Source organism: Chiloscyllium plagiosum, chromosome 5 (genome assembly GCF_004010195.1).
Source record: "Chiloscyllium plagiosum isolate BGI_BamShark_2017 chromosome 5, ASM401019v2, whole genome shotgun sequence".
Taxonomy (NCBI): domain Eukaryota; kingdom Metazoa; phylum Chordata; class Chondrichthyes; order Orectolobiformes; family Hemiscylliidae; genus Chiloscyllium; species Chiloscyllium plagiosum.
In genome coordinates, this window is record NC_057714.1 from 64,240,270 (window position 1) to 64,372,455 (window position 132,186).

Sequence of the window (132,186 nt, forward strand, 5' to 3'; positions counted from 1 at the left end):
GGACAGCTACTTCCTATCTACCCTGTTCATGCCCCTCATAATCTTATTATCAGTTTTCTCACCCACTCACCCCACCCAGCCTCCTCCGTCCTGAAGAAAACAACCTGAGTCTATCCAACCTCACTTTATAGCTAAACTGCTCCCACCTGCTGAACAACATCCTAATGAATTTCCTCTGCACCTCCATCAGTGTGATCACATCCTTCCTATAGTGTGGTGACCAGAATTGCACATGGTACTTCAACTGTGACCTAATTTAAGTCCTGTACAGCTCCAATGTAACCTCCCTGCTGTTCCTCTAGGCTTCCTAACATCCTGCCATTTATTGAGTACTCCCTTATCTTGTTACTTCTTCCAAATCATGTCCCCTGAAACTTCACAGGGTTAAATTACAATTGACCAATCCATCTACATCCTTCTGTAACCTAAGACCTACTTCCTCACTGTCAACCATTTGACTAATCTTCCTTACAATCCACAAACTTACTTACTATTGCCCCACACTTTCTTCTATATTATCACAAACTGTAAGGGACCCAGCACTGATTCTTGTGGTACAGCACTGGACACTGGCCTTGAGTCACACAAATAGCCTTCTATCACCACTCTCTGTCTCCTGTCGCTGAGCCAATTTTGGTTCCAACTTGCCAAGTTGCGCTGGATTCCTTTTTCTTTTATTTTCTTTATCAGTTTCCCATGGGGGACCTTGTCAAAAGCTTTGCTGAAATCTGTATAAACCACAACAACTACCCTGCCTTCATATAATTATCTAGGCACCTCCTCAAAAACTTTAATCTAATTTTTGTTAGGCACGTCTTCCCTCTGACAAAGCATGCTGACTATCCCTGATCAAATCTTGCTTCTCCAAGTGGAGATTAATTCTCTCTTTCATATTTTTTTCCAATAGTTTCCCTGCCACTGATGACTCACTGGTCTATAGTTCCCTGGTCTATCTCTACTATCCTTCTTGTAAAGTGAAACCAGATTAATTGTCCTCCACTTTAACAAATTTAAAATATACAGTGTAGTGGTTACTATGTTTGAAATGCTCTCAAGCATCTGTCTCGCTAATTTCCCCAGAATTAGATCCAGCACTGCACTATTCATTGTTGGACCTTTTGCATACAATCTTTACAGTGTGGAAGCAGGCCATATGGCCCACTGAGTCCACACCAACTCCCCAAAGAGCATCCCACCTAGATCCAACTCCCTACCCTATCCCTGCATTTCCCAAGACCTGGCCTGCACATCTTTGGGAGGAAACTTGAGTACCTGGAGGAAACCCACACTGACGCAGTATTTTGTGCAGACACCACACAGACAGTCACCTGAGGGTGGAATAGAAACCGGGTTCCTGGTGCTGTGAAGCAGCAGTGCTAACCACTGAGCCCATGTTGATATCAAAAGTTTTCCTGAATACGTTTCAAGAAATCTGCCCCCTCTAAACCATTTCCTTATACTATGACTATCCCAATTAATGTTGGGGATGTTGAAACCTTCCAATATAATTACCCTTTTTTATTGTTTTTACAAACCTCAGTGAATTGTCGATATATTCTCTAATTCCTGCTGGGGCCTATAATAGACTTCCAGCAGTGTGGCTGAACTCTTTTTATTCCTAAACTCTATCCACAAATTCTAACCTGAACAGCCTTCCATCCTTACTGCAGCAACTGGCCCATTGGGTTTCAGGGTAGGAGGAGATCTCTTTAATGAAGCTGTGGAAAGGCTGCCTGCAAGGACGAAGTGGGTGGGATCTCTTAACAGGTGAGGGGATAGTCTCAGACAACTGAAGGACAGTTGAGGAGTGGTCTCAGACAGATGAGGGCTGGTCTCAGACAGAGAGGCTGGTCTCCTTTCAAGAGTGGATGGTCTCAGGCAGATATGGGATGGTCTCCAGTTGACAGTGGGTGGTCTCAGGCAGATATGGGGTGGTCTCCATTTGAGAGTGGGTGGTCTCAGACAGAGAGGCCTGGTCTCTAGTTGAAAGTGGGTGGTCTCAGGCAGATATGGGGTATCTCCAGTGGAAGATGCGCAGTGGCAGGTCTCTTAGGGCTTGCTCACACACTGCCTCTGAAGTGGAAGTGCTGGTGTTAGGCTGGGGTGGACAAAGTCAAAAATCACAGCGCCTGGATATAGTCCCACAGGGCAGCACGGTGGCTCAGTGGTTAGCACTGCTGCCTCACAGCACTAGGGTCCCGAGTTCGATTCCAGCCTAGAGTGACTGTCTATGTGGAGTTTGCACATTCTGCCTGGGTTTCCTCCCACAGTCCAAAGATGTGTAGGCCAGGTGAATTGGCCATACTAAATTAGGGGGGGGGGGGGAAATGGTTCTATGTGGGTTACTCTTCGGAGGATTGGTGTGGACTGGTTGGGCTGAGGGGTCTGTTTCCGCACTGTAAGGAATCTAATCTAAAGGTGTATTTGCGGTTTCAAATCAACCTCCTGGACCACAACTCGGTGTCGTGTGTTTTTTGACTTTTTCTGTCTCTGAAGACACCGTTTCTTTCAGAGTTCGGCTGCTGCAGAGCGGTCCTTTCAACACGGGACCATCACCTTGGCGGGTGTCAGGTGGTTCCCGAGCTCGCCCAGAGCGGGAGACTCTTCTCCAGCCGCTGCCGCTCCGCCTCCGGGAAGCTGTCGGAAAGATCGCCGCCCTGCAGCTGCACCACCTTCCGTCGGGCCAGACTTGCCCTGGTTTTGTCCCTCCTTCAGCGTTCTGCCGCAACCACTCAGACATCATCTGGACCTTGCATACAGTTTTTATTTCTCTATTTTCGCCTTTTTTTCTGACACTATTATCACTTCTAACATCGAATCAGATCCTGCCCTGCATCTAATCATTGATCTTCTCACGTTTCCCGCACTTGCTTCGCCAGTTTGTCCCTTCGCTGTTTCTCCCGGCTGGTCCCTATTCGGACTGAAGTCCCCGCTTTCCCTCCCCACAGAGTCTGCCTGAGTTTCCTTATGTACTGGATTTATTGCAGATTTCAGTACCTGCTGTACTTTGCTTGTTGTTTCCATCAAACTTTCACTGTGTTTATGGATATGCTATGAAAATGAGGGAAGACATTTCGAGCAATTATCTTTTTCTGTGGATCTTTTCTGACACAAGGTATCGCACCATCTGCCGATGTTCATACAGTGAAGGTGAGGATTTGCAGCAATAACTTTATTTAGCATCACTATTGAAAACACGCGAAAAAAAAAACAAACACCGTGGGTGATAAGATTCTAAGTTTTGGGATTTTCAGGGATTCCAGAGAATTTGATGAGGATTTGCATTGCCCGTGACTTCAACAAATATTGAAAAATACTCAGTGCTAAACTATAATCAGAGTCAGCTACATTTGTGACTTAAAATAAACATTGTCTAGGTTATATCAATGGTTTTAAAATGAATAGGATAGTATCCATTGACAGTCAGTATTTTTTTCATTGAAGCTTACCACTGCGGAGTGGACTCGATGGGCCTTACTTCCGCTCCTATGTCTTATGAAATAAATTATTCTTCATCAGATGTTTATGTTAGCGATTTATGAATCAGTATTAATTCAGTAAGAATTGATGATTGCAATGTGAAACTGTTGGGACACTGGTCTCAGAGGACAATCCCAGTCATGAACAGTGGATGGACATACAAATTTCTCAACTATGCAGACTCACCTTGGCCTAAAGTGCTCCATTATGCACTAGTTTTCATCTGGGGAAGTAGGATAGACTTGGGCTGTCACCTCAGAAGCAATTCTGCAACAGGGTGATTGCCAAGTCTGGTTCAAAGGCCCTCGTCAGTTCTAGTTATGGCCCTCATGTTTCATTGCTCATCTTACCTCCATGGCAACTCATGCTCCCATCAATCCCAATACTCCCTCATATCCTCCAAATGTTAATTCATGACCTTTCATCCCCATTCACCCAGTATAAACTATGAATGAAACTATTGAACTGCACAATAATGAAAATACGGTGTGAAACTTCTTAGAAATGTATTTTTTAAATAAAACTAGTGTTTCTACAACTTCATAACAGTCTCAATCAGGCAGATTCACTAAAGTATCAATCACAGAAGTTTTAAGCACTTTAATACCACAACTTCTGTAAATAGACATTGAGAATTTGACAAAGAGATCACTGAAAAATAATTTATTATAGCCTCAAAGATGTCGATGAAGTCAACATGTCACTTTGTACCTGTGTACACATACTCACACACAGTACTTTATCAGAGTCTGGGCTCTCATCCAAACCACATGCTTCATGGTGACTCTGCAAATATCTGACACATTTTTTTCATTTTGATGAAATCAAATTAGAAAACTAAAATTGTAATTTTCGGACTAAGTACAGGAAGGTGCATCTGCAATCTCTGCATAGGCCTAATGAATGCATTACATGATAATTTTGTCTACCACACATTTTTCCTTATTGTATTCAATGAGCATTATTTTTTGAGTGTGACATTTATAGGATGTAAATAAGTGAATTATTTTACTTGTAAGGGGAAATGGCAGCAGCTGGTCATGGAAGGTCTGTGCCCAAATATCAGATAGATGTGCTGTCAGCAGGTGAGGACCCTAATCTACTTGTCCAATAATCCTTTGTATATACTTCTCGAAATTAATTTCCCTGTGCTGAGGTCAGGACATTTCTTAGTTTTTAAAAAAAAATGTAGTTGCTACAAATTTGAAAAATGAAAATGCTGGAAATGCTCTGCTAGTCAGATGCCAAATGTAGAGAAACAGTTACAATTTCAGGTCACTGATCTTTCATCAGTTCTGCTGCCTTATTTATTGTTTAACTCTTAAAATATTAAACATTTGTCAATTTTGTCAGCTTTCAACATAATGACTATATGGTGCCTTTAATGTAGTTAAATGCTAAAACATTTCACAGTATTGTTAAGGAAAATTTAGAACCAAATCATATCAGGAAATATGCAAACAGGGAGCCAAAAGTTTTGTTAAAGAAATAGGGTTTGAAAGAGTATTTTAAAGGAGGAGAGATTGTTCGAGAGGTAGTGAGCTTTTGGGAGGGAATTTGAGCTGAATGCCCAGCAGCCAATTATAGAATAATGCACTACTGAAAATAAAAGGCCAGAATAGGAAGCTGCAGATTTGGAAAGGCAAGCTGATGGAAGTATTTGAAATCAAATATACATTTTAAAGGGATATTTGATATAAACTTATAATTAATTTAGGCACTCCTTAATTAGGGGACTGGGGCTTATTGGTGGCATAAATGACAGGATCCAATCTCTCCTTAGGTATTCTTCTGACTCAAGTCTTGCTCAGGATATTAAGGAGAGAGTGCTGTTTGAAATTGTGAGGCTTTTGCAGTATTTTACTTATTAATCATCATAAAAGCATTCATACATAAATGTCACCCTGATGCCATAATGACTCTGCTTCAGATTGGTGAACAAGATGACCTGCATCTTAGGCTTTGTTCACAGATTAACCTATCTTAAGCAACAAACACTGCAATGACAAACAAGTCTCTTAGAGCGCAAGGCTTTACATGCAATACATTCTAGAACTGGTAACTATGGTTTAAAAAGTCCATTGTATCATATTACTAATGCCAATTAAATGAAGTGGCAATACAAAATTTCAAACAATATTTCGCTCTCACTGTTGGTTCTCATGAGACAAATCACCCAAAGCCACACTTGAACTTATGTGCAAGTACCAGGAACAGCTGGTGAGACAGACAATATACTCTTCTGACCACATAAAAATAGAAATATTTAAACAATAATGTCCATGTTGAAAGAGTGGATAGGGAAATAAAAACAGAACAAAACAGACAAATGCCAAGATTGAAAGATAGACGATTTAAACTTGAAATTGTGAAAATTCATTTAATGGGCTCAAGTTCTTAACACTGACTTTATTGCTATCATGTGATACAGTCTGTAAAATATAGTTTTTATTTTGCCATACATTAACAAAGGAACCAAAATATTTTCCAATTTTAATCTAATTACCACGACTAGAGCTTGGGCTTTAATTTCACTGTGCACTTAGACCCTCTCTCTGCTGCATACCAGACAGTGGTGGCCTATAACTAGATTGACTTTATAAAATTGATTAATTTTCAATAAACTACCACTCCCATGTGACAGGTAATATTTGTGCCCAATGTTCTCTTGAAATGGAAGGTTTTAGTAAGTCTCCATTAAAAAAAAGTTGGAACTTGATTTGCAATAATATTGCATCAGTATTTTTTGAAATACAAAGAAGTCTTTTCCAGAACTGGTAGAACTTAATAAACAAATAAAAAACAGGATATGTGATATACACATTATCCTGTTTTAATATAATTTAGATAGTGGAAAGAGGTGATGTTTTAAAATGTGGTTAGACAACTTGTACTGTGCTACTTTAAGATCATGCCTTCTGCAGATTCGACAGGCTTCATCAGAAATGCTGAAAGGAGAAGTGCAAAAACAGTATTATTACACAAATTCACTCTGATTGGCTGGCTTTCATTATGCCTAACAAATATGTAGGCTACAAATTTCTGTGCAAGAAAATCAATCATAGAAACTTTTTAAATTGGGTCAATTTAAAAACCCATAAAATTTATTAAATCACTCTAATTCAAAGAAAGAGGAAAAGATGGTCCAATGTTTATTCATTCGTTAACTTCTTTTGCGTTCCCTTGAGAGTCTTGCTGTTCAGAAAAAAATGACAGAACAAATAACCATCTTAGATAATGCCTCAATTAGTACTTCCTTACTCCCAGTGTATATCTTGGATATCATGAAAATGGAATCAGAAAATGATAACTTCTTCTCCAATTATTGCAGTTTAATGGCCTCTCAGGCGTACTTGTACGAGCTTTCAAATTGATTAGATATGAGTCTCCCAAAAAATGAGAATATAAAAGCTGATCAACCTTGAGAACAGTGTCAAAAAAACTGGGCAGCTGGCCTCACAGGGTTTAGTCTGAAGTATCAGTGTTGGCTCAGGTAAATCTAGTATGTTCCTGATGGCTAAGAATTGTTCTACTTTGAGCTCAATAAAGATGTCATAGCCAACATGGAAATCATTATCTAACACTTTAAGAAACCATATTAGCTCTTTTGAAAAACTACAAACCTGTTATTAACTTTCAGCATTAATTTCCATTTTTTCAGAGAATAAATATCAAATTCACATAATTTTTTCCAGAACAGGATAACATTTGAAAGTTACTGCTTAAAAGGTCTCAGAGATGCCACTTTAAATTCTTGCAATTGCCATTCTTGCAATAGATTTATTTTTCTTAATATAACACAGAAACACAGTGATCTGGATATTCAACTCACCTTCTTCACTTTGAATATTACACAGCTGACTGCATTTGTGATAATTTGTTATGCTATTAAGACATTCAACTAAAAATTCTGCACAGAACCTACTTAACTCCACACAGGCTGTTCAAATTGGGACCCTTTCCAAACGATAATTGTGGGAGATGTGAAGAGGGAGGAGGAACATTAACAAATTCATTGGCAGAGTTGCAGAATAATCTCACTCCAGAGAGAAGTTTTAGAACCTCTGATTGAAGTGACCAATATTTTCATAATACCCAGCACTGACATTTACCTTTTAGCATGAATGACAGACCTTGTAGTTCCTGGTACCATGAGAGAAATGATCTTCCGAGTGGCAGAGTGGCTACTCATCCTACTATGAAAATTGAATGTCTCCCCTACTAAAACCAATGGCACAATGCCATTTTGATAATATTTAGTTGAAATGCTTGGTCTGTAGGTCAACAGGGAAATTGGATCTGCTCCAACATATGGAGGAATATTTGAACACTGCATGGAAGTGATAGAGAATACAATCATGGATTCAGATTGGCAGACCTCATAATCCACATGCATACAGTTTGGTTTAGCATCACAGGGAATTACTGTATTGTAATGATCGCATAAATATTGAATTACATGGATTGGAAACCCTTTTTTAGCAGATAACGGGCCCTGCCAATCCAACAGGCCATACCCTAGAGAGATTCATTCAATTGCAAATCCCTAGATAGACTTACACTGAGTTATTTTACCACTTTAAGGATGTTTGCTAACACAATGCTTAAACAGCTAAGTGGTGAATGCATGCTGTATATTGAGGTCAGAAAGAGACGAGTTCTAAGCTTCATACTCATTAAAGGTATTCTAGAATAAATATCGCTAAATTAGCCTATCGACATAGAATTCTGCATACGTATTTACATTTTGCAGACAATATCCTCAGGATAGTAGAGCCTGATGATGTGTAGTAAATGGACAGAAATGGACAAATGTAGAAGTGGTTTCTTATTTAAAAAATGTTGATCTTAACTAAAAACATCATCTTATAGATGATTTTATTTTGTGTTCAAACTAATTCATGATTTTCCTTAGCCAAAGTGACGAGGACTTGTGAAAGAAAATGATACGTGGCCAGAGAAAATAATTCTGACCTGTATCAAATTACGACCATGTTTGAAAGCTGAAACAAAAGTGTGCATTTACAGAGTCAATATAAAAGCTCAGACATGACTGTAAAGCAAGCTTGAAAATCCTCATGGCCAATTTCTCCTATTTCCTATGTTGTTGTGTCCTTAGATGTTAAAATAAATCCAATCATGGATGATGCATGAGTGATGAATAAGTTTAAAATTTTTATTGTAATTTCAATGCTTTAATATGTTTCTTTTACAATTGACTTTGGGGTAATACTGGAGACAGAGGCCCAGATATTTAAAAGAAGATAAGAAAGGTCCCATTGAGCTGTTTGGGAGTCAGAATCACTGGCTGGAGGCTGGAGATTGGGAATGGTGAGATAAACAATTAGTAGATAGAGCTGCAAAAAGAAGACGTATCTGAGGAAGTTTAGTTCTTTGACCCACAATGGGAGCCTGCAGCTCCAACCGTCATTTCATGGTAGGACACCCAAGAGTGGGCAGCTGTGTGGCAGATAGGAGTCATGTTCTGCACATTTCAATTTTCAACATCCCTCTCCCCATTAATACACCCCCATCCATAATAGACATGTTGTGTGACTTGTTTCTATTTTTGATTTTATAAAACTCTGAATTATAAAACATGAAAATTTGGAAAAGGAAAAATCACTATTTGAGAAATGAATTATGTTCTCCAAAAAGACTGTGCTCCCTTTATAGATCCCTTCCACACACACATACACACACACTTACAAATGTGACCAGTGTATAAAATATATTTACGCTAGCATCGATTGTGTAAACCTAAAGGGATGCATGAGTCAAATATATCCTGAATAAACTTGTGTGTCTCCATTAATTACTGCTTAACAAGCTTTTAACAAGCAAAATAATGCTAACATCAGATCAGCATGTTAACATGCGATTACTCTCAGGAGCACTTTTAGAAGAGTGGGCAAAGGTTAGTGCCCACTCGATTAATACTAACAAAATTACCACACCTTAACACACAATTAGTGTGTGCAGTAGCTTTAACATTCAGAATAGAAAGCAGTCCTTTGAGGTGAAATGAGATCCCTTAATAGACAAATTAAATTAAAAATCATTATAATAAACTTGTTATTTGATAAATCATTCTTAATCTCTTCGTTTGGTTACCATGCATCATTCACATAAAACAGAGATAGCCTATTTCAGTTCTACAGTTCTGGTCTTAATTTTGCAACAGTATAGAGGTACAGCAGAAACAATAATAATGACTTACAAGGAATTTATTCAAACTGTGAGGCTGTCATCTTCAGGAAGGATTGAAAGGCTAGGGTTCTTTCTATCAGAAAGAGAAGTCTGACAGTTAACATATTACTTCAGAGGCATTTAAAATTATGAAGGGGTTCAATACAATAGATGAGTGTTTCTAGTTGAGCAAAGAGTCCAAACCAAGGACTATCTATATAAGACAGCCACTAATAATTCCAATGCAAAGATCAGGAAAAACATCCTTGACTGAAATATGAGAATATGGAATTTGCTTTCACATAAAATAGATCAAGTAAAAGTAATAGGAAATCTGGGTAAGTGTATGAAGGAGAAAAAGTTAGATTAGTTACATAGAGTTGGATAAGTAAGGGCAGGGGGAGGCCATTTCAAGCATAACCACCAGCACATATCAGATGACCTGTTTATATCCTGGAAAGTCTTGAGAAATCCATTTCTGGTCTTTAACTGATGATTAAGTACAGACATTTAGGAAGATATGTTGACTTATTTCCCCTGTTTCTTATATTTAATGCCTAATTCCAATCCTGCACCTCACCTAGAAAACAGCCGCATTTACTTCATCATGAAGAGTCACCAGACTGGAAACGTTACCTCTGCTTTCAGGCCTGCTGAGTTTCATCAGCAATTCCTAATTTTGTTTCAGATCTCCAATATTGCAGTTCTTTATTTTAGTTTCAGTTGGTTTTGGCAATGCAGTAAATTGTAGGTGTGAATTACATCTGATATTTACCAGAGTTCTAGAGTTTTACAGATTTTATTTGCCCATCCATATCAGTATTTCTGAGTATTAACACTTAAAATTTAATTCCAATGTCCAAAGGTAGTTGTTGAATTGGCTAGAAATGTTAGTTTAAAATGTTCAGCGGAAAGAAAACTACTAGTTCTAAAAGAATGGTTTTATAAATTCATTTTCTCAGCATTCTTTCGCCCACAGATTCTGGCACTATCAGATTTCAATCTTGGAAATGTGTAAAATTGACTTCTTCATATTGACTTAATTGAGAAAGAAGAAGAATAACAGTTGTGCAATATCAGGCACATGAGGTTTTAGCGCAAGAAGTCTGGAAACCTTGTCAATTACTACAGTTTCAGAGAGCCACATTCAGCCTACACATGGCCTGCCGTTCATTACTGAGGACTTGAGAGCATTTTGTAATCTGATCTACCCACACGTTCCACTATAATCATGGAAGTGGTAATGGCCAAGAAGTCTGAGAACTAGATGGCTTTAGGGAAGGAGCTTCAGAATATGATGTTCAGGTGGATAAATATACAACTAATAATCATGGTCAGAGAAGCAGGCTTCTCCATCCTGGCATTATTTACACGTAGTAGCATGGTGAAGGACTGGGCGGCTATCTAATCCGTTGGCGCATTTGGCATTTGCCTCTGGCTGTTTTCGAATCTAAGATGCAGAAACAAATGAGTGAAAGCAAACATTGGACTCAAGGTGGAATTGAACTAAAAACATAATAACTAGGAGCAGGAGTAGGCAATTCAGCCCTCAGAGCCTGTAACACCATTGAATACAATCCTCATTAATCTCATCTTGACTTCAACTCCAGTTATCTCTCTGCTCACCATAACCCTTTAATCCATTAGTAATTGAAGATGAATTCAACACAGAGATGAACTTGTAGCATAGACCTGGAAGAGAAATTGTCTTCAAATGCTTAATTGATGCCTCATTATCCTGTTCTGATAGTTCAATTGGATTTTAATAATCACATTAATAATTTGAAGAAGAGTGCTGATGGAAGTTGTGAGAAAAAATATACTAGTCATTACTTTTTTGTAGGATTATGCTTTGTGCAAAATGGATGTGATATTTGGCTGCAAACAACAGCTGTTATGTCTCAGAGTAGTGCCTTGTTTCTGAAGTGCTTTGAGACATTACTGAGAGATGTCATAATGCACTGTGAAAAAGTGTTTTATTTCTAATTAAACCAATGAACTTTGGATTTTTAATTAAATCAAAATACCAATTCAAAGAATGACACAGACCCTGAAATTTTCATGATTTCAACCAACAGATACAAATTTTCAGTATATGTGGGCTGGTATGGTGGCTCAGTAGTTAGCACTGCTGCCTTACAGCACTAAGGACCTAGGTTCAATTCTAGCCTCAGGTGACTGTCAGTACAGAGTTTGTATATTCTGCATGGGTTTCCTTTGCGTTCTCTGGTTTCCTCCTCCAGTCCAAAGATGTGCAGGTTAGATGGATTGGCCATGGTAAATGTGGGAATAGGTAAGGGGATAAATGTCTTCAGAGGATCAATGCAGTCTTGATGAGCTGAATGGCCTCTTTCTGCACTGGAGAGATTCAATGTCATGCCCAGACACTGGGTGAGATTTACACAGCGGTTATTTTGTCGCTATAGCATTGGCCTTTAAAAAAGAACACATTTTGAAATCAAGGTGCAAAAGTGCCTGTAGTATTTTGGCCTTCTGACCTGCTGTCATAACACACATCATTGAAAACATTTATAGTTGGAACACAGGAGCATAGGAGCATGAGTGGACCAATCAGCTCTTCTCAGTCATTCAGTTACTCGATGAATGCTGAGAGAGTTGATGCTGATGATATGGATGCTGAGGATGCCATTGTAGCAGTGAGACAAGGCAGACAGGTCTGAGAGAACCTGACAGTGGCTGAATTTGGGAATGAAAGATTTTGTCTTAACATACCTCAAAACTAAGATCCAAAAGTAAATATCAATGCTTGGTTTCTAACTTTAAAATATAAAACCACATTGTCATCAATTCAAAGTATTTTTGTTTGCTTTGCAACAAAAACCACCTGCTCAGATTTCTGGCCAGACGATCAGTACGGAGTCATGCAGGATTACATGGGGACTGTACTTATATGATAGAAAGGTTCGTTTGCAAGGGGCATTCATCTATCACCAAGATTTAGAGGTGCTACACCATGCTGATTGATCTGTAAAACGTAACCATTGAACTTCAGTTCTCCCTTCCCAGAGGTTATGTTCCTCCCAGAAGAAAGCAGAGAATGAGGGTCTCAGTGCTCTTCAATCTGCTGCACATGACACTGACAAGAATATCCAGGGTGATTGGTGCCCATCAAGATGGTCAACATGGAAAACATAAATAATCATAAGCATTAACAGGTGGAAAGAGACCATGAGAGAGTGGTACAATATGTCAAGTGGAGTTGCACCCAGATTGACTTTGCTGTCCTTTCATCTTTCTATGCCTACCACATCATGCCACCTTAGCAGCCACAAGCTAAGTTTGAGAAACCCGTTGACTGCCTTGGCATCTTGCCTCAAATGGCTTTGTCAGGCATCCCCTGGAAGTCTGGGGCCTGGACTCCTCTGGCCTTCTGGGGCTCTCCTTCACAGGAGTGGGTGCAACCTCTTTAACTTTACTTGAAGGAAGCATTTGGGTCTCTGGTGGATTGGAACCCATGTGGTACGGCACTTCTGTAGTGTTGTGACCTGACATTTCCTGGTTTCTTTCTGTTACTCCTCCTTCCTGTCCATGCACAATGCCACCTCCCTCAACCCTCTGGAAAAGATGGGTGACATGGAGGGAGGTCAAGGTGCCTTGGCTCATTCTTGCCAAGTCAATGATTGAACACTCACATGTTGGAGTGAAGGGCTCCAGGCATTTCAGAAACATAACATTTTCCCTGCTGGACCTGTCTTTCCACAATGATTGATGCCAGTAACATGGAGGCAGCTGGAAACATGCACGCCAGAGTCACAACATCAGACAGAACTTGGGCAGAGTCCTCTGACCTTCACCCTAGTCTCTGTTTGATCCCAGGCACCTTACTCTAGCATTCACCCATTGGTCACTACATCACTATTAGCTCACTATTGACTGAATCCATAGGCTCATCATCTGAATTGGGTTCATCAGGAGCCCTTTCTCCAGTGAATCTGTCACTGTCAACAACCTTGGCTTCTTCCTCTTCTAGCAACAGTCCCATGTCAGTGCTGTCTCATTAGCGTGTGACCATAACCTACTAATGATTGGCTAATGCACTGGTGGAGGGTGAGGAGAAAGGCCTTGACAATGCATAGCCTATGGCTCATTCCTTCTCTGTGGTGTGTTGTGAGGTGCTGCTGGAGATATGCTTTGAAAGTTGAGGTCTTATTCGCTTGTTCCTGACTTGGAAGTGGGATTCAGAGGTTGCATAGAAAAACATAAAAACTTGTTGATGTCATTAACCACCCTAACCCAAGGTTCTGTTAAAATATTTGATGGGCAGCTGGAAATCATTGCTTGAAGGCTTTCTCAATTTTTAGCTGTAGATATCCAACTCTCCATCAAGCCAAGGACATTTGCATTGCCCTCCTGCCAGTTCAGTGGTCTGCTCTTCAGAGTGGATGAAGAATCTGAAATCAGACATCCCCTCAAACCAGCTATGAATATTGTATGGATGGTGAATATTCTTCTCCTGTAGAAGTATCAAGAGACATCAACACTGGTACATGAATACTTTACCTACATTTAAAGATACAGGTAGATATCAACCTTGAGAACTCAGATCTTTACCAGTAAGAAGAGTGTGGTATGGAGGATGTTAAGTGTTAAAGGGCTGTGACTGAAAGGAGGTTCAGCACAGATGAAGAGTTTGTTGTGAAACATTACATAATGTGTGTGCCTGAGGTAGCTATGAGGTGTTCAGTCTGAAGTTATGTTTTGTCCGGGTGTCCTCGTCTCATGGAAGCAATTAGAGTCATAGAGTTATACAGATGTACAGCATGGAAACAGACCCTTTGGTTCAACTCATCCATGCCAACTAGATATCCTAAATTAATCTAGTCCCATTTGCCAGTACTTGGCCCATATCCTTCTAACCCCTACCTATTCATGTACCCGTCCAGATGTCTTTTAAATGCTGTAATTATACCAGCCTCCATCACTTTCTCTGGCAGCTCATTTCATATATGTACCACCCTTTGCATGAAAATGTTCCCCCTTAGGTCCCTTTTAAATCTTTCCCCTCTCACCCTAAACCTATGTCCTCTAGTTCTGGACTCCCCCACCTCAGGGAAAAGACTTTGTCTATTTATCCTATCCATGCCCCTCATGATTTTATAAACCTCTCAGTCTCTGATGCTCCAGGGAAAACAGCCCCAGCCTATTCAGCCTCTTCCTATAACTCAAGCCCTCCAACTCTGGCAACATCCTTGTAAATCTTTTCTGAACCCTTTCAAGCTTTACAACATCCGTCCTATAGGAGGGAGACCAGAATTGCACACAATCTTCCAAAAGTGGCCTAACCCATGTCCTGTACAGCCACAACATGATCTCCCTACTCTTATACTCAATGCTCAATGCAAAGGAAAACACCTTCTTCACTATACTATCTACCTACTCCGCTTCCAAGGAGCCAGGAACCTGCATTACGAGGTCTCTTTGTTCAGCAACACTCCAGAGGACCTTACCATTAAGTGTATAAGTCCAGCCTGATGTGCCTTTCCAAAAGGCAGCAGCTGACAATTATCTACATTAACCTCCATCTGCCACTCCTCAGCCCATCGTCCCATCTGATCAAGGTCCTATTGTAATCTGAAGTAACCTTCACTGTCCACTACATCTCCAATTTTGGTGTCATCTTACTAGGCATGCACATTCTCCAATTTTTGACAGAAAACCAATGATCGAACGATGCATGAACTGCTGAGTGTCCCTGTTCCTTTTATGTTTTAAGTGTGAATCCTGGCAAATGTGTAAGAGGTAATAGTGAGTTTCAGTAAGGCTACATCAGCAGTTACAACGTAATGCGAAACCTTGATCGTGCATGAAGCATTGAACGGAGTTGCCTGGTACCTAATCATGTTTGTGACTATTCTGTGCAGCGGTAAGCTTCAAAGCCAACTCACACTCATAGGGGCATGAAGCTATGAGTAGAGGCTGGTACATGCTCTTATACAGTGCAGCAGATCATCATCCTCTTGTGGCACTGGAAACCAGTTTCTCTTGAGGCCACTCACGGGTGCTCATTGTTGTAGCCACCACTGTCCAGACTGCCTTTTGTCAGTCTTTTGCTGCAATTGTTAGGAAGAACTTCCCTTCTCTTCTGGCTAGATATCTTGAGGAAGGGTTTGCTGATCCACAGTACTGTTTTTTGTTAGATTTCTGACAGAGATGTGGAGGTTAATCTTCCTGGAAAAGGCAAATTGCTATCTGGGTGCCTTTTAAATAAAGCCTCTAGAAGTTGGAGCTCACAATGTCTTGGGCAGGGGAGCCAGAACATCCTGCCTGCTATCAAATTTGGCATTTTGCCAGGCATGAATATGCAATGATCTGGAAAGAATGTAATCACGCAAGAAATCCTAATACTGTGCCCAAGCAGATGTACATTGTGCTTTTAGGCCCACCTCCAAACTCGGGCTCAGAAAAAATACGATTTTGCACATCTTTTCTGCATCTACCCTGTCAAACTGTTTATGAATTTTGTATTTTTCAATGGATTGCCTTTCAATCTTTGAAACTCTAGAGAATACAAGCCTAATCCTGTTAAGCTTTCTCGTGGGATAGTCTTATCATCCCACTGATTTGTCTCGAAAACCCTCACTGTACTCCCTCTGTGGCAAGTATATCCCTCCTTATGTATAGGGCACACCGTGGTCCAGTTGTGGTCTCACTAAGGTTTTATACAATTGAAGCAAGTACTCAAGATCTCTTGTGATAAAGGCGAATGTACCATTTGCCTTCCTAATTGCTTGCTGCACCCATTTGCTAGCTACTAACACCCATGAACAAGGAAACCCTTAGTCACTTTAGTCTTCAACACTTCCCAATCTCTTGTCATTTAAGAATATCCTGCATATTCTGGAACACAAAATCACACTTATCCATATTATAGTCCAACAATCATGTTCTTATTCACTGACTCAATCTCTCCAAATCCTCTTGAAATCACTTTGCATCAGAAATATTTAACTTGAGGCCCACCTCCAAATCAATGATACAGATCATTAACAGATTTCACACTCAGTTCTTCTGATCTATAATACTCTTTCACCAATGCACTGATGTACACTAGAACGTAAGAACGTAAGAGATGGCAGCAAGAGTAGGCCTTCAGCCTCTCAAGTCTGTGTTCTGTAAGATCACGGCAGATCTGCCCCAAGTTTCAACTCTTCTTACATTGGTAGTTCATCATAGCCCTCAATTCCTCAATATTTCAAAAATCCACCTCTTCTTTAAATACTATTGGTGATCCATCCTCCACATTTCTCGAAGGTACAGAAAGAGAAATCAAGACATTACACTCCTAAAAGAGAAGAAATTTGCTTACATTTCTGTTGTAAATGAGTGCTCCCTTATTCTGTAACTCCGTCCCGTAGGTTTAAAATTCCCTTGTAGCGGAAACAGTTTCTCACATTTTTCCTACCAAGCCCCCTCAGAATCTTTTTATGTTTCCAAAAGATGGCCCCTTATTCTTTTAAACTCTATAATAAATATAGGCTTAACCTGCTTGCCATATTGTGCCTTGACTCCTTGTCTAGGCCTTAAAAGACTTACAGTACTCTGTCTTGCCTTACCTTTTAGTACAGACACAAAGCCAGGCTACTTGTCATGTTTGCCAGCAATGATTAGTCAAGGGAATAGACATTTGTTGTGCAACACCATGCTCTATCAACGTCACATATGCAGCATGTGTCAACAACTTAAACTGCATGTACTACAACCAAATAGACACATCTGAAAGTGCAAGGGGAGTAGCCGTCTTGAGTTAATGGGGGACTGTTGTCAATCAGAAGGTATCAGCACAATAAGTCAAAAGCATTATCCAATAGCAGTCCAAGGACTTGAACATGGTCAATTGGACATTTGGGGTGACGAGACTGAGGAGTCAGTTGCTTAGTCCAAGGAGTAGGCCAATGTCAGTTCTGAAATTCCACTGCATCCAGTCAGGGGAATAATGACAATGAATGAAATCTGGCTATGCTCCCAAATTAACCTGCCCGCCTGCAGCTCAGAGAGTAAAAAGAAGTGATAAGGAATTAAATGAAAGAGTTGCATAGCAATATGAGGAAAATCAAAGCCATTGAGGTTGACAGGGAGAGCAAAGCAGAAAGGAGCATAAAGGTTTCAGGGGTCACCTAAACTGGCAGGCTGTACCTGCATCTCATTCGACATGTATTACCTTCCATCCCTTATCCAAATCAAAAGTGTGCAAATGAAACTAAAAATGGCTGCCACCACAATGGAGTGGGTGGATTAAGTGTTTTTTTTAAACTGAATCACATCCAGTTACAGGTTAATGACATCTGTTATGACAGAACTCTGGATGTGAACCTCATTCATTGACTTTTTGATGTTGACTGTCAATTCTGGCCATAAGCAATATTGACCATGTCATTAGACATTACAAATTAATCCTTGCCAATGGCTGTGAAGCTAAAGTAATGTCAGGCAAAAGCAAAGTTTCATCTAAGTCCAACAATTCACCAACACATTCCAAGGTTCAAGTAGCTGCTCACCTCACAACTTGGACTATAAAATGTGCACACTTTACCCAAGAGTCAATACTGCCCTCAGTGGGAAAGCAAGTTCTCATTCTTGCTCCCACATTTACAATCTCCTGATTTTTAAAAAGTTCATTCATAGGCTTTGGGTGTCACTGGCTAGGCCAGTATTTATTGCCCATAGGGCAGCTAACAGTCAACCACATTACTGCAGGTTTATTGTCATATGTGGGCCAGATCAGGCACAGATGGCAGATTTCTTCTCAAAAGGATATTAGTGAATCAGATGGGTTTTTCCTGACAATTGACAGTGGTCTCATTGTTATCATTAGAATCTTAATTTCAGATTCATAATTGAATCCAATTCTATTATGTGTCATGGCAGGATTCAAACCCTCGTTTCCAGATTATTACCAGGGTCTCTGGATTAATAATCTGGCTATAATATCACTCAGCCATTGTCATCCACATAAATGCTCTGGATTACAAGGCTAGTGACATTACCATGACACCACCATCTCCACAGTCTCTGAGCTGCTCTTGCAGACACTGCATGAATATGACCAGTCCAGTTCACCTCTGTTTAATGGTAACACCTGAAATGTTGACAGTGAGGGATTCAGTTAAGGTATTTCCATTGAATGTCAAGGGTCGATGATTAGATTCTTCTTTGTTGAAGATGATTATTGTTTGGCACTTGCGCAGTGCAAATGATATTTGCCACTTGTCAGATCAAACCCTTATTTAGTCCAGGTCTTGCAGAATTTGAATATAATCTGCTTCAGCAACTAAATATTCATGAATAGGGCTAAACATTTTGCAATCTTTAATGAACATAGCTACTTCCTTTTTAGGATGGAAGGAAGCTCATTGTTAAAGCAGATAAAGATGGATGGGCCAAGGACACACTCCTGAGGAACCTAGCCTCTTATGACACTGTGGTAGTGTTCCACCTTTGAACTAGGTGAACTGGGTTCAAGTCCTACTTGCTCAAGAGGCGTGCAATAATATCTCTGAACAGGTTGATTAAAAGAATGTCTATCTTGAGGAACTCCTGCAGAGATGACCTGGAGGTGTATTGACGAAAATCCAACAGTCACAAGCAATGTTTTTCTACAACCTCTACCATCGGGGAGAAGATACAGAAGCCTAAACACATGCACCAGCTGGTTTTGAAACAATTTCTACCCTACTGTTGTTAGAATACTGAATGGACTCACAAAATCATAACCTTCGCCTGTACCTGTGTTTTTGTTTTGCTGCTGTTTACCTATTATTTACTTATCTATGCTACTTAACTCTGTGATCTGCCTGCATTGCTCGCAAGACAAAGCTTTTCACTGTACCTTGGTACACATGACAATGAATTCAATTCAATTCAATTCCTTTGTGCCAGATATGACTCCAATCAGCGGAGAGTTTTCCCACTGATTCCAGTTTTGTAGAGCTCCTTAATGCCAACCTCGGTCAAATGCAGCCTTGATGCCAAGGACTGTCACTCTCAGCTCCCCTCTGGAATTCAGCCCTCTTGTCCATGTTTGAACCAAGGCTGCAAAGAGGTAATTGGCTGAGTGGCCCTGATAGAACCTAAACTGGGCATCACTGAGCAGGTAGGTTATTGTTGATGATGATACAAGAGATATATGGATGTCCCTATCAGAAAAGGATTGAGACACTGATCACTTTTCTCTTGGAAAAAGGTTGAGGGTGGCCTAATAGATATCATTTAAATTATGGCAGGTTTTGCTAGAGTGGATACAGAAAGAACGTTTCCTCTTGTGGGGATGGCTATCAATACAAAATGGCCACCATAAAATTAATAGGAAATTTCAATATCCAAAGAGTGGTAAGAATATTGAACTCGCTATCACCGCCAATTATTGAAGTGAATAATACTGATGTATTTAACAGGAAGCTTGACAAGCATTTCATGGAGAAAGGAATAGACGTGTCAGATGGTAGATTTAGATGAGAACAGGCATGAGTAGACCAGTATGCACTGTTAGGGCCAAATAGCCCATTCCTATGCTGCTTATTCTTTGTAGGTAACCTGTTATCACATCAATGGTAATGAATTTTAGCTTTGTTTTTGCGACTGGTATTGGCTAAATGTCTATTGTTCTCTGTTTACTATCTTCCTGCTTTGTTAAATTGACATGCTCTTTTTGTTGCTCTCTGTGGAAAATTTTCTTGAATGTGAAGAACTCTGCAAGATCAAACCTGTAAATCCACTGTCTCTGCAGATACTTCCTTTAATGTTTTTAACAGATGCAGGTCATAAGAATGTCAGGATTTGTAGCTTCTTCTTCCTATTCTCTTTACTAAATATCTTTTTCTAAAACATTGGCAAAAATTGTGTCTTTAGGCAGCCACATCTATCAAGCTCTGTCACTGTCCAAAGCACCCTTCATTGAGCTTAACAGAAAGGATACTGAGGTTCTGCATTGATAACAATGGGCATAATCTACCTGTACAAAGCTTATTGTGCACATTCCTAGAAAGGCGTTGTCCGTCCCCATCCTCAATAATGTCTGGTGGAAAACAGATGGATGCACAATCATCATTATGGTTAGTGCCGTGAATTCGACAAAATATTTCAGGAAGATTTTGGAATGTTTAAATGAACACAGAAGAAAGAATGTGTCAGAAGAAATATTTTCATGTGTATACACACTGAATTGACAGCACTGCTATATATTATCTGGAGCTTAGAAGGAGAGCCTATATGAATGAAACATACAAGATTCTGAAGGAGCTATGTCAGTTAGATGTTGAGATAATGTTTCTACTGTTTGGGGAATCTGAGGCTATGGGTCCAATCAGTTAGGACTGAAATTACAAATACTTACTCAAAGAGCTGTGAATCTTTAGAATTGTCTGGCCCAGAGCTTTATGAAATTTCTTATATTGAATACATTTAAGGATGGGATAGGTAGAACAGGTGATGAGGGTGGTGCTGAGTTGGAAGGTTGGATCTGGGATAAGGTGCGGGGAGGGGAAATGAGGAAACTGGTGAAATCCACATTGATGCTGTGGGGTTGGAGGGTCCCAAGGCAAAAGATGAGGCATTCTCCCTTCAAGAATCGGGTGGTTAGGGAGTGGCGATGGAGGAGGCCCAGGACCTACATGTTCTTGGCGAAGTGGAAGGGGGAGTTAAAGTGATCGTCCATGGGGCGGTGGGGTTGGTTGGTGCGGGTGTCCCGGAGATGTTCTCTGAAGTGTTCTGCAAGTAGGCGTCCTGTTTCCCTGATGTAGAGGAGACCAAATTGGGAGCAAAGGATCCAGTAAATGATGTGTGAGGGTGCAGGTAAAACTCTGATGGATGTGGAAGGCTCCTTTGGGGCCTTGGATAGAGGTGACAAGGTGCAGTGGCAGGGGAAGGTGCCAGGAGGGGAGGGTGGGTTGGTGGGGGGTGTGGACCTGACAAGAGAGTGGCGAAGGGAATGGTCTTTATGGAACGCAGATAGGGGTGGGGAGGGATATATATCTCTGGTGGTGGAGTCCATGTGTAGGTGCCAGAAGTGGCGGAGGATGATATGATGTATACGAAGGTTGGTGAGGTGGAAGGTGAGGACCAGGGGGTTCTGTCCTTGTTGCAGTTGGAGGGGTGGGGTTTGAGAGCGGAGGTGCTGGAAGTGAATATGACACTGGGCCTTGTGTAACTATTAAGTGTTTTCTAAAGTTTACTGCTCCGTTCAGAACCTAATTTTTGCACATTAACTGTGCAAGTTTTGAATTAGATCTGTATAACATAGCACAGATCTTGATCCCTTTCCTCATGCTGGATCTTACATTAGTGTGATGTAGTTGTGCATTCTGGAAGCCACATATATTCACACATAGAACTCTGTTCTTTGCAGACAGAAAGAACATTTACATTTATTTGGTGATAAAAGATTCACCTAAGATTAACAAGCTTGGAAAGACAATGGGGCCAGGTTGAGAGATATATATACTGAGTAAGTTTTGAGCAGCAGAGTAGAATAATTGATATGTGCTATCATATTACATGTATATTAATTACTTGATGGCTAGATAACAGCAAAACCTGGAATGTTTTCTCTCTCTCTCTCTCTAACTCCCACCCCCCGATTCATCCTCATCCTCCTGTCAGTTAGTGCCCTACATAATGCAAACTGGGCAAACAACAACTCACCAAGACCTCAAAGGCATATTATATATTTGTTGCTGCTCTGGATAAGGGATAACAATTAAACTAAACTTGGTCCCAGGTTAAACATTTAACAAGTCAAAGACTCTAAGGATTTTTAAATTGCATAGCCTTTGTTTATCCTGTCTGTATTACACTATCATTTTTAAATGTTTTGCAAAATTATGCATTGTTCTTAACTCTTTGGAACAAAATTTCAGCAGGCCAAATATGACTGACAAACATTAAGATGAAACTTAAATCTTGTTTTGATTTTTATGTTTTTTCTGGAACTTGCATTCACCTTTATATTAAACATAACCAATTTGACTGACCACCTATGTCAGACACTCTTCACCACCCACTACAGTCCATCAATCACGAACATTCTGAATCATGCCAAAATAGCCCTCACTATCCTCTGTCAATTACAAGATTCATTATTCATCACGTATTAGTCAAACTGTATTGAGATTTTGGACACAGGTAAGAAGACTATATTGTGATGCCTATGGTGGAGTCAAAATTAATTCTCCAGCGCCAGCACTCCAGGATGAGGTTCTGGTGATAAGCAAAGGTTATGTGTACAGCCTTTAACAAATCACAAAAAGATCCTAGGTGAATATCTTACCTCAGCAAATCCCATTCTATGTAACTCATCCTTTATTAATCCCTTTCATCTTAGATACCAGTTTTGCAAATCACTCTGTGTATAGAACAATACAGCGTAGAACAGGCCCTTCGGCCCTCGATGTATACTTCTTCAGAAAGAAAAACTTTTAAGGTGTTATTGGATGGACTTCATAGCAGACTTCAATCAACTCTTAAATCAATAACAACTTAAATTTTCTGATGAAAACTCAATTTTTTTAGCACCAAATTCCCGCTTTGCTGTGTATTGCTTTCTTAAAGCAATTCGCTAATTCAATAAAACATGACAGATTTAAAAGGGATAGATTAGTTTCAGGAGCTCATCACCTAGTAATAAGTATCAAAATTATGTGCAGTAGTCACTTCTCAGTAGTTCCTCTGCTGGGAAGATAGCTTCCTCTGCTGGGAAAATAGCTTCTCTAATGTAAATACACCACCAGAAGAAGGGCAATGTGGAGTACATCAACATAGAAGTTCAAGTGTTTACCAAAAGTTGAAGTGGTCTTTCTCTCCAAGTGAGCAATAAGAGATTCATTTTAAAAGCAGCTTGCAATGCAGCTTTGGAATTAAAGACACTGCTGGATTCAAAATGAATGAAGAATTCTGTCAGTTTGACCCCTATTATTCCATTCATCCATACTGGGCCTAATCCATTAATATATGGGTAGGTAGCAAGTGGGAAACTATTTTATTTGGATACTGTATTATTGTCAGGTCAAGCATAAATGATTTTAAAACTATTATTTACTTCAGCAGGAACAAAAGATGAACTCATCATTAGCAATATGGTTAATACCATTTTGATGCTTATTTCAATGGTTCTGCTTTTAGGGGAAGTGGGGTAGGGGTAATATCACTGGATTGTTAATCTGGAGGTCCATGGGTGACCATGAAACGATTGTGAACTATAAAAAGAACTGGTTCACTAATGCACCTTAGGCAATAAAATGTGATGTCAGTTCAGAGTCAAATAGATCATTGCTGACTCTTCACTGGCCTCTGAAAGTATGCTGAGAAGCTACTCAGTTGTATCTAATTGCTAAAACACCAAAGTGAAAACTTAAATTGAAGGACAAGCTGGTCAACCTTCGCATCAATAATGCACAGTCATTCCTGTTAACCTTTCAAATGCCTCCTAACATCTAGGTACTTGTGACAAAATTGGTAGAGTTGCCCCACAGACTAGTTTGACATATGCATACCTTGCAGACACCACCATTACAATATCAGAGGTAGCAGTGCAGTGGTATATAATTGGAAGGGAGATGCCCTGGGAATCCTCAACATTAATTTGGATCCCATGATTTCTCATGACATCAGGTTAAACATGCACAAATAAATCTCCTGCTCAATATAATCTACCTCTGCTTGGCTAATGAATCAGCATTCCTCCATGTTGAAAATCAGTTGAAGGGAACAGAGGGTGATGGGTTACAGAATACAGTCTGGGAACTTCAATGTCCATTACCAAGAGTGACTCAGTAGCACTGCTAGTGACCAGGTTTGTTGTGTCCTAAGGGTCATAACTGCTAGACGAGGGGTCTGCAGCACATAATGAGGGAAGCACTTACTTGATGTTGCCCTCTCTAAATTACCTTTCATAGGTGCACCTCTCCATGCCAATACTGGTAGAAGAGAGAGCACTGCACAGTCCTTGTGTAGGCAAGGACCGGTCTTCACTTTTCAAATACCCTCCACTATTTTATGTCTTATTCACACCATGGTAAATGGGATAATTTCTGAACAGATCAGGCAGCTCAGGACTGAGCATCCATGAGGTGCTGGCCACCAGCAGCAGCATCTGAATTGTATTCGATTACAATCTGTAACCATGTATCTCTTGAAATCTATCAGTGCTGACAAAATTCCAGTTGAAGACTTGTGCTTCAGAATTAGCTGCACCTCCAACCAAACTATTCCAGGAAAATGATAATACTTGCAACTATCTTGTAATGTAGAAAATTGCCTGTGCACAAAAAGCAGGATGGTTACAATCAAGCCAATTACCATCCTATCATTCTACTCTCGCTCATCAGTAAAATAATGGAAGGGGTGGTCAACTGTGCCATCAAGCAACGTCTGTTCAATAATTATCTATTCTGAAGCTTAGTTTGAATTCTACCAGTGCCACTAAGTTCCTGACCTCATTATAGCCTTGGTTCAAGATGGACAAGTGGAACTGAACTCCAGAGGTAAGATAGAAGTGACTGCTCTTTACATCAAGACAGAATTTGACTGAAAATGGCATCAAGAAGTCCAAGCAAAAGTGGAGTTAATAGCAATTTGGGAAAACTTTCCACTTGTTGGAATCATACCTAGTAAAAAGGAAGATGGTTGCAGTTGTTGGAGGTCAATTATCTCTATCCCAGGACATCACTTCAGGAGTTCCTCAGGATAGTGCCCTAGGTTCAAACATCTTCAGCTGCTCTATCAATGACTTTCCTTCCCCACTACTGATGGCTTGGGGTTATCATTGACCCAAAACTAAATTAGACTAGATATCTAAATACTGTGGTTACAAGAGTAGATCAGAGGCTAGGAATTATATGGTAATTAACTCACTCGCTGTTTCACCAAGACCTATCCACTATCTACAAAGCACAAGTTGGGAGTGTGATGGAATGCTCTTCCCCTGCCTGGATGGGTGTAGCTCCAACAACACACAATAGGCTCAACAGTTCCCGGACAAATCAGCTCACTTAACTGGCATTTGATCCACAATCTTCAAAATTCACTCACTTCACCACCATCGCATGGCGACAGCAGTGTGTTCCATCTATGAAGTGCACTGCAGCAAATCAAGGCTCATCAATGAGTACCTTTTATTCCCAAGGCCTCTACCATCTTGAAGGACAAGGGCAGAAGAGGCTTTGGAACACCACTACTTGACAATTACGCTCTAAGCAATATATCTTCCTAACTTTTTCTATATTGCTGTTCCTTGGAATTGGTGTTACAGTGGATAAACTTCCAGTTCTTTTACTTCTGGGAGCTGGGCAAAGAACTGATCTGAATTAATTCACTGTATGGAGAATATTCAAAGTAAAGTCGGTTCATGTCAAGTCAGTGCTCTAAAATATGATTAATTACTGCTTTAGGTTAATCTACAACCTCACTTAAAAAGACCACAAGCACTTCAATTATAAGTAATGTGTTAAGTATCTGCACATCAAAAATAGCCACAAATAAGCAATGTATTGGCTAACAATTATACTTCAATAATAATGAAGATAGAAACAAACAAGTATTATCATATTATACAAAGATAGTTTAATTGTGCGATTAACAATTAATAACCATCCCCATTTGAACATTTTTGCATAAAGAAAACCTGTGATGCTTTAAAAAAAAGTCTAACATGGTCAGGTTTAACAAAATAATTTGTGATCTCATAGTTCCACATTGCAATATAACTCAGAAAAACAGGTACACTTGTGATCTTCATACAGAAATTTATACTGAAAAAAGCTTCAATCCATTGTAAACTGAAGGAAGACACATTGCAACACATCTATTTTTCTGTGAAGTTTATAAGTTATCTAATGTATTTTATTTTTTATTGACCTATATTCATTTGCATGATGGTTTAACATTAATATAGAAAATTGCATACACCATAAAGAGTGAAGCCCATGGTATGAATTGCTTTGATAACATACAGCAGTTTTTAGGCAAATTTTAAAGCACAATTTTTCAATTGAAACTTTTAAGACACTTTGTATCACTGCCCATCAAAATACATTTATAAATAGAAAAAGTCAGTATGAAAAAGCACTATGTTACATGTAACAGAAAATTCAAAAAATTAATTACATCATGAGGCTAACTTTTCTGAAAATAAATAATCTAGACTACACAAAGTTTAAAAAAAAATTGTGTTTCACATTTTAAAATCAGGTAATGACAAGACTCAAAGTTACAGTGATTGCTCTCTTGCAGAATAATTGAATGATGGCAGTGCCATATTACACAAGGCAATTATTGGCATATTTTCCATTAACGCTGCGTTTTACAGCGAGCAGTTTCTTCATTTTTTTTGCAACTTTAACAATATATAGCTAAGCACAAAGTATTCTCATTTGTAATTTTGTTAATTTTGAAAAGGCCAGATTTTCCTTTTAAGTTGCAAGAAACATACTGGTTTGGGTGGAGAATTGAAACTGGAGTGTTTGATCCATTCAGAACTGGCTATCCTGTGATCAGTTGTGGAAAGCTTCTGAATGAGCATTTTAAGTTTGACAGCTAATACAGTCAAACATCATACAGTGTCAGTTTCCTCTGTTGATGTGCCGTACAAAAACTGTCATTAATCAGTAAACAGCAGTTACAAAAAATGTTCAAGGCAATCCCAAATACTTCATATGTAGCTGCTTGTTTGCTTGAAAGAAAAAATGAAAAACTTCTAGTGCAGTCTGCATTATCCACAGGAGATTTGTTCAGTCTTTTACTGGGACTCTTTATATTTATTTGTGCAAGTTTGTAAAGACAAATTGGTCTTTCTGATGAATAATGCAGGAAACAAGACGGGTTTTCATGTAATTATACATCTGTGGCACAGTTACAAAAAGAAAATGTTCATATGATATCAGGGTCAGTCTTTTGGTTCCTGATCAGGATCTAAGTTATTTGTAGTCCCTTCTCCAGACAATGTCTCTTCCACTTTAACTGAATATATTTCTTTTGAACTTTTGCCTTCCTCGCTTTCCTCTGAGTCCTCCGAGTCTTCCAGCAATTCCTCTTTTTCATACTCAGCCACATCCACCTCCAAACCTGCATGGTCCTTCAGCTTACCATGATGCTTTAGATGGTAACGTTGGTTTTGAAAAAACTTTATGATGGTATACTTGGGCAGGTCAAGTTGAGCTGAGAGTGTCTGAATTGCTTCTTCATCTGGGTACAAACCCACATCTTGAATAAAGCTCTGTAAGATCCCCAGGGCTTCGACAGAAATTTTAGTGCGAGATCTGGGCTTATGCCGGCTCTCATCTTCTGATTCTGCTGGTGTTGATGTTGGTTGTTTAGGTGCAAGTCGGGGTGCTGCTGGCTGTTGCTATAAGCAAAAATAACTAATCATTAGACTGTTCATCACACATTAACATGTTAGCATCATTGAAATGCTGAAATAAGCTAAAACAACTTATATACATGATTGGAACTAATGACATAGGAAGAGAAAAGGATGAGATTCTGAAGGGAGAATATAGAAAGTTAGGAAGGAATTTAAAAAGGAGGTCCTCGAGGGTAGTAATATCTGAATTACTCATGGTGCTGCGAGTTAATGAGAGTAGGAATAGGACAATACAGCAGATGAATGCGTGGCTGAGGAGCTGGTGCAGGGAGAAGGGTTCACATTTTTGGATCATTGAAATATCTTCTGGGGTGGAGGTGACTTGTACAAGAAGGACAGATTGTGCCTGAATTGGAAAGGACTAATACACTGGCAGGGAGATTTGCTCGAGCTGCTCAGGAGGATTTAAACTAGTAAGGTTGTTGGGGGGGTTGGGACCCAGGGGGATAGCGAGGAAAGAGATCAATCTGAGACTAGTACAGCTGGGAAAAGGAGCAAGTCAAACAATCAGGACAGGCAGAAACAAAGCAGAGAACAAGGTAGGACTGATAAATTAAACTGCATTTACTTCAATGCAAAAGGCCTAACAGGGAAGGCAGATGAACTCAGGGCACTCAGGGAATATGGGACTGGGGTATTACAGCAATTACAGAAGAGTGACTCAGGGATGGACAGGACTGACAGCTTAATGTTCCAGCATACAAATGCTACAGTAAGGGGAGAGCAAGAGAGGAGGGGAGTGGTATTTTTGATAAGGGATAGCATTACAATTGTACCTAGGGAGGATATTCCTGGGAATACATCCAGGAAAGGTATTTAGGTGGAACTGAGAAATAGGAAAGGGATAGTCACCTTATTGAGATTGAATTGTAGACCTCCTAATAGTCAGCAGAAAATTGAGAAACAAATTTGTAAGGAGATTTCAAGTATCAGTGAAGGAAAGGCTGGTAGGTGTAGGGAAAGCAGGATTACTAAAGAAATTGAGGGCTTGGTTAACAAAAAGAAGGAAGCATATGTCAGGTATAGACAAGATAGATCAAATGAATTAATAGAAAATATGAAGGCAGTAGGAGTATACTAATAATAGAAATTAGGAGGGCAAAAAGGGGACATGAGATAGTTTTGGCAAATGGGGTTAAGGAGAATCCAAATGGTTTTTACAAATACATTAAGGACAAAAGGGTAACTAGGGAGAGAATAACGCCCCTTAAAGATCAACAAGGCGGCCTATGTATTGAGCCGCAGGAGTGAGGGAGATACTAAAAGTGTATTTTGCATCAGTGTTTACTGTGGAGAAGGACATGGAAGATGCAGAATGTGGGGAAACAGATGGTATCTTGAAAAATGTCCATATCACAGAGGAGGTGGTGTTGGATATCTTGAAACGTATAAAAGTGAATAAATCTCCAGGACCTGATCAGGTGTATTCTTGCATTCTGTGGGAAGCTAGGGAAATGATTGCTGGGCCCCTTCCTGAGATATTTGTATCATTGAAAATCACAGGTTAGGTGCCAGAAGACTGGAGGTTGGCTAACATGGTGCCACTTTTTAAGAAAGGTGGTAAAGGAAAGCCAGGGTACTATAGACCGGTGAGCTTGAAATCAGTGGTAGGCCAGTTGTTGGAGGGAATCTTGAGGGACAGCATTTACATATACTTGATTCCTGAAGAAGGGCTTATGCCCGAAACGTCGATTCTCCTGCTCCTTGAATGCTGCCTGACCTGCTGCGCTTTTCCAGCAACACATTTTTCAGCTCTGATCTCCAGCATCTGCAGTCCTCACTTTCTCCCATATACTTGGAAAGGCAAGGACTGATTAGAGATAGTCAGCACAGCTCAGTGCATGGGAAATCATGTCTCATGAACTTGATTGAGTTTTTTGAAGAAGTAACAAAGAGGATTGATAAAGGCAGAGCATTGGATGTGATCTATGTGGACTTCAGTAAGGCGTTTGACAAGGTTTCTCATGGGGAAACTGGTTAGCAAGGTTAGACCTCATGGAATACAGAGGAGACTAGCCATTTGATACAGAATTGGCTCAAAGGTAGAAGACAGAGGGTGGTGGTGGAGGGCTGCTTTTCAGACTGACCAGTGGTGTGCCACAAGGATCAGTGCTGGGTCCACTGCTTTTCGTCATTTACATAAATTATTTGGATGTAAACATAGGAGGTATAGTTAGTAAGTTTGCAGATGGCACCAAAATTGGAGACGTACTGGACAGTGAAGAAGGTTACCTCGCAGTATAATGGGATCTTGATCAGATGGGGTCAATGGGCTGAGGCATGGCAGGTGGAGTTTAATTTAGATAAATGCAAGGTGCTGCATTTTGTAAAGGCAAATTTAGCAGCACTTATAAACTTAATGGTAAGGTCCTAGGGAGTGTTGCTGAACAAAGAGACCTTGCAGTGCAAGTTAATAGTTCCTTGAAAGTAGAGTTGCAGGTAGACAGGATAGTGAAGAAGGCGTTCAGTAGGCTTTCCCTTATTGGTCAAAGAATTGAATATCGGTATTGGGAGGTCATTTTGCAGCTGTACAGGACATTGGTTAGGTCACTTTTGGAATATTATATGCAATTCTGGTCTCCTTTGTATCGGAAAGATGTTGTGAAACTTGAAAGGGTTCAGAATGGATTTACGAGGATGTTGCCAGGGTTGGAGGATTTGAGCTATGTGGAGAGGCTGAACAGGCTGGGTCTTTTTCCCTGGAATGTCAGAGGCTGATGAGTGACCTTATAGAGGTTTATAAAATCATGAAGAGCATGGATAGGCAAGGTCTTTTCCCTGTGGTAGTGAAGTCCAGAACTAAAGGGCAAACGTTTAGGATGAGAGGGGAAAGATATAAAAGTGACCTATGGGGCAGCTTTTTCACATAGAGGGTGGTGCGTGTATGAAATGAGCTGCCAGAGGAAGTGGTAGAGGCTAGTACATTAGCAACATTTAAAAGGCATATGGATGGGTATATGAATAGGAAGGGTTTAGAAGGATATGGGCCAAGTTCTGACAAATGGGACTAGAATAGTTCAGGATATCTGGTTGGCATGGATGAGTTGGAACCGAAGGGTCTGTTTCCATGCTGTACATCTCTATGACTCAATGACTCCAGGTGTTTTAATCCCATTGTTTTGGCCTTAGTTCAATGCAGAAGACACAGGAGTACTTATTTATTTGACAGGTTTCATGTTAAAACAGCAATTCATCAAACTGTTATCAATTAGCAGTAGGCTAAAACCTTTCCTAGGGATTGTCTTGTAGATTACTCAGTAAGGTATACTAACCTGAATTGGCTCTGCAGAAACATGAAGGATGTGGGATGGTCGGTCTCCATGGTGATGGATCATGTTGCTTTCTTGCTCATAAATGGCATCTCTCTCAGCCTGAGGAAGGCTCAAGAACCTCCTGATCATTGATAAGTTTTCCCAAAGAGTCCTATTCTCTGGGGAGGGGTCTTCTTTCCAACGTAGCAGTTCACATAACCACCCCTTGGTAGAAGAATGTGAATAGAGCAAGACACATTAGTTTCCCACCATATTCTCGGCACAATTTATCAAAATATCCCAAAGAGTAAGTAACCATTGAAAGTAACACACGAACAAAAGGAAAAATCCTGCATTTATATAATAAATTTCAATGTTTCAGGGAGTTCCTAAGCATCTTCCAACTCTTCAAATTCTTTTGGAGATTACAGTCCCGGTTGTAATGTGGGGAACTGTGACAGCCAAAAAACCCCACAAAACAGCAGTCAAATAGTGACCAGATAGCCTGCTTTAACTGATTTTGGTTGAGAAATCACTACTGGTCAGAACACAAGGGTGGACTCCTTTGTTCACCTTCTAAATACTGCCATGGGATATTAAATGTCGTCTTAAGAGGGCAACTTGTGCCTTGGTTTAACGTGTCATATAAAAGTAGCAACTCGGACAGAGCAGCACGCCATTGGTATTTTGTGTTCAAGTGCATTGCAGTGGGACTTGAGCCTACAACTTTCTGACTGAGATGTAAGGGTCTACAAGTCAAAACATCTGTTTGGGTGCAAATTGAAATGCTGTTGGCAGGAGACCAACCAGCAACTGAACTGCTCACAGCCTGCAACTGTGCAGAAAACATTATGGTTAAAATTGGAACTTTGCTAACAAAGCAACAATAAATTCATAACAAAATAATATTTAAAAATTCCCAGTAAAAACCAAAATTATTAACAATGGCAGAGTGACTCAGTAGTTAGGAGGCCTCACAACACCAGGGACCCATGTTCGATTCTAGCCTTGGGTGACTTTCTGTGTGGAGTTTGCATGCTCTCCCCCTGTCGGCATGGGTTTCCTCCCACAGTCCAAAGTTATGCAGGTTAGGCAGTTTAGCCATGCTAACTTGCCCCGTAGTGATTAGGTATGCACAGGCTAGCCATGGGAAATCTGGGGTTATGGAAATGAGGTGGGGGACTGAGCCTGGGTGGGAAGCTTTATTGAGGGCCGGTGCAGACTCGTAGGGATTCTTTGATTCTAATGGGAAGAAGTGGTATAGTGGTAATGTCATTGGATTAACAATTCAGAAGCCCAGGCTAATGCTCTGAGGACACTGGTTCAAATCATGCAATGACAGCTGGTAGAATTTAAACTCAATCAATAATTTTAAAATGAACTCCCTTCCTAACAGCACAGTAGGTATCCCTACACCCCATGGGGTACATTGGTTCAAGACATCAGTTCAAAACAATGGACTCAAATCACTGAGCAATGAGAGATGGGCAATTAATGCTGGCTTACCCAGCATCACCTATGTTCTGTGAACTGATAAAAAAAATGCTGTACACTATTTGATTCATAGATGTAACCTTATCTTAAGAAGAATGCATTACAACATAGAACGTAGAACAATACATGACATACGGTCGTTTGGCCATCGATGTTGTGCCGACCTTTTATACTACTCTAAGATCAAACTAACTTACATACTCTTCATTTGCCTATCCACTTAAATGTCCCTAATGTATCTGACTTTACTACCACTGCTGGCAGTGCATTCCACGCATCCACTACTCTCTGTGTAAAGAACCTACCTCTGACATCTCCCCTAAACCTTCCTCCAACTGCCTTAGAATTATGACCCCTCATGGTATTAATTCAGGCAAAAGTATTCGGTCTATTGAGCCTATTTGTACCACATAACCCAGATACGGTTATAATGTAATTTTCATTGCCCTGAAAGGCAATTCCAGAATAGGTGTTGTACTTCTTAGGTCAATTGTCCTTCATACCATAGCTGAAGCACCTGAACAACGATTACTGTTGCAGACAGCATTTGATAACAACAATCTACATTCTCTGGAACAGATTCTCTTACAATCCTGCACTATTACCTGCAAAGTCTCTCAAAATCCCCTGCATCAATCTGTTACCCTCTCCTTAGATTTATATGTTACCCCTTTGTAATGTTATTAGCAGCTGGATTTCCTCTATCAAGGCAGGAAACTGTAGTTAGAACTCCTTCCAGATCCCGAACCCATCCCCATTTGAAAACTGTCTCTCTTTGCAATTTTGATTGGGAACCTCTTAACAGAGATGGAAGCATGTTCCTTGTCCAAATATGGGTCATGAAAAGACTCTGAATTGTAGAATGATACAACACTGGAGGCAGCCATTTCGTCACATGTGAGCATGACATGCCTCATTTACCTCATCCAACTTTCCTGTAGCCCTGCAGATGTCCACTTTTTAAAACATTTTCATCAACAATATTGACCTTTAGGAATGTTGAAGGGACCCACACTGATTCCAGCATCCTTTTTATTACAATAGAATTGTAAAAATTGTTCATGTTGATTTTGACATCCTTTACAAGATTCATATTTTTTGGTAGTTCCAGTTATTTGTTGGGGCACTATTTGTGGTTCTTCGTATTGTCCTAGTTACCAGACTTATGCTCTTTTTAACTCACGCAAATTCTTTCTCTCAGTCTCTCAATAACTTGGTTCGACTGGGCCTGTATTCATTAGAGTTTAGAAGGATGACAGGGAATCTGACTGAAATGCATAAAATTCTAACAGTACTGGACTGACCAGGTAGAACCAGGGGTCACAGTCTCAGGATACAGAGTGGATGATTTAGGACTGAGATTGAGTAAAACTTCTTCACTCAAATATAGTGAATCTGTGCAATTCTCTCCCAAAGGCTGTGGATGCCAAGCCACCAAATATATTCAAGAAAGAGACAGATAATATTTCAGATATTAAAGGCAATAAGGGGTACGGGAAGGAAGTGAGAATATGGCATTGACACAGAAAATCAGTCATGATCATATTGAATAGTGGAGCAGTCTTTAAGGGCTGAATAGCCTAATGTTGTTCCTAGTTTCCATGTTTTAAAGGTAATCACATCCCCAATGAGCTGAATGTTGCGCTCTCCACCACCTACCTTGGTCTTTTTTGCCTTTTTTGTGGACCATCTTCTCTTAGAATGAAGCAAAGGGAGGGATTAAATGAGGTGGAAATGGCTGGCATCACTATGAATGCTAGTGCAGGTGCCGGAAATGTGAGGTGTCCCGAGTGATTGAATAGGTGGTGCAGAGGCCATGTGAGTTTAGTGGTGTGGGCTAGCGTTAGGTTTAGGGGTTATTGGGTGGGTCAGAGCAAGTGAGGGAAGTTGTTGCGTGGCATAGTAAGACCATGAGCCTTGGTGAAGATGGGTGTTGTAGTAGAGATAGTGTGACTGTGAGGTAGCAAAAAGAAGAAAGTGGCACTTAGTCTCATAGAGCAGTGAAAGTAACTGAGCTTCTCCCTGCATAGCTGGGTATTCCTCAAACTACACTGACCTGGCTGGCAATCTCAGACTAGGCTGGCAGGATATGGTGGCATGGTCTCCTCTACTGGTCCTGAGGGAGACGGATAGCTGTCCCTTGTAACGCTCAGTCCACCATGAGGTCTGTGTTCCCTCTAAGTTTTGTGTCTGCACATTCTGTGCATTGACTTCCGGTTTCAGTAGCAGCTGCTGTGCATGGACCTCGTAGATCTGCACAGCAGGAAAAAGATATACAAAGAACATCGCTTGAACAAACTGAAGTGTCAACTTCTCTTGTCCAAAACATCTGTATCAATTGTTAGGAAATGTTCAGGGCTGCCCAGACTGACATTGTTCACAGCCTGACATGGTGCGTGGCTGAGCTGTAAAGATGCTGCCAACACTGGAATCTTGAAGGTCTTGTTAGTGGTGAGCACTGCTGCCTATGGCCAGTGGTAGGAAATGACAAATGCGATACCGAAGGGATGTGGTGCATAGGTAATAAAGTTAGCTTGGGGAGATAGTGTGAGAATTCTTGTTAGGCCTCAGGGAGAGAAAACCTCCAACACAACTCACTAATATCAAAAGTTAGCCAATTTCTGATCAAATTCAGCCCCTTGAAATTTATACTATACTGAAGATTTTTTTGTTTATATACTATTATTCTATTTCTAAAACATTACTATTACAAGCAAACCTCCAATGTTATCATTGCATTCACGGTTAAAAGGAACTGACTGACTGGCTTTATTTTCTTGGTGTGTTCTTAAAGTTCACTGCCGAGCCAGTTAAAATAGTGGCTGTGGCATTTGCTGCTGTTTAAAGCTCAATGTTAATAGATCTAGTTGTAATTTTCCATCAACTGAAGTAAATAGCTGGAAATCTGTCGACAAGAGTGTAAGTTAAAATTTCCAGTCTCTCTGTTTATGTAATGTAAAGGCAATATGAAAGTTGAATGTTTAATAAAATATTTCTTCCAAAGCTTACAAAGCCTTCTTTTCTGATATTGGTAATGGTTTTTGATTGACATCACATTAAAGGGAAATCAAGCCATTGAGATAGTTGAGTTAAATTCTATTACATAGTTAGGCCCTTGCTGGAGTATTATACCCAATTAAGGAAGGATATTGGGAAGTACATAATTCTAGTAAATAATTGCTGTATGCTCTTCAATTCCTTGACATCTTTCTTAAAGCTTGATGCCAGAATTAGACAGAATATTCTAGGTACAGTCTAGGGACTAATTGTAGCTAATTGTAGCTGCTGAGCTTAAGTCAGAAATTTCCCAACTCACTGGCCTACCTCAGTAAAATGAGCCAACAAGCCATCAGGTTTTTGCTCCAAGTTGGGGATCTGAGTACAGGATAGAGTTATACAGCATGGAAACAGACCCTTCTGTCCAACTAGTCCACGTCGACCATGTTCCCAAACCAAACTAGTCCCACTTTCCTGCATTTGGTCCATATCCCTCAAAACTTTTCCTTTTCGTCTACTTAAAAACCAGGGGAAATTCACAAAGAACGCCTGCAACTCAGGTTTAAGTTGCAAAATCCATGCTACTCTCATTCCATCATTTTTGTTAGTCACACTCATTGATCCTGGAAGCAATTGCTAGGAAGACACCAGAATTTGCGAGAGCTGGTTAATGGATTATAGGCCCTCTAGACTGCACATTCCCTCAGCTCCTTTCCACCCAACATGGATCTTAACAACCCATGTCAATTCAACATTCCCAGCATATCCCATGGCCTTCCAAACCAACTCAGTGATCCCACCCAACCCCAACACACCAAGTCTCAACCATGTGAAGATCTCACAAGCCAAGTGAAGAGGAAATAACATACAATCCAAATATCTATGAGAGCTCTCACTCTGCACATTTTCTGAAAAAGCTTCCATTCACGTAGCCAATTCAAAGTTTTAAAATCATAACTGGTTAATCTCTTGTAAAATCAAACTCTTATTCATTCCTCGCATAAAAAATCCTTTAGACACTTCTTTAAGCTTTCAATTTTCTTTTTCACTCATGGCACAGGTGCAATGCTGGCTGGACCATCCTTAGTTGCCCTTGAGAAGGTGGAGGTGAGCTGCCTTCTTGAACCACTGCAGACTATATGTTGTAGCTTGATCCACAATGTCCTGAGAAAGGGAATTCCAGGATATTAACCCAATGATATTGAAGGAATGGTGATATATTTAAGAAGGAATTATATGTTACGTATAGATAATTTGAGGTCAAGTGAATCTCTTGAAGAGTATAAGGGGTGTAAGGGAAATCAGAAGGGCAAAACAGGATATGAGATAGCCTTGGCAGGTAAGATTAAGGATAATCTAAAGAGATTCTGTAGGGATATTTAGGCAAATGAGTAACTAAGGAGAGAATCAGCCCCCTTAAGGATCAACAAGGTTGTCTACATGTGAAACTACAGGAGATGGGAGATATACTAAACAAATATTTCACATTAGTCTTTACTGTGGAGAAAAAAACTTGAGTCTAGGGAACATAGGGAATTAAATATTGATGTCTTAACAACAGTCCACATTACAGAAGAAAAGTGCTGGAATCTTAAAAAAACTTAAAGGTGGATAAATCTCTGGGATCCAGGATATGTATCCCAATACGTGGTGGGAAGTTAAGGAAGGAATTGCGGGGCCCCTAGTGGAGATATTTGTATCATCTACAGCGATAGGTGAAGTGCCAGTGGACTGGAGGGTGACTATGTTGTATCTCGGAACTACAGATACGTGAGTCTGACATCAGTCGTGCGTAAATTATAGAGTCATAGAGATGTACAGCACAGAAACAGACCCTTCAGTCCAACTTGTTAATGCCGACCAGATATCCCAATCCAATTTAGGCCCACCTGCCAGCACTTGGCTCATATCCCTCCAAACCATACCTATTCATATCCCCAATCAGATGCCTTTTCAATGTTGCAATTGTACTAGCCTCCACCACTTCTTACTCCGTACATGCACCACCCTCTGTGTGAAAAAGGTGCCCTTAGGTCTCTTTTATATCTTTACCCTCTCATCCTATACCTATGCCCTCTAGTTCTGGACTCCCCCACACCAGGGAAAAGACTTTGTCTATTTATCCTATCCATGCCCTTCATGATTTTATAAGCCTCATCCTCCGATGCTCCAGGGAAAACAGCCCCAGCCTATTCAACCTCTCCCTATAGCTCAAATGTCCATACAGCTGCAACATGCAATGGCGGCACGGTGGCACAGCGGTTAGCACTGCTGCCTCACAGCGCCAGAGACCCGGGTTCAATTCCCGCCTCAGGCGACTGACTGTGTGGAGTTTGCACGTTCTCCCCATGTCTGCGTGGGTTTCCTCCGGGTGCTCCGGTTTCCTCCAGTCCAAAGATGTGCAGGTTAGGTGAATTGGCCATGCTAAATTGCCTGTAGTGTTAGGTAAGAGGTAAATGTAGGGGTATGGGTGGGTTGCGCTTCGGCGGGTCGGTGTAGACTTGTTGGGCTGAAGGGCCTGTTTCCACACTGTAAAGTAATCTAATCTAAATCTAAATGACCTCCCAGTTCTGTACTCAATACTCTGACCAATAAAGGAAAGCATACAAAATGCCTTCTTCACTATCCTATCTACCTGCAACTCTACGTTCAAGGAGCTATGAACCTGCACTCCAAGGTCTCTTTGTTCAGCAACACTCCCCAGGACCTTACCATTAATTGTATAAGTCCTGCTAAGATTTTCTTTTCCAAATTGTTGGAGGGAATTGTGGACATAGGATTTACATGCATTTGGAAAAGCAAAGACTGATTACGGATAGTCAGCATGGGTTTGTGTGTGGGAAATCATGTCTCACAAACTTAACTGAGTTTTTTGAGGGCATAACCAAAAAAATTATGAGGGCAGAGGGTAGACATTGTCTGCGCAGACTTTAGTAAAACCTTTGACAAGGGTCTGCACAGTAGAATAATTAGTAAAGTTAGATCACATGGGATTCAGGGAGAATTTGCCAATTGGATACAAAATTTGCTTGACAGTTGGAGACAGAGGCTGCTGTAGAGGGTTGCCTTTCAGATTGGAGGCCTGTAACCAGTGTGTTCTGCAGGGATCAATGCTGGGTTCACGTTTCTTTGTCATTTATATAAACAGTTTGGATGAGAATTTAGGAGACACACTTAGAAAGTTTGCAGACGACACCAGAGTTGTTGGTATAGTTGACAATGAAGAAGGCTGTCTAAGATTATAAAGGGATCTTGATCAATTGGGCCAATAGGCTGAGGAGTGACAGATGGAGTTTAATTTGGATAAATGCAAGGTATTGCATTTTGGTAAAATAGACAAGGCTGAGACTTGGAATTAATGGTAGGGCCAGCAAGTCTGGTAGGTGTAGGGAATACTGGATGACAAGAGAAATTGAGGTTTTAGTCAAGAATAAGAAAGAAACATATGTCAGGTTACAGACAGTAGGGTCGACTGAATTCCCAGAACAGTATGAAGGCAGTAGGAGTATTCATAAGAGGGAAATCAGGAGGGCAAAAAGGGGGCATGAGATAGCTTTGGCAAATAGGGTTAAGGAGAGTCCAAGGGATTCTACAAATACATTAAGGACAAAAGGTTAACTCGGAAGAGAATAGGGCACCTTAAAGATCAGCAAGGGCATCTATGTGAGGAACCGCAGGAGATGGGGGAGATAGTCAATGAGTATTTTGCATCAATATTTACTGTGGAGAAGGATATGGAAAATAGAGAACGTAGAGAAATAAATAGTGCTATCTTTGTCCATATTAGAGAGGAGGAGATGCTGGATGTCTTGAAATGCATAAAAGTAGAAAAATCCCCAGAAACTGATCAGGTTTACCGTAGTACTCTGTAGGAAGTGAGGGAAGTGATTGCTGGGCCCCTTGCTGAAATATTTGTATCATTGATAGTCACAGGTGAGGTGCCGGAAGACTGGAGGTTGTCTAACTTAGTGCCACTATTTAAGAAAGGTGGTAAGGAAAATCCAAGGAACTATAGACCGGTCAGCCTGACATCAGTGGTGGACAAGCTGTTGGAGGGAATCCTGAGGGACAGGATTTACATGTATTTGGAAAAGCAAGGACTGATTAGGGATAGTCAACATGGATTTGTGCGTGGGAAATCGTGTCTCATGAACTTGATTGAGCTTTTTGAATAAGTAACAAAGAGGATTGATGAGGGCAAAGTGGTGGTCGTGATCTGTATGGGCTTCAGTAAGGTGTTCAACAAGATTCCACATGGTTAGCTCACACGGAAGAGAGGAAGAACTAACTATTTGGATACAGAACTGGCTCAAAAGTAGAAGACAGAGGATGGTGGTGGAGGGTTGCCTTTCAGACTGGAGGCCTGTGACCAGTGGTGTGTGACAAGGATCGGTGCTGGGTCAACTGCTTTTCATCATTTACATAAATGATTTGGATGTGAGCATAGGAAGTATAGTTAGTAAGTTTGCAGATGACACCAAAATTGGAGGTGTAGTGGACAGCGAGGAATGTTACCTCAGATTACAACGGGATCTTGATCAGATGGGCCAGTGGGCTGAGAAGAGGCAGATGAGAATTTAGGAGACATGCTTAGAAAGTTTGCAGATGACACCAGAGTTGTTGGTATAGTTGACAATGAAGAAGGCTATCTAAGATGGAGTTTAATTTAGATAAATCTGAGGTGCTGAACTTTGGAAAGGCAAATCAGGACAAGACGTATACACTTAATGGTAAGGTCCTGGGGAATGTCGCTGAACAAAGAGACCTTGGAGTGCAGGTTCAAAGCTCCTTGAAAGTGGAGTTGCAGGTAGATAGGATAGCGAAGAAGGTGTTTGTAATGCCTGCCTTTATTGGCAAAGCACTGAGTATAGGAGCTGGGAAGTCACATTGAGGTTGTACAGGACATTGGTTAGGCCACTTTTGGAATATTGCATGCAATTCTGGTCTCCAGAATTGGAAGGATATTGTAAAACTTGAAAGGGTTCAGAAAAGATTAACAAAGTTGTTGCCAGGACTGGAGGGTTTGAGCTATACGGGGTGTCCCTATAGAGGTTTATAAAAGCATGAAGGACATGGATTGGGTAAATAGACAAGGTCTTTTCCCCAGGGTAGGGGAAAACTAGAGGGCATAGGTTTAATATGAGAAGGGAATGACTTAAAAGGGATCTAAGGGGCAATATGTTTAGATTAGATTTCATACAGTGTGGAAACAGGCCCTTCAGCCCAACAAGTCCACATCGACCCGCTGAAGGGTAACCCACTCAGACCCTTTCCCCAGCCCTGTGTTTATCCCTGACTAATGCACCCAGCGTTATGGGCAATTAAGCATAGCCAATTCACCTGACCTGCACATCTTTGGATTGTGGGAGGAAACCGGAGCACCCAGAGGAAACCCACGCAGACATGGGGAGAATGTGCAAACTCCACACAGACAGTCGCCTAAGGTGGTAATCGAACGCGGGTCCCTGGTGCTGTGAGGCTGCAGTGCTAACCACTGAGCCACCGTGCTGCCCAGTTCCATACACGCATGTACGGTCCATGTATAGAATGAGCTGCCAGAGGATGGTTATATAAATAGGAAGGGTTAAGAGGGATATGGACCAAACTCTAGCAAATGGGTCTAGATTCATTTAGGATATCTGGTCGGCATGGATGAGTTAGATTGAAGGATCTGTTTTCGTGCTGTATATCTTTATGACTCTATGACTCTATATCAATTCAGTGGCAACAATAACAGGTCAGAGGCTAGGAATACTGTGGCGAGTAAGTCACCTCCTGACTCACCTATGCCTGTGAAACACAATGTGAACTCAGCACCACCTGCTCAGATAATTTCAGCTTTCGAAACTCAGTCAGTCTTTTTGACATGATATTGTCTGAAATGGTTAAAGAGGTGAATGGATTTCTAGGTGCTCTATAGAAGATACTGATTGGGAAGGCAAAGAGATCAGGATTAATTTATAAAGATACTGAATACAGAGGAACCTCGATTATCCAAATATCAATCTCTGAATATCCAAAGGAGATTTCGAGGTCCCGATAGAAACATTACATCAAAGAGTGTTTCCAACACTGATCGCGTCTTTTGTTTACAATGATTAAAAACAAACTCGGTTACTGAAATGCTGCTGAGAACAGTCCTGGACATCGATGAGAGCCGAGGCACTGTCTCCAAATGATTGTCTTCCCGCTTTCTCTCTCTCCCCACACTTTCCCTGGGGTTCTACACAGGGATGTACCTAAACCACTCCTTCCTGGGTGGATGGTGGATGGGACAGAGGCAGACGGGGCAGCGTGGTTACAGGTGTCGGGGGTGGGGGTGTTGAACTGGGCAGGATTGGGGGGATCACCAGGGGGCAGGGCTGTGGGGCTCAGATGGCGGCGGGGTTGGACGCGGTTGGGGGGCGGGCTGTCGGATGGGGTGAGGGGGCTTGCGCTCTGTGTGCTGCTGCCTAGTCTCCTGAACGGGTAACGGATTTAGCAAATTCTCGCTGTGTCAATCCCATTGACTTGATTGGAGCGGGGTGGGGGGATGGTGGTGGGGAAGCTTCAGCAATGCTGCAGGTCCCTTACACACAAGTGTGTGTCTCTGCTCAGAAACAAATCCTGAGACAGAGATAGGGAGCAAGGCAGGCAGACCGAGGAAAAAGGAAACTTCAGAGGACAGGCATTGAATCAATTAACCAAATGAAATTGTGCCCGCCCATCTCGTTCAAATAATCGAGGTTTCTTTGTATACTGGCCATACCAGCTATATTGCATTCTTCTTTACAGAAAGCATCTTGGAGTCATGGAAAAGATACAGAATAAACTTGCTAATATGATGTTGGAGGTAACAGGATGTGATTAGAATGACAATACTGAATAAATAATGTCTATTTACTGATGTAGAAAGAGTTAAGCAAAGATTCAATTGTAAAACCTAAATGCCTGGTTGGGTTGTCCTGTGGATGAATAATTCAAGCAATGAATTAGTAACAAGGGACAAAAAGATTTAGATTAATTAAAGTGTTATAGTGTTCTAATGTTCCCAATACCAAGGTTAATTGGAATACACCATGACCAATAAAATATCAGTTGAATCACACTTTTTAAGAGGAATAGGGCAAATACTTGAAGATAGATGTTTGATAGAGCAAAAACAGCTCTGTTATGGAATGTAATGGCCAAATGACATATTTATGCATCAAATATCTATATTATAAACATCGCATGCTTTTTCCTACTGTATCATTCACATTTTTACCCTTACGTTTTAAATCTCACGTCAAGCAAATATGCAGAATATGTACGAGTCATATTATTTAACAATTAGAGACATTTATCTCTTTTCTTAAGATTCTTGTTCCTTTCCATGTTGCATGTGAATAAAGTGCAACAGAATCACAAATGGAAATATCACACAGGTTGTACATTTTAATAAAAAGAGTCCATGGGACAACTGTTAGGCTATTAACAAACATGGTCTTAGTCCAAGTTCTATAACTCTCACAACAGGAGAACATCCAGTTCAATAGATGGTCTAATTACTATGTCAGTTCGTTGGTGCATTGTCTCTCCTATCTTGAGAATTTCCTACAAATAAACTGCAAAATATAGACTTTGACGTCAGCTGTGATTAGTGAAATAGAATTGTCAGAACAAGATTGGCAGGTGTAATGGTGATGATCAACTATTTCCTTTTACCCTTCTTTCTTACATTGGCTAGTACCATAATATCTGAATTACGGAAATATTAAGCCTTGATTTTAATTCAGGATGACAATTAGGCAGTATCTGAGGGCTCAGATCTGCAGTCCCGATTACTCTATTAGTGTGCAGCCTGGGCAGGTTTTTTTCTATTTTGTGTTTTCACTCAATACCTCTATCTGTGTATTAACCAGAGCATCATAGGATGAAGGGGCAGAAGAAAGCCAGTCAGCTCATTAAGTCTGCTCCACCATTCAATGAGATCACAGCTGACTGGAAAATCTTAACTCCACTTCTCTACTTTTCCCCATAATCCTTAATTCCCTTAATGATTGAAAAACTGTCTATCTCAGCCTGAAATATATAATCGGTCTAGAAACAGACCCTTCGGCCCTACAAGTCCACACTGACCCTCCGCAGAGTAACTCACACAGACCCATTCCCCTACCCTATTACCCTACATTTCCCCTGACTAATGCTACACATCCCTGAACACTATGGGTGATTTAGCATGGTCAATTCACCTGACCCGGACATCTTTGGACTGTGGGAGAAAACCGGAGCACCCAGAGGAAACCCACTCAGACACAGGGAGAATGTGCAAACTTCACACAAACAGTCACCCGAGGCTGGAATTGAATCCGGGTCCCTGGCACTGTGAGGCAACAGTGCTAACCACTGAGCCACTGTGCCACCCCTCCTAATAAGCCAACTTCCACAGCCCTCTGTGGTCAAGAATTAAAAAGATTCACTACCCTCAGAGAAGAAATTCCTCATCTCATAAAAATATGTCAATAACGCCATCAGAAAAAACTTTCCTACTTTCAGCTAAGTGTTTTGTTGACCAAGGCAAAGATGAATTGATAATGATCATTAAACTTGCATCCAAACTGAACTGGGCAATTTCAAATTATGCTGGAAAGAGTACTAGCTCTAAACTAGCTCATTGAGGAAGGGCGTTTTGCTTCATGTCCCAATTCCAAATAAAGTATTTTGATTCATTTCACACAAAAACTTTTATGCTATACATAAACTATACCTCAATAAAGGTGATGCTTGAGTTGTCCCAGCCTTGCCCTGTACTAACATTCATCATAATCCAGTTGTTATTTGGGTCATACTGTTCTCGCTCCTTGCTAATGTTATTGTGTGAAATGTTCGTTTAGCAACAAAGCATCACAGGGCTAAAGAGAGAACTGACACAAATGTCATTAATTCATCTACAAGTCATTTGTCAGGCAGCATAAAGTTAGTTTTCAGTTTTTTCGGACTCACCACCTCAGTTTCTCTCACCAAATAAATTTGCCGTTTCCTTACTACTTATCAAAATTCTGTGGTTCCTCAGTGTCATTCATCAAATTCAAAACCACTGAAGTAATTATTTGTCCAACAAACCCAGAAATAAACACTATAGCCTACGGTTACTCCAATCTCATAAGTGATATTAATCAGCAGTTCTTGACCTTGTAACAAACAAGAGTGTATTTTTAACATGCCACAATTGCTCAAAAATGTGCAGTAAATGCAATCCAAATGATACAAATTAACCTTTTGAATTCAAGGCGTGCTTTTTGTTCAGTTGGATGAGTGGTGTTATTGACAAGTATACCCTTCCTTCTATGCAATGCAAATTTCTGTGATTAAAAAATGATTTAAAGTAACATATTTTTCATTATAAATCAATTTGACCACCCCAGAATCATAATGTATGACTACATCAAGATTAAAATGAACATTGGAGATGTATCATTAAGACATATAATTAGGTTTATAATTTAAGAGGTAAAACTAGATGTAGGTTTGCTTGCTGAGTTGGGAGGTTCATTTCCAGATGTTTCGTCACCCTACTAGATAACATTTTCAGTGGGCCGCATGCGAAGCAGTGTACATGATTCCTGCTTTCTATTTAAATGAATATATAAACATATATGAACATATAAATATAAAGCAGGAATCATGTACACTGCTTCGCCTGAGGCCCACTGAAGATGTTACCTAATAGGGTGACAAAACGTTTGGAAATGAACCTCTCAGCTCAGCGAGCAAACCTACATCCAGAACCTCAACCTGAGCTACAAATCTTCTCAAAACTCACTAAGGGTAAAACTAGTTAATGGCAGTTGAGCAAAAAGGTCTTGTGAAAGACAGAAGCTGAAGTGTGACCTTATAGAAGTTTTATAAATCATGAGGGGCATGGAAAGGGTGAATAATCAAGGTCTTTTCCCCAGGGTAAGAGAGTCAAAAACTAGAGGGCACAGGTTTAAGGTTTGAGGGAAAAGATTTAAAAGTGACCTAAGGGGCAACTTTTTCACGCAGTGGGTGGCGAATGTATGGAATGAGCTGCCAGGGAAGTGGTGGAGGCTGGTACAATTACACATTTAAAAGGCATCCGGATGGTTATATGAATAGGAAAGATTTTGAGGGGTATGGGCCAAATACTGGGAAATGGGACGACATTAATTTAGGATATCTCATTAGCATGGATGAGTTAGACCAAAGGATCTGTTTCCGTGCTTGACATCTCTGAGACTCTATGACTCTGCTTAATTTTTTTTAAACTTCGAAGAATATCAGACAGCATGCAAATGAAAAATTCCTTTTAACAAATTTATCAAATCTATTTTTTTTCAACCTTAAGTGCAATTTATCTTAATTACATTAGTTAGCTCATGACAAAATTATCTCTGAATAATGTCAATTGATAACGATTAATAGTATTTCACTTTGTTCCTCAGAATTGATTTGGTCAGAATTTTGCCATTTGTAAACTCATAATTGATATTACTGCACCTCTATTATATTTTGGTTGCGACTATGTAGTTCATTTCAGCTAAAAATTATTTTTATGACCTTTGAAATTCTGTTGAAATGATTAAATATAAAATTTGAATTGTCTTTGTTGACTGTTTATATGTTTGTGCATTTTTGAAGTGCCAGGCCATTGGTCTTATCATGTTTTTTATAAATTTAACTCGAGTACTAATACTCCTGCTCACTCTTATTCGTTAAATATTTTTCAATTTTATTTGACTACATTTGTTCCAATGAAGAGGACAGAAGACATGCTTATTTTTAAAAAATACCTTTGTCTTATTATTATTCTGTCACTCAGATGGACATAATGGAAGCTGGGCACTGAGCTATCGGGGTGGGTGAGGGGAGGCCATCATTCATCCTTTAGGAGTGTTGCAGACTGGGACATTTCAAGGTCAAGGACCATGTGCTGAGGGATGCACGAAAGCTCGGGGCAGCTACTGCCAGGTGCAGTGGGAAAGGACCACTGCTTGAGGTCTTCCTGCTGAAGTTAAATGGAGGCCCGTTCAGTCAGCAGATCTTCCTCATGCCTCAAATGCATGTAAATATAGTCTTGTACAAGGTTTGTTTGGATAGAGTCAAACTCCAATGTTTGATTGTTTCCTTCATATTCTACTGTACAGAACCGAATTGCGTTTGTGACTATGTATTTGTAAAGATATTTCTTATGAATAAAGTATATTTTTGAAATTTAAAAATTAGGAATAGGCAATCTTATGACTTATTTCACTGATGTTTTTGGGAGACTGTTATGGGCAAATGACTGCTCTGTTAATAAGTAATAGGTGTGGCTAGATTTCAAAAGCTTTGAATTTGTGGTCAAAGTACTTTGGGACCTCCTGAAATCATGAGAGTGCTATATAAGAGCAAGAGTTATTAAACAAATATGATTAGAAAATAATTATAATGTACTAATCACTATTAGATATAACACAGGCACATTTTTGAGAACAGGACTTGTGTTTTACTAAAAACAAATATTTTGTGGAAACTTCACATCTTATATTCAGTAGGAAAATTTACTGGAATAGAAATTCAAGGAGAAAATCAACATTTACGCTGCTTGAGAGTGCTGGTTGGTTGGAAAGCGAAAATTGCTAAAGGCATTCCCATTGAGAACTAAAGTCATGCACCTATATTCTTTTTTTCAAGTCTGAGTTCTTTCAGTACTCTCACATTACACATTTTGCATGAATCTAAAACTGCTGTAGTTTGCATCAGCTCAAAGTATATTCATTCATTTGGAAGTGAAACAGCCAAATTGGGGACTTTAGGTATACTTGAATTAATTTGGAAATCATTTTGAAAAGATTGGGTTGACACTGGCTTCAGTATAACTTTAATGGACTAACTATCTGTTTTAATGGACAGCTCAAGCATTTGAAACATACACTTTCTAAGCATTTTGACATGAACAAGGAACTGACTAGTTCTCAGCTTTTTAGAAATGGTAACCTGCATCAGAGTGCTGAAGCATGTGTTCTATTCATACATGTAACAATTCCTTGCATACCAATTCACTTTGCAGCACAATGGTGGGAGGGTGACTTGACAACAAAACCCTGCTCTGCTGTAGTACTGAATGTAGTGGTTTCACAATAACTATAACTGTATCCTTCTACTTTATGGTAATAGCAAAAACTACTTAAATAATCAGCTTGATGTCTTCAGTTAGTACTTCATGTTAAGACAAGTAAAAGTGTCTTAATGATTTCAAGTCCTTCCTATAATCATTGCTGCTGCAATTAGATTTCCTGAAGGTGAAGGATAAGATTGATGAGAAACAGAACAATATTCATGTTTTGCACTCAGTGTCAGGTTGAAACTCGACTCTAACAATACACTTTAAGGATGTTTTGAGGACAGCAACATTTATTGTGCCAGTGAAACATTTCTATTTCCTATATCAGCCACAATGTTGGCAGTAATATATTTTGGACTTTGCGTAGTATCTTCAGTCAACACCAACTCTTTTTTACTTATAAAAGAACAAATCAAAACAAGAATCCATCTATTTATACTGTTTTCAAAGGATTTCAGAAAAGTAAGGAAGTGAGGACACTATCTTTAGAGGATACTCTTTTGCACACTTATACAACCCCCAAGAAGATGGTACCCTTCCTTTCTGTTTTTCTGCACAGAAATTAAGAGCCATCTCTTCGCCTCTGCCTCACACTACCCAAGGTCACACAATCGGCCACCAGGTACTGCCCAAACTTACCTTGGTCCTGGGATTTATTGGGTCTTCAACCTGGGTCTGGCTGCAATCCTGGGCATTACCAAGATGGAGCTGGGGTGTTGATCAGACTGGCCAATCAGATTGGCTGGCAGTTCCAAAGGTTCGGACTTCTTCCTGCTGAGGACCAGAAGTCCCACTAACCACTAATTCAGTCTGGCTGTAGCACATGGCTACTGCCCCCATTGCTCTCTGCAACCCCTGTAACCTTCTATGAGAAAGTGAGGACTGCAGATGCTGGAGCTCAGAGTCGAGAGTGTAGTGCTGGTAAAGCACAGCATGTCAGGCAGCATATGAGGAGCAGGAGAATCAACATTTCAGGCATAATCCTGAATTCAGGCTTATGCCTGAAGTGTCAACTCTCCTGAAATCAGATGCTGCCTCACCTGCTGTGCTTTTCCAGCACTACACTGTCAACCCTGTAGCTTTCTGCCCAATGAAATGGGCTGTAGTTGCTTTGTCTGTCTTCATAACTACAACCTCCCGAAACTGTTAAAGAACAAGTGAAACTCTTTGCTATCCTTTCCATTACCTTGATATCTTTGATAGAGTATGGCAATAAAACCAAACACTACATGTGACCAACTGCAGCCTAACCAATCATTTATCTTGATTTAACATTAACTTGTTGCTTTGTACTTGATGTCCTATTTATACGTTAGGAACTAATATATTTGTCTAACATCCTTTATTAATGTCTTCTCAGACTTTTAAAGGAGTAAAAACACCTAGAAAATTACCCTTGCAGCACAATAAAGACAGCAAAGAGAGACGACACAGATTCTTGGCTGAGACGTTTTGCACTGAAGTTTAAGAGGTTAAGTGGGAGGCTTATAGAGGTTTAGAAAATCATGAGGGCCATAGATAAGGTGAATAACGAAGGTCTTTTCCCTAGGGTAGGGGAGTTCAAAACTAGTGGGTATAATTTTATGTGAGAGGAAAAAGATTTAAAAAGGATACGATGAGCAACTTTTCTCCACAAACAGTGGTTCAAATGTAGAGTGAACAGCCAGATGAAGTGATGATACACGTACAACATTTAAAAGACATTGGGGTAAATACATGAATAAAAAATGTTTGGAGGGAAGTGGGCCAAATGCAGGCAAGTGGGACTAGTTTAGTTTGGGAACTAAATGGAGACATAGAGATGTACAGCATAGAAACATACCCTTCAGTCCAACCCGTCCATGCTGACCAGATCTCCCAAACCAATCAAGTCCCACCTGCCAGCACCCGGCCCATATCCCTCCAAACCCTTCCTATTCATATACCCATCCAAATGCCTCTTAAATGTTGCAATTGTACCAGCCTCCACCACATCCTCTGGCAGCTCATTCCATACACATACCACCCTCTGCATGAAAAAGTTGCCCTTTAGGTCTCTTTTATATCTTTCCCCTCTCACCCTGAACCTATGCCCTCTAGTTCTGGACTCCCCGACTCCAGGGAAAAGATTTTGTCTGTTTATCCTATCCATGCCCATCATAATTTTGTAAACTTCTATAAAGTCACCCCTCAGCTTCCGACGCTCCAGGGAAAACAGCCCCAGCCCGTTCAGCCTCTCCCTATAGTTCAAATTCCCCAACCCTGGCAACATCCTTGTAAATTTTTTCTGAATCCTTTGAAGTTTCACAACATCTTTCCGATAGGAAGGAGACCAGAATTGCATGCAATATTCCAACAGTGGCCTAATCAATGTCCCATACAGCCACAACATGATCTCCCAACTCCTGTACTCAATACTCTGACCAATAAAGGAAAGCATACCAAACACCTTCTTCATTATCCTATCTACCTGCGACTCCACTTTCAAGGAGCTATGAACTGCATGGACAAGTTGGACTAAAAGGTCTGTTTCTGTGCAATGACACTATGATTATGACTTTCTGACTTTTGTAGGACTAGAAGGAATTGGGGTTTTCCTGCAGATTCTGTAAGAATAAAATACACTACAAATCGGAACATTTTAACACCCAGCCTATTTGCCAGCACCCCCATTCTCTAGGGCCTACCTTCCTCTTAATTGGAATATACACAAAGGAAAACTGTAGATGCTGGAAATCTGAAACAAAAACAAGGTGTTGGAGAAACACAGCAGTTCTGGCAGTACCTATAGACTGAAAAATAACAACATCCTGTGAATACTGAACCCCAATCGAGTTCTGACGAATGGTCACCAGACTTGAAACACTAACTCTGTCTTCTGTTTAAAGATGCTGCCAGACCTTCTGTGTTTCTCTAGCACTCTCTGTTTTTGGTCCTGTCAACTGGGTTGTCTCTGAGATAAGATCTCAAGTCAAAGGAACTGAAACAGCCCATGGAGTCTGCACTGCCAATCAATGAGATCCTGCCTTTTCCCCTTAAATCTGGATTTTCCTGTTAATCTCTGTGAATCTACATTAGTTACAAATTATCATCCTGAAAATACTAGTTAGCCAATCCTCTACGCATGCAAATATATGGCAACACTGTTGGGTTCCTATCAAGCAGCCCGACAGGTGGTACTTTACAAACATCTCTGGAAAGTCCAAATATATTAAACCCACTGCTTCCTCTTTATCTAGTCTACTTTTTACCTTTTGAAGAATTGGAATAAATTTGTTAGGTATGACTTCCCCTTTGGGAAGCCATTCTGACTTCCCCTTTGGGAAGCCATTCTGACTCTGATCATATAATGCATTTCTAAATGCTCTAATAGAATATCATTTATAACAGATTGCTTAAATGACACAATCAGGAGTTATTTGGCTGCTGTGAGGAGTTAGCTTAAGGGTCTGTATCTTGCTGTTGCCCATTAAAAATGTCCTACCTTTAGATTAGACTGGATTTCCTTCTGGCTTCTGGTCAGCCAGTTGCTTTGCTGACCGTTAACCTTACGATAAAATTCACTCACTAAATTCCTTTTCACCGCCTTACTGAATTGCTGTCTCCATAAGCAAACCTTGCTGAATCATCAATATAATAGTGAATCTCATGCTGGGGGCAGGATTTCCCTGTCTGACTCTGCTAGAAGTCATCTTATAGAATCTTTCTGTACTTGGATTTGCTGAAAAGACTTTTGCAATTGTTTCAATCCCTGCTGAAATTGCAGAGTAAGTTTATAGATATGAAAGTTTGTGATCACAAACATTTCCTAGTCCCCTATCGAAATAGGATCCATGATTACTGCACTGGCAGAATTTTGGAGTTTTGGGCTCTAAAACCTTCATGTAATAAAGCCATTTCTAACTGTTTATTCAATTAGGTATAGTTCAGAAAATTGATTTTAAGATAGTAATCACATATAACCTGCCCAGCATTACTGGATATCTGGGTAGACTTTGGGTTACTACTTTTTATTAGAGAGAGGGGTTGTCTCCTGTTTCTGCAGCGAACCAGGAAGATTGAAAAGAGTCACCTAGTCATTACACTAACTTAACATAAACTGATTCTAGAAAGTTAGAATCAATTAAATACACTATCAGTTGCTGTCCAGTATACAATTTTAATTGTCATGACACTTAAATAATCATCATCACCTCGGTACGATCTTTGGGTCGCAAGGCTAGTACATTCGAGTCCCACCTCAGGAATGTGATGGCCATGTAGATGTATCATAACATTTCCAAACAGGTTGTTTACATAAAATAAAACCTTGGGCAAGTTATTAGATAAGGTTACAAGAGGCTGAATGCCTACAGTCATCGAGGTAACACACGTGGTAACTCTCCTGGGAGTTCAATGACTGAAAGTAGGCCAAGAAAACTGGATTGTGCAGCTAGATTTCATTTAGAAAAAAGTAGCTCAAATGTACTTCACTCGCTGGATAAGATAAATTTAATTTAGTAAGTTGCAGTGCGTAAATATTTTACTAATGTCTATTTATAGGCTGGCTCTCTCTATTTATGTCACAGCACAAGCCATACCTATTCACCTGACAGTTGAGGACTTTTTCATCTTTAATAGCTAACAAGGCCATTACTAGACAAAATGTTCTTCACTTTTTGAGAGCATTCTGCACAATTACTAAGTATGCTATATTAGAATTTAGTCTCACAAACTCACTTAAGGTACACAGGACTGTTTGAACAACAACTGTAACTACACTCAAGCACTTGCTTTCTGATGAGTATCCAGCAATCAATTGCTAATTACGAGTGTGTAGATACTTTAGTTAACCAAAGAGCTAAAGCATCTCTTTAGTGCTTTTTCTGGGGATTTGAAAGCTACAAACACATACAGCTTTGTGATGTTACTGTTAAAGCACATATTGGTTGGCTTCATTTCAGATAGCATGGAACGTTTAGCACAAATAAAGAAATCATGAGGGAGTGACTTGATGGTTCAGACTGTGTTTTATTAAGGGGTGTATTCTGCATTAAAAACATTTTGAAAAACTTTATTTACAGTTCAAATATCAGGCATAATTTGTATTGAGAATAATTAGTCAATGCATAAAACAAAAGCCATTATTTGTCTTCTGTGCAAAGTCAATGCCACAAAAATGACACGCCGGCCGAAATTTTAATATCACAGTGGAGGCTGCTAAGATGAGCCGGACTGCAAAGGCAGACCCCATCCAGAGTCCAAACAGGAAGTTTCTCTTATGATCAGTGTAGATGGAGACTGCCAGGGTTTATCAATCTTGCCATATGGTAAAGACCTCATCAATTGTAGGTAACTTGCATTGGTGACTGACAGAAACTCTTAAATGACCACTCATTGAGCTCTGAGTTAGAGGGCCATTCTCCATCTTCTCTGCTGCTAGTAAATTGCTGGGGCAGCAGAAAGACAATAGGCAAACCATTTCCCAATCCTCCTTGCCCAACCTTTCCCCTTCAATTTTATAGGCCACCAACATCCATCCACTATTCCCAATTCCCTACTATGGCAAAACAGTGCACCTTTAACATAATGCATCTGTGGATCATCTAACAGTTATCCTTTGTCAATACTAAATTTGATAAGTTTTCCACCACTGATCACATCCTCAGATTTTGATCTAATTTTCAACTGATAATAATATAGGCATTTATATAACTTTACAATCTATTTCAAAGTATTACACAGAATCATGGAATCTCTACAGTGTGGAAGCAGGCCATTCAGCCCATTGAATCCAAACCGATCCTCCGCAGAGCATTGCACCCAAACCCAGCTCCCTACCCTATCCCTATAATTCTGCATTTCCCATGGCTAACCCACCTAGCCTGCACATCCATGGACACTATGGGTGATTCAACATGGCCAATCCACTTAAACTGCATATCTCTGGACTATGGGAGGAAACTGGAGCACCAGGAGGAAACCCACACAGATGTAGGGTGAATGTACAAACTCCACACAGTCGCCCAAAGCTAGAATTGAACCCGGACCTTTGGTGCTATGAGACAGCAATGTTTACCACTGCCACCATGCTGGCCCTAAATGATTAATTCTTTTGGAGCACAAGAACTATAGTTATGTAAACAAACTGGAGTTTTTACAATGTTGATAACATTGCTGTAAGAGCACAGTAAATGACTAGCAAATCTGTTTGTCTCCTCAGTACTACATGCTCGGAACATGTTGTTTAGGAGAGCAAGACACATCCCGGTCTTCTTGACTCTTCACTTGTTCAGATTAGAGTGGTGCTGGAAAAGCGCAGCAGGTCAGGCAGCATCCGAGGAGCAGGAAAATCAACATTTTTGGCAAAAGCCCTTCATCAGGAATGGAGGCAGGGAGCCTCGAGGGTGGAGAGATATCCATCTCCAGGGTGGGACAGGCCAATATTTTAATCGGTGTGCCAACATCCCGGTTCACTCCTTTTTTGGCAGCATTCAAAAGAAGAGCAGACTCAAGAAGCAACAACCATTCCTCTATTTCAGAGAAAATTACAAGTTGCTGTACTTCATCCAATCTCTGCTTCCGTTAAGCTTCGTCCACTGCGAATGTTCTATGTTTACCCAGATCTTGTGCAAAGTCTTTTGGATCTTTGAGCAACCTTGAGATTGCTGGGCATGAATAGTACAGTGTGGGTGGAGTTAAGACAGAAAGGGAGAAACACATGGGTAACTGGACAGAAGTCTGAAGCTTAGCCATGTGAAGATTAGGAACACATGTGGAAAAGTATGTGAAGTGGACCTGAATAAACTGAGTAAACTGTGTGTATACCATGTGTTCAAGCATTTAGTCTTGATATGCAATGAACAGTCATAGAATTGTAGAGTCATACAGCATGAAATCAGATCATTCGGTCCAAGCAGTCCATGCCAAACATAATCCCAAACTAAACTAGTCCCATCTGCCTGCTCCTGGCCCATATCCTTCCAAACCTTTCCTATTCATGCATCCATCCAAATGCTTTTTAAACACTGTAATTGTACCCACATTCACCACTTCCTCAGGAAGTTTATTCCACATACAATTACCCACTGTGTAAAAACATTTGCCTCTAATGACTTTTCTAAAGCTCTCTCTACTCACCTTAAAATATGCCCCCTCATCTTGAAATTCCCTATCTTAGGGAAAAGGCAAACACCACCAACTCTATCTACACCTCTCATTATTTTGTAAAATTTTATCAGGTCACCTCTCAACCTCCTATATTCCAGTGAAAGGAGTCCAGCCTATCAAGCCTTTCTTCTTAACTCAAACCTTCCAAACCCTGCAACATCCTGGTAAATTTCTTCTAAACCCTCATTAGCTCAATAATATCCTTCCAATAACTGGGTGACCAGAACTGGACTTAGTATTCCAGAAAGGCCTCATCAATGTCCTGTACAACCTCAATGTAATGTCCCAACTCCTGTACTCAAAGGACTCAGCAATGAAGGCGAGTGTGCCAAATGCCTTTTTAACCATTCTGTCCAGATGTGATGCAAACTTTAAAGTCTTATAAAGGAGCCCATGCCTGAAGACAATTCATGATTTTGCCTTCTCCTTGACCAAACTTATAAATGTGAGCATAAAACTACAGAAGGTATCTCTAACCACATTTACAGCCAATAGTCTAGGGCATGGGGAAATGTTCATCTTAAAGTTCCATGAATGAGTACCAGGAGTCTTAAGAACAAAATAGCAAAGCTATTACTAGAGAGGGTCTCTATAATATCACAGATATCTCAGACACTTAATTCAATAATGTCATGGGCTCAGCAGCATAAATCACAACAAAGCTAATGTCATAACAAAGAACCAAAAAAAAACTAACTGAGGGTTTCGTCTTTTTACGTAAAAGAAAGTTAAATATAAAAGAAGTTATTCAATGGTAAAAAATCCTGTGAATAGGAATAAAAGATATGAGAGGAAGTAAGCTTAAAATATGAACATACATCCGAACATACAAATCAGGAGCAGGATTCAATCATTCAGCCCCTTAAGCCTGTTCTGTCATTCAATATGATTGTAACCTCAAATCCATATTCTTGCTGACTTTGATAGCCTTTCACCCATTTGTTTAACAAGAATCTATATACCCCTTCCTTAAAAATATTGAAGGACTCTCTAAAACCCCCTTTTCAGGAAGAGTTCCAAAGATTCACAACCAAAGACAAGAGAAAATGAACAGACTCATCCCTGATTTAAATAGGTGACAGTTGATTTTTAAACAATGACCCTTAGTTCCTGATTGTCCCATAAAAGGAAACAATCTGTTCATACTACCCTGTCAAGGTCCCTCAGGATCTTATATATTTCAATCAAATCACCTCCTATTCTTTAAACTGCAATGGATACAAACCTGTCCTGTCCAACCTTTCCTCAGAAGACAGCCACTAACCCTATTAAAGGCATTAATTTAGAAAATATTCCCTGAACTGTCTGAAATAAATTTATATTCTTCTTTCAACAAAATGACCAATACTGCGCAAAATACCCCAGATGTAGTCTCACCAATGTCCTACATAACTGAACCATAACCTCCCTAATTTTGTGTTCACAAGGAACATTTGAAAGTATGAATGGGATGAGACAAAGCCAGCCTGAATTTATGAAAGACAAATCAAACTAAACAACTCTAGTTGTGGTTTTTTGAGATTGTAACTGGTAGAACAGATAAGGAAGAACCGGTGGATGTGGAGCATTTGGATTTTCAGCAAGTTTTTGACAAGGTCACATGTAAGAGGTTATTTGGCAAAATTAAAGCACATGGCATTGGGCGAAATATATTAGCATGGATTGAGAATTGGTTGACAGACAGGAGGAAAAAAGGATGGGAATAAGTAGGTCTTCTTCTGAATGGCAGGCCATGACTAGTGGAGTAACACAAGGATTGCTGCTTAGGCTCCTGCTATTCATGATATACATAAATGGTCTGGATGAGGGAACCAAATGCAGCATTCACATATTTGCTAAGGACAAAACTGAGCGGGTTTGTGAATTATGAGGAGGATGCAAGGCACCAAGGTGATTTAGACAAGTTGAGTGAGTGGGCAAACACATTGCAGATGCAGTACAAAGTAAACAAATGTTAAGTTATACACCTTGGTGTGAAAAACAGAAAGGCAGAATATTATTTAGATGGTAATATATTGGAAAATATGGGTATACAAGGGGATTTGAATATCCTTGTGCACCAGTCAATGAAAGTAGATAGGCAGGTGTAGCAAACTATTAGGAAGGCAAATGGTACATTTGCCTTCATTGCCTGTTAACTTAGAGTCAAAGAGTCATTGGGATGTACAGCATGGAAACAGACCTTCGGTCCAACACGTCCATGCCGACCAGATATCCCCAACCCAATCTAGTCCCATCAGCCAGCACCCGGCCCATATCCCTCCAAACCCTTTCTATTCATATACCCATCCAAATGCCTCCTAAATGTTGCAATTGTACTAGCCTCCACCACATCCTCTGGCAGCTCATTCCATGTACATACCACCCTCTGCGTGAAAAAGTTGCCCCTTTCTTCTTGGGCTATTCCCTAACGGTAAAATGTTAATAGTCTATAGATGTTTTAAAAAATATTTTCATCTAATATCAATATTTTACTTCATGAAGAGGTAATTAATTTTTCACAAAACCCAATCTTTTTCAGGACATATGGATTCTTACTTTACATACTCAAATCTAATTACAGATTTCTGTTTGGAGCCTGATGACCAGGCTGGAAGAATCTACAATGTACTGGCTATTAGCTGGAGAGTATTATCTTGGCTTTCTGTGATATATGCAAACTGGATAGCTGTTGTCCTCAGGCAGGCTGCCAGGGCAGAGCTTCTTTAATGGATGAATTTAAATTTTATATGCTGAAATAAAACTAAAATGGCACTGTGACAACTAATATTATGCTCCGGTATTTTCTCATGCAAAAAAACGGGATTATAAATAGGCATTTTTAGAGAGTTTGCGAAAAAGTATGCAGTTCAAGATGAAAATTGCCAGAGAAATTTGAAAATATAAGAATACATAACTGAAGAGAAGAGCAGAATTTTATACTCTTCCTGTCTGAAGCTACTGGGTGAACGAGTAAAATCCAGCAGGTGCAGTGACCATTGTGCAGCTGTCCACTCACTCCCAACCTGTCCCCTATTTAATAGGGAGCAGTGCTACATTCCTGCCCTTGGGCCCACTGAGATATTTAAATATCCAATTAGTGGTTACAAGGTGGACCTCATTTGGAATTTCCCTATCCCCACTGGGGTCAACAATTCCAATATCATGCAAGTCCATTTAACTCCCATCAGCCCACCCTGGCTTTTCAAACCTGGTCCTCCAAGTCCCCTTCACTGGAGCCTTCAGCCAAGTCCTGTAGATACCATGGACTGAACTTCAATCCAGCCTCCGTCAGCTCCTCTCCTTTGTGGACTGACTGTAGTTTCATCAGTGCCCATCACTTGTATCCAGTGCTGCTGAGATGACAGAGTTGCCAGCTATTTAATTGGCCAGTACTTCTCTAAGGAGAAAGTGAGGACTGCAGATGCTGGAGATCAGAGCTGAAAATGTGTTACTGGAAAAGCGCAGCAGGTCAGGCAGCATCCAAGAAGCAGGAGAATCGACGTTTCGGGCATGAGCCCTTCTTCAGGAATGAGGAAAGTGTGCCAAGCAGGCTAAGTTAAATGGTGGGGAGGAGGGACTTGGGGGAGGGGCGTTGGAAACATGATAGGTGGAAGGAGGTTAAGGTGAGGGTGATAGGCCAGAGTGAGGGTGAGGGCGGAGAGGTCAGGAAGAAGATTGCAGGTTACCTGCGTTTCCAACGCCCCTCCCCCAAGTCCCTCCTCCCTACCTTTTATCTTAGCCTCCTTGGCACACTTTCCTCATTCCTGAAGAAGGGCTCATGCCCGAAACATCGATTCTCCTGCTCCTTGGATGCTGCCTGACCTGCTGCGCTTTTCCAGCAACACATTTTCAGTACTTCTCTAAAGCAGGACTTCTTCCCCAGATTGAGGTAGAACTCTTGACCTAATAACCTGCTGGGGATGGGGAATGCTGACTCTTCAGGTGTGAGGTACAAATCTTCCCACACAAAAATCTTGCCCATGTGGGCAAATCTGTTTCCCAGTGCCTTTAGAACCTACATAAAAGTAAAAAGCTAATTTTGATGCGATACTTGCACTGACCATCAGCAATTACAAACAGTTCTTTTCAATGAGGAGAAAATATTGCGAAGTATCTCATTTCCATGAAATTAGAACAAATGAAGTAAAAATGATAACACTAAAAATTCAGGTGTCTGCTACCTATTCATATTCTGCAGCAACCTTGGTACAGATTTTGCAAACATATAAATGGTAAGGATATTAGTGTTCACCATTATAATCAAGAAAAATTAGATGGCAACCTCGAGACTTTGCACATGCACATTTCCACGTGGTAATCTGGAGCTGTCAAACAGAGACACCTCACTCCTCCAGAGAATGTGTAGCAACAGTTTTCACCAACAGACTTAGCACTGAAATCAATGCAAAGGTTGAGTTGGGATCATTGCTTACTAGTTCCCCACTAAGAACACAGAAATGTAACAACAAGTACACTCAGATGTCAATGAGTACCAAAGAAGCCTTTTCAACACCAGCACATTTAACTTTACAAGTCTGGACTTTTAGTCCATCAAACGTTAAAAATTTCCAATGCATTTTAAAAAATAGCCTGTTTTGTCGATGTCTACCTCTTTTTCATCTCTTTCCTAACTCCATCTTTCTACCTAACCTTTATTCCTCTTTCTGCATGGGTAAATTCTTCCTTGTTTGAATTCTGCACATCAAACTAATTAATAGCTGCAGAGTTAAGACAGAAGGCAATTTCCCAACACCAGCTTGCATGCAAATCTTCTGACATGGTCCCAACCCAGGCCATTTTCATTTCAAGAGGATCAAGATGGTGACAGCTACATATCATCCAGCAGTGGTAGTCTATTAGGCCAATTAAGTGGTCTTTCAAGACTACTCTGCAACTATGACTGGATTTGGAGATGCTGGTGTTGGACAGGGGGTGTACAAAGTTAAAAATCACACAACACCAGGTTATAGCCCAACAGGTTTAATTGGAAGCACTAGCTTTCAGAGCTAGTTGTGTGGAAGGTGGCACAACCACCTGATGAAGGAGCGGCACTCCGAAAGCTAGTGCTTCCAATTAAACCTGTTGGGCTATGACTGGAATATTCCAATGGGCATTTGGCTCTCTCCCTACTGAGACCAATTCACAGCCAAGGAATGGAGTTGGCATCAGGTGGTTGGCACAATGTACCATGACGTCATGACCCTAGTACAAAAGTCCAGCCCTGTGGATTCTTCAATCTGATTGATTAAAGATTCATGCTCTTCCTTGCCTTGTTCACAGGCATTGTACATGTCCCGTAGATTAAACATCAAAGACAGGAGTTTGTGTTTTGGTTTTGGACCAAAGGTTGTGAAAATCAAATGCAGCACTGGGAGCAACCTAACATGGATTTTGGTTTGTACTCTTGAAACTGGATGTCCAATAAGAGATCCTCCAGCACTGAAAGAATTGATGCCTACCATTACAGGTAAGGGAGCATTGGAACAGCCTTCATTGTGAGGTAACCCTTCTGCACTTTTAAAATCTTTGGATGATGGGTCACCAACGTGCAGGGGAATTCCAGTCAGCCTTTTATCAATGGTCTTAATAGGTCTTGTATTTGCCTTCACTAGATATCCACTGTTTGTAGCAGGGTAGATCTTCCAACACTGATCAAGTTTTCCCAAAAATGGTTTGGGAATGGTAAATGTTTCAGAGATGAGAAACTAGCAAACCAGTTGGCTATGTGGAATTAAGCAGCCACCAGCAAACTGAGCAAGATTCCTGCCCTAAATTTGACAGTCTGTGCTCAAAAACCCACGAAAATGTTGTGGCCAGCTTTCAGTGATTTGAATATGTGAACCAGTCCTTTATCACTAATCTCACAACTTAGGCCATTGGTACTTGTCTGCTCTGCATTCACAGCACAGAAAACACATTTTGGTCCCATGCCCACTATGAAAATCATACAAGGGACACAACTGATGGCTGCCTGTAACCTTTTGTAAGTTCGGACAATGTGGAAGAAGACGGAATAAACTCATTTCTGTATATGCATTCAGTGTATTTGTTTCAAAAAATTAAGAACACTGGGCTACTTCACTGTTCTGAGAATTTTGCTGGAGATTTTAAAAAATGTGGTCAGTGTCCAGATAAGTTATGTTTAAAAGACATGCTGTTCATTCATGCAAGGTAAAAAAAGATATGAGCTTGCCTTCTACTGAGAAAGAAATACGTAATTCATTTACCATGCATTGACAAATAAAAAAAACGAGGAAGATAAATAGAGCAAAATTATGCACAAATGAAGTGCTGTATGTGTAAATCATAATGGCCTACAAAAAGACAAATAAATAGATCCCTTCTGCAAGGGACCCAGGTGTTGAAGGTAAATAACTTCAGATTTGAAGTTTGGTCAATATCTTAATGGATTCTAAAGTTAGGTGTGATAAATAAGTAATTCCAGGGGATGGTTAGAATACCCTGATACAAATGGTGTGAGATTAAAAAACACCAGTTTTCTTATTATTTTATGCTGAAGGAACTGGGACCTGTCTACAGTGGGCTTGAGATAAATACCTACTCCTGTTTTTAATGAGGAGCATTATAAAACTAAGTGCATCAGCCTCAGTGTCTGGCTTAAGTGTATTTTTTAAAAGCTAGAACTTTAATTGCACAGGAAAATGCGTGCACCTGCAGAGAGATAGTTAATTAGCTGACAATAATTCTATCATTTTTAAACCAATATTATCAAGGTAATGTTACAGTAGATTTAAAATTAGATGAATATGCATCAAACTAAAAAAAAGCTTAATTTTTTTTCAGGGGAATGTGAGGAGGTTCAAATCTAATAATTCAAACATCTGTACTTTAAAATAAAAATGCAATCCAGATTTTAGAAAGCTAAAAGCAATATTTCATGAAGTCACAGATATAATTTTTCAAGCACAGTTCCTAAAAATTCTGTAATAACTATCTATCTGTTAAAATTAATAAGTTGCCTTTAGAATCAGAACATTTATTACAATGCAGCTATACATAAAATTAACATGTCCCAAAGGTACGCTCTACAAACTATGATTTTAAAATTTTCAGGTATCACAACCTTTCAGGCTTTGAATTCTTATTGGATTATCAAATCCTGGATTTTCATGTCTTTAATGTTGAGGGTAATTTACTGTAGTTAGAGAAAAGTATTGTGGTTCTGAATGTTTCCACAGAATTCTAAAATGTCGATCACATTACATATGAGCCAAAATCATATGAGCCACCTACAAATGTTTGATTAAGAGTTGATTTATAAGCTCCACTGGGCCTCAGTTAATTTTTTATATCTTGAAAGCTAGTACTTCAATGAAATAATATTTATAGAGACCTGTATTTCTCCTGTGTAATTTTAACATGCACCTTGGGGGATACAGCAGGACCTGAAAAGACATGACTATTCATGTCACTGAATATTTCCTTCTTGTGCTTTGCTGTCATTTGGCATTGATAAAGAAGCAATATACAAAATTATGTATTTTTAAAAATAGAAAACTCCCAGCATTTTGGAAATGGAACCCAATTTTCACAGGACAAAATTACATGACTTAAAAAATGAGGCAAACACAGGACTAGCAGATCATCACGAAATGGGCAAGCTGAAATAAATTTATAATGTTCTGAACTAGATCGACTTTGATCTGTTCACATATGAAGCAGAATTTACATAAATCTGATTTGTTCAGATTTAGGTGACAACCACCAGCCTTTTCACATACGTGCTATCATGGCCAAAATCTGAAGTTATGTGCCTGTCAACTGGATTGTTATAAAAATTTGAAAACAAGTTATGTCTTAGATACACCTTGCACCCTTCCAGAATGAATCCAAATCTATATTTGGATTCAACTAGCTTTGCACACCTTACTTCACAGTATTTGATTTATTGCAGGACTATTGAAAATAGTGAAATTGAGGACGATCGATTTTTTTAACAGTTTGCTTAAATTGTTTAATCCTTTCCAAGCTGCAAAATTAACTCTAAATTTCATCCAGGTTATTTGAGAGAAGGCACCAACAAGATCTTCTGTTTCTTAAATCCGTTAGGAATAAGAATTGCTGTTTAGGAATAGAAAAAGGCAACTTTCATACTCATGAAGCTGTGAGTTATTAGCAATAGGAAATAGAATACTTTCTAGTCTAGGTACAGAGGTGTCATCATCAAGAATTCCCTGGTCAGGTGTAGAACACACAGGTGCAAAAATGCCAACAGGCTGTAGCAATAAAGAAACTTAGCTTATAAAGGCTTTTAAAAATTGAACTGGATGTCAATGAAATATGCATAAATTGTCTTTGTCTTCTTTTATGCGGTATGGTTACAAAGAGAGCCATGGCTCCTGACAGGGTATAAAACAACTCCTCAGATGTGTGACAAAACATTTGCAAAGCTTATGTAATATCCTATGATGATTTGCCATCCCAATATTTATATACCGGTTACATAATCTATCCCAGCATTGGATTGAAAATCTTTGCCTCAATTTACAGAGTCCACTGAGAGCTTCTGATCTACCTTTCACTTGGTTAGTGTTAATAGAGCCTAAAGATAGGCCAACTCTGAATCTAGTGCCAGGTAAGACTCTGCCCACCTCATATTCCGTATGCTTTTGCCAGTTTGTCAGTCTCCATAATGCAGTTGAGTAAAAACATGGTGCCTTTGTCTCAAGTGTCAATTTTTAGCCAATGATCTCCTTTGCATGTACTTACAGTCATGTCAGATAATTGAAATTTTCTTGCTTTGAGAAAGCTACCCAATCAGTCATCATGATTCCTGAAATAAAGAAAAATTGAATGTATTGATTTAATGGGATGCATGGCAAAGAGGGGAGCAGTTCCTTCCCTTGACTGTTAGTGTGTGTGCTGTGGTTTCAGATAGCAGTAAAGTGGAGTCTTAGATCTGACACCAGTGAGTGGAGTTAGTTCTCACAGAAATAACAATAAGGCAGGCCCATGATCCCAGTGCTGTAAAGACCGCAAGAGAAATTATACCAAAAACTGGCTAAGTGTCAACTTTGGAGGAGTTGCATGAAGGGCTTCTCTCTGTGAGCTCTAGTGAGTTATTTGATTCAATTCTCTGGTGCTCACCCCAATGTGTGTACACCATCCTTCTGTGGCATCACGTTCATGCCATTGGGCGCATACCACCGGTGGGAATATTTGCCATGGCTAGAACTATCCAGGAATTTGGCTGTAGTGGCCACAGTTAAAAGCCATCTATGCATCAGGTTAATCACTGACAAGCACAGCTAGCTTTTCACAGTGCATTTAATGGGATGGGAAAAACAGAATACCTTCTGAGGACACATATGTGGTAGAGGCGACACTTTGCTACAAACAGTAGTTCACATTCGTAAATGTATTGCTATTTTATATCAGCACCTATCTGACTGATTGTCATTGTAACTGCAGCGACAAGAATCACACTGCATTACCTACCCGTCCTCAACATCATACCATCTTAGAACCCTGTCCAAGGGAGTGCTACACTTTCCCAAAGGCCCAGTGTAACATTATATCTTGTCAGTATCTCAATGTGGGAGCAATACATGTTGGAAAGCCTTCAAACAGTTGAAAACATTAACATGCAAAAGCAAAGAAAATAACAAACAATAAAATAACTGTATTTGTTTCTGGGAACGGGGCCACTTGCCTTTTGATCAACAACATATTTATAATCAATGAACAATCCACTACACCAAGCTCACATTTATTGGAACCTAATATCAATTGAGTCCAGTCCGGCACGTATTGCCCAATGTTGCACTGCTCCGTCATGCAGAAGGTGATATCCCTCCAGCGCAATGTCCTCTTCTTCCTCGTTGGAGGACTGCTGTGGCCTTCCCAGCTCCTCAGCCTTCATTACATCACCATTATGCCTGCTCAGGTTGTGCAGGACACAGCCATCAAGTATGGAGTATACACTGTCTGAACGCCACTGTAAAGTCTCCACTGACTTATCCAAGCATCAGAAATTCCTCTTCAGGCTTTTCTCTGCTCCATGATAGCCCTGGTGCAAGCATGAACTGCACTGTACTTATGCTCAACCTCAGGGGGTTGCATAATGAACTTGTCAGTCATGGTTGCAGAGAGTTGCCATTGACTCCCAGTAAGGTATCAAACCCTTGTAATGAAGCAAGAACATGAAAGTTCTCAAGGATCTAGGCATTGGAGCCAAGCTTCTAAGGTACCTGCTATAGATGTCTCAAATGTGACATCAATGATCACAGATGACTTGCATGCTGATGGAATGAAACACTTCTCAGTTGAAGAAGTCAGCTGCAATATGACACTGTACTCTCAATGTGATATGTGCCATGCCATGCACCTGAGGGAATCACTCATGTTAACAAAGCCTACAGTTCAGTCTACATCACTGACCTCATTGTGGGGAAACAAAACAAAGTGGTGTGATCTGGAAAAAATAGCATTGCTAAAAGCCTTGATAAACTTGTGGCTTGAGGACTGAGTGATCCTTTACAGGCCTCCATTGGAGAACTGATAGCTACTAGTTACATAACAAAATTAATGTAGCTGTCACTTTGACAGGATAGCCATCCAATCCTTCAAGCCACAAGTCATGGTCCAGCAGATGACACAGTTCTGTGACAGAGTACCGAGGCATCCTCACTCTGCAATGGATTGCATTCATCTGAAGGAAATGGCGCCAAGGATGAATGACTCCGGGCTTTCTGTACCTTCCCCATATCCTGATGGGTCCTTCATCAATCATTTATTCAATGCAGAGATTGTTTGGCCACTGGATATTATTGCTGTTTCTGGGCTTGCTGGTGCATCTGTTTCACCAGAACTTCTCTGCACATTTGAATCTTCAGCTGCAATCTCTTCATATCCACTTGGTCCTGGATTTGCTGCCACATTTATCCTGAGTCTTTGTTGCACTACTGCCACAATGAAAATGAGCCATGCTGTGGCTATTGGAGCATTGGATATGGCTCCAATGCACCTGTGTGGAGAATATCAGAAATAGAACAGGTACTTTGTAACATAAGCAGGGAGCATTCGCATCATATGCAAATGACAGTTTGGCATTGTCCTCCAGGCAGGTGCACAAGGAGACGTCGACAAGGATGGATCTTTGTCGTAGTGGGTTTTAGTGCGATATATGCACAGCAAGGTCTTGCACTGCAAACATTGTAGGACATGGTAAGTGCCATAGGACTACTGAAACCTTGACCCTCCCCATTCCCATATCACTAAAGAAAGTCAGCAATGCATATAAGAACATGTTGTCAAATACATACAGTTCAAGATGAGAAGAGTTCAGTTCCGTGACCTTGTGAAGGCTATGAGACCTTGAATTGTTTTGGTGAATTGTGGCCCACTAGTGATATTTTTAAGGTTGTCAGTGATTATTTCTACTTCACAATGACCACGGTAATAGTCAATGTTTCTGGTGATCCGAATTTGTATCCCATATAGTGAGACACTTCATGCATATCCTATGCAGGTTACTACAGATGCATTCACATCTGTGGAGTGCCAGATTGATACATTTGCTCTTGAAGGACCTCACATTACTCACTCATAAGCCTGCATACTCAGACACAAAACAAATATTACTCCACCCACTGAAAGTGTTGTAGCAGTCATCTTCCATTCCCTTTGTGCATTTGCAAGTCAGATGAAGATGAAACACAACACCAGCTGTTCTTCAGAAACAGTCATAGGCTCAGTCTGGTAACCTGGCACCCCATTCCCCCAAATCTTCATGTTCCTTTCTTCTTTGCACTCCTTATTGATCCCATTAGTTTTGGCCTTCCAAATGTTCCCATCCAACTCTTTCATTTGCAATATCATCTCTCTACACTACCCCAAGCCCCAGCCCTACATTTTAGCCATGCCAACCAGAATGCTGCACTGTGTCCAAGTTGAAGCTAGGGTGGTGGTGACCATCAATGAGACCTCTCCTGCAATAACTCATGTTCAACAACACCTTCTTCACTATTCTATCTAGCTGCAACTCCACTTTCAAGGAACTACGAACCTGCACCCCGAGGTCCCTTTGTTCAGCAACACTCCCCAGGGCCCCACTATTAAGTGCAAATGTCCTGTCCTGATTTACCATACCAAAATGCAACACCTCATATTTATCTAAAGTAAACTCCATCTGCCACTCCTCAGTCTATTGGCTCATCTGACCAAGGTGCTGTCATACTCTGAGATAACCTTCTTCACTGTCCACTATACTGTGAATTTTGGTGTCATCTGCAAACTTACTGACCATTCCTCCTTTATTGACATCCAAATCATTTCTATAAATGATGAAAAGCAGTGGACTGAGCACCAAACCTTGTGGCACACCACTGGGTCACAGGCATCCAGAGGGTCTCCTACCTTCAAACCAATTTTGTATCCAATTAGCTAGCATCCCCTGGGAATGGAACATGATTCATTAAGGATTGCTGTCCAAGGTGAAAGCCCAGAGGAATGAGTGGTAAGCTGGAGCTGTCAGGTACCCACTCAGATTTCCAGGTCAGAAATTATCAATGTTTCTCTTTGCTGCATAGGAGCAGAGGAAATTACACATAAATGAGGTGAGATTAGGGAATGAGTTGTAAATGCATGCAGTTCGGCCTCTTGTCAATCAATAACATGATTTTAATCTCATCTTTCAAACCCTGGGAGTAAGATCAGACTTTGTTTCTCAATGGTGTTAATCATATTTTTCCAATCTCATCATGTCTATATTGTTCAGGTCACTAGGAAAATTCACCCTGCGATTCAGGGCAAATCTCACAGTTAACTTAGCTCACAGTATTAGAATAGAGGGTGAAGAGCATTAATTTTCTCCAGAAGGTAAAAGGATTTGTTAGGAACAAGTATGCCCTTGACTAGTACTGAATTATCCTTAAGACTATTTTAACTAGCAATACGGTGATCACAGGTTTTTTTAAATTGACACTGTTTAGGAACAACATCTTTAGGTACCAGCACAGTAAAAAAAGGACAGACCAAAGCATTAATGCATGTAGTGCAGTGTAAAGATTGCATCAAAAGAAAAAAAAATGGCCGTTTTGAAATACAGAAATATTACAGGTGCAGATAAGATGCCCTGAAATTGTTGTTGAGCTATATGGCTGGAGGAGAAAGTGAGGTCTGCAGACGCTGGAGATCAAAGCTGAAACTTTATTGCTGGAACAGCACAGCAGGTCAGGCAGCAAATGGGGACAGGACCGTGTCGAGGTAGGAGGAGATGAGTTCGGTCGTAGGTGGGGAGCTATATGGCTGGGATAATCGACAGTAAACTCCCCTTGCATTTAATCTGTGGATCAAACAGTGGATGGAATAAGCAGAAAATGTTTCACTACACTACAAAAGCATCAACTAGCTTGTTGAATTTATTAAACTGTCCAAAAAATGTAAGCAAGGTGAAATTTACTTTCAAAGATTTTTTTAAAGACGTTTTCAGATATTAACATAATTTTTAACAAAAAAATAGTAAAATCCTTTTCCTTTTCATAACTAGCTTTGGATGGTTAGCAAAGCATATTATGAAGCTGGTAATGTGGATTTCGACTCAATGGGCTGGATTTGATGGCCATGACTCAGTCAGGTCGCCATGCACTCCACCCCTCAACCACCAGTCTCAGACTATAACTACTGAGTTCGCTAAAAACACACTCAACTGCAACTGTTTTGCCATCCACTGCATTTTTTGGGCATCACACATGAAAAAGATTGGGAACGCTTTCCCTCAGGTATAATGAGGCAATAGAAAGGTGGAAGGGCAAACCTGTAGATGAGAGTATGGTAGATTATATCAGCAGATTCTGTGGGTGAAGGAGGCAGTGCCTGAATATTTTTCTTCTAACTCATTTCTTAATGGAACTGACTATCAGCAAAGTAATAAACATTGAGAGAGTAGGGGACCTTCAAAAGTATAGCCATGATCAGCTTCCCATTTACGGAAAGTCCCCACTGCTGCATGAATCCTGATTGGGATCAAAGCAATACTTTGCCCACTAATTGGCAGTCTTCCCACTGGACAGCCACCATCTAACAATGCTTGTGCATTATCCCTTTTCACTTCATCTCCCTCAACCCAATAATGATGTAAAGGTGAAATATTGTACATTCAATTCATACTGTAAAGGATTGAGCAATTCCCATCTACTTTGGGAAATTTTCAAGCCTGCACTCAATCAGAAACTGCTGAGTTACTCTGTACATGCTGGATGTGATTTCCCTTCCTGACCCTCACCCTCTGGAGGAATCAGTCTCAGTCCCCAATATTCACAAGACAGACCAGTAACCAGCTGAAGGGTTCTCTGGGTACACCCCACTCTGGTGAGTCTTGCCAGTCTATGACAGTACTGAAATTTTCATTTCTCCAAGCTCTGTTCCCACTGCTGGCAGAAACTGTAAAATCCTATCATTTGATGTTCTTCCAATTTATCCATGTATATTAATTTTAAATATCCTACCACTTGATTTTCTTGCCAATTTATGCATATATATTAATTTAAATAATTTAATTATTTTATTTTATTCTGTAATTATGTTGTAATTATGCATTAATATAATGAAATAAAACACCCACAAATGTATTATATTGGGTGTAAAATAATCACAGTTGTAGGTTATATTGTGTCAAACAAAATGACATTCTTTGAAAGGATTAGTTTAAATGAAAAAAAGCCACATTAAGTGTTAAAATTTCGATTAAGAATTATATGTGAATCTCACACAAAGACAGAAAAAGAGCTTCGACAATACTTAGTTGTCCTTTTCTTGGCAAACGGATTGAGAAATATCACCATAAAGTAACATCTGAATTTAAAATTCAAAGTAATTTAGTGATAGTATATTATCGTAGAATCTTTCAGTTTTGTTTTTAAACTATAGCGGTATCCATTAATTTTAAATGAACTAACACAGGTTTTTACAATTTGAAAGCAAGTATGCAATAAGCTGCATTTGCAATAAATATATTTAAGATTTTAATAAATTCAAAGTCAATTATAAACCTATCCTTCATAAAACAACTAATGTAGTAATGCATTAGAACCTTATTTTGACTTTCAGTATCTCTGAGCATGTGTGGGCACATTCACTTTAGTGTGGCTCACTTGTCTGGGGGCGAGGTTTCTCTTTCATGTAATACACCTTCAGATACACAAGAAAAGAAAGTTACGACTCAGATGCATTTCCCACAAAGCCCACACAGTTTAGGCTTGGGATTTCTATCATTACAGATGTACTTTGCAACAATAATTGAGGACAACTATGAGTTTCTTTAGCACTTAGAATGGTTAAGATTCCTTTTGCTAATTTTCTTCAAAAATATACCTGATTTTGAAATTGTTTATCAGTGTTTTCAAATTAGCTGCCAGACACCTAGCCCCAGCACACCTTTGTTCCCAATCCATCCAAGGGTCTCCAGTCTGAAATGACTCTAAGCATCTTAGCATACTACTTTCTTTATTACTGTTCTCAGGAAGCTATGAGCTCTGACGTTACCTAATTTCAAGTATTCACAGCTAAACAGCCAGGCCAGTGCAAAGTAGTTTCAGAATTCATCATTGCAGGTATAGCACAAATACAGCCTTCTTCAAGATTCAGGGCTTGACTGAATACTGAAGTAAGTGAAATTCGGGTGTTGACATCCGCCTTGTACTACATAAATTTGGGTGTTGCCAAGAAACCAAAACGACTTCTCACAAATGTTAAATTTGTGGTGCAAATGCATTGGGGTGGATAAAGCAGGACATTTTACCTCCTCGTTTAATTAGATCTGTTCATGTACATTTATGTTTTAAAAGTGTTATCTCACAAACTTCCTGAGAGTGTGAGCTGATAATGGTGCAGTGAGGGCAACCGAACAGCTGGGACCTTGGTAAACACAGCGAAAAGCAGTGCATTTCTTTCACCAATGAAATTAATGCACTGAGAAATAAACAGAGCGAGGACTGAGAAGGAGGGGGAATTAATGAACTCAATGTGCAATGAGGTACTCAAAGACAAATGAAGAGACAGAACGTAAGATTGGATTAAGAAAGAAAAAAAAAGTCAGAAAAAATAAAGTTACCAGACTTAGCTTTCTGTGGCGTGTTTAACGTGCAATTAATGTGTGATTAATGTGCAAATTCAAAAAATTCATGAAATCACAAAGTGATTAAAGGTGATCATAGTGTTTTTGCAAAGCCAACAGTAGTGCAGCAAATCTGGCAAGCAACTTTTGGTAATTCCTTCCTACAGCTTTTGGGACAGTTTACATATTAACAGCAGTATGCCTCATTCAGGGGTAGTTACCTTTCCAGTCAAATGGGACCTAAAATTGTTAATAGCTTGCATTTCAGCAGTGCCTTCAATGTAAAAAAATGCACCAAAGCAGTTTACTAAAAAGTAAAGTGGTAAAGAAATAAGTGCCCTACCATGGAGGGAGAATTAGACTGAAAACAATTGTATTTTTCACATTCTTTATATTTTTGTAAAATTATTTTGTGACCAACAACTGGTGAGTGAAGATTGGTCTTTATATGGAGGAAGGATTATTGGAATGCTGCCACTGCAGGGGAAAAGGCTCTCATAACAAAATGAGTAACAATCATATTGGAATGATTATCCAAGCTCATACTCTTCTGAAAGAAGACTGTCGAATTCCTGCATTCTCCAAAATAAAAACAATTTTATACTAATATCTCAATGAATCTCTCCAAGATGCAGCAGGTTGCATCAGGAAGAATGTTCACATTTTGACTCACTTTGAAATCCCCAACTAAGCATGTCTAGCCAGTACTTCTTATTTTAAACTGCTCTAATTCTCCAAATCAAGGAAAATCTCTGATGCTGTAGGCCATATGATTGACTGAGAGCATTCTTATATCCACCTGCACACAGCTGATAACACTGAACAGCCTGGGAAAGTGAGCAATCAAGTAAAATTGTTGCTGTTTCTCTATTTCCCTGCATGCAATGGAAAGGGGTACAGATCCCAATATTTGATAGCCTCTAACTAAATATGGAGAAAGTGAGGGCTGCAGATGCTGGAGCTCAGAGTCAAGAGTGTGATGCTGAAAAAGCACAGCCGAAATGTCCGATTCTCCTGCTCCTCGGATGCTGCCTGACCTGCTGTGCTTTTCCAGTCCTACACTCTTGACTCTAACTAAACATGGGTGGATACAGTAACCTGTACAAAATAACTTACTGGTGACTTATGTGACAAGATTGTTGTTTCACTTTCATTGCCATGGTAAATGTAGTTAAATTGGTTTTCAATATTAGACCACAAATTTCTGACAGCCTACATCTGCACTATATCTTCTGACAAACTTAGATATCATATTTAAACTATTTCCCTTAGAAATAGTGCCCTCCTATCTGTTCAGCCTTTCTTTGCTCCAATGTAATAACTGCAATGTTTGTACCCTTCCTCAGGTTGGGGAGATTAGACCTGCTTTATATAATTCCAATGGAGTATATAGAATAAACAATTTGGAATTTATAGTGTCTATAAATTCACTTCAGCTTTCCTATCCTCCCAATAGTAGGCTAATTAGTAGCATTTACTTCAATTGTGTGAAATTTTATTATAGGAAATTGTGAACCACAATAAATACTGTCTGAATCCAACTTAATGTCTAGGCTCTGATAAGCTAGTGTTAAAATTACTGCCAGACTGGGAATTACCCCATTAAATCCGATAGTCAGTATCTAATTGGACTTAGCAGAAACCAATTTTGGAGAAATAAGGAAAAAAGTACCATTTGACTAATTTTCCAAATTAGAGAACAAATAAAATTCAGAGAACAAAAGAAACAAATTTTCTGACAAGCACTTACGATGTCGTTGACAGTTCACAAGTTGCACTGCAATTTTTGAAAGAACTGTAGTGTTTATGCATGTGCAAATTTACAAAATTCCAGTGTAAAATCTTTGGTGGCAAGTCAACAGAGTAGAGAACAAAGACAATTCTCCATTAGTCATATTCTATGAATAACCAAATTTACCTAATAGAAAGGGTGCGGAAAGTATACTTCACAAACTCAAAGGGTTAACCAAAGTCATCAGCTTTTATTCTATCCAAGAATTTTAAAAGATAAATGTAACACAAAAAAGGAGGAAGGAAAACAGTAGCATAGAAAGCAAAAGTAATAAAACTTATAAAAATACAGGAAATACAATTATTTGGAACATGTGGTTTGCATTTCTGAAAAATGAACAAGCTGTTTGTGGTTAAACTGTCTAATCGGCTGTTATCAACCCTACTCTGCTTTCAAGATCATAATTTACTGGATATTTCAGCTACTGTGGCACATTAACTACAGAGGAAAGGGAAAGCTTATCTTTAGGAATAATATTTCCAGTGCTGCCGTACTCATAGTACATCTGGTTCTTCTGTTAGCGGCAGTTAAATTGAAATATTTCACAGTATGTGTCAGAAACATGCATAATGGTAATTATGACAGATCTGATTAAACCCGAGTGCCACCAGCTCCCTGGTTGACTTGGGTTGTGCAGGTGTGACCTTCTGAGTCTGCGTGTGTAAATAAAATTAATTACAAGAAGGGGCTATGACTCTGTGACATCACAAAGCAGAGGAACTCCCAAGGGGGAGACCTAATGGAATATTTTCCCTCAGACTAATAATATAGTTCATATTGACTTGTGGTAATTAGTGGATCATTAAAGCAGTTTTCCCGAAGTATTTGGCTGACTGATCAGATTAGTGAAAATGTTCTTCAGAACAAGCCCCTGTGTGGTCTGCCAGAGGAAAAAAATATGCAACACAGCTTTTGCAAAGATGAAGATAAGCCATTGGTTCATCACACTCTAGTGAGCATGCTCAAGCCTATAATTTTAACATGCCAGGCCTGCACAGGACTTGTCACAGATGGCAGGCTTGACAGTTCCTGTCTGTGGCGTTGATACACAACAGTTCAGCACAGGATCAGTGACATTCTGTCTCATTAGACCCATGCTAATTATCACAGCTAGTTTCAAGGGAAACCATGTGTTGAAATGGTCAATTTAAAGGAGTTTTTGCATCAACAAACCAGTAATAAGGATTAGACACCTTATTATACAGCAAAATACTGCCTAAAAAGCTAACTTATTTTGCCAAAAGCACAGATTGTTACATCACAATGAAATTTATATTTTGAAAATTACAAAATGCAAAAACAATTTCCAACAATTTTATTTGTTTTATTAATTGCTCAGACTAGTCCCCCACTTTTTGTCTGTTGAAACAGCCACCATTTCAGCCTGGATGAGATAGTTCAACCAGTAATCTCTCCAAAGGAAAGGGCAAGATTTCAGTTACTGAAACAGGGTGGTCCATTTCCAAAACCAGAGACCATCATGACAAGTTCTTTATCCCACTTGATGCAATATACAGTTAAAGTTAATCTGAATCTCTTCACTGCTGGCTCAGTAGAGAATTGACTAAACTTTTCCAGACTATGTCAAATGATTTTGACGGAAAAGTTCTCTCGGGACCAGGACTCATGCTGCTGCTCTGGAGATCAGGAATGTGGTCTATTGGCAAACAGTTACCAGGTTTTGATTACTTTCAGCTAACACCAATTATGCAAAATAAACCCACAACTTTTACATTGGGGTGTTAATAGATGAATGGCAGCCGGAGTCTTCTTGTTACCTCCTACTTGGATGTTTCTGTTACTAATATCTATTAAGTCCCTCCCTCCCTGTAAAAACAGCAATATCAGTTTTATTCCTAGAAAAAAAACTGTGGGTGTTAGTAATATGTGGTTTATAAAAGGCAAAACTGTGCCACCCACACCATTAGAAATTTGAGTTATGAGAAGCCAGAAGTTGAGAGAATCCAGATTTCCTCTGCATTCATTGTACATTTCTGCTGAGTAACTTCAGTTTTTCATTGTAGAATTCAATTTGTGGAGTTGTAATAAAATTTTTCCTACAAGTTAAATGTCAGACCACATAGCAACAGATTTTCTATAGGCAATAACATTTAAGATGGTGAAGTGTTTTTTTAATGGCTTTTGAAAAACCTAATCTTTATTTCCACACCACATGACTGAACATTTCACACAACTGGTTTGCCAATCACCTTCACTGAAAGTTGATGTTGACAAGGTTCTCAGAAGTAACTGAAATCTTCAATAAGTATATCTGATTGTTGACCATGCCACATACATTTCCTTATTCCAATGATTCAAATATCTTGTTTTACCTTTATTTACATACTTTTAGGTTTTAATTTTCTACTCAGTAACATCTGCTTAGCATTCTAATTCTGTGTTGAGCTATTCTGCTCAGTACTTAGGGCAAACACTACCATCAATGACAGGAAACCCTGGATACATCACTTCAGAGTCCCACATTTGAAATTATACCATTCCTTGATCTCTCCAACAGTTCTTAGCAACCATATTTTAAAAATTCCAGTGAAGCAGAGCCAACATGACTGACCACTGACACGTTTTACTGGATGACTTCCATGTTCCATTATTGTGATGGTGTCTCACTAACTATCTAATGACAGTAATTCTTTTTTTTTCCCAACTTCCATTTACCAATAGTTGGTATCAGTGTGTAGTGTGCTGCACAGAGGAATAACAAAAAAAAACTGTTGGAGCACCTTGTACCGAATTAAGCTTTGCCATGGAACAGCAACATGAGCACAGTACTTGTGCATTTCTCAGAGCAGAGGAAATGACTGACTTAGCCAACATTCTATGCCAAGGTCACATGTTCTGCCCTCAGTAAATCTGACATCATCCAAACCCAGTAGCCATCACCTCTGTGCTCACTGATTCACTGTTAAGCAATGCCTCAATTTTAAAACTCATATCTTTTCCCAAGTTTCTCCATGGTCTGACACCTCATTATCTCAATAATCGCCTCCAACTCTACAACCTTCTAAGGTGCCTATGATCCTCCAACTGTAGCAACTTCAGCGTCCTTGATTTAAATTGCTCCACCAGTGGCAGCCATGCCTTCAGCTGACAAAGCTCTAAGCTTTCAAATTCACTCTGTTTATTCTCTGCCACTCTTTGTACTCTACTCTCTTAAGTAGTATCTTAAGATATTACTCAAAATCTGGCTCATCTACCCTGAATTCTTTCCATGTGGACATTTTTTATTCACTTGTGGGACATGGATGTCCCTGGCTGGCCAACATTTATTGCCAATCCCTACTTGCCCTTGAGAAGGTGGTGGTGAGCTGCCTTCTTGAATTGCTACAGTCCACCTGCTGTGGTTGACCCACAATGCCTTTAGAGACAGAATTCCAGGATTTTGATCCAGCATCACTGAAGAAATGGTGATGCATTTTTAAGTCAGGGAGGCAAGTGGCTTGGAGGGCACCTTGCAGGTAGTGGCATTCCCATGTATCTGCTGTCCTTGCCCTTCTAGATGGAAGCAGTCATGGGTTTGGAAGGTGTGATCCATGAATCTTTGGTAAACTTCTGTGGTGCATCTTGCAGACAGTACCCACTGCTGTTACCAAGTGTCAATGGTAGAGAGAGTGCATGTTTGAGGATGTAGTGCCAATCATGCTGTGCCCTGGATGGTGTCAAGCTTCTGGAATGTTGCTGGAGCTGCATCCATTCAGGCAAGTGGGAAGTATTTCATCACACTCCTGACTTGTGCCTTGTAGATGGCAGACAGACTTTGGAGAGTCAAGAGGTGAGTTTCTCACCACAGTATTCAAAGCCTCTTAACTGCTCCTGTAGCTGCTGTATATATATATTCAAAGTTTGGGAGAAGATTTGTGGCTCGGGTGCTCATTGTTGTGGTTCTGTTCGCCGAGCTGGGAATTTGTGTTGCAGACGTTTCATCCCGTCTAGGTGACATCCTCAGTGTTTGGGAGCCTCCTGTGAAGCGCTTCTGTGATGTTTCCTCCGGCATTTATAGTGATTTGTATCTGCCGCTTCCAGTTGTCAGTTCCAGCTGTCTTCTGCAGTGGCCGGTATATTGGGTCCAGGTCGATGTGCTTATTGATTGAATCTGTGGATGAGTGCCATGCCTCCAGGAATTCCCTGGCTGTTCTCTGTTTGGCTTGTCCTATAATAGTGGTGTTGTCCCAGTCGAACTCATGTTGCTTGTCATCCGAGTGTGTGGCTACTAAGGATAGCTGGTCATGTCGTTTCGTGGCTAGTTGGTGTTCATGGATGCGGATCGTTAGCTGTCTTCCTGTTTGTCCTATATAGTGTTTTGTGCAGTCCTTGCATGGGATTTTGTACACTACATTGGTTTTGCTCATGCTGGGTATCGGGTCCTTCGTCCTGGTGAGTTGTTGTCTGAGAGTGGCTGTCGGTTTGTGTCATGTTATGAGTCCTAGTGGTCGCAGTAGTCTGGCTGTCAATTCGGAAATGTTTTTGATGTATGGTAGTGTGGCTAGTCCTTTGGGTTGTGGCATGTCCTCATTCCGTTGTCTTTCCATTAGGCATCTGTTGATGAAATTGCGGGGATATCCGTTTTTGGCGAATACCTTGTATACGTGTTCTTCTTCCTCTCTTTGCAGTTCTGGTGTACTGCAGTGTGTTGTGGCCCTTTTGAACAATGTCTTGACGCAACTTCTTTTGTGTGTGTTGGGGTGGTTGCTTTCGTAGTTTAGGACTTGGTCTGTGTGTGTGGCTTTCCTGTATACCTTTGTGGTGAATTCTCCGTTCGGTGTTCTCTGTACCATCACATCTAGGAATAGGAGTTGGTTGTCCTTTTCTTCCTCTCTAGTGAATCGGATTCCTGTGAGTGTGGCGTTGATGATCCGGTGTGTGTTCTCTATTTCTGTGTTTTTAATGATTACAAAGGTATCATCTACATATCTGACCCAGAGTTTGGGTTGAATTTGCGGTAAGACTGTCTTACTGTTGCTTGACGTGTGAGACAGCTCTCCCAAATTTGGCACTAGCCCCCAGATGTTAGTGAGGAGGACTTTGCAGGGTCGACAGGGCTGTTTCTGCCATTGTCTTCTGCCAAAGTCGATGCCAGGTGGTCCATCCAGTTTCATTTCTTTGTTGAGACTTCATAGCGATTGGTACAATGAATGGCTTGCTAAGCTATTTCAGAGGGCAGTTGGGATCGGGAGTCCCATGTAGGCCAGACCAGGTGAGGATGGAAGATTTCCTGCCCTGAAGGACATTAGTGGTTAGCACTGCTGCCTCACAGTGCCAAGGACCCAGATTCGATCCCGGTCTCGGGCGACTGTCTGTTTGGAGTTTGCACATTCTCCCCGTGTCTGCGTGGGTTTCCTTTGGGTGCACTGGTTTCCTCCCACAGTCCAAAGATGCGAAGGTTAGATAGATTGGCCATATTAAATTACCCACAGTGTTCAGGGATGTATGGGTTAGGTGCATTAGCCATGGGAAATGTAGTGTTACAAGGTTAGGGTAGAGGGATGGGTATGGGTAGGATGATCTTCGGAGGGTTGGTGTGGACTTGTTAGGCCGAATGGCTTGTTTCCATATCGAAGCAAATCTATTCTATAGTGAGCTAGATGGGATTTTCTGACAATCGACAATGGTGTCATGGTCAACAGTAGATTTTTAATTACAGATTTATGTGATGAGTTGAAATTCCACTATCTGCTGTGATGGGGTTTGGACCCAGGCCCCAGAACATTAGCTGAATTTCTGGATTAATACACTAGAGATAATACCAATTGGGCCATTCCTCTCCTTAACTGGTACTAACACTCAGTCGCACAAATAGTCATTTGGTGGCACAGAATGAGTATTCTAGAGAAGAAAAAATACTTTTTGGTAAAGTTTTCTGTCTTGCACGCAATAGGAAGGGAAAACAGCACATATTCAGTTTGAAAAGGGAGTGCTAGTTGATTGACAAGTGGATTCCGTTTGGCAGAGGTACTGCCATAGAGAATGTACCAGTTATTGATAACGAGCAGCTAACAACTTTGAATGTACCAATCGTTTGTTTAAGTGATGAGGTAGAATAGAAGAATAGTGTATTGAAATTAGCTGGTACTCCTGCATAATCTTGTTCCTTGATTAAAAAGCTGCATATTGCACTAGTAACACATTGCAATGAGGCCACAGGGCAGCAAGTCCTAATTCAACAATATTTTAGACTCCTTAAACTGCTAAAACGATTCTCAGTGGAGAGAAAAGGTTGATGTTTCAATACATTCCAAAACACATTGGAAAAATTGTTGGATTTTGCTGCATATTGCGAGAAATTGAGACTCCCCTTCCTGTCTAACCCTGTCACAAGAAGGCATGAGCAAAGAAAGAGATAGGTGAAAAAGCAGCTGCAGAACATGCTCAGGAAGCCTGGCAAGTCTGGCACCACCTGGAGAGAAAATCTGAGTTAACATTTCAGTTCCAATAATTTTTCTTCTTCTTCATCCTATTTTTCTGTCTCTGTCCACCGATACTGCCCAATCTGCTGAGTTTCTCCAGCATTTTGTTCTCCAGCATTTCTCCAGAATTTGAAATACTTTGAACAAAAGCAAACACAAATAGTTGTTTGGTAGCATGCAACTGGAGTTTTGCAAAAAAATAGACATCCTGTTGAAGTTTTTCAGCTTGTGCTCATCAGGGCAGCCTTAAAGAATATCAATCTTCAAAGGGAACAATAATTTGATACAAAATGAGAAGATTATACTGGTTAATTCAAGGATGTTTCAATATTTTATGATTAACATCCATTAAAAGAATTATTAGTTGCCAATATATAGAAAATATTGAGATTCAACACTTATGAAATTTCCATGTTTTATAATTAGTATACCTTTAAATACATGCTTGTACCATATTTGATATTCCTATTTTCTGAATAAGCACAATCCATTATAAACAAAAAACCAATCAATGTTCAGCTTATTTAATATAGTTTCACATGGTTATAGAAAACATAATGTGTCTCTCTTCCTGTTGAGTTATCACCATAAATATTTTCACCGCTTCGAAGGTTGAATAAGGCACTTTTTTTCTAATTCTACAACTCTGAAACCACAATACTTGGTTATAAGCATACCATAAAAATGGACTAAACTAGCATCTCAGTGCTAAATATACCTTCCAATCTTACAATGCACACAGCCTTGAATTTATTGATCATGTTATAAATGCCCAATTGTCCCCTTAAACTTCAGTGCCAAAACCAAGACATTGATTTGCCACTTTTAAATGATTTTCCAGAGAAACAGCTACTGAGGGAAGATTGCTCCGAAGTTTCCATTGATGGAAGTGCATCTCAAGCATGAATGCTAAATTTTCATTGGGACCAGGAGTATGCCTGTAATGGGAGTCACTGTATTGGCAGGGGGTTTCTGTTTGAACTTCAAAATTCTTGACTGCATTAAGAGGGCATGTTTTCATTTTTGCTTCAGGCTTTTGTCAAAAGCTAAGACTGATGAAGCACTAGATCTCTGCAAGCAGATTATTTTGACTTCTCGGTGAACTCTGAAACCCTTCATGATCTGTTGTCCTGCAAAAGATATATGTTTCCATCATGTCCACATTATTGGCAATTCAAGGCAAGATCTGACAGGTGGCACTGAATTTATCTAATGTTCCATGGCAGACATTTGAAAGACATGTTCCATTAAAGTGGACAAAAGACAGGCGATAAGGCTTTACCACAGTACTCTAATGGAAGGAAGTAAACCACACATAAATCTTCAATACGTAGAAACCTCCCTTTGATACTGGAGTTCTAACTCTGGGTGTGTTTTGTGGCAGACTGTATATTCATTCAGCAAGTGATACACATACCCTCCTTCCCCATGAAATATAATTCATTTATATAATGGCTCCCTTTCTGAACAGATATGTCTCCAAAGAAATATATCTGCGTTGCTATATAAACAGTTACAGGTAATGCCTGATGTTGTCAAATCCTTTACGAAGCAGTATCCTTGCTCTTAGCAAAAACAAAAATGATAATTTTACTTCTCTGCTGTGTACTCTGCTATATCACTGATTATGTGCTATATACCCCATGAGTGCTATAACTATGTTTACATTCACTGGTGATAAATAGTGCAGTCAATATACTGTAAATTGCCAGAATAATATAAAGTAGCAATTCATGCAGGATTTCAAGCTATGGTATCACCCATCCCTTCCGCAGATTCTATCAAAATACTATTCATATGGGCTTTCTTGAAGAGAATGAATAGTGTCGTTGGAGGCATTTTCCAAAACTCTCTTTTCATTCAAGAGTTACTGAGGCCTAACATCCACAATGTGTACAGTCATTGGTATTGAGTAACAATACTTAAACAATGGACAACTTGCAAATTCAGCTCACTTTATATTATTGGACACACACAAACACCATTACAGCCACATGTGTTTCTGTTATGCCTGTACCTTGATGGTTAACATTCCTGTGTTTATTGACATTATTTAATTGTTAGACAAATAACGAACAAAATATATTTTTATGAAGATCATTGTTCTGACTTATTCCTTTGTGTTTTTTTTTCAGTTTACTGTAGGTGCATTCTGACTCTAAAATAGCCTTATGCTATAGCCTGCATGACTTTTATGGTTACTATCTGACATGGACTTGAACTGAAGGAATACTCCAGCAGCTTGCATTCTTAGGTTTCATTCTTTTGCATCTGAAAATGGTCACCATAAGAAAAAATTCAATCACCAAACACTGCGAATTTTGTTTTTTACAGCCAAGTGCAGATAGGTTCAGGTGAAGGTGGGAAGTTAAATGGCCTGAAATTACCAGGACCGAAAGAACTGCAGATGCTGAAAATCAGAAACGAAAACAGAAGTTGCTGGAAAAGCTCAACAGGTCCTCTCTCCTCTCTCTGATGGGATTTCCAATCAAATCTTTTTTCTTGTCCACCAACATTAATTTCACTGTCGCTTCTGGTATTTGACCAGGTATTTGCTGGAACTCACTTCCACAGCCACATCACATTCCTCAGTGACTGCTGCCAGTTTGACTCACCCCACATGAATTCCAACTCAAGTTTCATCCCTCGTGCTTTGAATCCATCCAGGATGATGCTGACAGATGCTGACAGATGTTGCTGAGCTTTTCCAGCAACTTTTGTTTTTGTTTCTGAAATTATCAGGAACCCAACTTCATCCTTATGGGCGGAACGGTGGCACAGTGGTTAGCACTGCTACCTCACAGCGTCAGAGACCCAGGTTCAATTCCCGCCTCAGGCGACTGACTGTGTGGAGTTTGCACATTCTCCTCGTGTCTGCGTGGGTTTCCTCCTGGTGTTCCGGTTTCCTCCCACAGTCCAAAGATGTGCAGGTCAGGTGAATTGGCCATGCTAAATTGTCCGTAGTGTTAGGTAAGGGGTAAATGTAGGGGTATGGGTGGGTTGCGCTTCAGTGGGTCGGTGTGGACTTATTGGGCCGAAGGGCCTGTTTCCACACTGTAAAGTAATCTAATCTAATCTAATCCTACCTTCTTCAGGGCCTCACTAGGCTGGTACTGAAGCAAGCATAGAACTCATTTGGATCTCTCAGGAAAATAAGCTACTTACAAAGAAAGAAGAATTACTTTAACCTTTAGTTTTGGGGATTTTCCAAACAGAGTACTGGTGTCATGGTCTGTCAGAAACTCATCAGAGTGGTCAATAGGAAAAAACTCCTTCTGATGAAGTGGCAAATTGATCATTTACAATGAACAGTTCCCACGATGGCCATTAGAAAGACTGCTGTTTAAAGTTTTCTCTCAAACAATATCATCTGGGATTACCAACTCCTTGTCTCGAACTTCATTAACCTTTGGTTGCACTGCCCTGCTTTCAGTCTCCTTCAAGGCTTGCTGCCTATCTGTTGTATCTCTGTCACCTCTGATGAGGTGCAAAAGGGGCAAAGTCACTGTCAACAACATGAGCAGGGTCAATACCTGGAGTTGCTTACTCCTCTGCCACATCAAACAAGACAGGGCAAAGATCATGGACATCAAGCTTTACCTGGGGGGAGTTGAGACCTCTCAACACAGCGTAAATAAGCAGAGAATCAGTTTCCTCAACATGACTGAAAATGAACCAGTGCTTCAGCCTCTCAAGACAGATTACTGCAAACATGTGCAGTCTCCTGGAATTAGACCTTCTTATCCCAGGGGCAGGTAGTCTTTAATTAATGTGCTTGTCATGACAGAACTGCACCTCTACACCCTTCCCCAAAAAATCAAGATTTCTGCCTCTCACCAAGTTATGTCTTTTCTTAAAAGGTGAGAAAGTGGAGGGTTTGAGCTTGTTTGGAGAAGAGGGAAGGACACCATTTTTACAGAGTGGCTGTGAGGAATGGGTACAAGAAGGTAAAAGGGCAATATATAGTGAAAGTGTTTACTGCTCAGATGGGATGTGAGAAGTTGTCTGTAAAGAGAGGTAAAGATATATGTGCTGCATTGTCCTGAGGAAGGGTGGCAATGTCAAACTGCAGGGTTCTTAATGTATTTTGGAAATTATCTGCCATTCGGACCTAAGTTCCTGAGTCATGTTGGCACAGTGTCACCAGGTTAGAGGGACCACATTTTTGCTGGTGACATTCACCTTTCACAATGCCTACTTGTTTTGAGAGACTGAGGCTGGCCCTTTCTTCCTGTCCTTTGGATAGGTCACCTCCCTGCAGCACCTCAAATCTCCAAACAACAATACGCTGTAGAGTGAGAGATGTGGAAGACAGAATGCTCAGGTGGTCTGTACAATTCTGAAGCTGCTTCAGTCTCAAACATCCAAGAGCTGGTCAGCATTTATAACCCATGCCAGGAAATCCATCTGATCACAGAATGAACATGTCATCCCAACCACCCTGCCTAGTTGTTTGGGAACCCTGGAGGTGGGATTTAAAACTGTGATTGTGGGCAAGAGCCTTGACAAGACCTCCTCAGCATTCACTTTCCCAATCTGCAAATGGTTCTACCATTTTAGCTGGGACTGTTGATAATATTCTTTGCTATAATGCTTAAAACCTGTTCGCAACATATTCATTACCTTCAATTAATAAGTATCGCTGCTTGGTCATTGCCCTATCATACATACTGCAGAACAAATAAATATAAGATCAATAAATGAAGAAGGAGCAAATGTTGTGTGCTTTCAGTTATGTATTGGAAACAAACAATAATATGCTGAATATGTTAAAGCAAATTAATAATAACAATATCAACGAAGTATTACTGTTATATTTCTTATTGATCATGAAACGTAGGTTAAGTTTGCATTTACATAGCACCTTATTGTATGCTTAAGATGTCCCAAAGCACTTTACATCCACATAAGTTACTTTTAATTACTGTCAGTCATCATCATTCTTGATGATGCAGGAAATACCAAAAGCAGATTTGAAAGACGCTGCAATCATTCAAACAGATATGCTCTCCTGCACTAAACTAGCAGGCAGAAGACTGTCAGACAAAACCACTAAAATCTATATGATGTAACATTGAAAATGGTCATTTTTATAATCAAATGATAAAAATAAAAGTAACCCTTTAAAAAAAAATAGAAAACTACATTAAATTTGCTTTTTGATGAACGACTGGCAGCCACAAATGTAGCAAAACTACTTGGCTCGCAACTACTCTTTATAATATCCAAATCAAGCATTTTCTGCTCTGAAACAACCTTTCTTTTCATAATAGAAGTGACTACACAGTGTATGTTCTGCATGATGGTCAATTTGTTTGAGGATATCATAAAAACAAATGACTGACTGATTAACCTGTCTTTAGTGGGGCTAACTAAAGAAAGAAAGATATCTAGGACAACTTTGTACTCTCCTTCCAACATTTGCATCCATCTGAATAGACAGAAGGCCTTAGAATAAACATGTCCTCTAAAAGACAGCAGTCCAATACTCGCTCAGAATTGTGTAAAGGTATCAGTTTAAAAGACATTCCCAAGACTGAACTCAGAGATGAGTGCCACCAACTGAGCCAAACTAACAATTTCCTGCATTGAAGGTCCACATGTGGAACATAAAATAAAGAACTAACATGCAAGAGCTACTTCAGTGATTCTTGAACTCTTGACACTTTACCAGAAACTTTCAGTTCTGACTCCTAAGAGTGGTTTCCCTCAAAAAAACTGGATACCCTCAGTAAGTTTTGACACCCACCTAGATTGCTGGTCAGGTGAAAGTATTCCAACTAAAGAGAAGCACGAGCACAATCCTATTTTTCTCACTGATATTAACAATTAAAAAGCCATTAGCAAATCATGACCAAGTCCCTGAGCCATATTAACCCATCTTCCCACTTGCAAAGATAATCTATAGTTCTCCTCTATCAAAATAGTGGACTGAAGAATATCGTACAAATCTATTAAAACTGTTTATGGTTACATTGCAAATTGTCATTTCTATAATCAAAGCAGTAAAAATAAATGTAACAATATAAAACATAAACTACATTAAATTTGCTTTTGACGAATAAGGCAAATATATTCCATTCACAATTACTTTCACCTATGAGCATTATGTGCCAAAAGACCTTTCTTATAATATAAATGACTAAACAGCAAAGGTTCTGTACGATGGTCAATTAGTCTGTGCATATCAGAAATGATCTTTGCAGTACAAGCAGACTGCACCTATTTCTTACCTGGCTCTTTGTTGCTGCAACCTTAGCAAATAATGCTTGGGACACTTTGGCCCTCTTCATTTCCTGCTGAATCTCATCGTAAATGGAAGCATTAATATTAAGTGCACAGCCTTCCGATTTACCATTCCATTCAGTTGTAATGGAGGACGTTTTGACCTAGATAAAGGTTTAATCTCAGTTAATAATATACTATAAGAAAGAAGTTTAAACAGAAAGGGGATATCTCCCTGCTGATAATGTGTTAATGGGATTCTTCCACTAATATAAAATACACATAACTTACAAAAAGCACAAGCTTGAGTGAATTATGGTGGTTATCTGGAACTCAGCATTACCAGTACATTTCTTCCTAAAGTCTGTGGGAGAGGACAATTCCTAAATACATTTAAGTACTTTCAGAATGAGACATCACTTCTCAAATTATGATTTGCATATGCTTTCTGTAATTCACTGATTACCGATTAATTATTGGTATACTGTGCAATGAAACCTATTTACTCTCACAGATTAAAAGGATACTTTGCATTCATATGTTGCCTTACTGAAATGCATTTGTTTACTGAAGTTCTCTTGACATTTTGCTGCTTAAACATTGACACTACTGCCACTGAAATTATCAGGTAATTCTTTGAAAGCTAAAACTAGGGCAAGGCATCTCTTCTAATTAATGATTACAAGATTAAGACTAAGTAAAGGATCAAAATCTTCTTTATAACATTGAACAGGAGCTACTACAGAAAACAATACAGCAGAGAACAGTTTAAAACAAAGCAAGATTTCTTAATAAGCATAAGAAGGTTCCTGATCACTGATCCAAGAATCAAGAACATTTTATAAGAATGTCAAAAATATTTCCCCTCCTCTTCCATTAAATCTCACATGAAACAAATCCGTGAACTAAATAATCAGTTTGATATGGACTACGGGGATCAATTAAATAAAAATTCACAAGGTGTTACTTGAACAGTCACCAACACTTTTACTTTTTGCCACACTGGCAATTTTGTTACCGTTTTCTTCCTCTGAACCTAATGAGGCCTGGCCAGGGCTTTCTGCATGCTGCCACTCTTTGAAAACTTGTGTATGGCCATATTTATTTATAAGTCTTGAAAGTGGGAACTAGCAGGTAACTTGACCAGGTAGATCCTGTCCCATTGATATCCATGTACCTTGAACAGGGATTAATGGAGAGTATTCAGGAACAGGAACACAGGTTTTATTTTTCGCTGCTTAATGAATGGGAATGAGATCAACTCCAGAGCCATCAGCTCTCAGTCATTTAAACTCCAATAAGGACTGGTTCAACCCACTCAATCCTTCCTCATAAAACAACCTCTTCAGTCTGGAAATCAGTCTCATGAATTTTATATAAATTGCTACCAATGCAGCAATAGAGTCATAGAGATCTATAGCACAGAAAAAGTCTTTTGGTCCATTGCATCAACGACAGTAAAAAAACCCAGCCATCTATTTCAATCCCATTTTCCAGAACTTAGCCCATAGCCTTGTATGCCTTAGCATTTCAAGTGTACATCTAAATACTTCTTAAATATTGTGAGAGTTTTTGCCTCTACATCCTGACTGATAGTGAGTTTCAGATTCGCACCACTCTCTGAATGAAGACTTTTTTTCTCATATCCCCTCTAAAGCTTCTGCCCCTTACCTTAAAGCTTTGTCCCCAGTCACTGATCCCTTCATCAAAGGGCAACGTTTCTTCCTGAGTATTCTATCAGTGCTCCGCATCATCTACTCTGCTTTAAAAAAATCAACCCCAGTCTGTCTAATCGCTCTTCATAAATGAAACTGTCCAGCACAGGTAACAGCCTGGTAAATTTCCTCTGCGTTCTCTCCAGTGCTAACACATCCCTCCTATAATGTGTATTCCAGAACTGCATCCAGTAACCTAGCTAAGATATACTAATGAGTATATCCTTTTTAAAGTAAGGAGACAAAGACTCGACATAGTACTCAAGATATGATCTCACCAATGCTCTATAGAGCTGTAATAAGGCGTCCCTAGTTTCATTCGTCCTTCTCTTGCAATAAAAGCCAATATTCCATTTGTCTTCATAAGTACTTGCATGCAAATATTTGTGATTAATGTAAAGAGACACCAAGAACCTCCTGTATTGCAGAATTCTGCAGTCTCTTTTCATTTAAATATTATTTTGCTTATCTAGTCCTGTCGAAGCAGATAATGTCACCTTTTCTAACATTATGCTCAATCTGTCAATATCTGTCTGCTCACTTACCTATCTAATTCCCTTTGTAGTCTCTTTCTGTCCTCCTCACAACTTGCTTTTCTATCTTTATATCATCAGCAACAAGAGTTTGTCCCTTCATCTAATCATTAATATTTTTCATAACTAGTTTAAGCCCAGCTCTGATCCTGTGGCACACTATTAGTTAGTTTGCCAGTTTGAAAATGATTAATTTATCCCAACTGTCTGTTTCTTGTTAGTTAATTACCAATCCTCTGTCCATAATAGGAGAGAGTGAGCACTGCAGATGCTGGAGATCAAAGTCGAAGAGTGTGTTGCTGGAAAGGCACACCAGGTCAGGCAGCAACGAAGGAGCAGGAGAATCAACGTTTCAAGCATAAGCTCTTCATCAGGACGGCTTATGCCTGAAACATTGATTCTCTTGCTCCTCGGATGCTGCCTGACCGGCTGTGCCTTTCCAGCACCACACTCTTTGACTCTTTCCATAATATACCACCCTCAATACCATGAGCACGTATCTTATGTAGCAACATGTTACGTGGCACTTTATCAAATGTCATTTACAATGCAGCCTGTCCTCCAACCACAGCACAAAAATAGATCCCAAAAATAATTTCATTGGTGCTACAAGCTAGTGAGGGTAGGAATAGGAGGATAGAGCAGATTAAAATGCATGGTTGAGGAGCTGATGTATGGAAGAAGGATTCACATTTTTGGATCATTGGAATCTCTTCTAGGGTAGAAGTGACTTGTACAAGAAGGACGGATAGCACCTGAATTGGAAAGGGACTAACATATGAGCAGGGAAATTTGCTAGATCTGCTCGGGAGGATTTAAACTAGTAAGGTTGGGGGAGATAGTGAGGAAAGAGATCAATCTGAGACTGGTACAGTTGAGAAAAGAAGCGAGTCAAACAGTCAGGGCAGGCAGGGACAAAGCAGAGAACACGGTAGGACTGATAAATTAAACTGCATTTATTTCAATGCAAGAGGCCTAACAGGAAAAGCAGATGAACTTAGGGCATGGTTAGGAACATGGGGATGGAAAATCATAGCAATTATAGAAACCTGGCTCACAGATGGACAGCACTGGCAGCTTAATGTTCCAGGATACAAATGCTACAGGAAGGACAGAAAGGGAGGCAAGAGAGGAGGGGGAGTGGCATTTTTCATAAGGGATAGCATTACAGCTGGGCTGAGGGAGGATATTCCCGGAAATACATCCAGGGAAGTTATTTGGGTCGAACTGAGAAAAAAGAAAGGGATGATTACCTTACTAGGATTGTATTATAGACCCCCTAATAGTCAGTGCAAAATTGAGAAGCAAATTTGTAAAGAGATTTCAGTTATCTGTAAGAATAATAGGGTGGTTATGGTAGGAGATTTTAACTTTCCAAATTTAGAACTGGACTGCCATAGTGTTAAGGGTTTAGATGGAGAAGAATTTGTTAAGTGTGTATAAGACAATTTTCTGATTCAATATGTGAATGTACCTACTAGAGAAGGTGCAAAATTTGACCTACACTTGGGAAATAAGGCAGGGCAGGTGACTGAGGTGTCAGTGGGGGAGCACTTTGGGGCCAGCGACCATAATTCTATTAGATTTAAAATAATGATAGAAAAGGATAGACCAGATCTAAAAGTTGAAGATCGAAATTGGAGAAAGGCTAATTTTGATGGTATTAGGCAAGAACTTTCAAAAGCTGATTGGGGGCAGATGTTCACAGGTAAAGGGATGGCTGGAAAATGGGAAGCCTTCAGAAATTAGGTAACATGAATCCAGAGACATTATATTCCTGTCAGGGTGAAAGGAAAGGCTAGTAGGCATAGATAATGATGGATGACTGAAGAAATTGAGGGTTTGGTTAAGAAAAAGAAGGAAGTATACGTCAGGTATAGACAGGATAGATCGAGTGAATCCTTAGAAGAGTATAAAGGAAGTAGGAGTATACTTAAGAGGGAAATCAGGAGGGCAAAAAGGGGACATGAGATAGCTTTGGCAAATAGAATTAAGGAGAATCCGTAGGAGTAGGCGTAGGAGATGGGGGAGATACTGAACAAGTATTTTGCATCAGTGTTTACTGTGGAAAAGGATATGATAGGTATAGAATGTAGGGAAATAGACGGTGATAGCTTGAAAAATGTCCATATTACAGAAGAGAAAGTGCTGGATGTCTTGAAACGCATAAAAAGTGGATAAATCCCAAGGACCTCTAGAATTCTGTGGGGAAGCTAGGAAAGTGGTTGCTAGGCCCCCAGCTGAGATATTTGTTTCATCGATAGTCACAGGTGATGTGTCAGAAGAGCAGAGGTTGGCTAATGTGGTGCCACTGTTTACAAAAGGTGGTAAGGACACGCCAGGGAACTATAGACCGGTGAGTCTGATATTGGTGGTGGGCAAGTTGTTGGAGGTAATCCTGAGCAACAGGATTTACATATACTTGGAAAGGCAAGGACTGATTAGGGATAGTCAACATTGCTGTGTGTGTGGGAAATCATGTCTCACAAAATTGATTGAGTTTTTTGAAGAAGTAACAAAGAGGCTTGACGAGGGCAGAGTGGTAGACGTGATCGATATGGACGTCAGTGAGGCATTTGACAAGGTTCCCCATGGGAGACTAGTTAGCAAGGTTAGATCTCATGGAATACAGGGAGAATTAGCCCTTTGGATACAGAAGCTCAAAGGTAGAAGACAGAGGGTGGTGGTGGAGGGTTGTTTTTCAGACCGCAGGCCTGTGACAAGTGGAGAGCCACAAGGATTAGTGCTTGGCCGCTACTTTTCGTCATTCACATATATGATTTGGATGTGAACAAAGGAGGTATAGTTAGTAAGTTTGCAGATGACACCAAAATTGGAAGTGCAGTGGACAGCAAAGAAGGTTACCTTAGATTACAATGGGATCTTGAGCAGATGGGCCATTGAGCTGGGGAGTGGCAGATGGAATTTAATTTAGATAAATGTGAGGTGCTGCATTTTGGGAAAGCAAATCTTAGCAGGACTTATATACTTAATGGTAAGGTCCTATGGAGTGTTGCTGAACAAAAAGACCTTGGAGTCCAGGTTCATAGTGTCTTGAAAGTAGAGTCGCAGGTAAATAGTATAGTGAAGAAGGCATTTGGTATATTTTCCTTTATTGGTCAAAGTATTGAGTAAAGGTGTTGGGAGGTCATGTTGCAGCTGTACAGGACATTGGTTAGGCCACTTTTGGAATATTGCTTGCAAAGGGTTCCGAAAAGATTTACCAGCATGTTGCCAGGGTTGGAGGATTTCAGTTACAGGGAGAGGCTGAATAGGCTGGGGCTGTTTTCCCTGGAGCGTCAGAGGCTGAGGGACGACTTTATAGAGGTTTATAAAATCATGAGGAGCATAGATAGGATAGACAAAGTCTTTTTTTGGGGTGGGGGAGTCCAGACGTAGAGGGCATAAGTTTAGGATGAGAGAGGAAAGATATGAAAGAGACCTAAGGGACAAGTTTTTCACGCAGAGGGTGTTATGTACATGGAATGAGTTGCCAGAGGAAGTGGTGGAGGCTAATCCAATTGCAACATTTAAAAGGCATCTAGATGGGTATATGAACAGGAAGCACTTGGAGGGATATGGGTCGGGTGCTAGCTGGTGGGACTAGATTGGGTTGGAATATCTGGTTGGCATGGACGAGTTGGACGAAGAGTTTGTTTCCGTGCTGTACATCTCTATGACTCTATGACTGGATTTATTATGAACTGACAATGTGACTAATATTAACAATTTAGAATTGTTTCTAACACAGGTGTTTTAGACTGAACATTTGAAATGATAATAAACATTACAAATAGCATATCAATGTTATAAAAATGCAATCTTTTTAAGTTTCATGTATTAAGTACCATTCTGTGCTGACCATAATGAGTGTTCATGTTGCAAAGTGGAGCACCTTCACTCTTTTCGGCACCCAGAACTCAAAAAAAGAGGTGTAGCATGCTGCAGATTAAAAATACATTTTTTCTGTCTCCACAACAGTTTTACACCCAATCTCAGAATCTTAACCATAGCACTGTGATTTTGTCCCATTTTGTCTCTGAATGGATTAGTTTCATTCAGAGCTTGAAATTACACTGTGAAAATGTTAGCACTCAAACACTGAGTCTGTTAACATGAAATTCCATTTTCTTCAATTTTATGGAGGAATTATGTTGTGTTTCTAAACACATTACCGCTTTGATTTAAAATCGTGCTACTAACTGAACCACAACTTGTGGGTAGTTACGTGCTACAGGTCCACGTTTACTATTAACTGGGCTGAGACTATTCTAGTTAATTTTACTGAAGGAACTTGTGGCCAGGAGATAAAGGAAATCTTTGTTCCATGCATGTCTGGTTCAGAAGTGAGTGAAACCTTTTGAAATCAAAGTGATTATTTTTCAATTTGCTCATTTCCCAAAATGTACTAAAAAGTAAATCTTTTGTGACTCCACCACCAAACAGAGCCTTCCACACAGAGCGTGGATTAAAGAATCAAGCATGAAGATGAGCACACCTGATCTACACCATTTCTGGTTATTCAGACACAGAAATGAATCACCAAAAAATTGAAAGCACTGCATATGAGGCACACTGACCTCCACACCTAATTTATACATCCATTTTCTGGTCAAACATGGTCGTGGTGAGAAAAGAAACAGAAATTTCCTTTTACAAAATGTGGGATGTTTTAGTCATTTGACTCTTTTCCTTTTAAAGTCATCAAATTGAGCAGCATTCCATAGAAAACATCTACGTAAATAATTATTATCACAAATTCCTTTCTTTAGCAATTATAAAATTGTAAAGTCTGAGCAACATATTGAGCTATAATATTATTTGCATGACACTATGTTCAAAAGAAAAGGTTGTCTTGAAAGAAAAAATATAGTAGAATTTCAAGACCAGCTTAAAAAATACACATAGTTGGACATCTTTGTTTGATGATTACCTGTTGGGTACGGTTAGGAGAACTTATCAAAGGTGTAGTTCCAATCCCTGAGGCTGCATTGAGACTTCTCTCCCTTTCATCCTGGTAAATACGGTCCCTTTCTGCTTCTGGCAGGTTTAGAAAATTCTGCATTGCCCTCAAGTTGACTAGCAAAGATTGTGAGGCGGTCTTTGGGTCCTCTTCTTTTCTGAGAATTTCAGACAATAGACCCTGTGTAAAAGAATAAGCAGAAACAATATAGTATTCTTGTGAACTGATCTTGACCAGGAACTGCTAATTATTCTCTCACTGGTGTGCTGGAGTTTCAGCAAGAACCTTCAATGGCAATAAGAATACATTAATGCTCAATTAGATTCGTTGAAAGAAAGCCACAATTGTAAGTCTGATGTTATAGCTGTCCTCTCTGGCAGTATACTGACATTCGTGACATAAACCAGAATATTGAAGATGATTACGTAGATCTTTAACAAAGCATATAGAGACAAAATCTACAATTGCACAATTGTGGACATTTAAATAGGAAAGATATTGCAGAAATAGTGGGTGAACAATATTGTAGTCTATACAATCATAGGAGTGTTAGAGTCACAGTAAGGGTATAGTTTTCCTTAAGTTGAACTTTCAGTACATTTTTGTCTATAAATTTCTTTTTAATAATTTTGAAACAGTACAGCTACCTCAAGAAAGTATTTAAAAATTGAAATATATGCGAACAAGAAAATATTGGGAACAAACAAAAATAAAGTCATAAGAAGACAAAATCGCACAGACCTTCTGCCTATGGAGCATTCGCTATGTAAATGTTAATGTGCATTTCGTTGCCATCTGTTAGCAGATGTTGTGCTAGCTGTAAAAATACCCACACATGAAAATGAATACAACTTATATTGGGTTAATATATATAAATGTTTGTAAACATCAGCTTTTCATGTTACACAAATCAGTTGTTCAGATTGATTCTAACTGAAATAAATATATCTTGAGCTTTCTTTCTAGGAGAATGTTTGTATCATTTTGACTTCTATCAACACATCAACTTTATTCATGCACAGGTAACATATTGTTGCATACTGATGCCAAGCTAATGTTAGAATACACTTCAGTGACTCCTAAGCAGATGCCAAATAAACCATAGAGTACTGATTCTGCAAAAAAAAAGATTTGCTCCCTGCAGACCTGACTGCATAAAATGGCTGACTACTTTTAATGTTCACTTTGAAACAGTCATGTGCTTTTAGCCACTTTATAGATGGCTGCAGCTGCATGTATGACCATTATCAGATTTACAATAACAGAAAGGTAAAGCACAAAATTTAGAGTATTAATCCCAAGTTCTTAAAAATATAATTCATACCCATTTGTTGCCTTGTCAATTTTAGTAATTTAAAAATGTATCAGTAGTGATTTCTTTGTGTATTCTGACTGATTTACAATTCAAGTAAAGACAGTGCATACAGTGCAATCAAATTTAAATTAAAGAAACCAAGATTCTTCACAAATTCAAATATCAGATAAGTTGTACTCCATGTGTATCAAAATAGCTGCAAGTTACCTACTCTCCCGCCTAAGGACAGAACCACCACTCGTTTCTCTAACTGCCGTGGTCTTGCATTTTCCTTTCAGGGACTCAGAGGAGTTACCCATTTTCAATTTCAAGTTGTCTAACATCATCATTCTCTTTCTTTCACTTGGTCTACATCTTTCTAACCTTCCTGCAATCATATACAAACATATAAATAGGTAATTACCTCCTTCAGCATCTCATTGCCTTAGAAAATAATTAATCCAACTTGTCTTTTTGTGAGGTTCACGAACAAGCTTTCCTCCTTTATCACTGAGAACTCTTCCAATGTAGTTGTGTTTTCTCCAACTAATCCTCTACATCCTGTTCCAGAATAACGTTTTGCAACTTTCTAGGGTTTGCATATCACTTTTCTCATTGTCCACATTTCAACTTTGTACAAGACTCTCTAAACTATTGTTTGATCCTTCCTTCCTGAAGATCTCTTCTCAATCCAATGCTGAGTAATTTATGTTTGGAGACTACATTCTTTGACGTGGTCACGCTCGCTCTGATTCCTTTATGGCAGTAACCATCTTCTAAGAAGGGAGTCAGACCGGCAAGTATGAAATGATGGGAAGAGCAGAATAGTGAGTTGGAAGAATGCATAAAAGAAAGAATGGATAACTTCAATGAGAAAATAAAGAACAGACTGAAGGAAGCAGAGATAAGCAAACACAAAGAGAAATTAATAGAATTATCAATATTTTCTCAACAACCTGTTCAGAGATGTTATTCTCCACCAGTGGAGCAGGTGGGACTTGAACTTAGGCCACCTGGCCCAAAGGTGGGGACGCTACCACTGCATCACAAGAACCTGCTGCAGAATTCTATACTTTTTACAGTATGTGAGGAGTAAAAAACAGATGGAAAGAGCACATTGAAGACCTGTGAGTGTCTTGGTTGTGCATGCTACACTCTTGCAATGCCTCTTCCACTGTCCACAGCTGCATTCGTATGGTTCCATTCCTATCCCTCCAATCTTAACCAGAGAATCACTTCCAATGGTTTTCACTTCTGCCTCTGGGGTCTTCAAAGATCTATCCTTGACTCCATCCTGTTATTTCATCCACATACTGCAACTTGGCAACATCTTCCAGAGTCATGTGTTAGTTTTCACATGTAGTCTGCTGACATCCACTTGCTCTCACCATACCCCTCTCAACATCTCCAATGTTGCTAAATTATATAGACACCCTGCAGTGTGGAAACAGGCCATTTGGCCCAACAAGTGCACATCAACCCTCTGAGGAGTAACCCACCCAGATCCATTCCCCTACCCTATTTCTTTAGATTTACCCCTGACTAATGCACCTAACCTACACATCCCTGAACGCAATGGGCAATTTAGTACTGCCAATCCACCTGACCTACACATCTTTGGACTGTAGGAGAAAACCGGAGCACCCGGAGGAAACCCACTCAGACACAGGGAGAATGTGCAAACTCCACATAGACAGTTACCCGAGGTTGGAATCGAATCTGGATGCCTGGCACTGTGAGGGAGCAGTGCTCACAGCTGAGTCAACGTGTCACCCATAAGACAATTATCAGACAATTTATCTGACATCCACTACTGGAAACACAGAAACTTCCTCCAATTAAAGACAGGGAAGACTGGAGCAATTGTTTTTGCACCAATATTCAAACTGTGTTCCCAGCTTCCAAATGCAGTCTTCTTCCTGGCAACAGTCTAAGATTGAGCTGGTTTATTATCATAGTAACCACCTAAGAGGGAGTCTTGGTATTAGATTCAAGAACAGCTTCTTCCCTACTTTTATTAGATTCCTGAATGGACCTCTCAAATTTTAAATTTAATGTTGAACTTGTTCTTTGTGCACCTTCTCTGCAGCTGTAACATTGTATTCTTTGCTCTTTTCTATTATCCTAATATACTATTTTCTCCCTGTATTGCATGCAAAACAAAACTTTTCACTATAACTAGGTACATGTGACAATAATAAATCAAATCAAATCAACATTTGGTTCCAGATGAGCATTAGATCACATCTTCACACCACCTGCCTATTTCCACATCTGTAACAATATCCAATTTTGCCCGTGTTTCAGCTTTTGTTACCTGACCATAACAAGGCACTCTTGGCTGTCTTCCACATTTACCCTTGTCAAACTCAAGGCCATTCAAAGCCCTGCTGCATGGGTCTTAACATGTAGCAAGTCACGTTCCCTTATCTCACCATACTCACTGATCTACACTGGTCCCCACTCAAGCAATATTGTGATTTTAAAATTTTCATCTTTGTTTTTGATTTCCTCCATGGCCTTGACCCTCCCTGTCTCAGTAATCTCCAACTCCACAACTATGTGAGATACTATGCTGCTGAATTTTGTTTTTATGTAGTCTTAATCATAATTATGCTACTATTGCTGGCCATGCTTCAAATGCCTCGATCTGGTCTTCCATTACTACATCCCTCCATCTCCCTAACACACTTGCCACATTTAAGGCACTTCTTAAAATCTACTTATTTGCCAAGCATTTGGTGTAAGGTACTGACTTGGTGTCAAATTTTAGGTTATGCTTTGGAACAATTAATTATGTTAAAGGTTCTATATGAGTAGAAGTTGTTGTTCCTTTTTATTACAAAGATGGCAAGCCAACTGGCTTAGAACTCGGGAATAAGAGATTTGTCAGGGTAATTCAGGAACTCTTGATCTTCTTCCACAAAATAAATGAAGCTAGGAAAAGTGAAGGGATTTGATGGAATCATGACAGAAATAATAAAACTACTTGTTGAAAAGGCAACAGAAGAATTGATCAACTTGTCTAAGGAGATATACAGTAATGGAGAATGGCTGGAATGTTTTATGAAAATCTCAATTATACCATGGGAGAAAAATGCAAACATGAGAAAAGATGTGAAAGCATCTTATCCCAGTTTTGATTTTATATGCACCCAAGCAATTGTTAAAAAAAAGCCTGGTAGGTAGATTAAAAGCTGAAACAAATCATGACACTGGCTGTGATCAATTCAGATTCAGGAAGGGACATGAACGAAAGACGATGTAGGAATGATGACTATGTTAATGGAAAGAAGTATGGAATACCTACAAGAGGTGTACACCTACTTTGTGGATTATGGGCATGTTTTTCATCAGATAAGCTGGCAAATAAATGAAGACAAATTTCATTTTAAGAGTTTAATATATGTTCTTCAATGTTTTAACTAGTTCAACTTCTTGATGTGTATATTGAGCAAACTTATTAATTGTTCTTTATCAATTTAATGAATTATTGTTAAAATCTTAATACCAAGAAACTCCTGCACTGATTTCCTACCACTTCTACTTTACAGTGGCAATATTATTGTCGGAATGTTTTCTAGAGGTACTATTTGGTAAATTGGTTGCGAGGAGTACATATTTAGGTAGTATTGTCACACAGACTTTATTCACTATAAAAGCTAAACATTTTATAATAAGCCTTGACAATATTATATTATTATGATCAGTGTATCAGTTCCAGACATTACTGTACAATAGTAATAAACAAAACTTTTCAGATTATTATATGGTATGCTGTTCGAAACCATCACCATCTATTAGGTTCACCATTAACAAAAGTCCCAGGCAATATGCTCAAATACCTACTTTAACAAAATTTATTGACACATCTAAACTAAGCATTTCATTCATTAAGACAGTTGTGTTCTAAAAGTAAATCACAAGGTAATATCCAAGTGCTTATATAGATCAATGACTTTCCTATAAGGATAGGTGATTTCCATTTCACAATTTAAAACAAATTACTGAATAAATTGTTAATTTTGAACAATGTAATACTGTTAAACATACTTTAAAAATGTTGAAAGCACTCTTGGCCATTATTCCAAAATGATTTAGTGACCATATCCTAGTTAAAATAATGTCAATAGCTTAAAACTATGTGATGTAATTTGCAGAGTGTGGGATCAAAGGCAGGAGATACGCCGTTGAGGTGGGAAACTTCCTGACACAACAGACCTGACTTCATTATAATTGCTCTGCTGATGAAAATGTTGCTGTAGGGTAGAGGGGTTTAAGGAGGAATTGAGTCAGGCCCACAGAAGGTAACCATGGATATGGATGAATGTGAGGCAGGGTAGTTACAAACCCTCATCCCCCCATTCCAACACTACCTAAACCCCAATGCTTCCTCATACTCCCATGTCATTTCCATATTGTTATGCCCCTGATGCCTCAATGAAACCTTTGTAACTACTCACTTAATATTCCCTCCAAACAGACCTCAGATTTGGAGACAAATTAAGAATTTCCACAAATCTAAAGAGCTCTCACTTATACACATCTGAGCAGAAAATAAGCTCTCATTTATGAAGACGAGGAGAAAGTGAGGACTGCAGATGCTGGAGTACCAGAGTTGAAAAATGTGGTGCTGGAAAAACACAGTAGGCCAGGCAGCATCTGAGGAGCAGGAGAATTGACGTTTCGGACATAAGCCCTGAAGAAAGGCTTATGTCCGAAATGTCGATTCTCCTGCTCCTCAGATGCTGCCTGGCCTACTGTGTTTTTCAAGCATCACATTTTTCAACTCTCATTTAGGAAGCCCAATTCCAATTTTTTAAATGCTTTAAGTAGTCAATCTCCTGAAAAAGCAAATAAGCTTCTATTCACTAAACGCATCAAAGACAGCTAATCCTTTTGCAGTCTCTTAAAATTCAATCAAAATGCAAATTAAACACTACCACTACTCAGAGAGACAAGTGGTTTGGAGCTTTTGAAACTTAATTAGGCATTCATAACGAGTTTAGCTGTGGTATCTGCCATGTCAACAATGAAGGTCAGCAATTGCAACTGCGAGATTTTTTTTCATAGCTGAACCAGATGGCCTGTCAATAAATGCACTGTAACTGCAAATATTCACTTTTTAATTCTAAATGGCAGCTATAGCTTGTTTTACTCCATCTTGAAAGGCATGGATAATTAAATAACTTCAGATAATCACACGTAAATAGATTTCTTCCACAATTCATACGTGTTTATACCTCCTCCATAAATCAGTGATTTCTGTACTGCAGGTTAACATCCCTGGAAAAGCAAAACTGAACTCAGAACATTTTGAAAATGACCCTGTGGAATTTTGATTTACACATCACCTCTCCCCCATTAGCAAAAATAATGATCATTCATTAATTCCCAAAGATAGGTCCTTGGCAGTATTTTGTGTTAGTGGTGGTTTGCCATAGCTTTCCACTGTCACAGGCAGGATGAGTAGGCATGTTCTGAATCTACCTCAGCCAGAATGGAAATCAAACTCTCTTTGCTGGTGTTATTCTGAACCACCCACTAGCCATTTGCTGGAAATGGGGTAGGACATCTGCATCTATGTCCCACTCGTCATTTTTGAAGACCTCCAGAATTGGTCCAAATTTGTGAAAATCCAGCCCCATGTCTCCAATTTTGGGTTACAGAGTTCCCTATCACAAGAACATACAGAGGAATAGAGAGTTATACTTTTAAGTTAAATAACATTGAGCACAGAATGGGCAAAAAAAAATCAGAAACCCGTAATGTAAGGAAGTGTGAGACCATTTGATTTTTAAATTAAATAAAATTGAAAATTTAGTTAGCCTCAGCCAATCTAGGACATTCCCATTTCACATAAGCACGGCAAAAAGATCTGGGAGCTGGTCATCAGTGTGAGCTATCAATAAAGGAACTAACAAAAAAGTTCATTTTCCAAACAGTGAACAGAGGGTTGTTTTATCTATGGTTAGATTGATTGTGCCTATTATGGAGAAATGCACAAACGCCCAACATTGCTGTGAGCATATGGACAAGAGTCAATTGAAAAGGGAAGTGTTCATGTGTTGAAGGATAAACATGATCGAGCAGACATTCCCTGGGCATTTATTTCTCCATGGAAAGTCAAGGAATACCGAAATGTTAACTAACAGAGCTTTGTGCATTGCACCCGAGGGAGAAATTGGCCCACATCTCCTCAATCAGCTCTGGATGCATGAATTTTGGTTTGGAATAAGTTGTTTTTGTTATTTCACTAACCCTGGCAACATCAGTCTACCCAAGGATGAACAAGAAACACATATCATAAATTCTGAATTGAAAACATTTAAAAACAAATCAGAAAAACAAACTCTTTGCTGTGAGCTTTACATTAAAGCTTTCAAAAGGGGGAGGGGAAACAAATGCCTGACTTAAACAACCAGTTAGTTTGCTTCTCCCAGGTTACATGTGACTGGCAGCAGGGTCTGTGCTAACTTTTAGATGCACATTAAAGAGGTTTAATTCAAAATAGCTGAAAATCAAAAGCATGAAAAATTGTTAATTGTTTGAAGGATAAAATTTACTAAGCATGTACAGCATACCATTGCTATAATGCACTACTTGGAAACTATCCAAATAATGCGTTATAGTAAGGTGCATGTTTTAACAAGAATCAGTAGAACACTGTGAGGGAGGGCAGAGGATACCTAATAGCAGTATAATACCTCTCGTGTTTTCCAAATCCATTCCTGTCCATGCTTTTCATCCACTGTTTAGCAGCAATAATTTTTTTTACATTAATTGTTCTTCATTCCAGCCCATGTGTACCCTGCCCACAGACGGGTCCTTGGTTCATTATCTTCCAATGCTTCATTCTGAGCCATTTTAATGGCAGTGCTTTCGTCAGTAGTGGTTTGCTATAGTCTTCCACTCTTGGGGGGAGGTCAAGGAGGAAAATTGCAAGTCTACCTCAGGCAGAACTAGATTCAAACTCACTCTGCTGATGTTATCCTGAACCAAACAAGAGCCACCGAGTCAACTAAGCAGTTTTCCACATTCAGCCGTGAATGGTGGTAGACAATTAAACAGCTCATTGAAGGAGACAGCTCCACAAATATGAAAATTACCAAATAGATTGCAGCCATTCAAGAAGGCACCTCAGCGTCCACTTCTCAAGGGCAACTAGGGGTGGGCAATAAACAACCCTGCTAGTAATGTGCACATCCCATGAGTGAATAAGAAGAAAAACCCCAACTTCAATGATTAGTGCAAAAGATAAGGCTAAAGCATTTGCAACAATTTTCTGTCATAAGTAGATTGTCCATTTTAGCCTCCTCTGGTGCTACCCAGAATCACAGATGCCAGTATTCAGTCAACTCAATTCGACATGATATCAAGAAATGGCTGAAGGCGCTGGTTATTGCAAAAGCTATGGGCCCTAATAATATTTCAGCAATGGTACTGAAGACTTGTGCTACAGAACTAGGCATGCCCCTAACTAATCTATTCCACTACAGCTACAACATTGGCATCTACCTGGACAATGTCAAAGATCACTAAGATATAATCCACAACAAAAAGCAGGACAAATCCAACCTGGTCAGTTATCATCCCATCCACCTGTTCTGGATCATCAGTAAAATGACCTAAGGGGTCATCAACAGAAGAGCTATCCAGCAGCACTAGATTTGCACTAACCTGCTCAATGACACTCAATTTGGATTTTGCCTGTGCCAACCAGCCCCTCACCTCATGTCAGCCTTGGTTCAAACATGGACAGAGGGGAGGGGAGACTGACAGCCCCTGTCTGATTTGACTGAGCCTCATTTGACTGATTGCAATGCCAAGGAGCTCTAGCAAACCTAGAGTCAATGGGAATCAGACAGATAACTCTCTTGGTTCGTGTCATACCAAGCACAGAAGAAAATGATTGTAAGTGCTGAACGTCAGTCATCTCAGCTCCAGGGCATCTCTGTAAGAGTTCCTGAGGGTAGTGTCTTACCACCAACTATTTCAAACTGTTTTACCAATGACCTTCCCTTCGTCATATGGTCAGAAATGGTGATGATTGCTCAATGTGCAGCATCATTCATGACTCTTCAGAGAGTGGCACAGTTCATGTCGATATAACCTTTTGGAAAATTGTACTGAATCTCAAGTCCCACTTCTCCTGGCTACAAAATGATTTAATAAAAGTCCGTAGAATCCCCAGTTTACCTCTCTGTTGGTATCAAGTTAATAGAAAACACTGACTAGGTACATGTAATTGAACAAAGCTACTATTTATTACAAATAAGTAATCTTTAATCAGAAGCGAACAGCAATGAACTATCAATATATGGCTCTACTAGTTAAAAATCCAACTCCCTTTTAAAACCCCTACATACATTCAGACAGAAAAAATAAAACAAATCATTTTATGGGTGGAGGAAAAAAAAGCTGGGAAAACATAGTTCGCTAGCACCAGCCCAAAGGGTTCGTTGAGATATTTCCTTTACTTGCCAGGAACTCCTGTCCTTCGGATATCCTTTTTCCAGGTTCTTTCATTGCATTGCTGAAGGCACTGGGCAATTGGTAGACTTACTACATAGTCTCTTTGTTAATGGTTAAAGACTATAGCTTACAGCATCTGGAACAACAAAAACAGGAGCTGCTGGAGAAGCCCAACAGGTCTGGCAGCATCTATGAAGAGAAAACAGAACTAATGCTTCAGGTCCAGTGACCCTTCTTCAAAAGGAGCTCTATAGAATGGTTATGGGACTCAAGATATTAGCTCTGTTTTCTCTCCACAGATGCTGCTAGACCTGCTGAGTTTATCCAGCAGCTTCTGTTTTTGTTTGGGTCAGATCTCCAACATCTGCAATTCTTTGCTTTATGTGAGTTTACAGCAATTGGTGGGAGAAGATCACTGGCTTCCTTCAGACTTCAGCTTTTTTTACTGTAGAGAAACCTGCCCTTCTAGCAGTCTGAAGGTTTCACACTGTATTGTTCACACCTAGAAGCATTTAGCAAACCAGGAACCAATCAGAGCTATTATCAGGCTGCAATCCACAACTTGTCACAATTGCATAGACCATTTAATTACCTGCACATATGTACTTCGGTGTTGGGCCATCTACAAAGAATTTCCCCTGCTACTTGAACAAAGCAGCAGTGTCAACACCATCCGCACTGAGTTTCAGGTAGCTTGTTTTTAAAAAGTGCAGCAATCCTTTCCATCGCTTTGATTTTTCAATAATTATTTTCCCATTTTAGTCCATGATCAAAAATACAGAAGATGAACTGATGCAGTCTTTACAATGTCTATATGCAGCAAGACCTGCATTATGTCCAGGCTTGGGTCACAAGTGACGAGTAACATTCCTGCCAGGCCATGACCATATCCATAAAGAAAGATTACAACCACTGCCTCTTGACAATGACATGAGCACTGCTGAATACTACACCATCCACATCGCTGGGGGTTACCCCCACTGAGCAGAAACTGAACCGAAGTATTCAGTATAAATACCGTGTCTATGACAGGTAAGAGGCTAGGAGTCCTGCAGCAAGGAACTCACCTCCTGACTCCCCAAAGCCTAGCAACTATCTACAAGGCACAGGTCAGGATGGAATAATCTCCACCAATATTCAAGAAGCATGACAAACCAATGAATTTCATTGCTACTACATCCACAAACCTTCACTCCCAATGCTCAGTAGCAGCAGTATGTACTTCAGAAATTTACCAAGGCTCCTCAGACAACACCTTCCAAATCAACAACCACTGCTATTTTGAAGGGCAAGTACAGCAGCTACATGGGAACGCCCATGCAAGTTCCCCTCCAAGCTGTTCCACAGTGTCAGAGGATCAAATTCCTCACAACAAAGAACAAACTGCAGCAGTTCAAGAGGGCAGCTCACCACCACCTTGTCAAGTACAACTAGGGATAGGCAATAAAAGTGGGCCAGTGATGCCCATGTCCTCTGAAGGAATAAAATAAAGTCACATCACTAAAGGTCCTACAGTTGGTGAAAATTGAAAATGCTGCCGTCAGTGTCTCTATGAGTAAAAGGTAAATGGGCATCTACATCACTCAGAAACATGAACATAATAAAGCAATCCAACACTATTGCATCTTTGACCACTATCTGAGGGTCTGAATACCTATGCCTAGCATGACTACCAGAAAATAATGCCATAAGAGCACTGGTATACTGTCCATTTTAATATTTGATAGGAGAGGATTGCCTCTGTATGCAGTGTTAGCAAAATTCTGAACCATTTAAAAATATTGATCTTGCAATTTTGCTTACTACATATACAACAGTCACCACTGATAGGATTTGTGAAGAAAAATGTTGCCAGTGTTTTTCAGCCCTGAATTTCTGATCATTGGGTGGGGTGTGCAATGAATGGGAAGTGGTTTCATGGTTAAATCTATAAACTTGATTTTTTTTCTATTTGATATGGGGTGTTGGGAATCGAGCTCTGGAGAAGCACGGTGACCTCAAGTAACATAATTTAAGCTCTCCCTGCCTGCCTGGGTAGAGGACATCCTATAGAGGGGCTCCTCCTCCACTGTGGTAGTCAGACTGCAAAGTCCTTTTATAAATTCATGTTTAAAGTTGTGAGAGGGCAGCTTCATTTTGAGGCCCCTGTCCGTCACTTACTTTTACTGAAACTGCACCGGCTACTTAGCTGGAAGGCCTCTGAGCATGCTCCATTTTTGAGAGCCTGCCATTATCTTTACTAGGATGACAAGCACTATGGCCAACAATGGATAGACCCCTTGAAAAATCAGTGCACAGGATAGTTCCCAAACATGGTTCCAACCTCTCTTCATCACTCTTAGAGGGCAAACCTACTCCATATTTTAGCATTGTAATGGACAGCAAATCCCATTGTCTCAAAACAACAGATAGAAGGTTTTGCACAGAGTGTCACTGCACATGCATTGAACACTGTAACTGCCAATCACAGAGCCATCTACAGGTGTAACAGTACTGTCACAGTATTGAAATTACAAATTATACTCCCTCGATAGTTACCTTCTAAATAATAGATAGATATTAATTCAGGATAATAACACTTGAAGACCTAACGGACTATGGTTGGTTCTGCCTCATCCATGACATACTAAACCAAGCTCCATTTATATTCTCAAACAGATGTAAAAAAATTCCCAGACATGATTTGGAAAAGAGCAGAGAAGTTATCCTTGCATCCTGGTTATCTTTATCAATTAAGTAATATCTCTGATAGGTCAACTGATCATTTATCTTACTGCTGCTTTTTCGATTGTTACTTTTTTCATGTCGTTCACAGGATATGAAACATTATTGGTTGGAGCAGCATTTGTTGCCCATCATTAATTGCTATTGAGAAGGTGGGGGTGAGCTGGCTTCTTGAAAACCGCGTCCTGTTTGGAACAGAGCTCAAGGGTTTTGACAGAGCTACTATGAAGGAACATTTACATGATCCAAGTCAGAATCATGTGTAGCTTTGGAGGGAATTTGGCAGTATTCTCTTGGACTTACTGACCTTGTCTTTCTCAATATTAAAATTTGTCTATTTTGAATTTAGAGAAGCTTAATGACTATTGTATTGTTTTTTATAGATGGTACACACTACTCCACTGCAGATTGGTAGAGAACAGAGTGAATGTTAAGGCAGTGGTTTGGGTGCCAATCAAATGTGCTGCTTTGTCCCAGATGGTATCAAGCTTCTTGACAGTTGTTGAAGCTGGGCTCACCAAACCAGTGGAGAGTACTCTGTCACACTCCTGACTTGTGCCTTTTAAGCAGTGGACAGGCTTTGGGAAGAAAGGAGGTGAATTATGCACCACAGAATTCTCAGCCTTTCACTCGCTGTTACAGACACAGCACTTATGTGGCTGGTCCAGTTCATTTTCTGATTAGTGGCAACCCTAAGGATGTTGATAGTTTTCTGTATTCTGTTGTGGGATATGGCTGTCACTGGCTGGGCCAGAATGTTTTGCCCATCTCTAGTTGCCCTTGAGAAGGTGGTGATATGCTGCCTTCTTGAACTATTGCAGTCCACACACTGTAGCAGACCCAAAATGTTATTAGGGAGGGAATTCCAGGATTTTTACCAAGTGACAGTGAAAGAATGGTGACATGAAATGGACTATATAATTACAAAATTTTCTTCCCATTGTAAAACTGTTTTCCAATTTAAAATATGGAAATATGTGAAAATAATTATTTTAGAACACATTTTTGTATATTTATTTTGTCACTTTTTTGGTTTTATTACACAATTTGTGATAATCTTCATTTGTTTGTTTAATTATCTTCACAGCAATGAAAGAAAATGGCTGTGCAGTGCCACAACTTGCTAACATTAAGCATGACAGACATCGAGAAACACAATAAATTATTACAAGCGTAAAGATGTAATTTATATAATATTGACTAATGATGTCAACTCCATACCTGCAGTCATATCCTTGAAACAACAAATGTCAGATAATACATGACAGTATCTTGTGGCAGAATTAAACATTCATGTTGAATTATGTTAAACAAAGATATGTCACAGGACATTTGAGGCCAATGTTGATGGGAACTGAGGTGTAACTGAGGAGTTGAATAAATACTTTTGCTTCAGTCTTCACATTAGATGCCACTAACATCACTCCAAAATTGCTAAATAGTCAAGGGGCAAAAGGAAAAGAGGAAATAAACCGAAATTAATTGGGCCAAGGACTGATAAGTCCCTTGGACATGAAGAGATGCGTCTTAGGACAATAAAGCAAGTAGCTACAGAGATAGTAAATGTACTGGTATTAATCTTCCAACAATCCTTAGATTCTGGAAAACTCCCAAAGGATTGGAAAGTGCCATTGTTTTGCCTTTATCTAGCAAGAGAAGACAAATAGGCAGGTAACTATAGGCCAGTTAGTTTACCATCAGTTATTGAAATAATGTCAGAGAATATTATAAAGAATGTAACGGCACAGCATTTAGAAATACATAAGATAATTAAGCAGAGCCAGCATGGCTTCATGAAGGGTAACTCATACTTGACAAATTTAATAGAACTATTTGAAGATAAATAAAGGGAAAGTAGTAAATGTAATATATTTGGATTTTCAGAAGGTATTTGATAAGACGCCAGATATTAGGCTTCTTGATAAGATATGACATGTTGGAAGTAGTATGTTAGCATCAATTGCGGATTAGCTAACTAATAAAAGCTAGAAAATTGGGATAAGAGGGCACTTTCAAGATGGAGAAAGTGAGGACTGCAAATGCTGGAGATCAGAGTCGAGAATGTGGCGCTGGAAAAGCACAGCAGGTCAGGCAGCATCCGAGGAGCAGGGGAATCAACATTTGAGTATAAGCCCTTCATCAGACTGTGCTTTTCTAGCAGCACACTCTTGGCATTTTCAAGATGGTAACCCATAACTAGTGGTGTTCCAAGGCATCAATTTGACGGACACAATTATTTACAATATATGTTAATGACTTAGAGGAGGAAAGTTAATGTTCTATAGCCAAGTTTGTAGATAACACGAAAATACATGGCAAATCAACTGGTAAGTATGACACGTAGAGTCTGCAGAGAGATACAGATGAGTTAAAGGAGTGAGAAAAAACTTGACAGGTGGAATATGTAAATGAAAATATCAAGTTGTACACTTTGGTAGGAGGAGTAGAGGAGCTGAATATTACCTAAATGGAGAAAAACTTTAGAAAGCAATGGAACAGAAGAAAGCTATGAATCACAAAAAAACTAGCATCCAAGCTCAGTGGGTATTAAGGAAGACAAATGGAATGTTGGCCTTTATTTCAAAGAGGATAGAGTATAAAAGTAGGAAGGTTTTTCTCAAACTATACAAGGCACTAATCAGACTACAGCTGGAATACTCTGAACAGTTTTGGGCCTCTTATCTGAGGAAAGATAAAGTGGCAATGGAAAAGGTTCACTAGGCCACTGCCAGATATGGAGGGTCTGTCTTATGAGGAAAGGTTGAGTACTTTGTGCCTGTACTCACTGTAGTTTAGAAGAATGGAAGCAATCTTACTGAAATATGGTTGAGCTTAGGGGATGTATGGAAGTTGAGAGATCTTGCCAAGAAAACTATTGGGATAGACACTGATCCTGGAGGCTCCTGAGGCATGCACCTGGGCCCAAAGGCAGGCACTTCTCTCCAGAATGTACCCAGTCTTTGCCTCATGCAAATTTCCACAGCTCGGGAAGGCAGACAACCGTAAAGGTCTAAAAGCTGCTCATAATGAGGTATGTATCAAATATGCTATTTAAGGCAGCTACCTGAAGTCTTGCTTTCAGGAAACTGGCATGTGGTTTGGACTGGGGAGTAGATTTTTGTCACTTTAACTTGTTACATATCCCAAAGATGCCTCTGTTTTCAGTTAAGTTCAGCTCTATATCTCTCTCATTGTCACATTTGCTAAAATAATGTGAAACGATTTGCAACACTGAGTTCATTTTCTGGTAATCAATTATAAAACATTACTCAACAAATTTTCACTAATATTATCACCATCATCAGTTCCTTAGTAAGGACATCATCACATAGTCACTGGAAAGGACAGAACCACGCATGTCCACCATGACATCAGCTTCAATGAAAACAAAAGGTACAAATGCAATAAACTTCCCTCATTCCATGATAGATATATCTGATATTTAAAATATCAGATACATGAAAATGATTTCAAAGTAATTCATCAATAGACTGCAATGGATGATATAAACTATGAGCTTTGCAATCAACATTTACAATGGTATCTGAAACATTCAATGAGATTACTTCCTTGTGACTACCCAGGTATCAGCATTTTCTACAATCCTAAACATAATGCAATCCCAAAATGTGAAATTCAGTGATATATTTTAAAAATATTTTTAAGTAGTTACACAAAACGAGACATTATCCTTTGTGAACATAAGCCGAAAAACAGAACTGATGCAGTTGCTCACCATTTTATGCCAAAAATATTCAGAAGTACGAGTTAAAGTGTGGATCATCAAAAGAATTTGCAATTGTCAACAGCTCTGAATTACTACCAAGGCTAAGAAAACATTTAAATCAAAACTACATATGAGAATAAATATCTGTGGATGTTATTTTTTGTAGGTTTCACAAGTTATTATTATGCTTTGTGAACATTTCCCACCAACATGTCCCAATTACTTTATTTGCAAATTTTGGTGTCACTAATAAAGTAACAAAAAATGGGAAGAAATGTTTATCTCTCAAAAGATGTATAAATTTTTCAGGCTTGTTAATGGATTACAAACAAATTAACAATATTAACTCAAACATGAAGTAAAAAGACATTTAAACAGATTAGTATGAGGAACTAGAAAGCGTCTTCACTAATAACCAGGGCATTGTACATAAGAAGTATTTATTAGGTCTGTGCAGCACTACTAGAATAGCTCAAACTGATTTTAAAGTCTTTACTTATTCTAAGATGAATTTAAATAAATTGCAAAAGAAGGTGAAATAAATGTTGTTAGTCCTTCAGAAAGATATTCATGAATATCCTGTAATCAATACTTTAATGTTGTCTATTTATGTGCACGAGAACATGGGCTGCCAAGCTTTATATCTTCCAAAATAAGTACATCATATTCTGCAAATCAATGAATCCACAAAGATCTCTAGTCTGTTCTAACTTTTAGAAAAGTAAGGCATTTCTCTACATTAGCTCGTCAAGAATTTAATTGAATCAAACTGAACCATATCGATTCCGGCAATGGCAGCACCAGCAATGCTAAGTATACAACAGAGTAGAATGTTTTTGTCTTACCTGAGTTCGATTAAAAGCCACACGTGCAAACACAGCCTGGGAGATGCCTGCTCGCTTCAACTCATCACGAACCCACTGGTAGATTTCGGAAGACACTTCAGCATTTGATGAAGTTTGTTGTTCTAATGGTTTATTAATGGTCCGGTTGACAGGAGGGTGGTTCAGGTATTGCTGATTTAGGGATTGCTGTGCCAAGAGTCTGTTTACAGCAAATTGTTGATTTAATATCTGGGCCATAACCAGCTGCTGATTCACCAGCTGTGGGCTAAGAGGTGCCGAAACAAGTCCAGGATGCAAATTGGAAAGTTGGGGCCTGGTAGCAGGCTGACCACTATGCGGAAGCTGGGCAGGTGATGGTGGCTGGGGCAGTTCAGTACCATTCCCAGGAACTGTTTGTGATCCAAAGTTAACATGATTTGTCCCTTGCTGAGAAACAGACAGTTCAGACATAGTCTCCATTTCAGCTAGAGCAACAAAGAAAAGAAGTTTCAGAAATATGAATACCCTAAAAGTAAAAGTCTTGTATGTAATGCTCATTATGTTTTGCCATTAATTATAGTTTGGATTAATATTACAAACTTTACTGTAACTAATAGAACTATACTAAATTTTCTACAATTCTTTGAGGCAACCAATAAAAGAGGCCATGCATATGTATTATGTCGCTGTTCTATAACTCTACGGGCACCTTCTTACAATGGGATATCTGCTATTTACTAACAATTGAATATTACATAAACAGGCAGAGTCTAATAATTTGTCCATCACAACCCGAGCATCAAGCTCACCCTTCAATGTCATATCTGCATATGTGCAAATGTCTTGTAACAGATTGGTTCATACCTCATATGAATAACACTCATACTGAACCCTATTTGAAAGGGCATAAAATATGTGAATCAAGCCAGAGGAAAATGGGTCAATTTACTTTCACTGAGGAACCACTAAGAAAGACAACTATACACAGTCAACAAAATGTTCGAATGATCACATAAAGAATGGGAAGGATTGAAATCATTTCAAATCTATCTCTTTGAATTTCTGTTATCATGTACTCTTTAACTTGAAGTAGAATCTCTCCTTTAAATGTAATTTGCAGTTCCAGTGCAAATTGAATCTAAAACTGCACCATGCTGGAGTGCTCCCCTTCCTCCACGTTTCTACTCAGATGCATTAGCAAAACACCAAGCTGCCAAGAACCAGAGCTTAAAATTAAAATGTATTTTTAAAAATGTCTTTAATTAGCTTTAATTTATATATTTAAGAGCAATAACATGATAATGTTTGAATAACTCCGCTGAAGATTGGCTCATCACAAGAAATAAACATTTTATATCATTTAAAAAAAAACATTCATAACATTTTAAAACATTCCTATTGGCGTCTTTGAACCCAAAGGATTCAGCTAAATTTTCAGAGCCTATCCAAAAGTCTGCAAACAGGCACAATTAGTGGAGACTCCCAACGGTAATTAATTTACCCAGGCGGGAGGAGCTGTTTTGTGGGAGTCACCTACTTTTAGTCTGAATTCCTTTTTAACCAAGACAAAAAACCGTAGAATCGCAAGTTGCACTCAGCAGAATATGTTTTTAAAGTTTATTTTCAAATCTTTAAAATCTTTTGTGTTAGTTGTAACAAAACACAAACAAAGACAAGTGGAAATTCCAGGCCTTTGAATTCATTTATTGCCTTTAACAGTAATTGTGTGTGCTTTAAATTTCCAGATAATGGTACTTACTGTTCATCTCACAGGAACATTCTCTTCTCCTCGCCCCTCCCTAAGAGTGTCCCTGCTCAGCAGACACTGGAACAGAATTTATTTGAATTCCCCCAGGATTATTTTCAGGTTGCAAGGATTAAAAATAAACCATTTGTTTTAAAAAAGTGATGAAGACTGTACTGTCCTACTCTGGTAGTTATTCTGTATCAAACTCTCCCAGCTGTGTATTTTTGGTCCTGCTCCCTGCAGTGCAAGCTCCTCATGGGTCTTTGACCTTGATATTGCTAACTTGAGACCAAGCCATAGTCTTGACCCATATTCTCCCCAGTGTGACCAAAGCCTGAGTTCCATTGCCCCTGATGCAGCAAAGCTTTTATTCCATGGGCTTCCAACCTTGCAAGTTACTGACAGGTTAGCTAGCTCGCCGACCAGAACTTTGTTCTCACTGTAGAGGCGAAACATGTGGTGCTGGAAAAGCACAGCAGGTTAAGGCAGCAACCGAAGAGCAGGAGAATCAATGTTTCAGGCATAAGCCCTTCATCAGCACTTTGTCCTCTCACTGTAGGGACCCACATAGTGAGGACAGAGAGGTTGAAACCCTGTGCTGTTGACAAGGAGGTGGCAATTCCTTCTGTGGGTGAAAGCGTGCTCAAATAGAAAGCTTCCCCATCTCCCACGTAGCTACCAGGTACTGCCAGCAGTGAGGAAAGATGCAAATTGGCCATTTAAACAGTTCATTTGACTTTTGGACAGGAGGGGTGTCTACCACCTTCACTACCACAATGGCAGGAAGATGGCTGGTACTCTTTCCGTTACTATCGTAAGACCCCCACCCCACCTTTCAGCCCATGCTCGGATGTTAATTCCATTAAACTCTCATTTCCCCACCAATTTTAGTTTCTAATATATCAGCAATCAAGAGCTTTCCCTGAGACTGACTGCATTTTGCAAAACTAGCATATTAAAATTTCCCTTGCTTTTCATTCCTTGTCCTCTTCCTCTTCTGTGTCTTTTTTCCATTCTTTTCCCCTCACCTCTTTCTAATTTCCTCTGTGTCCTCTAAACCTCATTTCAAGTCCATCTAAACCTTGACCTGTCTGGACTAACTATACCGGAGTTACTACTTCCAACTATGATGTCCTCTGCAGTTCCCTTTGTCAAACTCTCTTGATTAAGCAAATGCTGTTCCCAAGACAACAACATCTATCTCACTGGCCGGAATCTAGATACTTCCAGGCCAGACACTTGAATCCCTGACTTTCATCTGGCCTTTTATTATGCTCTCCTTACTCAACACACCTCACCTATCAAACCTGTTTCACTTACCAACTCCATCTGCTCTGTCAATATGCCTCCATCCCACTATTCTTCCTTCTCTAAACCTGCACTTTCTTAATTTCAGTTCCCTAGAACCTTATTCTACTGTCCCATGTGTCTGAAACTTTGAACCATATACAATTTCTTCCTTACTTTTCTGGCCTATGATTTTCACACTTTGCCACTGATCTTATTTTACCTTTCACTCAAGCCCCTCACAACATAATTTCCATGTCTAATTAAAGCATGTCCTCTCGCCATCACCTTCCTAGGCAGTACTCCAGACCTAAGAATCACTTCCTTCTACTTCAGAGTTGTGGCTCCTGAGGTAACTATCCAGTCCAATGCTGAGTTCACAGATGGAGCAGGTGTTGTTTGAAGATAGGGTAAGTGGATCATCCGGGGTTTTGAATGTTCTTTCCACCGCTTGAAATAAACCTTCAGAAATGTAGTGAGGTCTAAATCTTCAGCTGATTCTTTGCATCTGAACAAGGGTGATAGGTTGCTTTTAAGATAAGTTTAGGAACTACTAAATTAATTGAAGGATTTCTTCCATTAAGTGTTCATTTGTTAGTGCAGTTTGTGAATGTCCTCCACCTGAGCTTGTCGGAGAAGCTCAAAATGGCTGACTCTTTTATAGCTATTCCTTCTCCAGTTCAGGCAATGTTCATCCCATGAGATGGTGGAAATATTGCATAAAGGGTTGATAAAAAATAAAGATAAAAGAAAGCCACTACATGGAGTTCATGTGGACTTCCAGAAGGTATTCAATAATGTGCCACATAAAGGTTATTGCACAAGGTCAGAGCTCACGGTATTGAGAGTAATGTATAGCATGAATTGAGAACTGAAGATAGAAAACAGAGTCAGGACAGCAACAAGGATCAGTTGTAGGGCCTCAATTGTTTACTCCCTATTCTAATGACTTGAGGAGAATCCAGAGTATAATGCATCCAACTTTGCTGAATATACAAATATAAGTGGGACAGCACGTTGCGATGAGGACACAAGAGGTCTGCAAGGGGATTTAGATAGGCGATGTAAGTGGGCAAAAACTTGGCAGATGGAGTTTAATGTATGAAAGTGTGGGGTCATGCACTTTGGAAGAAAGAACCAAAGACACACTATTATTTAAATTGAAACAGACTCCAATAAACAAAAGCACAGAGGGATCTGGGTTTTCTTATGCATGCTACACAAGTTAGCATGTAGGTGCAGCAAATGATTAAGACAAATGGAATTTTCGCCTTTGTAGCAGGTGGTTGGGGTTTAAAACACAAGAATGTCTTGTTACAACTGAACAGGGTGTTGGGATGGTTAATCAAGAATGACTAAACAAGTCAGGTTTTGTTTTTAATTCCTTCACAGGATGTTATAGAATTTTGTTTAAGACTGGGATGTGAAGGAATTTCTTTTCCCAGAGAGTAGCAAGTGTCTGGAATTCTCAACCACAGAATATTGGGAAAGCTAGATCACCAAGTATTTGAAGAAGAGGTAGATATATCTTTGAAGATAGTGAGGAGTTGAGGATTATGAGGAACCATGGAATGTCACTTTGCTGTGGTGGAGAGGCTTGAGTGTTCCTTTGATCCTGAGAGCAATACCAGCAGGGATTCTCGACTCCTAGCATGGCCAGCCATGACATTAGGTGGGAGGGAAGGAACCAGACAAAGTGCAATACAAAATGGTGATCCAGGTAAAAGAAGCCTGTGTGATATCATCATTTGCAATGATGGATGAAGGCTGCAGCAGTAGTAGAGAGATCCCCAGTCATTAAGGTTTCCTTACCTGGAACTGGATCTTCCTTCTGTCAAGGATCGTGTGTCTGTTGATGTGCAACAGCAATCCCACATTAAAAGATTCCCTATGCAAGGTTAGAGATTAGACCTCCCCCCCCACCCCAGTGCGCGCGCGCGTACACACACACACACCCCAAGGCGACAGACACAGGATTGTGAAACCTGAAAGCCCCTAGCATCACGCTGGCTTGTAGGCAGAGTGTGACTCTGTCATTACGCCTTGAAATAGGAACAGCAGAATGTTTCAACAGTTTTCTTCATGACTGAGCAGTCCTCTTCAGGTCACCCCACATTCTGCTCACCCCACATGAGGAAGGGGATTGAAAAGGTGTTGTAAAAAATAGTCTGATTCCTCATCAACCTGGATGGTAAACCAAATCCAGCGGGTCTATCTACCTGCAGTCTGTAAACCAAAGTGATAATTAATCTTGAAAACAAGGAATGTATGATCCCTCATGGACAATGAGCAAAACAGTCATTCAGAAAGAAGAACTGCCCTATTTGCCTCAGGCACTTCAACATTGACACTACAGATGAAGGGCAGCTGAGGGAAGAAAGTGGTGGTTAGACCTTCACCTGGACAGGAAAACCTGAGGATCAGCCCAGGATGCATGGAATTTGATTTATTATCAAGAATGAACTTGCCAATTGACTGTGAGCTGCTGGTTGGCATCAATGATTGCCTCACAACTCTCGAACTCCAACTTGCCATTAACCAGCAGACAATGGTCCTGAATGCCTGCTGTCCAACTCTTGATGCTACAGATGAACATGAATAGGGGCTTCTATTCTACTCTGGACACCATAGTCACCAACATCCCTAAGGAAGAGAAAATGATCCTCCTTTGAGACATCAATGCCAAGGTTGGAAAGGAATCCCAACTCTGAAAAGAAACTATTGGAAAAGAAGAAGTTGGCAATTGCAGCACCAATTGGATTCTCCTGCTCACCAAATGTACAGAACACCAGCTGGTCATCACCAACACGCTGTTTAACCAAAAAGACAAGGTCAAGACTTCTTGGAGATATTCACAATCAAGACACTGGCACATGATTGACTATGTCATCATTTGACCCTGAGACCTAAAGGACATCTTCATTAACCAAAATGATGACCAGTGCAGACAGCTGTTGTACAGACCACTGGCTCATCTGCTCCTTAATGTCCATCAAATGTCACTGGAAGCAGCTGAAAACAAAGAAACAGTTCAGATAAATGCTCAACATTAAGTGGATTCAAGAGCCAAGCAGACTGTTGAACTTCCAACAATGTCTTCACAAAATTTAAATGGAGTGGAGGAAATATGGACAGAGCTGAAGACAGCCATCACCTCACATTGTGAATAAACCATTAGCTACAAGATCAGAAAACACCAAAACTGGCTCAACAAGAATTATCACATCATCTAAGATGTGATTGACAAGAAAGGGGGAAGATCTCCATGGCTGGCAAAGCAATATTACTAACGAGGCAGACAGGAGAGCTCATCAAACAGCAATGGTGGAGTTACAAAGAAAAGCAAGGGAAATCAAGAAGCAATGTTAGACTGAGAAAGCTAAGGAACTGTACATCCTTGCTAACAAGCATGACACCCAGGGCTTCTTCATTGCCTCCATGGCAATTCAAGGAGACAACACTCTTGGTTTCAAATTGGTGTGGAGTAAGGATGGAACCCTTTTAAGAGACAGAAGAATCATCAGCTTCCAATGGAGAGAATGCTTCAAAGAACTCCTAAACCAGAATAGAGTCATTGATGAAGATATGTTTGAGCAAGTCCTCAACTCCCCATCAAAGATGGCCCTAGATGCCCTTCTCATATGGCAGAATTTGAAGCCACCGTTAGACATACGAAGAATGGAAAAGCTGAAGAAGCAGACAGGATTCCAGTGAATTTAGGAGAGTAAAGCTTACCTCCCATCTTCACAGTTTAGATTAGATTAGATTACTTAGATTACTTACAGTGTGGAAACAGGCCCTTTGGCCCAACAAGTCCACACCACCCACCGAAGCGTAACCCACCAGACCCATTCTCCTACATTTACCCCTTCACCTAACACGACGGGCAATTCAGCATGGCCAATTCACCTAACCTGCACATTTTTGGACTGTGGGAGGAAACCGGAGCACCCGGAGGAAACCCACGCAGACGCGGGGCAGACACACAGAGAGTTACCTGAGGTGGGAATTGAACCCGGGTCTCTGGCGCTGTGAAGCAGCAGTGCTAACCACTGTGCCACCGTGCCACCCACATGCTCCATCAACTCTCCATCAACCCTCCATCAACTATTCTTGAAAATCTGGGACAAAGAGGAAATCACTGCTGATCTCAGGGATGCTGCCATTACCACCATCTTCAAAATAGCATACAAAGTGGACTGTGGGAACTACTGAGGAATCTGTGCATTTCCAAAACCTTTTGTTCTCCAGTTAGGTTTAACTATGAAATGTGGGTGGGCATCTCTGTCAGGGCAGGGATTGTAACGAGGTCTTACCTGGATTTACCAATCATATCAATTGTACCATTTGAGATCCAGCAAATTCAGAGGGTGGGGCTTTGCCAATACTGACAATGGACTGGAAGGGTATCTCACTTCTGTTCCCTTCCTTTTTTTTTTCATTTTCCACACCATTACAATTAAAATTAATGCATAAGCAGCATGTATGGGATACCCTTGCAATTCCACAATTGGAAAGCTTTTCTGTGGTGAAACATGCCATCAGTTTGCAATGCTGCAGCTGTGGGTGGGCTGTAAGTGTGGGCCTGAGGCTTTCTGCCCCACTCCATTGCTATTAGTATATGAATTGTAAGCATAAAGGTGACTCAAGTACTTTTTCAAATTTAAATTCCATTATAAATATTTCACATTATATGGGGTTTCACTTTATTCAGGTGTGCATCACTAGTATTTGTAGAGATCAATAAATTAAATCAATTGGCATGCCTCATGTTCGGCACTGATAGGGAAGTTAAGGACATCCTATATTGTGGAAGGAACAACCATTTGATTTGCATTCACTCTCAGATGTTCTTTTAAGTGTGCAGTGTTGTACTTTTCATTTTGTGGGACTTTGCTGAACTTGCAGGTTCAGCTGGTCTTCCCTTTGCAATATAAACAACATTGTCCAAGATCATACTCAGTCTGTGCTGAAAATATGTTGCTGGAAAAGCGCAGCAGGTCAGGCAGCATCCAGGGAACAGGAGAATCGACGTTTCGGGCATAAACCCTTCTTCAGGAATCTTCGGGCTTATGCCCAAAACGTCGATTCTCCTGTTCCCTGGATGCTGCCTGACCTGCTGCGCTTTTCCAGCAACACATTTTCAGCTCTGATCTCCAGCATCTGCAGACCTCACTTTCTCCCCATACTCAGTCTGTACCTGTTACAGGTAAATTCAAACCTCTTTAAGGATTCTGCCAGCTAACACCCTGAGATGGACCTACAATTGATCAGTGTTGACACCACTCATTTAGTTTTTCATTTATTTATATTGACTGATTAGCTCCAGCCATTCATAACCAGGATATTTCCACTTCACTTTTGTATGGCCCCCATCCCACGTTCTGGTGTCCCTTGGATCCCTCCCTAGAAGTCCCTGACCACACTCCACATGCCATCCCACCCGACCACTGATTCAACTTTGTTGGTCCTGAGCCTGCCATTTTCCTCCTCCCCTCCCTGTTCCAAAAAGTTCACCAAGGAAAACCATTGACCTCATTGTCAGCTGCACAATGCCAATTGATGCACAACACTCTTAAACAAACATGAACCAGGAATGACAAGGTTCCCATGAGCCACTTACTTTATTTTGCAGGCAGGACATGATTGGAAGTACATTTTAGGCAATGCATGTCATGTGAATGCATGTCATGCTACATTGCAAGTGCAAACCCCACAGGCCGGTGTGAGGTCTGAAATGCCACAAACGTACTTCTGATTTTATCTCTGCATCTTAACTCATCATCAGAAAATTGAAATTCCATATCCCAATCACTCCACATGCTGCATTTCTTGCTATTACTGGCTTCATAAAATCCTCCCAGAATGGTGAAATTTAGAAATCCTGAATGAGAAGTCAGGATTTGGATTACATCAATATTTTCAAGCCACATTAGAACATTTTCAGGCAAAAGCCCAAAAGCCCTTTCTGTGAACTAAATGGTTAACGGTAAAAAGTATTACACATTATCATTCTAGATCCAGCAAAGAACTTCATCTTTTTTATGCCACCTTCACTTATTTATTAATCTGGAACTCCAAGCACAAACAATTACTGACAAAACATATGTGCATTACTTTCATAATGTCACTGTATTTATACAAAGGTCTTCCTGCAACCCCCATGAATTACTGATGAGCGATATTTTGGGTTTTAATATCCCTTTTAGGGTGCTAACTGTCAGAATATTTTCTCCCTTTTCCTGATAGCTTAAGCATAGCCAAAAGTACTTTCTCTTTTTTTTAATTAAAATACTGCTATTTTACTGAATTATCGGAAAATTCGCTGTTGCTTCACTTCAGATAGAAAATGTCCACATAATTTATTTACTGTGCGTTATGCAATACCCTTGGGGTTTGATTCTGAAAAAGCATCTGCAATCATTTTTTCATCATAATTGCTGATTCCAGTTGTTAACAATGATCATTTTGGCTGTGAATTATTCTGAAAAGTGTTGCTTCACCTCTTGGTCCTAATACGGTAATTTTCCTCTTGTAGTTCAGCACTCTGATGAATAATATTGAGGCTATGAGAAATAATTACTATAAAAATATCAGTTCTGAGTTGCTCAGAATAATACAAAAAATGGACAAAATTTACTACAGAGAAAATGTCATAATTTCTGGAGGGTTTTTCATTATCTCACCATAGTGTCTAAACCAGTGTTATTTTAGACCATGGAGCACTTGAACTAATGCCCCTTCAATTCACTATTCTGATGTTCCACACTTTTGGTCTCAAGGGTGCAGGATTGACAATACTAGATAACAGAACTTCTACATTCACTTTCGTACAAGTGCTGACAATAAGCATTCTATAAGGTCAAGTGTGGTGCTGCTACCATCAAGGTTAGACATTGATACAGTCATGACAGTGGTTCTATAACACAACATCAGACAAATACTTTCATTTGTAGTGCATGTGATCTGCATTGTCTGAATCTGATCTCTCACATTTCTAAAGGGGAAAGAGCATTTTTCATGCTGGAATTTGCATTTCAGGCACTCATTCACAAACTTCAGGTGATGAATTAAAATGTTACTTAATTTTAAATAATGATCATGTTCTCAAGGTTAAAATTATATTCTACAGATTAAGACATCTCAATATCACTGTTGATACAAATAATTAGAACAGGAGTTTAGCTGATGGTTATCTGGAATCGCATATCTGTACACTATCACAAGTAGTTCACATTTTTGCAATTAAATTCCAAATCTCCTAATTTTTATTTTTAAGTAATTAGCATGTCATCTGTCTTCAACGATTCAGCTAAAAATATTTTGAGATAATTGTGCAAGTAATTAAAATTGCTTTATCTAAACAGACAAAGGCATGATGTTTGTCACTTACTGAAAAAGTATGTGCCCACTATTACCAACATAATGAACAGATTAGGAGTTTTCCTTGCTTACCAATCATATCTTTTGTCTTCTTAAAATGTTTATACCATCTTCCAAATTCTTGACATTTTGCTGCTGATACATTTGCATAGTAAGTGCTGTTTACAATGGAGGAAATCATACTCTGCATTATGAAAACAAAATCATCAGTCAGTAACAAAAAATTAAAGCTGATTTAAGTTTGAGGTATATATTTCCTCAAATGTTTAAGGCAATGAAAATAATAAAAGAAAATGCTTCCACTTGATGCTTTACTTCCAAAGTAAATCTAACTTAAAATCATTATTTAACTAAAAAAAACTTCTAATTTTTCTGTCTCCTTTTGAATAAATTTCTTTCTTCATAATTGATTTGATCATTGTAAAATCAGTTTCTCACAGTGGATTACAAAATATTTACAGAAATCGTAAAAAATGAGAAATCTAATATTATATAATTATTATATTTACAACTTTTTTGCAAATGTACATAACTTTTAGAAGAATCAGACACCACAAATCAAGCCCATTCTGATTGAAACAGTACATTCATATACAGTAATAATTTCAGGCTTAACAGATGGTATATCAATTAGCTGTGAGTTTCAATCAACTTCCAGGCTGTACTTACTCAGCCTTCAAGACAAAGAGTACATTTCCTTATAATATGATTAATTTCTACAAGACTATTTATTCAGGCTATGGGTTAATACAGAAGAATTCCATATTGCCATATTTGAACAATTTGCACAGAATTAATCTAAATGAGAACATATATTTCTTTATCAAATTAGATTAATTTTATATTGCTTCACTTTTCCTGTGAAATCAATTAAAGAACTGCCTTAAACAATAAGCTTTAAAAACTGTTTTTAAATTAAAACGAGATTACTCTCTATGTTTGACTGCGTTAAGTGTATGGGTGAAAGCTGGAAGTTGTATTTTACTCTGGGGTGAAAAAGTGTATATAAAAAAAGGTCAATTAAACAATATTCAACATTGTGAGCTCTCAGTTATTAACCTTGTCTCCAAGAGTTTTGTATTTTCATAACAGACCATTGTACTGTAATCCTCTTGTTTGAGAGAAGACACTATTTAAAATGATAGTGAAATGAAATGAAAAGCAGAGAAATACAAATATGAAAATCTTACAAAAATGTATTAAAAAACCCAAACTGTCACCAAGCAAAATATTGCAGATACTGGAAACTTGAAAGAAAGATGGAAAATGGTATAAAAAAATACTCAAGGTCATGGAAGCATCTGTGCAGAGAAAAACAGAATTAACATTTCAGATCTGTGACCTTTCCTTTCATCAGAACTGTCCTGATGAGAGATCACGAGACCTGAAGCATTAACTCTGTTTTCTCACAAACATCTGAATTAGGAGCAGGTGTAGGCCAATTGGCCCCATGGGTCTGCTCTGCCACTGAATAAGATCATGGCTGATCTGATTACTCCAAGTTCTTGCCTATCCACAATAACCTTTCATTCCTTTGCTTATCAAAGGTCTTGAACGGCTTATGCCCAAAACATCTACTCTCCTGCTCCTGGGATGCTGCCTGACCTGCTGTACTTTTCCCCTGCCACACTTTTCGACTCTGACTCTCCAGCATCAGCAGTCCTCACTTTCTCCTTATCAAAGGTCTATATCTGCCTTTAACGTATTCAAAGATTCTGTTTCCACCGCCTTTTGAGGAACAGAGTTCCAACAGACAACCCCTTACAGTGACCCTTAGCTCTAGATTCTCTTACAAGAGGAAATATCTTTTGCACACGCACTCTGTCAAGACACCTCAGAATCTTATATGTTTCAATCAAGTCACTTCTGATTTTCTAAATTGCCCTATACAACCGTTCTTAATTTTATACACAAATCTTCTCACAATAAACACAAAACAATCTAATAGCTTTCCAAGTAATTAGCTAGATTTACATACTAACCTTTTATTATTTATATACTTGTACACCCAGATCCCACTATATCTCAGAGTTACGTAATCCCTCACTATTTCGATAATATGCTTCTTTTTTCTCCTTCCTGACAAAATGGAGAACTTGACATTTTCCCCACAATATACTCCATTTCCCAGATCTTTGCACACTCACTTTACCCATCTATGTCACTTTGTAACCTTCAATATTTCCTCTTGGCAACTTACATTGCCACCAACCTTTGTGTCATTAGCAAATATAACAATCATACCTTCATCCTCTTCAAGGCCATTTATATAAATTGCAAAAGATTGAGCCCCAGAATTGATCCTTGTGGCACACCATTCATACATCTTACCCACCAGAAAATTATCCAATTGGGTCTCTTCTCTATTTCCTATTAGGTAGTCAATCTTTTATCTCTGAGGAGAAAGTGAGGTCTGCAGATGCTGGAGATCAGAGATGGAAATGTGTTGCTGGAAAAGCGCAGCAGGTCAGGCAGCATCTAGGGAACAGGAGAATCGACGTTTCGGGCATTAGCCCTTCTTCAGGATGCTGCCTGACCTGCTGCGCTTTTCCAGCAACACATTTCCATCTCCAATCTTTTATCTCTGCCAAGTACAACACACCCTACACTGAGTTTTTACATTTCACAATAACCATTGATGTGGCACCTCAACAGATATTTCCAGAAACTCAGAAACAGCACATCCACCAGTCCCCCTTAACTACATCACATGTTACATCTGCAAGGAACTGTAATAAATGATCTAAACCAGATCTTCCTTTCACAAAACCATGTTGACTCTGCTTGATTACTTTCAACTTTTCTAAATTTTATAACTTTTCTAACGCTGCTATAGTCCAATCACAGGCTTTTGAAGCACTGCTTCTTCATCAGGTCTTCGGCACCTCTACATATCGCATTTAATAATAGGTTCTAACATCTTCCCTGTGACAGGGCGGAGCTAACTAGCCTATAGTTTCCTACTTTTAGATTCCTGACCTCTTTCAATAAAGGAGTTACATTAGCTATTTTCCTATCTAATAGAACTTAACTTTCCCTTGGTCAGTATTTCCAATATTTTCTGTTGTTATTTTGAAAGCTACTCAGTGCAAGAATTTTAAAAAGCATATAGTTTGAAAGTATTTCAGGATAAATTAATTTCAACAGGATAAATAATATACTTGACGGAAATGTCTAACATTGATATATTTTAATTGATCTGCAATTTCAAAGTTAATGAACGTGCAAAACGTCAAAAACATTTAAGTTCTTTTTGGTAGGTTCCTTATTATATGACCATGCAGCTGATTGAATATTAGCAGATCTTAAAACCTTACATGATTTCGAGTCCTAGGCTAAATTGCACTCATGCTCTGTCTACAATACACTGAAAATAAATTAATGATTAGATGCCAAATTTTATAAGATGACCTAAATAAGGGTCTTGAGGGACACAATATACTGCCTAATAGCCGAAATGAAATTTAATTAAACAAAACAGGCATCGAAGACACAACTGGTTATCAGGTACTGCATTTCTTTCCATTTCTGTCAAAAGAAAACAATTGTATTTTTCCTGCTGCCAGCTGTTCACCGTTACAACTGAATGGAGTTAGCAGATTGATCTATTCCCCGGGACAGGTGATCCAAATTCAGCACTGGAGTCCCGCTTATCAGAGATGAAGGGAGTTTAATTGTTACTCTTGAACATTTGAGTTAATCTGGGGATAAAACAGGACTCTACATGGAATTTCCTCCTCCCAGGTGTGCAATGATCAATGGCCAGAAATGTAAACATTGTGAAAAGGAGACTAGATGTTGAAGCCTTTTATCCTACTCTCATCAGAACTAGTATGCAAGAAACAGACTTGGGTAAAAAAGAGGACTTCTTCATATACAGCATAAGAAGTGGATGCTGATTGGTTGAGCTATTGATGGCATGGTGGTGCAACAAAAACTGTCAATCTTAATGCTTAATTAATTCGATAAGAATTGAAAGATTGACAGTTAGCACTACTTGCTGTTTCTCCATGCCAGTGTTGATCGAATCAATCGGCACCTTCTCACACTGCTACTTAGTGCCAAGGGAGAGATAGTGGTTTGTCATGATGGGCAGCACTGACCAGTCAAGGCATTTGACATATTTCTATGGGTCAATGTCACACCTGCAACATGTGTCAACAGTTTATGTGGTAAACGCTCTGCACGTGGTCCAAGTAAATAACGAATTATGAAAGGAAAAAGGTGAGCAATCTTTACTGGGGTCAAGGGGACGACAGTCAGATAAGAGGCTTATCCAATTGCACTATGAGGGTTGGTTGGTGGTTGGTCTGATCTGTGTCTTAGTAGTCTGGAGATTGGGCCCCAGCCAGATCTTCAGGTCAAGTGAACCAGTCTAGAGATTACAGGATATCTGTTGGGGTATCATCAAGACAGTCCAGTGGCTGAGCTGCAGCAATCCTACCAGGTTGGTCTGGGGTGGGCCACATCTCATTAAGAAATTTGGTCAATAATGGGCAGGGACTGTATTAGGGGGCATTCCAAGGAGTCTTGGGGAAAGCAGGTAACTCATGTTTAGCTATGGGTTTTACTTTTCTGTTTCACTGAAGAAATACTGACAGCTGTAGGAGACAATTGAGATCAGAAAGCGAAACAATAGGAATGGATAAGGAGTTCTAGAAGAGGTGATGGGATTTCAAATAGGGTATGGTATCTCTGGCATCTACATTGGGAGGTTCAAGGGCTGGTGAGGGCATACAAATTTCTAAATTCATTGGCTCCAGGAGTAAAGTAGGGGCATTAGTTATATAAATGGGGCTGACCTAGCCATCACCACCAAACTGTGTTAGTTGCTACAGTAGGATATGCATTCAGAAGGATTGGGTGGAAACCCTGTTCCAGTGGCTCTAAAGATTACAGCTGCCCTGAAATTTTATAGTTAAAAATCACACAATACAGGTTATAATCCAATAGGTTTATTTGGAAGCACTAGCTTTCGGAGCACTGCTTCTTCATCAGGTAGCTGAAGGAGCAGTGCTCTGAAAGCTAGTGCTTCCAAATAAACTGGTTGGACCTGGTGTTGTGTGATTTTTTTAACTTTGTACACCCCAGTCCAACACCCCAGAGGCTCCTCCACATCATGGCTGAAGTTTTATGGCAGCAGCTCACTTTAAGAAGCAAATGGGGATCTGTGTGGCGTCTTCCAATCTTTGACCCATAATTGCACCCGGGTTGTTACTGATGCCATTATCTTAAGCTTTTCACACCAATCACAAGAAGCGCCAAACAGCACAGGCTGTGGAAATTTCTTTATTCTCTCATGGGACATGAGCATTGCTGGCTGGTCAGCATTTATCGAGAAGGTGATGGTGTGCTGCCTTCATGAACCACTGCAGTCCATGTGCTCTAGGTAGTCCCACAACCTTTAGGGAGGGAATTCCAAGATTTTGACCAGCAACAGTGAAGGAATGGTGATTTATTTCCAAGTCAGGATGGTGAGTGGCTTGGAGAAGAACTTACATGTGGTAGTGTTCCAATGTATCTACTGCCTTTGTCCTTCTAGATGGAAGTGGTCATGGTCTTGGAAGGTGCTGTCCAAGTATCTTTGGTGAATTTATGCAGTGCACCTTGTAGATAGTACACACTGCTTCTCCGGAGCTTTGACAGTGGAGGGAGTGGATGCTCGTAGATGTGGTGGGAATCAAGTGGGCTGCTTTGTCTTGGATGGCATCAAGCTTCTTGAGTGTTGTTGGAGTTGCATTTATCCAGACAAGTGGGGAGTATTCCATCACATGTTTGACTTGTGCAATGTAGATAGTGGACAGACATTGGGAAGTCAGGAGATGAGTTAGTTGCCACAGTATCCCTAATCTCTGACATGGTCTTGTAGCCACTTTGTTTATATGGCCAGTCCTGTTGGGTTTCTGGCCAGTGAAACCATCAGGATGTTGATAGTGAGGAATTCTGTGATGGTAACACCATTGAATGTCAAGGGTCATGGGTAGATTGTCTCATATTGGAAATGGTAGTTGCCTGGCATTTGTGAGGTGCAAGTGTTACTTGCCAGTCTAACCCTAGATATTGTCCAGATCTTATTACATTTGAACATGGGCTGCTTTAGTATCTGAGGAGTGGGTATATTGGTTCTATACATTGAGGGCAAAAGATAGTGAATGGAGGATCATTAATTGGCATTATGGTAGCTATAAGGGTTGTGGAGCTATGAGAAGTTATGGGATAGATGGGAGTACAGTGGCATCACACAGTGGTCAAATTCACCTCTAAAGTACACAAGATAAATTAATCAATTGGGCAACCAATCAGGAAAAGGTCACCCCAAACACTGGGAGATATGGAATCGATGAGCAGCTGCTCCTCCATCACAGCTTCTACATCTCTCACAGTTATCCAATCACACATTCCCTCTCTCTTCTTCTTGCAGCTCATCATAAGAAAGAGTCTTAATTGAAGGAGCAGCAAGCTTGGGAGGGAGGGGTAAAAGGTTCAGGCAAGTAATCTGGCTGGTCCTGCAGCACATAGGAGACCTCAACAAGGCTACAGCTGCCCAGGCACACTGGCCTTCAGCCTGCTTGAAGGAGCTTTCAATTGGAGCTAAGCTTTGATTTTGCTGATAAGGGGAAGAGCAGTGCTGAGCCTGCACTTCAGTGAATTATGCTTTGAAGGTGCTGGGCCCAAGTTTCACCAGTCGATGCAGATGGGATCTCACTCCAGAATTCTGGATTATGGCTGACGAAAGAGGGGAGGCCTTTAAAAGCTGCCTGCCATCCTACTGTCATTTCATCAAATGTTCCAGAACCTTAATTTTTGCCATAGAGCTCCTTAGATAGAGCTAAAATAATATCTGGCTTGTTTCCTGTGACTGGAACATAAACTGGGCAAGCCTGGAGAAATGTGCATTGAATATTTAGCACCTGTCAAAATCAAACTACATTTATCTTCACTATCTGCAACCTGTTTCAATGCAGTAACAAATATTCTCTCATGCTCCAATTAGGCTGTAACTTAAAATCTGACCACTCTATTCCTGAACTTTTGTCTTTCTAATTTTGTAAAAAAAAATCATGTTTTGCTTTCTGATTATTTTATCTTGCACATTATTCAACACTAACATGACTATGCTTGTCAGATATTAAGGACAGCTTAATGTGTTTTACTATTTTGCATTTTATTCCAGGCCTGAGTTTTGACTGGGAGCGGGGTGAGTGTGGCAACCATGTTTACAGGGAGGGACATTCAGAAGAAGGACATATTTATGTATCCAGAGACGAGGTAATTTCATTATAAACTAAACATTTTATTTATGGATTTCAAGTTTAAATATTTCATATGTGTAAAATCACTGGTAATTATGCTTATCTGAAGAAGAAAACCCAAAAGCAATTCAACACAACTATAAGAGATAATGTTAGTGCACGATCACAACATCAAATAAATGAGCTTGTCAGTGTGAGAGTAGCCACCAAAAATTGGGAATAGGCCTTAAAAAAGGCTCTTTAAAAAATTTACAGCCCTGGAGCATGGGCTCGCATTTGTTAGCATTTAGTTGAGATGTACCAGGTAGAGTCATGAATTGTCATTACGTTGCATGTTTGCTACAAAAGTACAGGGAATAGGATGGTTAGTTTGTTGCGTGTTGTTCTGCAGCAGGAAAATGGCATAGTCAGGCCTGGGGGAGGGGGGTTTGGAGCAGGTATGTGGAGTGATGGATAAAACAGTTTAAAATTTAAAGGAACAAATGAGACAAAACCCCAGAGAACCATGGTGGGTCCTTTAATACAGCCCAGCTTGACACTCGGGAAACCTGTGCTTGCCTCAGAGCTGAATCTAGGGGTGACTGCACCCATAGCCTTGAAACTGCTCCCATTCCCGGGAATGGGAACATTGACTTGGCAAATTTCCCGATGCACTATCTGCCTTGTGAACAAAACAAAAAAGACCCTTTAGGCTCACTATAACCCCTGACAGTGCATCTAATGCGAATATAACCAGGTGGCTTGCCATTCACATGTTTGTTATTCTCAAAAACAATTACAGCACAGTTAAGTAATTGCTAAAGCAACTAGTACAATGTTACATGTTTCAAACTTAACATGGAGTCTTGTGTGTCACCAATGAGTCCATTAGCCTTGAGATCACTTTGCATATAAAAATCTGAAAGACTTGTTACCTCCAACATGCAAGCTTACAGTAATGCAAAGTGTTCCACAATTTATTAAAAGACAAGCTTCAACTTCATATAATCCTAGAAATGTTTTCAATCTGGAAATCGTTTTCAAAATAATTTCGAAAAAGTAACCTCCAACACATTGTTACTATTCAGGAAGAGTACAGGGAAGTTTGTTGTATTTATCATTAAAATGGTCAATCAGCCAACAATGTGGGTATGACTGGAATCACAAGTTTCTTAAAAAATGGAGTTGGTGATCTTATGTCACCCCCACACTGCTGACTTGCTGCTCTTAAATGTAGCAAAGTTAACATTATATATGTTAGTAACTAAAAAGGAATTGAAACCTGATTGAGAAAAAAACGTATTTTGAGAAATATCTTAGAGTTCAATAAATAAATCGTAGCATTCAAGAGCATTAAAAACTCTACTTAGAGAGAGATATTACCAAATAATAAAGAGCAGCATGTTAGTTGTGATGAGTTTTCTCACAGGTGACAAGACCTTGTAAGTTTTGTAATTTTGTTGGGCTGCTTTTGCATCCTGGAAATGTCTGGAGTTTACTTCATAAGTGAGCACTCTTCCTTTTAATATTATGTAGAAGAACATAATATTAATAATTGGGCAGCACAGTGGCATAGTGGTTAGCACTGCTGCCTCACAGCGCAAGAGACCCAGGTTCATTTCCCGCCTCAGGCAACTGTCTGTGTGGAGTTTGCACATTCTCCCCGTGTCTGCATGGATTTCCTCCGGGTGCTCCAGTTCACTCCCACAGTCCAAAAATGTGCAAGTTAGGTAAATTGCCCGTAGTATTAGATGTAGGGAAATGGGTCTGGGTGGATTGCTCTTCAAAGGATCAGTGTGGACTTGTTGGACAGAAGGGCCTGTTTCCACACTGTAAGTAATCTAATCTAACAGGTCTCTACTTGAAAGTGATTTTTTTGTAAATTTATTCATGGATTGTGAAAGTCACTGGGCTAGGGCAGCATTTATTGCCTGTTCCCAATTGCCCAGAGGGCAATTACCACATTGCTGTGGGTCTGGAATCACATGTAGGTCATACCAGGTAATCATGACAGATTTCCTTCCCTAAAGGGTGAACCTAATGGATTTTCACTACAATTGACAGTGGTACATGGTCACCATGAGACTAATCTTTAATTGCAGATTTTTAAAATCAAACTCACGTATCACCATCTGTCATGGTAGGATTCTGGATGGAAGTTTGCTCGCTGAGCTGGATAGTTTGTTTCCAGACGTTTCATCACCATACTCGGTAATATCTTCAGTGAGCCTCCAGCAAAGCACTGGTGGCATGGACTACTTTTTATTTATGTGTTTAGGTTTCCTTGGATAGGATTCAGACCTCTGTCTCAGTTTAAGGCTCTGGATTACTGATCCTCTAAAATTATCACTGCCCCACCATCATCCTTAATCAATGGAACTGTATGTTCCTGAAGTTCCAAACATTATTTCAAGTATTTTTGATGTTTTTAATAAAATTTTATTTTCCCTTCAGAATTGATATTTAAGTTTCTATCTTAATCATGTGCAAACATCAGTGAATGCACAACCCATCACCTTCCTTGATTTAATCTGATAATATAAGGAGTGGGGAGATGACAAACTATATGTAATAAATAATTAAGGTTCAATTGAGCTTGTTAAAAGCTCAGTTGACCTCAATATTACCCTGTCCATACCATCATAAGGTGGACATGGGTAGGCATATGGCAGTAAGCAGTCCTTTCTTTTAAATATTTTTTAAAATGTGGGTACGAAACGGAGGGTATTATATTTTGGTGCGCTTTTTGCACAGCAGGTGAAACTCACAGAAAACTGTATCTCCTCACTTTTTCTCTTCAAACACATTAAAATCCACTCACAACTCATGTCTTTCCCATCCTAAGGTTGTCAAACCCTGCCTACCCAACTTCCCTTAATTATCTCGGCCTGTGGTTCCATTGGGCCTTCATCCTGGGATGGGTTGGAGCTACCAACAGTGTCCACCACCAAGCTCTGCCACTGCCGGACTGCTGGAATTGCCAGCCAACCTCACTGAATTGTTAATGTGCTGAGGGAGACCATTCGGCTCATTGAGTCTTCACCAGCTCTCTGAACATCCTGGCTTCATACCAGTCTCCTGTCTTCTCTTGGTAACCATGCGCATTTGGTTTATTTCAATAATCATCTATCATCCTCCTAAATTCCTCAACTGAAACTCTTTCCACCACAATTCAAAATGCAAACCACTCATGTGGAGAAGTTTTGTTTTCTCATCACAGACTTGCTTCCTTTGGAAAACGCTTTAAATCTGTGCTCTCTATTTCTTCGTCCTCTTGTGAATGGGAACAATTTCTGATTTTGGAACCTTCTATCTGACCTCAAAGCTGATTGGCTGGCAGCTTGATAGCCCATCTTCTATCTAGTGGTTTAACTTGTTATAGTGGTCAGCAATCCTCAGACAAGGCTACGTCACTAAGTCAGTGTGGGGGTGCCAGCACAATAAGTTGAGGGCAGTGATAACAGTCCAGAAGCTTGGAATGGTCGGGGTGGTCAAGCTTTGGTGCCTTTCCTCAGAGAGGGTGAGAAACTTAATATTAGGCATCCCACCACCCATTTGGCTCTTGTTGCCTTTTTCTCTGGGCTGTTTTCTCTTGGAATGACAGATAGGGGAGGATGAGTGAGATGAAAGTGAGTAGCAGATCTGATAGTGCTAGTGGGAGAAAGGTGGTGAGGTGTCCCCAGTGAATGAGTATGCAGTTTAGCAACCTTGCAGGGTTAGGAGGGTTGGGAGTTGGGGTGGGTGACAGTGAATGAGGGAGAATATTGCATTGCATGCAATAGTGAGAGGGGAGTTTGGCACAGGCCTTACTGGGAGGTGGGCACAGGAGCAGAGATGAAGTGGGTGATAAGTAGCAGAGAGATAGTGACAGCGCTTACCCTGATCAAGTACAGAAGGTCATTGATCTTCTTTCCGCACTGCTGAGCAGTTGTGCAGATAGTTGAGACCACAAAGACCTGGGAGACAAACTCAGACCAAGTTGTCAAGGTCTGCTATTGTGGCCTCTTCTACCAATCATGGGGGGAAAGGGTGGCCTTCTTCCTTAAAGATGATGCAGACACTAGAGATTCCTGTCTGTTCCATAATATCTAGGCAGTGGTGATTTCTACCAGTTATGCTCAGTGGTAGAATCTAGAAGATGTGACTGAATGCCTTTACAGCATGGCAGGTAGCTGATGAGGTAAGTTAGGGTTGGTAACCTATGAAAATTTGCAAGGCCTCACAAACAGATGTGTTCCAAGGAAGTCAAAACAATTGACACTTGGCCAAAAAAAACCCCATTGTGTTTTACTTCCTGGTTTGCTGCCCCACGGAATTCTTCAATCAGACCGTCTGCTCAGCCAGCTTGATGACATCACTAATCCTGGACATCAGAGAGTTCCTATAACTGGTAGCAGAATGAAATCAGTTTTGTAATAAGGGAAATTGATGCTGCAAGAGCCAACCAATGACAATCCCCATCAAGAAAGAATCCAAATATATTCCTATGATATTCAAATACTATTACCCTTGAACCGTCCATCATCAATATTCTGAGGTTACCATTGACCAGCAACGTAACTGTACTAACTATGTAAATGCTAATATTACAGGAGGAAGCCAGAAGCTGAGAATTCTGTGTTGGAGCAACTCATCTCCTGACTCCCCAGTACTATCCACCATGGACATTACATCAGGCAGATGTATGATGAAATATTTCCCACTTGTCATATGAATACAGCTCTAGAAACTCAACATCATCCAGGACTAAACAATCAGCACAAATGGCACCCCTTTAACATTCACTTCCTCC

The 132,186-nt window shown here is 39.8% G+C and overlaps 1 protein-coding gene across 2 annotated transcripts; it reads right to left on the minus strand.

Annotated features, from left to right (window-relative positions):
* Window positions 1–26,224: 26,224 nt before the first annotated feature.
* On the minus strand, window positions 26,225–120,667 carry LOC122549938 (DNA-binding protein SATB1). 2 transcript variants are annotated; one of them, XM_043690208.1, is made up of 6 exons: window positions 120,235–120,516; window positions 109,767–110,230; window positions 92,672–92,881; window positions 85,499–85,654; window positions 31,312–31,515; window positions 26,225–28,021 (listed from the first exon to the last, which is right to left on the minus strand). In XM_043690208.1, exons 1-6 carry the CDS (start codon window positions 120,350–120,352, stop codon window positions 27,563–27,565), a joined length of 1,611 nt encoding a protein of 536 aa, XP_043546143.1. In that variant the 5' UTR covers window positions 120,353–120,516; the 3' UTR covers window positions 26,225–27,562. The 2 variants fall into 2 exon arrangements, with proteins under 2 accessions (XP_043546143.1, XP_043546145.1); XM_043690210.1 differs by lacking the exon at window positions 26,225–28,021 and adding an exon at window positions 34,841–35,037 and having other exon boundaries at window positions 31,349–31,515; window positions 120,235–120,667.
* Between the last annotated feature and the right edge of the window lie 11,519 nt (window positions 120,668–132,186).

Coding starts and splice junctions, on each gene's coding strand:
- LOC122549938 (XM_043690208.1), bottom strand. CDS start 120,352: ATGCAGAGTATGATTTCCTCCATTGTAAACAGCACTTACTATGCAAAT. Junction 92,882..109,766: donor TGGCTTTTAATCGAACTCAG/GTAAGACAAAAA, acceptor TCTTTTACACAG/GGTCTATTGTCTGAAATTCT. Junction 28,022..31,311: donor TTTCTGCAGAGCCAATTCAG/GTTAGTATACCT, acceptor TTTTGCTTATAG/CAACAGCCAGCAGCACCCCG.